General features: G+C 38.0%; 4 protein-coding genes across 5 annotated transcripts in view; 2 read left to right on the forward strand and 2 right to left on the reverse strand.

Annotated features, from left to right (window-relative positions):
• Positions 1-640: 640 nt before the first annotated feature.
• Positions 641-83,781, forward strand: si:dkeyp-14d3.1 (transmembrane protein 132C). Its single transcript, XM_055161643.1, has 9 exons — positions 641-1,524; positions 32,555-32,698; positions 49,959-49,968; positions 59,388-59,567; positions 71,876-72,019; positions 76,432-76,640; positions 79,236-79,506; positions 80,931-81,122; positions 82,356-83,781. The coding sequence occupies exons 1-9, from the start codon at positions 641-643 to the stop codon at positions 83,478-83,480; spliced, it is 3,159 nt and encodes a 1,052-aa protein (XP_055017618.1). The 3' UTR covers positions 83,481-83,781.
• A 6,778-nt stretch (positions 83,782-90,559) lies between these two features.
• slc15a4 (solute carrier family 15 member 4) lies at positions 90,560-106,621 on the reverse strand. Its single transcript, XM_020935426.2, has 9 exons — positions 106,414-106,621; positions 105,565-106,190; positions 104,418-104,710; positions 103,639-103,780; positions 103,287-103,370; positions 101,917-102,097; positions 100,012-100,170; positions 97,997-98,155; positions 90,560-92,062 (listed from the first exon to the last, which is right to left on the reverse strand). The coding sequence occupies exons 2-9, from the start codon at positions 106,141-106,143 to the stop codon at positions 91,911-91,913; spliced, it is 1,749 nt and encodes a 582-aa protein (XP_020791085.1). The 5' UTR covers positions 106,144-106,190; positions 106,414-106,621; the 3' UTR covers positions 90,560-91,910.
• Positions 106,622-106,699: 78 nt separating this feature from the next.
• On the forward strand, positions 106,700-121,416 carry glt1d1 (glycosyltransferase 1 domain containing 1). Of its 2 annotated transcripts, XR_008633266.1 has the most exons (13): positions 106,700-107,128; positions 107,545-107,696; positions 107,848-107,953; positions 109,253-109,304; positions 110,564-110,600; positions 110,911-110,967; positions 115,753-115,851; positions 116,215-116,264; positions 118,138-118,181; positions 118,921-119,041; positions 119,430-119,528; positions 120,124-120,223; positions 120,710-120,844. XR_008633266.1 is itself a non-coding variant. In XM_020935453.2 (12 exons), exons 1-12 carry the CDS (start codon positions 107,061-107,063, stop codon positions 120,854-120,856), a joined length of 1,032 nt encoding a protein of 343 aa, XP_020791112.1. In that variant the 5' UTR covers positions 106,704-107,060; the 3' UTR covers positions 120,857-121,416. The 2 variants fall into 2 exon arrangements, 1 of the variants encoding a protein (XP_020791112.1); XM_020935453.2 differs by lacking the exon at positions 120,124-120,223 and having other exon boundaries at positions 106,704-107,128; positions 120,710-121,416.
• A 117-nt stretch (positions 121,417-121,533) lies between these two features.
• The window catches only part of LOC110169794 (transmembrane protein 132D), a 28,150-nt gene continuing 5,504 nt past the window's right edge, over positions 121,534-144,179 (reverse strand). Inside the window, exons 2-9 of the mRNA XM_055162023.1 lie at positions 144,045-144,179; positions 134,620-134,757; positions 131,701-131,893; positions 129,180-129,323; positions 123,979-124,184; positions 123,393-123,657; positions 123,125-123,316; positions 121,534-123,038 (exon numbers count right to left, since the gene is read on the reverse strand). The exon at positions 144,045-144,179 is cut by the window's right edge and continues 742 nt beyond it. Coding sequence (XP_055017998.1) covers positions 121,782-123,038; positions 123,125-123,316; positions 123,393-123,657; positions 123,979-124,184; positions 129,180-129,323; positions 131,701-131,893; positions 134,620-134,757; positions 144,045-144,179 — 2,530 coding nt within the window. The 3' untranslated portion in view covers positions 121,534-121,781. The remainder of the gene's footprint in view (positions 123,039-123,124; positions 123,317-123,392; positions 123,658-123,978; positions 124,185-129,179; positions 129,324-131,700; positions 131,894-134,619; positions 134,758-144,044) is intronic.

The following is a 144,179-nucleotide window of genomic DNA, read 5'->3' on the forward strand; positions in this document are numbered from 1 at the left end:
AAACATATGAGACTCTGGTTACATTTTAATCCTCAGCAGCTGCTTCAGAGAAGATCATGAATAATGTTTCACTTTGCTCTAGCGGGAGGACAGGACGACTGTGTGACTGTTCCCACAGTTTGCTCTTGCTGTTGTATCAACCCCTTCATTTGTCAGCGGTGTAATGCTGCGTATACAGCCACTGCTGGTGCCAACAAACAAGCCCAGAGCTGCAGCTTGTTCAGGAAAAATACAAATTGCTCGGTAGTGCTCCACTGCTCAGAAGTCATTGTCCTTTGTCGTGGGTCCAGTTTTAGTCTCTGGAACACTCTGACACTTGAGTTGGATCATAGTTTTGGAAGTGGAGGTCAGCTCCACCATTTGGTCCCTGAGGGCAGCTATTTGTAGAAGTGCAACTTCAAACCCAAACCTGTCTGATTTGGCTCTGATCAAACAGTAGACTGGCCTTGAGAGGAAGGACAGAATCCACATGTCACAAAAAACATTCTCATAACATCTTTAATGTTCGCATTGACAGTTGTTGCGCACAGCTAAATGATTTAGTGTTTTTGTATACTGCTTACTTTTCAGTATAACTTCACTTACATTTGTCTTCTACAAAGATGCTTAACTTGCTTTTCTGTTTGTTGCAGCGTGTCGCATGCTGGACGGCTTACTGCGGTATACTTCCATGCCCACGTATCTTCCCGTCAACTACCAGCTCCTCAATGCTGAGCAGGCATTCTTCTTGAAGGAGGCCAACCAGGACTTCATGAGAAACTCCAGTCTAATGTCTCGTACTGAATCTTTTTTCATTCACCAGGCCAGACGTTTGCCTTTGGTCAATGCCAGCTACGGTCCCCTCTCAGTGGTCCAACCCATTCCCTTAGAACTACTGCAGACTCCTGGAACTTTTCCCACCTCCTCCCTTTTCACATTCAACTGGAAGGTACAAACTTTCATTATGAATACTAAAATTCACCTTGCCAAGCCAAAAGTGCAGGTACTTTTTAATATCGTGGGGAGAAATTGGGACGACTATAGCACGATAGACAACTTACCCTGTGTGCACATGTTCGCATTTCATGAAACGCAGGAAGTCCGGGGCAGTTGCCATCTCAAGGGGGGGACAGAGGGGTCAGGACTGTGTGTGGCTGAACTTGAGCCCCTTGCCAGTTGGTTTAGCCCCCCCAGTGTTGTGCCAGGACGCCAAAAAAACATAGAGGTCTCTGAAGGCACCCCTGTGGAGCTCTACTACACGCTGCAGTCCCCGGAAGCTGGGGAATGCCACTCCGAAGAAGCTAGGAAGGAGAGTTTTATCCGCTCAAGCCAAGAAGGGATGTTTGGATCGTACACCTCGACACCCTTGAGAAGGATTGGAGGGGTGAGGCTCTACCAGAACCCGGTGCCCCCGCCCCTCTCCGAGCGCAGGCTGGATAATAACTTTGTGGTCCTGGTGCCGGCTACACCCATGAGACAGAAGGAGACCGTCTCTGCCTTTATCAGTGTGGCTGCTTACTCGCCCGTGGAGATGTTTACTCTCAGGTAAGGCCCTTATGAAATCTTTGGGCTTCACACCTCGGCTCAGGCTCACTGGACACACTTTCCATTATTATTTTTAGCTATTGCTCTTTTCCTCAAAAATGTAAGATTTCTGCAGTTTTTATTCAGATTTAACCTTTTAGTTTTTGCAAACTAAATATTTTTGGTCTTAAATGTAATTGAAACCTGATACATTAGTTTCACACACATTCCGTTTTCATTACAATGTGTGGATACAGCTTTCATTATATTTAAATTTCAATTTCCATTAACAGTGTTACATTTCTAGAGACTTACGCTTTCTTACTTACTTATGTGATTATTTATTTATTATTTCCTTTTTACACAATTAAAGAGGTTGAAGGTAGAGATTTGAGTGTACAAATGAAACAAAATACTTTTACAGTTGGATGTTGTTGTAATAATGCTGTAGTACTGTTAATAATGTTAATGTTCTTTTTCAAGTGTCAAGTAAAGTAACAGACTTAATTCTGGGGTGCCGTTGGTGCTAATTTAATTAGTCAGTTAGTCACTCTAGGTAATTAAAATCAAATGCCATCTATTTAAATACTTGCCTTTTAGTGTGATAATAAAAGTCTTAATCTCTGCAGTTTAAGGCGAGAATACATGCCATTTTTGTCATTAGTGTCAAGAAAAGAAAAGAAAGGAAGGATTTGTGAGGCTTGACATTTTATTGCTATTGTTCAAAATAACATTCCTACTTAATAGTTCCCAAGGTTAGTGTACAACTGCACCGATGTAAATACTTGTGCAATAACAGAAATGGCCTCATACCCTGTACATTAATTACGGGCAAGTGGTCCTAAAGGGCTAGTAATGCAAACTTTTCAAAACTCATAAAACTGATTTACTTTCAAACTGTGGCTATAGAGGCTGTTCGTGTTCTTTTTTTTTTTTTTTTTTGGTTTGGGCACGAAGTCTGAGTTGGGCACAGGTTGCCCATCTGAGAAGAGCAGATATGGAAGGTTTTTCTGTGTGGCTACGGCGATAAGGCTGTCCTCATGCCGCCGTGTGTTAGGGCGCTTAATCAACGGAGTGGGCCCACTTTGATCTCTATATTCACAACATCATTATCATGTGCCCACTGCTCTCTTTGGTGTCAAACATTGTCACATGTGTTGTATGGGTAGGCTTGAATAAAATCTGTGAGCCAGAGAAATGTGTCAAACAGGCCTTCCCTAGAGTCTGTTATTAGGTTTGCTTTTGTGCTGACTACACAGCTAAAAATCCATTGCCTAGTCAGATTATCATAATAACTAATAGGCCTGTCACGATATTACTATATGGACTTGTCGTTCAATACATGAAAGCTGGAACTATATATTTTGGAGCTCAATATTTGTCATGTGTGCAATTTCTTTTCGTAATACGATAATATTTGAGTTGTAGAATGGTAAATAAGTGACTTCTATGGTTAATTATTGGTTTATCTGCTATTTATTTGTTGCAGCTTTGCCTTTTAATGATACTGTCTATTTAAAAATGGTTTACTGGGATTATCCTGCTTTATTTTAATTTTGTCAGTGGCATAAAGTAGTTTATATATTATCATTTATAGCTTTTTATCTGTAGAAATATATATGTTTCAGATTTTTATATAGTGACAATCCTAATAACTAATAATTAATTGTAAATTTATTTGTGCCACTATGACTTTTTTAACAACTTATGCTCTTAATTTGTTGTGTTCGAAGCATATCAACAAAAGTGGAAGGACTACATGGTATTTTTTGTGTGGATCAGTACAGTACTGTACTAACACATTTGTATCTGTACTGTTTGATAATTTGTCTCAGTCTCTGGTCGATCCTTTAGTGTTCATTGCATTACTGTGTGTGTAGTCTAGTCTAACTCATAAACAATAAGCATAGAAATGTTCTTGTATTTGTATTTGTTAAGCAGTTTGTATTTCAGTCTTTCCTCAAATCTTAATTCTGAAAGTTTTGTACAATGTGCACTCTGAACAGAATTCCATTATTAAACCCAACTCGCAAATGTAATCCCCATCGAAAATACTATGTTTTTCTTTTGTTCGTGCTGCGCTACTTTGCCTTTTGTGTTATACAATTTTGTAGTGTAATTTTTACGCATTAGCTACTTGTGAGTCATTTGGCTGGTGGATGATTTCTTGTGCTTTATTAGCATTTCTCACAATATGCCAGCGTAGGGTTAATACTGAATGTGAATGAACAACAGCTGTATTCATATGCCTCGGTTAAATGAAAAAGTGTCAATATGACACAAATTAGAGCCTTCCATCATTTAGTTCCTCTGTAACATGAGCGCCGCGTGCTGTGATAGACGTTGAGCAATAGGAGCTCATTTCAGGTTTTTAATAGCCAATCATCCAGTCAGTTTTTGGCTTTGTAGATTCCCAGCATGCAATGCCTCTCTGAGAATTTCTCTTTAATTTGATCTTCTGATTTGATTTGACCTCCTCTGTGTTAATTGGTTTTGTCACTCAAGAAGTTCTAGTCTACTCTCTAGGAAATGTGAAGGTTTAATCAGCAGCAGCTATTTGAGTAAAAATTATTGACACTATAAAATAACATTTAACATACAAAGTAGAAAATAAAATGAATAAGATGAATACCACTATTATTAAAATGCATTACTGCTGATTGAAAAAAGAACGATGTAAAGCTTATAAAGATGTTCATCAGCAGTCATAGAAATGGTCTTTCTTTTTTTTTTTTTTACAAAATGCTGACTAAACCAGGTCGTGAAGTAACCTCTGATAGAAAAAAAAAGAAAGAAAATCTGGCAAATTAAAAGACATACCTGAGGAAGGTCAGAGGTATACTGAAACATTGTACAAATAAAAGTGAACCAAGTGTGAGGTAGTGTGCGGGAGTCTTAAAAATGTTTTTCAGCTAAAAAGCGTCTCTCCTCCAACGCACCTGTCACACAGTCAGATACAGAGTCTACACAGAAAGGAGTCATTAAAATACATACAGCAACAATTCTAATGTATTACAAAATTATGATGGGTGAGCTATTGCATTGATTTTGCAGTAATGCAGAAATTATTAGAGGAATATATGTTATAGTGTAACCGGCCCCATATGGATCCTCCTGTGGGTGGTGCGTCCAGGGGAGGATGGCCCCACATTGCTCCTTCGACCTGTGGGAGACGGCCTGGCCAACAGACGCTTGATGTGGAGCACTCACACTGGAATACTCAGGACTGGCTCCAGGGTGGGGCCCCGGTAACACCAGTCCGGGTAACATAACTGGCATATAGTACCCTCATAATACGCTTACATTTATATATACAGTTTCAGAGCAATGTCGTATGAAGAGAATATTGTAAAATCTGCCTATATGCCAATATTCTGCCTCAGCATAGTTCATTGACGACTCCCGAGTGAAAGATTGCATGTACATCGTGCTTTATGACTGTTTCAATTTGATGTTGGACTCTCAAGGGCCATTGTTCAGCTCTTGTCTGGATACAAATTGGTGGTTTCATTTTGTGAAGAATGTGTGTGTAATAATAGTTATTGCTATGTTGTATGCATGTTTTATGTGAGTGTTCTGGCTCTTGTGTGCCTGCCTGCTTCTGCTGATGTGTAGCTGAGCAGATAAACACTTTGGCTTTGTCATGTGGTTTGTTTAATGACTGCCCCCTGTGGGGAGCATTGTAACAAACATTTGTTTGCAAACTGATTTCAATAAAACTGTCAGACTTCAGAGATCCCACAGTGACAGAGTGAGCTTGTGTGTTTATGGGAAATGTAGTGCTTGGCCTTTATGCTAGACATCTAACAACACCACGCTATGTTCACATTAGGGGTATCAAAAGTAGTGGAAGAGCTACTGATGGCATCCATTTGTCTTGCCTTTAAAAGGCAGCGCATCACTGAACAAATTATCTGTCATTACGCTTCATTATGTGCGCTGATGTATGCAAGAAGGCAGTGCAGCCTAAAAGACCGAGACAGTAGAGGAAACGAGAATACGCTCAGTTAATCTTCTGTTGGGATAATACCATGTAGTGAAGTTTGCTGTGACACTGGTAAGGAAATGTGTTTATGATGCAAACTTTTATCTGTACCTTTTAGAATGTTTTCTTGTAGTTCTAATGCTAATTTTACATACTGAGGATAATAAAAACTTATGTACCTGACTATTAATATTACTTAATGTCTTTTCAGGAATGCAGTTGAACATTAAACCCACAGTAAAGATAAGAACTGCTGTGAGAAGATTGATCAAAACAATGTAATGTCTTTTATAGCTTTGCATGTTTTACTGTTTGCAGTAAATGGCTTTCAATAAGATCCAGACCGCTAATGGCTTGTCAGTAAGGCTATATGTCATTGACTATGTCGTCTCACCATTAGTTCATGGTTCATATGCAAATCCATAACCATAAAGGAGGTGATTTTACCCGATCTGCTCTCCTCTGAGCTCAAACTCAGCCAAAGAAGGATCCAAATGCACAAAGAAAAATGGTTGTATTTTTCTCTGTGCTGATGTCATGCTGTGATAGTCTGAGTCACACACGGGTGGGTTGGTAGTGGAGTATAGTCCTGCCTGACCATGCTTGCCCTCAGACATCAGCAAAGTTTAGGGCGACCTCATTTCTTTACAATCTTTACAGTCTTTAGGTGGATCTTTACAAAGATCCAGAGGCATCAACACCATGTCTGACTAATCTCTGACTTGACTGTAAATGTGCACTCTAACTCAGATCTGGTAATAGTAAATAATGTACTTGTCATTTTGTTTATGCTGACTGGGTTTTTAGTGACATTATGCCTTTTAAAGTCTCTTCTGAGGGTGCTTTGGGCTGTAACGATATCCCTCATGCATATTTATAGTCTCCGATTACTTATTCCATTATATATTTTGGCGTGCCTACTTTCCTCATTAAACTAGTGACACTGTACAAGGTGTCAAACACGCACTCATGCCTTGTGCTGAGCTGGCTTTTTTCACTTTGTCCTATTATGTTTGTTACATTTTATTATACATTGGTGCCCTTGCCAGCAGCTGACTGGGGTCTACTTATTAACAGAAAGCAGTGCCAAACATGGACGCTGCAATAGTGTGGTGCTAGGCTTGCACACGTGTTCCTCAAAGCACACTGGGGGTCCTATCATCCACATGTGCTGCTGGCTGCTCTCTCAAAAAGCTACATCTCACTAGATAGAAAGCGCACTCCAGAACACGCAAAGGTCTGTGATCCTTATGTAACTTAACTTGTTTGTTGCACTGTGTTCAATTGAAAAACTTTTGAAAATTCTGGCAGATGGAGAAAATGGTTAGATTTCACGATGATTACTATATATCAACTTATCTTTCAAGATATATAAGCTGGAACAATATATTTTGGGGCTCAGTATTTATCATGTGTACATTTTCTTCATGAAAGTGCTATGGAGGGTTGAATAAGTGACTTCTCTGCCTAATTACTGGTTCATTCTGCTATTTATGTGTTGAAGCTCATGTCTTTTAATGATACTGTCTATTTAAAAATGACTTACTGGAGTTATCATACTTTATTTTTATTGTGTCAGTGGCATTAACAAGTTTCAATATTATTCTTTATGACAGTATATTTCTGTAGCAATATATCAAGCTTCAAAATGTGTTATTGTGACAGGAAAGAGTTAGTAATAGTAATTGGCTATGCTTTCTCTTTTGGTCATAAAATCATCAGTTATTCTATTAAAATGTATTTTTCATTGCGAGATACTTTACTATATAGTTCCTGTGAGGGAAAAAAAACAACTATTCTCAAGGATTCTCTAGGTCACCATTGCAACATACAGTACAAGGGCAATGTTTTTTTTTGGGTTTTTTTTTTTAGTATGAAATAAACTGAAGGGTATTTGGCTGATTGTGTGTCTTTTGTGTCCCAATAGAGAAAATCCTGAACCATAAAATCCATACCTTAAATATACCACATATTTCTACCATTGCGAGATAGGGTCAATGTATAAATACGGCATTCATCTGGGGTATAAAATCGTTTGCATGGGGTTTGTGGTTTCTCTGGTGTATATATAGAAACTGCTGCCTAGTACCAAGATATAAGTGTATCATTGTGGGGAAATTGCTGATTAGATTGGTGACCCATATAGCTACAGGTGAGATTAACCACTAATTGAATGCTAACAATTATTACATGTATTAAGCCATATCTGATGTGCTGCTGCAGGCTAATAGAGGCCATAAACTCAATGACAATCCCAACCAGCTCGAAAGACCACAATGCATTTCTCTCATTGTACATTATAATTATTTCTTTATGGAATTACTCAGTTTAATAATTCTCTGTAACTAATGCTAATTAACAGGTCATCATTTTCAATCCGTCTTTGACTTTCTATTTCAGCTCGTCGTACTTTTATCTCGATCTAAGCATAAACATCATCAAAGCCTTTGTACTTATAATTAATTTGAGTCTGTGAGCTAGGCCCAGGAGGTTTGTGTTTCATGATTAATTTAGACAGTGTTTTGGGGGTTGTACACGATAATAATGTGTCCATTTAGTGCTGGAGGTCAAATTAAATATTAATATGTCTTTTGTAGCCAAGGTGAAGAAAGAAATGTAAACAAGAGGCATTAGAAATCTACTGGTGGTTGGGTCGGGACCTGGATACCTCGTTGTGAGAGCGAAGAAAGATTCTGAGGTATGCCAAAAGTAATGCAGTCAAGTCTTAGACTGAACAGAATGTGACTACAATCAAATACCCAGTGTTAGTTAAACAGGGTTATTGCTTGCGTTTAAGTAAATTAAAAGTAAATAAAAACAGTACAATTGGAGTTCCATTAGAGCCAATAAATGTCAACAATAAAATTTAAAAAAAGTCCAAGCACATGATTGAGTACAACTTCTAGGAGGTAAATGGAATTCCTCTCTCTTTCATAGACTGCAGAGTAGCCTCCATAGACTGTATAAAGAAGCGGACTAAGGGAGCATGACATCATCCATAGCGTTCGACTCCAGTCAAATGAAGCTCATAAGGCTTGAGCAGGTATAGGGGGTAATTTGGAGCTGAGTTCCATATTAGGAATACAATTTTTTTATGGACAATACAGCAAAATAAAAGCAGATTAAAATGAACATTTTAAGACCAAACTGATGAGGTTTCCTGCAGCGGGTACAGAGAGAGGGTCCACGTTTGTCAATGTAAAGTCAATTGGAACATGGAGTCGGAGGTGAATCCAAACTCATTGCTTATTTGCAACATGGCGGCTAGTGGGGGTTAGCTTTGTCCATTTAAAAATATGTACAAGTCTATGGTAGCCTCCCAGTTCTGTCATTGGTAGAGTTACAATTGCCTGCACGAAATCTTTTCTGGCAGTTGCTAATTACAAATGTTGCACTTTTTTTTCAAGAGAGAAGAAAAAAAAAATTCATTTGTAGTTTACAGGACTCTCGGGACAGCTGTTTTATGACCATGTTTTTCTTGTCTTTTAATTAAGAAGATTATTATTTTATTTTAAAGGGTCCGCATTATGCCATTTTCTGACCTTTGTAAAATGTTGTTTCCTCATCAAAAATATACCTGGAGTTGTATTTTGTTTCATTCACACATGTTTAAACACACAAATCTTGCATATTTAAGCTGACTTCATCTCTCAAATGGAAAACTTTCTGTTCCACCTCATGATGTCATGTGGTAATGCAGGAAGTGCTCCACTGTGTTTTTAAACTCCATACACCTTTGCTAGAAACATTTGAATGGTTTCAGTTCTGGAATTGCTGATCTCTACTGAACTAAAGATAAAAGGTGTTAACTTAAAACTATCACTACATGATATCAAAAGTTTGACCACAGCATTTTGAGCTTTGGAGATGTAGACAGATAAAAAGGGTAACTTAAAACATGCGTGAATGGAATGAAATGAATGAAATAAAAACACAACTCCAGGTATGTTTTTGATGAGGTCAAAATGTTCTGACATGGCTTAAAACATACAAGAGTCAATTTTGTGTAATATAGCACCTTTAATGTTTTACTTAATACTAGTAGTTTGATCAGATTATATAGCATACATTAAACAGAGCAGCCTGCAACTCAGTAAAAATCTATTTAGAATCTTTTCTATCTAAACTGTGTCCATTTGCAAACTTTCCCTTTCATTGCCAATTGTCCCGTTTTTATTTGACTTTCAACAGCAGTAATGGTGTGTAATGTATAAAACCCAAGGACACCCACGCACCACTGGGACCAATGTAATCAGCCCAGCCGTTATTTCTCTATTGATTTTAAATTCAAGGAAGGACTGGAAATGCAGCCAAAAGGCACAAAGGGACATATTGCATTTATTTCTCACAATTTGTCTTTGCCGAGATGGAAACTGCATGTGTTTTTGTATAGCTTCATAAAACCATACGCATTTGTTCTGCATTGCATTCTGGTCTGTACCTTGAACACTGGGATTCCTTAAGTCAGTTTTCATTGCTCACCAATCGTTTTCTCCTGACTGTCATCCTGCTTGAAGCTTCAAAAGTCAGATCTAGGCAGTGTATAGATTCTGTCTCTGTGTGAAACTTGTGTATGGCTATATAGGAGGAGAGCTTTGCTGAAATCCAGAAAATGTCTGTGTAATGTCATTGGTTCTGGCCATGCAGCTCCGCCCCAAAGACCTGCAGCAGATCGATGTGCTCGCAGAGGGAGCCAGGTTCCTCCTCTTCTCTGGCCTGCTGCTCTGTAGCTACAACAGTCTTTCAGTGCAGGGGGCATATAGGGGGCAGTGGCAGGCTACGCCTCAACACAGAGTATCAAGCACTGTGTAGTAAACTAAGTCATATTGATTTCTGTGAGGATAAAGCTGTAATTGCTGCATTAAAATATATATTTGTTGTACAATAGTTTACTGTTTACTTTCAGTACCAAAAAACTAAGGAAATTGCTATAAACAGATTTTTTGATTGTAACTGCAGTTATAAATGTCTAATCTGCCTGCTGTATCGATTGTGTGACAAATTAAACTTAACTAGAGCCAATTTGATAATGATAATCCTAGTTCAGCCCTGATTTCAGCCATATTTTATCTCAAAATCTTTCACTCACATCATTCATGTGTTTTTTGTTTTTTTTTATATTTTTAGAATTATTGTGTTATGTAGGAATGTTGATTTCAGTAGTGCATCAATAAATACTGTACCTCAGAACAAAAAGTGTGATGATGATTCAGAGTAGTAGGCTGATATAGTCATAGTGCCAGCTACAAAAAGGGTCCTTCTATTTAGTACCACCGCAGATTATGGCCTCATTTCTTAAGAAAATGGAAAATGGAAACTAGTAGCTTGTTGCATGGAATACATTAATGAAAGACAAGCTTTTGACTGAAAGGACACAGGAGTATTTTTTGATGCAAGCCATGCATTTTAAGGACACTCTGTATGTAGGTCAAAGATGTTGGAGCTGTAGTTTCTCAGCATTAAAAACACTGAGATTCTTATGAAACACACGTGGAGCTTATAGAGAAGTAAAATGTGATTTTGATTTAGTGGTTTCCACAGATTTCCATAATTAGAACATATTCTAATTGACACCACTGAGACGTGTTTTAAACATGAACGTGGTGTCACACTGTGCTATAAAAATGTATTAGCACTTTTTCTGCTGACATTGCATGTTTTTTCTCAAGTCTTTTTGAAGTGCCCATGCATAATGCAGCTATAATTGATGGTATTTTGAGGCCATCATTTCAGTGCATAGTCTATGTATAGATTTATTTTTCCATTACAAACACTGCTGTGGTGCTATTGATGTGGTCCTGTTGTGGGACATATAAACCTGACATGTGTCTCCTCATCACCCACGTCATTTTAAATGAATACCAATCATAATACAATGTTTGATTTTAGACTTGAGGGGGACATAAAACATTTAAAAACAGACAAAAACATGCAATAAACAGTACCAGGTCATGCCTGATTTAAGGAACTGTAAAGAGGACTAAACCTTTGCTCTAAGATTTGACTGTCATGATCCTTTTTTGCAAAGCACTTAAGATATGACATAAGATATGATCTGCTTATATAGACCTGACTCCTGGGGGAGGGTTCCATGTACATATAGGATATAACCACTTTTCTTTCATCAGATGTACTTTTTAAATTATTGATTTCCATGATGAGATGGGCTTGTGGAACAGAAAACTGCAGTATAAGACTGTGTGTCCTTTTTACATTTCCTCATCTGTTATAATTTCTTGTAGAGTGTATTATTAACCGAGAATACGCTGTTCTCGTAAAACGTGAAAATAGTAAAGTGAGGTAATTCTGTGTTGGGCTTGGATTCACATTATGGTTCTTGAAGTTCTTGTTTCTGTGACTGACTTATGGAAATGGCCAACCTTCACTTTATTGGAAATTGATACTGTCAATATGAGGCCTGACTGTTGATAAACTATTCAGTCTACTAAAAGGGCAATTTATTAAATCTTGGAATATCCAATACACAGATGTTTATTGATTTAAAAGTCTAATCAAGAATTGTGCAGAATTGTGGTTGATATTTTACTGTATATTTTGTAATGTTGTAATAAATGTATGATATTGTACTTGGGCACCGTCTTGTAATAGACACAATGTTCAGGGGATTGCCCTTCAACATTATCAATCCAACTCAATCTGGCATTCTACGTGTGTCTCTGAATTTGTTTTACTTGTTCAACTGTCTGGCATTTCCAAAGGTTACAACCTCTTCATGTGACGCCACTGTCTATGTCTTGACGTTTTTTCTAGGACAAAGGTTAGAGGTCAAGACCTTGTGGTGCCAATACAAGGCACTGATCAATTTGTAGCAGGAGTTTATACTTTTCTTCTTTGATCTCAAAGGCCTGATCAATGCATCCACTGGGGCTGCCTATAGCAGCAGAATCAGGTTTACTGCAGATGTGAGAGTAAAACTTGTTTGATGTGTTTTCCACCCAGATTATTATGAACAGTGTGAAAAGTAAATGTGCATCTGATCCTTCTTACACCTGCACATACAGAAAGAATAAAATCCAAAATATGTCTGAAGTGGCCAGTATAGTTGCTCAATGAAGAATCAGTGAAACAGTGATTTTAGTCCATATGATCCAAAAAGCTAAGTATCGGTATCTAGAAAATATAGACTTGGGCTTGGGCCTTCTGTTTGGAGAGGTACTTGAAAAAGAAGACAAATTACTTTTAAAAATAAATTATTATCAATTCCATCAAGAAGTGATTATAATGAATTTACAGATTATTTGTTTATCTACACAGCAGATGCACATGCAGCCTGAGTGCAGAAAGTGCCGCTGTCTGCACAGTCAACATAAAGTTGCAACTCTAGCTGAAGATGTTGTCAGCACACTAAAACAGTTTATTGCCATGTGATAAAAGAGTCATGATGCTAAATTAACATTAGTGAGTGGGATACACCTTAATGACCCATATGCATTAAATGCAGGTGAGTGCGCAAGTGACAAGAAGAAATGGCTCAAACTTCAGAAGCCGGACATTCACTCATACCTGAACGATATAACTAGCCCCTGAGAGAATCTGAAATCTGCTGAAATCCTGCATGATACCAGACAGAATGGTGGCTCTTTCTGCAGGAGACATGCGCCGAGTGGTGTAGTCTGATAATCCCTCTATAGAGATATTGACTTTTCTTACGGCCCAAAGGATATATCTCTGTAAAGTGCTGGACTAAACAAAACAAAAAAGGCTTACTTTGTATTGTAACTGAACAGTATTCTGCTCTCACTGTTGAAGCAGATACAGCTATGCATATAGATAAACTCCTCGACAACTGACAAGTGCATCGTGACAAGTGTAAGTGAAACTACAACAGAAAAGAAATAAACAGTATTTAGCCTGTATAGTAATGCAGTTACACACATGTGGTAGCTTATTGGCCAAAACTAAATCTAACAAAAGTATTCTTTTTAAGTACACATTTGCACAAAAATAACTCAAAATACGGTATCTACAACTATCATTTAACATAAAATACTGACAAGCTATGCTTTCTGTAAAACAACAAAGAAGGACGGATGTAGATTACATCAAGCAACTTGCTGTGTCAGCAATTTTACAAAGTGTGCTGCAGTCCTAACTCTACAGCATTTAACAACAGTGAACATTAAAGTCAGCGTTAGCGTTAAACAAGCTCCTGTTGGTGGAGGGGAAAACTACACCAGCAAAAACAGTACGATAAGATCCATAGTTGTTTCTGTTTTCTAATGTAATAAATGAAAGGTACAAATAAATAAAATACAATGAAATACAGAAGTCAAATCTTCCTCGCCTAGTTAATGCATATTACACAAATGCTCATGTTGTTATGCTTGGTGCACATGCGTAAAATAGTTCACTTCTGTGTTGAATGTTAGAACCGTGTACTACAGCAAATGTATTTTCTATATATTTTCATGCTCTGGAGGCCACACATTACTAGTGTGACAGCCCCTCTGTACCATATGTGAAATCTGACTGAGACCAAGACCAAGCAGTGCTGGTAGAAGAAGCTCTTGGTGTCCTCCCTCAGGTTTTTAAATGGAGATTGTTGCAGTATTGAGGTGGCGGAAGGCTTGAAATTTATCATTGTTGAGAAAGTTCAGGTTTGTGTGTGTGTGATGAGGGTTGGACCAGCGAGGGGCTAAATGGAAGACTAATGGTCGGAGGTAGTGAGTCTGACGGGCACTGAGGAGCTCGCTCTCTCCCTCTTTACCTGTCATCTATCACATTTCCAGCTGATACGGCGAGATGGCCCTTCTGTGTACTGCTGGTGGGAGGCCAAGGCAGCTGGCTGAGGGCGACCGAGGAGTCCCATCAACAAAATGAGGCAAAGACAGAGCTGCTGTAGATGCTTGTATCTATGTATGTTTACACATTTATGCATCATTAGTGTTTATGTAGAGGAATTCAGTGTGTTGGTATGATTTAACACACACATTGGCTTTTCATCCTTTTGGGTGACATTATATTGATTTACATTCCTTTCCCCTACAAACTTCTATGTATGATTAACCATAGCCATTATTTGCCTAACATTAAAGGGTCTATATTAATCTATTTACTGATCTATGTTATATGTTATTTCCTAATACGTATTTCAACCCATATCTGAACTTGAACATGGTGATGCTGATTTGCTTATTTATGTCCCTATAAGTGAGGCAGGTATTCATAAAAGGAGTGCGTATTTATTTTTCAGTCTCCACATTAGATAAATACCAGTTCGCTGACTTTTTTTTCATACTCTCCTACAATGTTATATTCAAGTCTCAGTGATCTATTTTTAAGCTATTGCATAAATGCAACTATTGATTCTTGTATAAAGTATTTGCAGACAGTAAAAAGACAGTACTTCTTTCCCCTTGGCTTTCTCCAGCTGCCACAAGAAAGTATCTGGCTTATCATTTGATGCATGTTTTACATTACTTGCACTTGATGTCATCCATTGTTTCAGGCATGGGAGCAGCAAAAAGAGTGCAGTGGAGTTACAAGTGCTCTTTACAACACAAAATGATGTTAAATGACCACATTGGCTTTGGTGACAACAATGACCACAGGCACACACAGTCAGATTAGTCCAAGGACAAGTTTCATTCAAAAAGTGGAGTGAGGTAAATCAGTATTTCTTCAATGTAGATGCTGTGAAGAAACCTTTTCAGATAATGTGCTTCTTTCTCAGCGGAGCAGAGGACACCTGGGAACACACACGCATACACACACAGCATCACAAAAGAGCAGTGAAATGGCCAATGGAAGTCTTTTTATATCCGCTTAGATTAGAGTCCCTTTTAAAACAGATGTCACCTTGAGGCCAAAGAAAGGAGATTATAGATTTTTTAATCACCTACTCACTAAACCTTTTACTGTAGTAAAACTCTCCTGACAAACTGGGTAAAATAAATGCATTACAAAAAAGTATCCGCAAGCATTACTGCACTATTACAGTGAACACAAAAGAGGACGTAAACACTTTTGTTTGGCCTTTTACTATTGGTACTTTACAGATTGTTCAATTTATTTATGCAGCTGAGTAATAGGCTATCTTATATTGCATAGACGAACTGCATTGATCCACATGGGAAATTACACTGTAGTTCAACCATTATAATTATAACAAACAGCCAAAAATAAATGTTAATTCAATTCTTAAATTCTAAATAATTAAAGTAGCAGAAGTAGCAGAAATAACTGTGTATTGTGTTGAATAAAACACATGTTCTAGTATAATATTAAATATTCACAATTTCCAATAATATGTTGTTTTTTTTTGTTTTGTTTTTTTTTAACTAATCTCAAGGACAGCTGGTGACAACTTGTATATGAGCCTTATTTTGCTTCATTGGTTGTTGGCTAATTGAGAATTCTAAAGTGCCTTACTCAGACTTTGAGGACATCTCATCCATATCCAAATACCGACAGGTTTTAGGAATAGATATTTTAAATTTTTTGTCTATGGCCTTGACTTTTACTACCCCACAGCTTAGCACTTTACTTTTTTCCCAGAAATGATTGGACTGAATGGTTAATTATTGACTTACATTTTCTCTCTAAAATTAGCATTTCCACCAGTATTATTTTTTGTCCATGATCTTAATTGTAATTTTACTTTATTGTTACAATCTGCAATGTCAGTGTGAAATCATCTCCTTGATCTCTGAATGGTGTGATGACTTGAAGTAAAGGAGAATATCCTAGTTTTCAGTTCTGATTCGGCTGTGTCGGGTCTAGAAAGAGCTGAGTATGCAGTAAAGTTAGCTCAAGCCAGGCTCCTGTATAATTTGCAAATGAACACTGTAAAAACTTGTGATATATTTCTCCTATCTGATTCTAGCAACAACCTGCCACTTCTCATTCCAGCAAAAGTCCCCTCTCATAATCTCCGCCTCTCCGCAGACTTGGGTTTTCATTTTGTATGGCACTGGCTCTTGACACTTTTGTGTACTGTAGCTGTTAAAATGCAAATTTCACAGTATTCAGCTTTCCTGTTCTGTTGGCAATTTACAGTGTGACGTGCCTATCTCCCTGCAGTGGAGCAGAGGGAGATGGGTGTCAGCCGTATCTCTCGTACAGGACTGAATTGCTGTGGTATTTTCCAGTAGGGACTTTGAACACTTCTACCACAGCAAAGGCATGGAGAGCAACACCAAGAGGGTTCTGCTTGTGGGTTTATATAAGTGTGAGGCACTGGTGTTGTGTGTGTTTCTCTATTCTTAGTCATTTTATGCTGACAGATCACAAAGTGCAGCTCACCTGCAATGTCTGAATGAAAAGGGCATTGGACAACTTGAGAAGCAAATAAGCCATGTGATAAATCAATGTCCACAATTATAGTATTTGGGTAACACTTTATAATAACCACACTTTTAATAGCCTCTATAAAAAAAGGATCAAAGACTTAATCCATAATGAAAAAATAGATTATTAAGACTTAATCACTTAATTGACACCCTAACCTCTTTTATAATGGTACGCCTGAAATACTTTATTTCATTATGAATTAAGTCTCTGTTCATGTTTTACTAAGCCTAATTAAGGTGTAATTATTATTCAGTGGTACCGGTATTTATGTATAAAGCTAGTGATGGAAATGCATACATGAAAACATAGGTAAGACTAGAGTAGATACTGTAATGAATATACTATATTCAAGGGTTAGATCTGCCATAAAACATGGGGAAGATTATTGAGATTTGTGCAGTAAGGATTTGCATCAGAAGTTACAATGTTAATAAATGTATTATTATTATATACATTCTATATCAGTCAGTAAATTTACAAGACAATATATAATAGGCTATTAGGTTGCCTTCTTCATATCATGTCTTTTACTTTTAAATTGAAATAATAAAAATAAGTGGGTGGCTCTAGCTGTAATTCCAAGTGCACTTTGTGACTGTCTGATCAGTAGACATTGTTTGCCAAGTGCCTCAGCTAAAGAAAGTGAAGAATGAAAAGAAAGGAATCCATTATGTGTTTACTTACAGTGAACAGTTTCAAGGTTACACATAATAACAAATATGTTGGTTACATAACACACATATACACAAAGGAAAAAAGCAGGAACTAAGACACAATTTACGAAAACATCAAGAGCATTTTTTTCTTTCTTGTAAAGCACAAGACCTTGTGAAGGAGAAATTACCATTGTTCAATAGTTTTACATGATTCAAGAATTACATGTAGGTGCGATATCTCTTCTCCATAGTTATCTCCCCATGTGAAATGATACAGCGGCTCACAAAACTGTGCTGAATCTTGTAATTGTGTATGTAAATCCTTTGTGTCATGTATGACACGCCCGGGAAGGACATCTCATTCAGTTATGCATTCAGAGTCTTTGTTTCATATAATCCATTCAGAGTTAAACAAATCCTATTGTCACAGTTGCCCTTTCAGTGAAATGTGTAGTTTTAAAACACCAATATCTCTCTTTTCCACACAAATACCAGCAGGTTACGCCTTGCTCAAACTGCCCCCAATCCAGCTGCAGCTCCAGTGTAGCACTGTTCTTGTAGTGTTGTGACACTCACATGAGGACTGGAGCTCTGCTGTGTTGTTGCAGTTACTGCCTTTGAAAGCTGCACAGAGACCGCATGTTCACACAAACTATTCTTTTATTAAGGAAAAAATAGAATCCAAAGGAATGCCCCTCTCGCTACTCTGAATTATCCGACCGGAGCTGCACTGTGTGCAGTCTGAGCCCGGGGTTATGATCATTTGATAAGCAGTAGTTTTCAGATTAGTTCTGTAATGGGACTAATGTTTAAACCTAATTGAAAGATCACTTAAAGGGCTAACATTATAAACTAACATTTATTCATGTTTATGTAGTACCAATTGAGATACTAAAATATCTTGAAGCCACACTTTTTCACTCTGTAAATGATTAAATCAATATAGCTTATTTCACACAATCTGACTCTGGTGACTGTGGAGCTCCAGTCATCTCTCAGCTCTGTGAGTGCCTCTATAGACAAAGACCCTCCAAAGAACCCTCACCTGCCCTGTCATTGGGCGTTTCACCTGTCAATCACCACTAATAATGATTTTTCAAAGAGCAGAGGCCGAGAGCGCCCCCAGCTGTGCCAATATTGAACTCTGTGGAAGACCTCTCATGTCGGGTAATGGAGGTCTCTCACCCCACAGCTGACGGGCTATTGAGAAACCAACAGTGCCTGTGAAAGTACTGTGATTACATTGACTTACATACAGACATTTTGAAAGCTAGAACATGTTACTTTATGAATAAGGTCATTTTACGTTTATGACAGAAAAAATATAATTGTCCTTGGCCAATTTTGCAGAGCCATTTTGCATTGGTGTGCTTACAATGGGCTAATGTACCTGCTGATTCATAGTAGCATAAAGAGGACCGAGCCAAACTGAAAGGAGTGATATGGTTTCCCATTGCACTGTGCCACATTATCTTTTCCAGAATAAGAATTACAGGCTTTCAAGCAGCAAAATGTAATCCCACTAATATAGAGCTATTTCAGTATGTAAAAGGCACAAGAGTAAATGGGCCAGAGTATATTGTTTTCCCAAATGGGACTATAGTGATATGTAATGTCATTACAAACTCCACTGACTAAACACTTTTCATTTGACTGTCAGTGGGAGTAATACATTGCTTTAATTGCTCTGTGTTTGCGAAATTTGAATCTCAAATAAATTCTATCTATTACAGACACTTATCTTGCAACATATTTTAGTTTTTAAACTAATATCAGAATGGAATCATTTGCATTTTTTATCATGTGGGAAATAAATTTAGTTAAATTAATAGAACACAGCAGTGCATTTTCAGTAATTTGGGAGATAACAAAAGGATAATCTCCTTTAATTGACAATTTATTTTCCTGTAATTTAACATTATGGCATAGCAGCATTAGTTAGGTTTCAGATTTAAAAACCTACTACCCTTCCTTACACTTTACTCTCTGTGCCTTCTCTCAAATTCATTCTGAGCAGCAGTCCAGTCCCCAGTCCTCATTCCATTTAACCACTTACTATGATAATAGTTTTAATGGTCAAGGTGCAAATTGTGCTCTGAGCAGTTGGATCTTTAACATGCTGTTCTCTTTTCTTCTTCTTCTTCTTGTCTTCAGGAAATTTGCAGGATTTGAAAAGTTGCTCTGTTACATTAGCCGCGGCTGGTGTCTTCTCCTAATCCCATTTGCCTTGTGGTTACAAACAGCCCGAACCCCGAACTGAATGAACAGGGAATCCATGCTGGAGATCGAGCACACCTAATTCAATTGACATTAGTGGCGGGCTTTAATGGATTTTACCTGGTGAGGCTGCAAATTGAATACTTTAAAGCATCTCAACTCCTTCAGAGTAACTGGAAGAAAAAAGGGTGCAATTTTCATTTAGTGTGCGTCTCGTAAAAGCAAGGTGACGGATAGCAGATTATGATCTATTTGCCTGGTTTGATTTGGTTCATTTGTTTACTCCTTTGTAGCGCTGTCTACTTTACTCATGTGTGTACTGGCTTTTGTCCCCCATGAGCCCTTTGATGTTCATTACTACACCTCGATATGCGTGTTACTATCAAATCCTATGTCAGTTAACAGAGCGTGTTTACTATGTCATTGTGAGGTCCAGGATTCTTCTCTGTAGGTTCTTCTTGTGTTTAACATGTTTAACCCAGATGCCCCTACTCTAGGACTGGGGCTCTTATTGGGTTGAGTTAAAATGATTCAATATTCAGTGTCAGTCTTATTAAACCAGGCCACATCAGAATAATTCCATGCAGTACTTATTTTGACAAGAAATGATGATAGACATTTTGTAATTTTTATGGTGTTCTGCCAAAGATCAGTGACTTGACTGAAGTTGTGTCATTCATGTGGTAGAAAGTGATGGACAGTTTTCATGAAAAGCTGATGGTCAGAGGGCAGTAGGAAGGCCCACTAGGGAATCGGAGCCCCATAGTAGAATCCACTGCTACTCTTCTATTTGTCCTACAGTGAAGATTGTGCCCTGAAGCTGGAACATGGCCGCAACTATCAAACCACAGGGAAGTGAAGTGACCATTAGTGCTATGGCATGCTATTTTCTTTGTTACTTTTTTAAGTATAACAACATTATTGCAGAAATGGCTAAACTTAAATCTGATGCAATACAATTTGCATTGCACTGGTCCAGACTGTAAGACAAAGATGGAACATAAACTTGGCAAAATAGATATTACTTTTTTTTATTATTTTTTATGCAAGGATTTTATCCAATATATCCTGCCCTTTGGCCTGGTTTGCTCAATTATAGATTTGTAATGACTTACAAAGTCAGTTCTTACAGAAATAAAAATCTCCAGTTTGTAAGAAAAAAGATGCACTGTGTAAGAAAGGGCATCTGGCATGGAATCAAAGGCTTGCTATGTTATTATCTGATTCATTGCCATCGTAAAGGGTCTTACATAAATATAAGGGCGATGGAAGATTGTAGATACCTATTCCACTTTTAATGGATGACTGCATAATTGAATGCACTTGCTCCATGTTTAGGGCACTGTGCGCAGGTTGCTTCGGTGTGTCAAACACTCAGGAATTAGCCCTGGGTCTGCACTTAAACCCTTCTGCATTGGAAGCAGTGTCAGTTGCCTGTGCCACGACACAAAGCTTATCTTTAAGGACGCGCCCGCCTGCAGCCCCCTTGGGAGAGAGGAGACATTAAGGCGGGGCCGAGGATGCAAGGATGAGGAGATGAGTGAAGGAAAGAAGGAGCATCGGGCGGCTGCTGGTGTAAATAACCCTGGGCTCTCGAGGGAAAGCTGAGAAGCTAAAGCCATGCAGAATACTAAAGTGTTTTCCTAAAGGATGAGCAGCCCACTGACCTGCCTCCTCCTCTGCCTCTGCATAGTGTCACTGCAGACATGTGTCACTCATTCACCTTGAGCTAATATTGTGACTGTGTATGGGATGTTGGCTCACTGTGGAAATGACCTTGCTTCATTCAAATGTGATGGATTCTGAGTCTTATTCCTTGTACAGTATATAAAACCATAATTGCAATTTCCTCAGCTGTATGTACATAAGTGATGCATTCAACCTGATATGGAGCACCACTAACTGCATTAATGAGCTTGGTTCAGTATTACTTATTATTAGTATTAATTCAAGAAAGAAAAGCTGTTCTTAAGCTGAGTTATTTTAGCCTGATGAACCATCCCCTTTTTCTGAAAGCTGGAGCTTACATAGTATTTTACCATAAATTTGTTATTAATAGTTGGAGCTGTTGAAGTTGTGTTTTTCGAATTGCTACCCCAGAGAATTTCGCTGTAAGGCGCACAACATCATTAAATACATTAAACGTAGTTCTTCTGCAACATCCCAAATGATATTTCTTTCTTTAGAAAGAAAGTTGACTATGTAACTATTGTAGGAAGCCTGTATGCATATGCATTGTCACTAGAGAACACTTTGCATCTTTGTGCCATCATGCTACGGCTATGCATAATAACATCAGGCAGGGGTGGGGGATATTGACAGAAATTAATATCTCAATATGTCAGTGGACCATATAATAAACCAGAATTTTTTTTTAATATGTAGGAAAATACTATTGTATGGAAGATTACACTAGACTATTTTAATAGTTCAGTGGCCCTGTTTTAATTTTCCGTGCCCAGTCTTCATTTAAACATAATTTTAGTTGAGATTTATTGCGTATTAAATGTTGTGTTTTGTTATAAACCCTTAGACTCGGACTGGCTCTTGCACAAAGCTGCAGATGAGACAGCGGCGTGTGAGATGAGAAGAACTGCAGCCTTCAAATAGCTCCCCATTTACTAACCATTTCCTCTGGGTGCATAACTATTTATTTCTTGCCATTTTTCTGTGGAAATGAAATGAAAAGAGCAAAAATGAAAAAGCAACGCAAGAAGAGCAAGGCTAAATCTCATTCGCCGGTGGCAATATTGTGACATGTTGGAATAGCAGCTGAACAGGGGCTGCTCCTGTGTGCGTGAACCCAAACCACAGCTGTCAGAGCGCGTGCAACTTTGGAGTGCATTTTCTGCTCAAAATGAAAAGGTTTGCCCATACACAAATTTCCCTGCAGATTAGCTGTGCCTGTGCCCCTCTCTCCTCCTGTGCACAAACCAGTGGAAACTCACACTTTTTCAGACACCATTGTTGAACCTCTCCTCTCACCAAATAAGAACATTATAACTTTGAACCAGCCTAGCACTGCACTTCACATCTTCTTGAACTTCAAAATCCCTCAGATAGAGCAGAGTGAGAAAAGGTACTTCTGAACAAGCTGAACTGATTATTAGACCACAGTTTTAAATTATATAAATAAATACATTGTTTTGTGTGTTAAATGGAACTGAAGAGGAATGATATATTTTGGAGGTTTATTTTAAAATGTTGGCTGATATATGTTTATGAACTGTGTTTTCAAAAGCCATATTTGTTTGTTTGTTTAAGAATTGATCAACATTAGTATGAATCTGGCGTGCATGTGTGTGAGTGATTAGCGATGCTCGGAGGGGCTGATAGCACAGACTGGCACCCTCACTTTCGTCAGCCTCCCCCAGGGCAGCTGTGGCTACAATAAAAGCTTACCATCCCCAGCTGTGGAATGAATGTCCAAAAGCGTCATATTTATCTCCTGTCAAAAATGCCTCATAATGATGGTCAGATGGGTTTTCTGTTGTGTTTGTTTAATTTTACCATATAGTTTTGTGCAAAAAATAGCTGTACCTATTCCAAAATGCATTGTTTGTTGAGGTCTATTGAAAACATTGTTAGGACAAAGAAAATGCCGTACAAATAGTTCTGACTGAAAATAGTACATGGATCATCAACATTCCTCTTGCCTGCAGTTCTCCTCCCCCATGGCCACTGTGCTTTTCAATGTTGTAAAGATCCAATTAAAGTGGACACATTCTGCGAGGACAACCAAAACTCACACTACGGAAGCAATCACAAATACTTCATATCAGGTCCTCTGTGTACTCCCCCTCGCTTATATGGCGACTGCACAAGAGATGGAGTAATTGGCAAACAGATCTCCATATAACTCGTATCCCCCTGTCTTTTATGGCCACTCAGCATAACAATTGGTCCTGTGTAATCTCTGCTGGGTGGTACAGAAATGAAAAGGCAATACAACGTCTCTAGCAACGCAAGGGGGAAAATTACATGAAGCAGGTAGATGTTAGGAGATATTAGTGACTCGCAAACTGATGCGATGTAAGCATAAAGCACTCTATGGTTTAATACAGGGAACTATTTTAGTACACACACCGTCTGTCGTCTCTACTGTGATAATATAGTCGGAAAATGAATATTTTACATTTAGTGTTAGGCCAGGACGATATTTACACTTTTTGGTGTATCAGCTTAAATCTCCAGCATAGATTATTTTGGGTTGGCTAACTGCTTAAAGAAAAGACATTAAAACATATGTTTACATCTTCTTATGGGTTAGTAAAACATGGCTGTGGATGTTTAAAAATAATTTCTATTGATGTTATTTTTTTTTTATTAGTTGTATTATGTAGAAGAGTGCAGTGCAGATAATAACCAAATATATAGTAATTTCCAATAATATATGTTTTGTAAAAATCAGCGCTATATCCACCCAAATATGAGAAAAGTCATATTGGACACTTTCTGCATTTTGTTGCATATCCACTAGTGTAATGTGTGTGAATTAAAAGCTATGTGACAAAGCAGGCCATCCACACACAGTTATTCTGCCATATAAAATGCAATGCACACACCTGTCATAAAACTGCATAGATATAATATCACAATTAAACTGGTCTATGAAGAATATACAAAACAATCATTTATACAGTGGAATGGTTGATGATAGGCAAGTAGAGACATATTAGGTTACCTGGCCATATGTGAGCTGCAGACAAGGGCATGCTCTGGTTATAGATGCCAAAGTGGCTGCCATTTATCACAGAGTTGATGTTTGTAATGAATTAGGAAGTTTGAAAGCCCAGGAGGCAGTCATATTTTCTGCTTCATTGGAAAAATCTCCATAATAATCAGCATCAAATTGTAGTTTGGAGAGTCTTGAAATGTACTTTGAAAGAAAGGGTACAGTTTGACTGCAAAACTTAAAGTGTCACTCGATGACTTACACTTTCTAATGTTAACCTATACTTTACTGATTTACCATTGTTCAGTTAATAAAACCATACAGTGTTTTCCGCAGAATATTGGTTAGTTAAGGTGGTGATCAGGGGAGGCGAAAGTGAGGACCGCAGCGTGACAGCCGTAGTTTTGTGAGGATCATAGGGTTTGGAGGAATGTAGTCAAGGTGGGAGGCGATTGTTGTCAAGGTGGACACCCTAACTATAAAGCACTGCGGGACACACTGCCATGTTTACAGAGAGATTCACTCGCTGCACAGACGAAACTGGCACGCATACATAAAGTTTCCTTTCATCAGTAAATGTACGACCTAGGTCATGTCTCCTACCAAATATCTAAACCAACCAAATTCTTGACAATAGAACCATTTCTTTACTTGAATTTACTAATTGATGGTCTGGTTTCTTGTCTATGAGTTAATTTAGCATTTGTTAAGCTTCAAAATCTGCCTTTATATTATGTGTAAAACTTTTCTAATGAGAAGATTTGCAGTTTTAGATTATGTTCACGGCAGCCAGCTGGAGTTGTACTTGTGGCTGTCTGTCAGTTACGGTTGAGAGGAGCAGACACACAAAGTGAACGCACACTGTCACACACATCAAGTTTCTGTTTGTAAATGAAAACTGCTCCTCAGACATTCAGCCTGCTTGAATACATTAAATATTCTTTATGCATGGATGTGTTTACCTGAAAGACTCCCAAAGCCATTGTTCATTAAATCCTAACCTACCTGTTAACAGCAGGAAACAGAATAGGACACTTGTTGCTTTAATCTTAAAGGTGCACTATGTAATTTTGGTTGGGGGTCCGTTACTTGCTTTTTTCTATGGATATCATATTGCTTTGAAATGTTCCATAGTATGGCATTAAACAGCTCTACCTTACATTTTTTCAGTTACAGCTGGTTTTATAGCTTAATGATACCTAGAAAAACAGGCATTCTCACTGAGAGCAGAGTTGTCTTTCCACAGATCTGACCTGTAACTTGGTCTGTTTTGGTCACCATGAAGACAGAAAGGTTTAATATCATACTGTGGAAACATTCCAGACAAAGCAATAGAAGCTTCTTGGAGAAAAGCATTTGACGGACCCTAAACCAGAAAAGTTACACAACGCTTATCAATAAGTTGTGGAATAATTTTTATTTTGTATAATTTAAAATATGAGACAATACAGGCTTGATCAGACCACTTGTCCTCTTATGACCACCAAGGCTGTCTTATAGTTCTAGAATACTCCATTGTTTTTTCTGCGTAGGTGTTTTGCCTGATTTCTTTTTTGTCTTTTCAATTTAATTTCATCGTGCAGTTATGCTCTATTGAGCAGCGGGCCCAAAGCCGAGCGCAACATTACCACATCCCATCAGAAAGCACTGTCCTCCCGCTGTCTCCCATTCCCACATGTTTCTGCTCTGTCTCTGCCCCACCGAGCTGCCGCATTCCCTGCACAGTATTTATGTAGGCGGATGGCACAATAAACAGCAAATGTTACTATGGGGACTTTCTGATGGAGGGTACACATGGCTCTAGGGGAAGACTTAGTCCTAATAGGTCACCAAACAGGCTGAGCCATCTGATGCACAGGCACTGTTGGTTAGACCAGGGCAGGCAAAGCAATGCAGGCTGAAGGCTCTGGACCTCTGGTTGGGGACTGGCGTTATCGCCCAGCTTTAGACCTTATTGGATTTCCGTAGTAAATGTTTATTTCTATAAAGTGCCCCATGGAGAAGCACGGCTGCCACTTATCTCATCACTATTTATTAAGGGAGCCCCTGGGTAGTTCAGGCATACAATCAGGTCTGAGAGTGAGAGGGGGCTGTGCTGGAGAGAAGTGCTGTGGGAGGAGGAAAAAAAACAGAAGATGGCAGTGTTCAAGCATTATTACCATTAGTGCTAGTTATAAAAAACATATAACCATTCCAAACACATGTCTAATATTTCCCTGACTGTTTGTAACCCTGTGCAGTTGAATGCCTTTGCCTGGTTGATCAGACTGCACTGTTACAAGCAGTGGGGATCCAAGCACACATGTGTTATTGGGATCTGGGAATGTCAATTCAATTGTTGCTGGGTTGGATTTTGAAAAACCTGTTTAAATTGAAAGTACATGTAAACATACTGATAGTTTGTGCCTCAGGGTGCCCCATACAAGACACTAACCAGACCTGGGTGGTGTCTTGTATTGTTTTGGCTATGGTATAATCTTGATTTTTACCTGGGTTGGTTTAATTCACACTTTATAAACCTGATGTTCATACTGTTTAACTTAAGTAATAGTTGGTGGTTAAAAGTGATATCTGAAATCATAAGGTGGGGCTTTTGTGAAATGTTTAGGAATCACAAAAATGTTTTTTGGCTCTTTAGACATTGTAAGCCCCACAGTGGTAATAATCCCTACAAATGTAATATAACTCAATGTAATAAACCCACAAATGTAATAACCACATTTTCCACAACTGTACTTGGTGTTACATATATTACAAGTGCAATTCATTTGTGGGTTCATACATACCACAAATGTAATAATTCCCACAAACATAACACAAAATTTATTGGTGTATTCAAAACGAATGGCTACCAATTATAATATATTATAAATATCATATAGGTATATGACTGTTATTATTAATAGACTTTTTAACAATAAACTATATTTACATGTTCTAAAATGTGTTTGTAGAGAGACCATCAATCTAAATGTCCTCAAAGCACAATGCAATGTTGTAACATGGATGAAAATGTGAACTTATAGTTCAGTTGAAAAGCACCCATAATACTACTACATAATATTACTAAATTAGTTCATAATTCACCAATAAACATTTGAGTGTGGACAACATGTGTGAACCTACAAATAATTCCCACAACACTCCCCCAACTGTAATAGGTATTGTGTTTGGTTAGTACATTTGTGGAGGAGAATTGTTATACATGTTTGTGGAAAATTGAGTTTTGTTATGTTTGTGGGGATTATTACATTTGTGGAGCTAAGATGACCTTTTTACTTTATTTATTATTCATGTGCATTTGAAACTGACCAGCTACCTTTTTGTTTTTTTAAGTGAACCTCTGTGCTAAGTACACTTTTGTTGTGTGTTGGAACAATGTAGGGCTTTGTTCATTTGCACTCTTAAATAAATAATGTTTTATTTGCATGCATTTTTCATTAAGCAAATGAGGCAATAGGATATTTTAAGTTGATGATTTTATTGGTATATTTTATTTAAATATAAAAAATATAAAAAAAATATTAATATATTTGTAGCACTATATGATCATGATTAATTTAATTAATCAAAATAAGGAAATCTGCCTTAAAAATCCATTGGCTGGCCAAACTTTGAAAAATCCTATGTCCTATGTCATTCACCATTTCCTCGGGACTGTTCCAGGGGGTGGCACATCCTCCACTTGGCTCGTGGGTCTTCAGGACCCTCAGGGAGATTGGACTGTGCTTCCCCATTGCCAGTGTCAATTTCAAGAACCTCCAAGATACAACTGGAGGAAGGCGTCTCCTTTGTCTAGCTCTCAGGGTCTTGTGTGATCTAAGATGCAAATATTTACTCCATTTGGTTGTCAATTTCTATCCAGCTGTTCTCCTCCTAGATCTCCTCTGGGGGGTGCCTCTCCTGGACCTCCTCTGGTTGTGTCATTTGTTTGCCGATTGATTGTGGTTCATTGAAGATCTGACCATCTTCACTGACCTCCATACACTTGTACTTCTTGGATATATACCCTGTGTACAGTGAGCTGGATTGCCTTTGAGTCATCTCCTGGACCTCCTAATTGATTAAGTCTCCTGTGGGACCCTTTCAGAGGTGGGATTCTGGGAGTCTCTGAAGGTGTTCCTCTGAACCAGGCTTATAAGTTCTCTGGCCCATTTTACAGAGTCAGGATTTTTTTCCTCAAAATACTCCAGAGTAATAAACTCATGTTGTAGAGCTTCACTTGGAGTTATTCTCTTTGAGAAGTCCATGTGAAGGAGTTTTCTCACTAGGTTCAGAAACCCCATCCTGTCCCTGAATTCAGGGAACATAATTTCTGGTGGATGTGTCTGAATAGCCTTGTTCAGATCAAATCCTTCCATTGGACCTGCACAGTCCAGTGTGTGGCTGTAGTACTCCTCTGGTATTCTAAATGTCCACCTCTCCACTATCTTGGAATAGTACCTCTCAGTGTATATTCCTCTGTCTAGCAGCTCATCTAAAAGAGCTCTCAGCACACTACTGATGGTCCTCATGTTGTTGTAGGGGGAGGAAGGGGCCCAGGTACAGGAATACAAGTAGGGCACCTAGCGACCACATGTCCAGGGCTTCGGTCAGAGGCAGTCCCAGTCTGACCTCTGTAGCCCAGAAATAAAGGTTCTGATGAGAGGATCCCAACTGCAGCTCTGACTTCAGGTGTGCCAGTCCAAAATCAATCAGCGACTGACCAGAATTACATTATCCAGTTTCAGGTAGGTGTCCACAATATTCAACTCCTTGAATGCCTCAAAGGCCACTAGAAGCTGTAGGGTGATCACTCTGATCTCCCTCAGATACAGGCTCTTCTGACGCTGATTCCAAAAGTCCTCCAAGCTGCAATCCAACATTTCAAATGCCATATGTGCTATCATTCCATACAAATGTGTCAATGAATCTTACAATGTGGCACTTGTCAGGGTCCAGCTCCCAGACATGGTGGAGCATTGTCAGCTCACACTGCAAAGAGTACTTCTGGACTTACATGGCAACAGTTTCTGATGTTGTGAGCTTGAGACAGTGCTGTCCAAAAGCCCCTTCACCGAGTATCTCCAGAATGCAGTAGTTCTGCAGGTGATAAGGCAGTTTCACTTCAGACATTTTACTGTTTGTTGGATGAGCTTGTGTCACATTACGTGGGCATTCTCGATCGATCAGTTTCTGTAAATGACTGTTTAACCTGTCTCTCTCTCCCATTTGTATTAATTAATATTGGCCTATAGAGTGCTGTGATGCCATCCGAGACCCAGAAAAATGGATGCATCACATTAGATAAAAGATTTTGGATGTTCCTCAGACTTGTTCCAATAGCAAGTAGAGCATCTTGGATGTTTCTCAAACTTGTTTCTATAGCAGACAACATGCTTGAACACAAATGTAATAGGTATTATGTTTGTAGGAAATTTGATTATGTTTGTGATGGAGAATTGTTATTACATTTGTGGGGCTAACAGACATGCTTATATCACTTTACAGTTAAATAAAGTATAATTTTGTGTTCCTGTACCTACTTTTCCAAATAAGTTTCACTTACTGATGAGTGTCACTTGAAAATGTCTTCTATTTGGCATTCAGTGCATTGATGTGATTATAGCTCTGCCTCTGCGCAAGAGACTCATTGACAGACTGTGGAAACTGATGCTCACAACATTTTTGCTTCTGGTTCATTTTCATGGAAAGTGTCAAATTGTCAAGGATGTATAATGCTCTGTATGAAAAGAGCTCATGCCTTCACCATTTGTATGTGTGTGCTCATACTAAAATGGTAGGTTCACTTGTCTAATATAATAAAGCTGCATACTGAAATGCCTTGTTTAAACATTCAATTAAAACTTCTTCACCCACTTTTCTTCCTGGTACCTCTGACTCCAAATTTAACATAACAATTTTTCAACAATAAAAACACATACATTAGAAATTGCTGCTTGCTACCTATGATATAATGCCACTATGAAGAGGCAATTCTGCAATTATGAACAGGAAGTCAGTGGAGCTTTTGCTGTTTTAGATCAATATTGTCACTTACAATTAGTAGCATTTTAACATAATGATCTCATTATAGTTTAATACAAAATACCCTAAAAACCCTTACAATTACCATTATAATCTTCCCTGCTTTGTGTAATCTTTTTAGACAGAATTTATCCATACTGTTTAGAACACTTCTCCCACAGTAAAAAGTTGATTTGTGTTATTCAAATGCTCTGTCATGTTCTGCATCACTACTAGTGTATATAATCTATATTAAGTTGTATTACCACTGTTAAAACTACAGGGGATTCTCTTTTAACTGCTACATGCTCAAATTGACCATTAAAAAGACAAGGATACTCCAAAGGCTGCTCTTTGAACTCTCATACACTCGGTACTGTAATGATGGCCCCCCTCTGGGAGATGAAGCAATAGGGAGACCACTGATAGACATTCAGATCATTCAAGTGTAAAGAAAGTACATACAAGGCCCTCTGTCTCCCATTGGGGCGGTAGTGTGGACAGCTGTACATGGGCTTTTTACAGCAATACTACCATATGTTCTCCACTAGCAGTTTCATCTCTCTCTTTTAAACACTACGTACTTGACTGCTATATGTTATGCTGTATATACTAAGAACATTTTTAACATCAGCTGATATACATTTGTAAGGTATTGTATTAAGGTTTTCAGTGGTTAATACATTTTTCATTTAGTTCACTTCAGTACAGATTATATATATTATACATTCTTCCATTTCAAACTGATTCACAAAGGTTAGAAAATAATACATTAACTCTAGGATTGACTCCAGACAGTGTTTGGATCCACACTAAAAACTGTAATTTCATCATGCAGCCATTTATTGACCTTCTCTGAGAAAGTTCATTATAACCTGACCTTTACTTGTGGAGTTTTGCTAACAAACAAAACAACTACTTGCAAAAGCTCAACTTTCTTTCTCTGGAGTTGTTAAAGAAGCTAGGTAAACTTAATCATTTTAAACTAATATTAGAAATACAATTCGATTTGGGTTTATTGCTCACAACATATTGACCCTTAGATGTTGAGGCAGTAGTGCAATTGTAGTACAGGAGGTTCATGCATTTCTCATCTTCACTTTGAATGTGCCCGGCCCCACATAACACGATAAGACATCTCATCAGAGAAGAGGTGTGTGGAGGGGGCAGTGCAGTCCCCGGCATGCACCCAGCCAATAACAGCACATGTTTAGGTGCAACTACAAATTTGAGATGAAAGCCCCATCTTGGCCACACCTGCCACTCTGAAATGGACTTGCAGTGGGGAAAGTGGTTGGAGCTTCTCAAATCATTTGAACCGTCTTCAATCTTGACCCTTAGCTGTTGTATGTAAACATTATAAATAAACTTAGCTTAGCTGTAAAGTGCATTAGTCAGAGGTTGTACACTTATTTTATGTGAACTGTAAAAACCCAATAACACTCTCTCTACTGTGAATGGTCTGATTTTGCATTCAGCTCCATAAGAAGAAGGCTCTGGGATGTTTTTTTTAATGATGTCTTCTGCTGACTGTAAGCAGAGCTTTAGCAGATATGACATGATTCATCTCTCACGCAGGCCTCAATTAGCAATAAACATTTAGCTTTTGTCTATCACAAAGAATACTGGCTACTTTAGTTGGGCCTAAACATGAACAAAGTACCTTATTTCAGGTTTGTAAATCTACAAACCTATAGAGATGAGAGAATTTTTTTTCTTTTATCTTTTTGTGTCTGGTTTAAAAACAGGATCTCTTGGAGATGTGGGCTCCATAGGCATGTTTTCCCATTTTATATGGTAATGTGCACCATTTGGAAGAAAAACTAATTATCATCAGCAAAGGCAGAAAATCATTTTTTTCTCTTTAGTGTCACACACTGTCTGGAAGCCACTTAGGATGCACAAAGTGCGCATTAACTAGCAGGTGTTGCGGAGTAGATTGTTTGATTGACGAGTGAAACACATCAGATCACACTCATGTCTGAATGGATTTTTCAGGGAAAACAAAAACAGTGTCATTAAGGTAACAGCTGGCAGTTCTTTTGAAGGCGGAGCAGGGAACATCTGCTTAATGCATTGCTCGACTGAAAAAGAAATCTTTTGGTTGCAGCCGCCTCAGACACATCCGTTGAACTTTCGTGAATGTGAAGAGGGATGATTCAGCTTTATGACTTCATAAACCTGTCTTTGTCTCCACAGAGTCAAGCTCAAAGAAGGAGTGACATTTCTGGGGGCTCGGCCCAGCAACCCCACACAGTGGATGGTGAGCCAGGACGTGAGGACAGAGGGGCACCGTGTGGTGACTGTGCACTGCCGCAGGAAGGAGGTCACCTATGACCAAAGGTTAGACTGGAGCACATCACACTCAGAGCAGTATACAGACTGTTTCTGCACTACACACCAGTATACACAATATAACAAAAATATACTACATGTTGGATAGGTTGTATTACAAAAAAATACATGTACTAAATACAGAATTTAAACATACATCCTTATTAAGGATGTTTAAGCTGAAGTACCTGATTTTCAAATTGCGAAAGTAGGAAAAGGCACAGGGCTATTATTCTCAAGCTTGAACTTTTCAAGCGCAGCTTTAGACTAGCCTAGGCAAGCCGCTGTCACCCCAAAATGTAACAGAGAAATAAAACTCCTTTTTTAGAGCAATCAATAGGACATTTTATTATTACGGTAAATGTGGACAGAGTGCAGGAAGTACTGTTTCAACAATATACTGTATGTGGGGAAATACAATTTTCTGTTTTACAAGGTGAAAAATTCTGGTACCCCAGTACGTGGATAAATGGTCTTAATCTGCAGTTTTCTTAAATCGCATTAGTGTGACTGCTGTTTCTTTTTGCTGTCGTCTTCATGTCGTGTTGGTCAGGGCCTGTGCACTTGCCCTTAAGCTAATCTGGCAGATACAGATGTGATTGCCATTGCTGTGAGCATGCTTGTTGAGCTCATTAAACCTTGATTGAGACGCCTTTTTCCATACTAATAGCATTTCCTTCTTGGATCAGGAAATATTCTAAATACATCTTGCTTTTTCAGTGACAGGTGTAATTTTACGCTATAGAGGCAGATTTGAAATTGCGAGAAAAACTTGTTAGGTTGTTTGCTCTTTGGCGAAGGAAAGAAAGCATGATGAGTAACTTTATTATCTAACTTGTAATAGCTTTTTAAGCTGAGAGAAGCCAATGAACATGTGTAATTGCAAGCTGTCAGTCCAAGGATCTTAGGCTTATTGCCAAGTCACTACAAATGTAACTGTACAATTACATGGGTCTCAGAATTTTGTACATTTTGAAAACTTCTTTAGGCACTGAGAACAGCAGATTTAAATATTAGCAAAAAAAGAAAATCAAACTTGTTCTTTCTAACTTCCTGCAGGGGCTTGCACTTATAATTATAATAAGTTTTGACAGTTAAGTCTTATTAATAGAAAGGGTTTGGCTGCCTTCAAATACACAACATGCGGAAGAGCAAGATAATGTTGAGACACTTTCTCAGTCATTTCATTGTTGACAGTTTGGGATTGACGTGCCAAGCTGAATATGGATGACTTGCAGTGTCCAAGTTGAAAAGCTGGCCTTGCCAAAAAGTTAGTGGAGGTGGCTTTACAGGATATTGCTCCAGTGTGCTGCTTCTGCAGCATCTACAATAAACCTGGAGCTTTGAACTGCATGAATAGTTGGCAGCTGGGCCCATCTCCAGAGGAGGATTCTTTTTCACGTAACACTACAGTGTTTTGAAATCTCGTTTTATTGATTAATTAAATGGAGTAGTTACAGACATGAGGTAGCATATTAAGTCTAATCCCTGCTGTTTGGGCCATGAACGATGGACTGTGCCGTAATCCCCACAGCTGTCATAGTCACTTTATAGAGAGGAGACTGAAGACGCCTCGCTATGGCAACACAATACACAATGCACTTCCTTTCCTCTGCTCTTGTCCTCCCCTATCCCACTCATTTCAATTGGGCCCTTTGAGAGAGGGATTAGACAGCACTATCTCATCTGTAGAGCTGTCATCCAGTCAGCTTTCTTCACTTTTCAACAGGGAAACAGGGAGGCAAGGTGTGCAAACAAGGCTTTGGGTCAAACAAATGGAGTCACTAATATTCTAATAAGAGAATGACAGCACCTGATTAGATAAGGCCTTTTCTGTACTTCAATGATGAGCTTAAAAACTCAACTGTAGCAAACTGTGACTGAGAATGACTTACGAAGGCAACACACAGTATGCTGTTGTACATATTGGGCTTTTAGCAGTCATGTAGCTTTTATAACTTTTAACTATCATTGTTATGCAGATAAGAAAAGCAATGAGGAACAAAATGGAAGAAAACATAAACCGCTTAACTTAATAAATTAAATGCTTTTGTCATTAAAACAGGCAGTTCTGCAAACAGCTTCACTAAAGTTCATTTCCCAGTATAGCAAACAAACTTGTACTCTGAAGTTTAACAGTTTTCATCTGCATCTTTTTGGTGCCAAGGATCAGACCCAGCGGTTAGTTGTCTAAGTCACGATAATTACTATTTCGACTTATCGTTCAAAATAAGAAAGCTGGAACAATATATTTTGGGGCTGAGTATTTATCATGTGTACAATTTCTTAGCAAAAATGTGGGGATTTTGGGGATTTTTGTTGTAATACAACAACATTTGGACAGTAAAAGGTCAAATAAATTAATTCATTGACTAATTAATGGTTCACTCAGCTATTTATTTTATTGCAGCTCTTAATGATACTGTCTATTAAAAATGGTTTACTGGGATTATCTTGTATCATTGTCATTGTATCAGTTGCATAAAGTAGTTTCAGTATTATCCTTTATCATGGTATATCTCTGTATGTAGTATAAAATGTTAAAAATACTGTGGTAGATTTTCTTTGGGCAAAAATGTAAACCTGTCACAGAGGCTCTCCAGGGTCTCCAGGCTTAAGCAGAGGGCCAAAGGCACTGCACTACTCCTCCTGGATCACTAAGTTTCACATCTTGCCCTATAAGAAAAAAGCCCTAGTCACCCTATGGAACAGACTCATAAGCATAGGTGAGTGGACATCAGTGGAGCGGTAAATCGAGGCTTTACCGCATTGAACCAGAACAATGACCATGGCCCTGCACCTGCTGCATCAATTATCAGCCAATCTTTCTATTCCAGACAGTTTAGACTGTGCTCTGAGTGCCAAAAAGAGGTGGGAAAAGAGCTAGGGCTGCTTTATTATGCAAAGAAAAAAACATTTCCTACTGTTACTAGCAAAGGAGCAGACTAATTATGTTTTGTGATTCATGTTTTACCATTGTAGTTTGGACATATGGCTTAGCTCCAGGTTTTGTATCACAAATATTATTCAGAACAATTTTATATCATTTTTTTTCCCAATCATACCATTTTGGGGCAATATTCTCATCATACAAAGGGATTTATGTATACTGTAAATTGATACTGTACCATTTAACATGCTGACCATTGTTTTTGTGCTGCTTGAATAATTTATGTGGCTCCAACTGATCACACATCAAAAGATTCTGGCTCAGCTGTTAGAGACCATACTGATGATTGAACCAAAATCATTACTTACTTTTTTGAGCGTTGGCAGCAGAGTTGCCGTGGTCTTTAGGTGGTAAATGAAATGTTGTTGAATAATATATGCACATGGCTCAAGGGGTTGTGTGTTTGTGAGCACTGGTGCAAAGCTAAACCCTCTGGTCAGGTGGAGAGAGAAAGCTGCTCCACTTTGAGGGTCCACACTGTCCCTCCTCACAGCTGAGTCACCCCTTTGTCCCGTCCACCTGAGGTCCCACTGCCACGCCCCTGCCCTCTTTCAACAAAAGTACATACTAGTTCAGACCAGATTTTGTTCTGGTTCAAATGCGTTTTTTGGTTTTAACCTGGTTAGGTAGATATACTGTATCATCAGATCCCTGGTGGTGTTTGGGAGGCCCTATGGCACAGATTGGCAGCCTCACTTCAGTTTGCCCTAGCTGTGCAACTGTGACTACAATTGGAATTTACCACCACCGAGTGTTAATTTAATGAATAACGCACTGTAAAGTGAGGGTCCAAAAAGGCACTATATACTGTAAATAAAATGTGTTATATTATATATAATTATACCCTATGCATTTTTCCAAGCACATTTACACTGTGTTATCATTATGCATTCATAGCTTACAACTTTGATTTCTGATATATTTATTAGTTGACCAGATGTAAATAAGCTTCTAAATGCAGCTAAATTCACCTAACATTACTGTACTTCTTAAAAACAAAACTCTTCCTGTACTTATGGTATTTTGTAAGTAGTACTTGGTAATTCTGATATTGAATCTGAGCACTAGCAAAATTGCAATAAATATAATCCCTTGCTTTAGCTCTAGTTTGTGTACAATCTTTTACTGAAATCATCAAAAGCCATTTTTATTTCACTCTTTGACGACTCCAATGTGAGACTTTTTAATGCAAATGCGATCTGGAGTATTCCTAACGGCATGCTTTCTAATAAAAGCAATATGCAGGTGACAGTTTTTCATCAAGAGGTGCTAAAGTATGAAGCCGGGTCAGGGATTTGACAGAAAAAGGCTCTTACTTCAGCCTGAAGGAAATGCTATCACCCATCTACTGTCACTCCTGTTTAATTCAATGAAGGAAATCTATTGAGTGTGCAATAATGAGTTAATAGTTGTCCAGGGGGTTTGTCACGAAAAACTCTAATGAATAATCCAATATGCTTAGCATGCGTGAGAAAGTTAGACAGTAAGGATTGAAATAGCTAAATTGTGTGCAGTAATTGTTAACCCCATGTGAAATATTAAAAAAAGGCCAAAAAAATACAAAACTGAACTCTATAACTTTAAACTATGTTTTCAGTAAAGTACACAACACGGTATTTAGTGACTACTATCATACCAGCCATACTGGCTTGTCAAAGCCTGATCCTGTCATATCTCAGAAGCTCAGCAGGGCCGGGCCTGATTAGTACTTGGATGTGAGACCCCTGAGAATTCCAGGTGCCACAGTGGAGCACCAGTTGCAAAAACTGTTGTTGTGTCCTTAGGCAAGACACTTCACCCACATTGCCTAGTATGAAAGTGGTGTGTGAGTGATTGTGGTGGTCGGAGGGGCCGATGGCGCAGATTGGCAGCCTCAGGCTACAGTAGTAGCTTACCACCACTGAGTGTTGAGTGAATGAATAATGAACTGTAAATCGCTTTAGGTATCTTGAAAGGTGCTATATAAATGCAATGATTAATTAATTAATTAAAAATCATCATTATAATAACACAAGACATTATTTTTGGAAATGTTCAAAATATTTGGGAATAAAACTAATAAAATAAGTACACAAAGCATTCAAATTCAGCAAATAATTATTGTTGGGCTGGACTGTTAGATATAAAGCATTAAAGGAAAGGTTTACTCGCTGTAAACTTGAGCAGATGTTCACAACTGAAAGTAAACACAACATAATCTCTACCTATTTACATTTAAAGTTTTACAGTAAGATTATAACAACCATCATCATCATCAGTAAGCATGTCAAATGTGTTAATCTAAATTTTATACACACGTTTACATCTGTAGGCTTAGCTCCACTAACCCCAAGTACCTTTTGGAGAATCCTTGTCCAATGATGAGTTTCTCCTCTGCCTCGGAGCTCAATTGAACATACACTTAACTATTTATGGAAGTATTGCCACTTGTTAACTCGTTTAAAAAAGTCCGTCATAAATTTTTTAAGGGTGACTGCTTTTCTTTTTGACAGGTTGAGATTTCTGCTAATGGCACTAGTACATCTGAGAAACCCAAATGTCTTTTTGTAGAGAATGACAAAATGGCTGTGTGAAGTCGACATTATATTGGACAGAAAGCACTCTGGTAGATTGAAAAGTTCACCTTCCATTTTAAACAAGAGGAGTCCTGCTTTCTCAGCATGTTATAAGGCTCCAGTAAAAAGTGACATGCTCTAGTCAAACTGTCCCAGGGCACATGTCCCCAGCTATTCCACTTAACCCCAGCTCACCTTCAGCAGTGGGCAGTGGGACCAAAGTCTGCCAAATAACTCAGGGGGGCAGGAGATGAAAGGTATAGCCAAATGCAAAACATTTATAAAAAACACAATTTCTACTGCTTTACTAAAAATCAATGTTGCATTACATTTGCACAAAGCATATTTAGTTAATGTAGTCAAGTTAGTAAGATACATCACATTTCATTTTGGAACTTCAAATTTAAAGAGTTTTTAACATGTTGTAATTGTTTCATGTTTGAGTAATCTTTATTTCCCTGCTCTCAAGACATCATTGCTCAGAAAAGGTCAGTTTTCCCTTACCCTCCATACAAGCCCACTGCTCAATAGTAAGTTAATTCTCAGATTCCTTTATGGCTTGATATTGTGAACTGTATCTATCCATAGGAGGTTCTGTCAGCATTCAAGGGGTATTTGGAATCAGCTCTGCAGTCAGTGAACATATCTCTTTTATTAAGTTGTTTGAGATCAATAATCTAATTTAAAATGTCCAAAATATAAAATAATGTTCCAGATACATGATACATTAAAACTATACTGCTGATAAAATCATAACATGACTTCTTTAAGTTGTAATTTATCTACCATTCAATATGGCAAGCTTTGCATTTTTTTGTCTTTTTTTGAACATGTTTGATCTTCTCTTATTTTTTTGTATTTTGGGTTTGCTGTGGAATAATTGAAAGCACGTAAACAGGAAAATGTACCACTTCTTGCTGCATAAATGGCTGATACTTTGTCAACATGCTCCCCATGAATGAATGCACACAGCCAGGCATGTCTCACACTGTTGACTATTTAATGTTGTAAAACGCTGCATAAATCAGGGCAGAAATGAAAACCCTAATTACATTGGGGCCAAAGAGGGATGTTAACTTGACAGCCTAAATGCTAACACCTTTAATAATGAATCAGTCCTATTCCCAGTGGCCACTATTTACCGTAAACACTCTCCAAGGAGGTGCACTGCTGCATTAGCCACGCGCAGCTGTCTGCACACTTTCTCTCCTTGCTCATCTCTTAATAATACAGGAGCAATAATGTGTGATCAGGACACCACCAGATGTGTCATCATTTATGCATTTCTTTTTTCCCAGGACTAAGCGTGCTATTAAAGACCGAGGCAAATGTAATTGAATAGTTGTAAATTATAGTGTAGATTAATGACTCTAAATGAAATTTTGAATCTTGATCCTCATAGACAGAAATGTTGATAAGCTAAGTATCAATCCTTAGACAAACCAGGTGTTGTGTGTTTTGTTATTGTGTTCCCCCAAATGCTCTAGTTTTTGGTATAAACTTGAAATATCAGGCCAAGTCACCGAACTCCTTACCTTCCTGTTGGTGGACAAACACTGTAACCACTGTTCATTGTTATGCACTCTTTAATTTTCCTTAAACTAGGCCTGACACGATGACACATTTTGAAGTATGATATATTGCTGAAGAAAATATAGACGGTAAACAATCAAACAGAAACTTATTTATGCCACTGACACAATAACCCACAAAACTATTCTAAATCTATAATATTGTTTAAAAAATCATGAGCTGTAATAGATCTTAGCAGAATGAAACACTTCAGTGCTTAGTTTGCGTCTGTAATGAGAAGTAAATCAACCTTTTATGGCTTAAATCTTATCATATTGCCAAAAAGTAACCAAAAGTGTCATAGAAATAGTACCCATGAAAATATTGACCTCCAAAAATGATTGTTCAAGCTTTCATATATTGAACGATAAGTTGATATAGTGACATGCTTACCTTTACCATTATTGTAAACACCATAAAATACATGCTTAATCTATGAGATCAATTTGGTATGTGAACTATAAAGAGTGACCGAGATCTAGATCAATAAAAATCAGCATTAACTGTCAGCCTTTGGACACCCACGCTCTAAAACATCTCAATTCATTAAACATTAAAAATTCCACAGAATACTTGTCGCTGTAAAACAGTTTATCAGAAATAATAGCACATGCCTATTTTACAATGTAGTGATGAGTCATATTATTTGCAGTAACTGAAATTCCTCCTGTGAAGTTTTCCATCTTGAGTTTGTCACATGTGTCCAGTCAGTGTGTAATGGACATAATGGGGACCTGCCTCCTTTATGGGAATGAAAATCAGGTCCCACTTATGTCAATTCTTTATTATTAGATCATGGTTTAAAGTTCAGAAATAGGTTAAAAGGTTAAGGCTAGGGTTTAGATTAAAGGGCTCATATTGCACTATTTTTGATTTATGTTATATTGTTGTTTTCTCATCACAGATATACATGGAGTTGTGTTTTCTTTCATTCACACATGTTCAGCACACCAACCATGCATATTTAGTGCTTCTCTCAAACAGAAAACTCTCTGTTCCACCTTGTGATGTCATGTGGTAATACAGGAAGTGAATTACTGTGCTTTTAAACTCCATAGACCTTCACTCGAATCATTTGGGTGATTTCAGCCTTGGAATCGCCAGTCTCTACAGAACAAAAGGTAAAAGGTGACTGTTAACTTGAAAACTACCGCTTCATGACATCACAAGGTGGAGCAGGGCATTTTAAGCTTTGAAAATGTAGACAGACTTTTAATGCCAGATTATTCAAGCATATATGAATGAAACAAAACACACACACAACTCTGGGTATGTTTTTGATAAGGTGATAACATTCTAACATGGCCTAATGCTCACAAGAGTAAATTTTGTACAATGTAGGACCTTTAAGATTAAGCAAGTAGTGACTATGGTTAAGATTGGGATCAGGGTCTGGAAAATGAGTATTAGTCCTCATAAGTCATGTAAACCCAGCATGTGTGTGTACTCTGTGACAGATTGCCGTTTGCGTGTGCGCCAGTGGCTTCATGTGTTTCAGAATTATGTGCTTTATGACCGAATCCTCCTCTTTCACATTAATCCCCTCAGGATTAGATCGGCCCGTCTCTGTTTGAAAACATACATTACAACGGTTTTTAATTTTTGAATACTGTGGCTTGCAGTTATTTATAAAAGACTTACATTATGACACATGGACAGCCTTCTCTCTCTCTCTGTGCAGACGCAGCACATTTGTATTTTATTACATGGTCTAGTTGTGTTTAAAATAAAATATTCCGTCTGTGCTGATGTATCCATTATTAAAGAGGTGTACCGCTGCAGTGAAGAATTTGGGGGTGTACATTTAGCAGTGAGTACAAAATGAGATATTGATCCAGGTGAGAGTTATTTTTCACCTCATGGGAAATGGTTTTTGAAGATGCCTAATTTAACTTTTAGGCAAATTATTAATATAAACATGCTTGTACTCATTTTGTGTTTCAGTGAAAACATCCATATCTTTTCAATAGGGATTATGAATACAGTTATTGTGTCTCTATGCAGATGTGTTTTATTTGTAAATCGTTGTTGTTTCTTCAAGGTCGTGACAGCCAGTCTTCTGCCTCTTGGTGCTTAGTGTGTTGTGTATTCACTTGGTTGTAGGTTTTTCAGTGAGTACTCTTAACAGAACTACTTGACTTATTCAACCCAAGGAGTGCTCAAAAATTCAAAAAGTACTTTAGCTAGGCCTGTCACGATAATTACTAAATCGACTTATTGTTCAATATGTGAGCAGTAGACCAGTCATTTTTGGGTTTAGAGACAAACTTAAGTGTTTCAATAGGCTATCAACATATTGCAGGTGATGCTTTTAAAGATATCTTAAGTTTAAAACAGTTTTTGGTATCATCAATTAGTTTTAATATTTCTTCAGCAATATTTCACACTTCAAATTTGTTATTGTGACAGGTCTGGCTTTAGCAACCTCCCATGCCTTGAGTTTTATCTTGCTCAAGTAAAACAAATAAACAGAAATTCACTATCCTCTACACAAATGCCTCTATGTTTTCTCAACAGTAAAATCAGACCCAAAGCATCTTCTGAATTACAAACAATAAATTGTCTGGCAGTGTCTGTGCTCCAATTATATTACATAATAACTAGTGAATGCATACTCAGGTTGAATTGATCTGAGGTCTGCTGCAGTAAGCACTGTGTATATTATAAACAATGGCTTCTCTTTACTATCGATTCTTCACTAAAACTCTTTGTACATTGTTGTTTACACAGGTCGAGTACACCATGACCTGAAATTGACTTCAATTAACCCCAGTTAAAGTCAGCCTTCTGATGATTGTCCTTTTCTCTGAGATTTTTACCACTTAAGATGTGTCTGCCTGGGAGTCCATACCTGCAGAGGCCATATTTAAATGAGCCCATTAAACCAGTTTTGCTTACAGAGAGGAGACTGCAAAATTGGTACTATAAAATAGAGTTATGAATGATGCTACTCAGGTATAAGTGCTAGGTTTTGGCATAGGTATGGAAGATAATTTTTCAGATTTTGAATTTTGAACTAACTCTGAACCCTACTGTTCTTTCCACTACTATATCAGCTACAACACATATGTCCCCAATGATTCTAAGACAGTAAAAGTATATTGTTATATTGTCTATTGTAAAAGCATATCTGTACTATTTAAAGTTATAAGTTACTTTAGCTTTGAGAAATGTTAGCACAAGAAAACCACCAACCATGGCTCATTGTCTGTGGTATACAGACCAGTGTGAGCTCACAGGACCAGGCAATCTTGTTCTGTCCCCTGTTATCATTTCAATTCTCACTGGCTGAGAGCTGAGCTGGCTGATAACACACAGTGTGAGGTAGGAGGAAGCCATCACTGTAGGCGCTCCTGTAGAGTAGGGCTCAACTGCACATGTAATCTTAGGTGTGCTGTGTGTGTGTGTGTGGTTGTCTGGGAGCCATGGGGCCACAAGAAACAGGGGTCACAACTTCTGAACATGGCAGGGTCAGTGTTCCCGCAAGTAGATGCCACAAGTACGTGTCACAGCGCCCTTCTGGTATGAATAATAATGCATTTTACCATATTTCAACATATAGTGCTGTATGCCAGACAGGTACAGGGTGTGCTGGAATAACAGGACTTCCATATCTCAAAGAGGCTGGTTATAATTAGAGCCCGGCCGATATATCGGTTGGCCGATATTATCGGCTGATATGGACAACTTTAGGCATATCGGCTATCGGCCGATGGGGCCGATATTTCACGTGGGCATGCTATACCTCGTTATAAAGCTTAGACTCTCTACATTCTGTTCATTTAATCCAATTTACAGACAGATAAATGTCCTAATATGTGGCTCCACATCAGTATTTATCTACGGATTCATTTGTCTGTGTCCGTACTGTCCCTGAACACACCACAGAGTCGCGTCACTCACGTGTGTTTGTTTACACCTGCAGACACAGATCCAAACACTGAGATTATATTCTTTTTACGGACAATCGGTTTGAGTCTGGATTAAAAGGACATTTATTAGTGCAAATTTGTAATGTGAGGTAGGAGCCTGTGTGAGCGGTGAGTGTTGGAAATATGTCGACTTTGAAGCTAGTTTTTGTCATTTGTTATGGGTTAGCTGCTGTAGCTCCCGCACATAAACAGACTGTTTTCTATTGGTCTGTTCTAAAGTGACTATATTGGCCGTATATTTGCTACTGGACCTGCACTGAATATGACATTTGCGCATATAATTAATTACTGCGGCGCGCACGTATTTACGGCTAAAGGCTAATAGCGCTACTTTCTTTACTAGTTATGGGTCCGTCGCGAACGAAATGACTCTTAGATCCGGCTCTTTGAAGGGAACGACGGGAGCCTGATCCTTATTGGGAGCCGTGTTTTCTCTTTCTCTCACTTTTTTTCTCTTCACGCCGCGTGCAGATTCGTGGTTTGACAGCGGCAGCGGCTAAAAACGAAACTTTGAGAAATTTGCGTGTATGTAGGATTAAAAAAAACAAAAATTAAAAAAAACGAGCATATTTGACTGTAGTTTAGCATAAAATAAATAAGTCCCGGTTTAGTCCTTTTTCAGTCCTGGTTTAGACCTGGTTCAGTCCTGATTCAGTCCTGCTTTAGATTTAGTCCTGCTTTAGACGTGCTTTAGTCCTGCTTGCAACAAAACAATCTGAAGAGCCACTTGGGAGACAAAAGAACCAGCAGCTTTTAGTGAGCCGAGCCAAAAGAGCCGGTTCTCTAAAAAGAACTGGAATACCCATCACTAGTGTCTAGAATGTGATGCAAAAATGCCATTAAGCCAACCTACTGTCTGTAAATATGATGTAAAGAGGCAGAATAACAATAAATGTTGCCTAATATAAACCCAATTTAAAATCCACCAGAGCCAAACCTAAGTTTTTTAAACAATTCAACATTTACAGTGAATTTTTACATCACTTAATATATCGGTGATTATATCGGCTATCGGCAGCTCCAACTCCCATTATATCGGTTCCATATCGGCCACAGCAAAATCCATATTGGTCGGGCTCTAGTTATAATCAATGGTTGGTCCATGACATGACATGGAGGTTACAAGTAATGTATTTATTTGTTATAATTATTATGCTTTATGCTTTTGCAAAGCTTCCACAGTCATGTGTTTTGAGTTTTACATAAAAGATTATGTAAGTAATCCCAAATGTACTTAAAATACTTTACAAATAAATAGCATTTAAATTTTGCATATAGTTGAATGTACCTCATTTTCCCTTTCAACAAAAAAATGCGATCACACATTTTCAGGGTTAGTCCCAACTCCCAACTGGTTGCATCAGAAGAACAAACTAATGGGAAAATCATTGCATGTTGGAGGGAAAATCTGTTAGAGTTTAAAAACACATGGAAACTCTAATATGTGAACAGTTCCAGTGCATCCCTGTAGCCACTCTAATAACAACAAAGCCATATTGGCAGCCAGTGGTCATGCGGTTGGACAACACAGATACTTGTCATTGGTCCATTGTTGTGTGATCTAACTTGGCAGTTCACAGCTTCACCATCAAGCCCCCATCTCTCAGCACCAGCCGTCAGCCCGGCCATTGAATCACAGTGCTGAATATGCAAATGGATGCCATTAAAGCTCTCTTTCTTTAATTAGTCTTTAGATTTCATGACTGAGTGCTTCCAATTATGGATCAATGTCTCTCGTTCCTGCACACGGACCCCTGGGTGTGCAAAAGATTTTTTTTTTTCTACTGCATTACTAAATACTTAATAATTTCTGCTCTGCCAAGACGACCACTCACAGAGCACTCCCTATGCTGATCAATGAGCAGGCTGCTGCTGCACTGATATGTACTCCTAAGATGATTATTTCATAAACAAGTGATTTATGGCCAGGCATGTCTGTGTTTGGGTCCGCTGATGTGTTTAAAGTGGATTTAGTGTCTGGAAATGGGCTGATGTGTGTGTAATTGCGTTGGCAGTAATTTAGCGGTGGGCTCATTAAAGTGGTGCATAAGAGGGGGTAAATTCTGCCTAATACCTAAATGCACTCGTGACTGGGAGAGGGCAAGCGAGAGACGTGCTGATGGGTGCAGTTTCAGGCTGTAAAATGCTACTTGTGTGTTTTGGAAAAGGCCATTTGGGTGCATGGGTTCTGCTCTCAGTACTCATGATAGCTAGGAAGGGGCTTAATGAATGCAGGACTGTTGACTTACTAGCTCCTGACTGACAACTGGTGCTATACTACTATACTTGTCATGCATGTGTGAAAGAGGAGTGGGATTTTAAAAGGATCTACCACAAGTGAAAAACATTCTACTGGGTTTGCTAATTTGTAATTTTTTTTTAATGTTTACTAGTGTACAGTGATGATTGTTGTATTTTGTTGTAGTTGTTGTTCTTTTCTTACAAAATTGCCAGAGTAAACACTTCATATTTCAAGGTTAAATTGAAATGTAATCAGAAAACTAATCACAGTTTTTATATGAACTTGAATATGAACTAGCTACTTTAATTTTAAAACTTATTTCAACAGCATCACAATTTTTCATTTCTATGAGAAGGATATTCAAAGGCAGGCTTTTGTTCAGGATAATCAAAAGAGGTTAGAAAACTACAAGGCCAGTCTCAAGCCTGGATAAATGAAAGTTGTGCAGGTACAAGAGATTCCTCTAAAGTGCTATATAAGCTATAAATAAATGCATGATTAAAAACACATGTCTGCAACTGTGCTTCAGTGTAATTTCATTGCCTGTGGTTATGTGAGGTTAAATGCTTTGTCACAATGAGTCCAACATCTGGAGCTGCCTGAGTTTAATACTGACCCAATTACACAACATAATACTGGTGCTACATGGGCCACTGAGCACTGATCCTGCCTATGACCTCTCCTCTTAGCACTCTCTTCAGGCCAAAGGTTAAACTTCGAGATTGCACTGAAGATATTTATAGACATACATATTTCGATTTAACATAATAATATTTAAAAACTTAAAAATTTGCTAATTAATTAAGTAACATACTTTTCTACCAACTGCAAATTATTCAGCATGTAAAAATAACTAACACTGTAGTATAGACTTGTGCAATGCATGTGATTCCTATATCCGTTTAACAGTTTATTTTCTCAGTCCTCAGTCTATCTCAAATATTTATTCTCCTCAATGTGTTTACAGTGGGATCTTTGAGGATGACATATATGACGAAACAGTGTAGGCTGTATTCTCAGTACGTATAGTGAATACCTGATAACCACATAATGTCACAGAAAGAACACAAAAGACCCTTGGGTGTTCAATTGTCTATTTATTTGCACGCTGCTCTCTTTGCCTCTGGGCTCAGTGTATGCTGCCCCCTGCTGTCCGTGGGCCACTCATGATTATGACAGCACTGTTATGGAGTACTATGTGTAGTGTTTGATATCCATTGAAGAGCTCTGAATGGACTGTGACTGTCATCTAGTCGTTTATGACAGCTTGTGAATGAGACAAATATGGAGTGAAGAGGAAGTGATGTCACACATTTAAAGGGTGCAGGGTCAGCGGTGATGATATCCACAGTCATTAGGGATCCATTAGAACATGAAGTCTACTCCAGCTGATGGTCTCTGTAATGACGCCAGGCTGCACAAAAGCGTTTAGTTTTGATTAGCCGCTTGTTGGCACGGTGCATTTCATTAACTCTAAGATGAGATTATGTTGTCTGGGAATAGAGATGCTACACTCTGGAGGGGAAATAAGAACACGCTAAACTAACAGTGGTTCCCTCAAGGCTTTTTTTGTAAAGAAATACATAAGAGGGGATACTACACAGCTGCTGTCCTCTATACAACCTCTGACCTTTAGATTAAAACACTTCACTAATCCTCCCATAGACTTATAAGTGGACTCAACAGTTTTTTCAGCCTAAAATCAGTGTTGTGATTTTCAACCAACTCAGCAGGCCTGTATTGAATATTGTATGTATTGTAATTCATGCATGGTTGGGTAATCTTTAATCTTTATTTTCTTGCAGTCAAGACACTCTTGCCTCCCAGTTTCCACAATTGTGCTGTACTTACTTTACTCATCACAATATTTGTTTTTTTGTTTGTTTTTTTCATAATGAACTGTAGCAGAATTTTAGCAGGTAATTGTTTTACTTGGATGTATGCATATATGTCATTATGATGCTCTTTAGTGCAGGAATTAGTTTCAGATTCAGAAACGTCAAAAAAAACTGAGGCACTCAAAAAGGTCATATTATGAAAAGCCTTTACTTTAATAATATGACCTTTTTGAGTGCCTCAGTTTTTTGACTTTTCTGAAAGTGAACTGTTGCTATTCATAGGTGGGGCTGTCAGCATGGTACCATAAAGTTGCAGGCAGAAATCAGTGCTGTGATTTTCAACAGGAAGTCAGCAGATATTTTCTTTTATTAAGTCTTTTCGATCAATATTGCAATTTAAAAATATAGCAATCCATGTATGTCATAGATTATAATTATATAGCAGACAAAGGCATAATATGTCTTCTTTAACAGTGCAATTATTATTATCACAAGATTCAAAGTAATACTGTGTTTCAATAGCCAATACTCAATAATAAAGAGCCCTGATCATTCATCACAGCCCATTGTCAGACTTTAAATCGTACTTTCTGTAAAGTACCTTTCTGTAAAGTAAGAAAGAAGCCTCCAAAATAGATTATCCTTTGTTGGCTTTTGTGTTGTTTTTTGTGTATCTTCTTCTCAGCCCTGTTTCTGGTAAAATCAAACTTTGTCTGTTTGGTGTGTCCACATTTCACTAATGTATTTAGCATACTTACCATAACAATGACTTGGCCAGTCACAGTTCTCCATTTGCCATGTAGTATATTCCATTGAGCTATGCCAGGAGCTCCCAGCACAATTGTAAGAGTGGGAGTTTGAATATTTTAACTGATGAATGCTATACAACCCTATTGGAAATGTGATCCTCTTAAAGGGTTTTGTTACACACACACACAGCAGCCCCTGGGTGTCATTTTGATTGTATAATTAGTAGTACTCAGCCTTATTCACTGTGCAAGAGGTAAAGAATAGATGATTAAATCAAGGCAAATCAGATGCTTATTAAACGGTGGCGTTTCATTCAGCACATGCAGATGACTTGATGTTTTTCATGTGATGAGGAACATACAGTAAATTAAAACACATCATATCCGCAGGGCATTTCCTGTCTGTGAAAAACAAAACACTCATGTGCAGCTCTGCCCCTTTTAAGTGTTTGTCTTCCAGGTGAAAAGCTTTGAAGTACGTGCACCATATTAAAAGGACAGGAGCATTCAGCTATATTTGGTGGTTGATCATTGTCACAGGAGCTGAGATCAAAACCCCACACGGAGCCCTTAAGATGTGCCCAACAAAGCTGAAGGATGGCGCGATCAAACACCCACGTATCCCTGTGAAAGATCAACATGTACAGATTCGTATGTGATGTTATTGATTTAGATGTGAATAGTTAATGCGCATGCTTTTTCATCAGCCAGAAGACACGGTGAGGTGAATCTGACTATGTACGTATTTGAATAATATAAACAGACTTCACATTTGGGTTTACTTTCTTGGAATATAGATTGAATTGAATAATTACAATAATCGTCTAACGGCTTTATCTTATAAGGACAAATGTATCCAGGTGAAGATGAAGGAGGAAATAGAATCCAATTTAGTTATGAAAGTATAACTAGATTCTATTTCTGTAGCACCTGATATTGAAAAAGTCTGCTTGGAAATTGTATTTAAAACCAGAGAGGAGCAATCTGTATCAAATTATTGGTAATAATTGTTAATGTTGCTCTGTAGATTAGACACAAATAAAAATGGAACAAACTGATCTAGGATATTAAGTGATTTTTATAATTCTTTCAAATATTATATCTCAATATGTTTTTGCACATTTCAGTTGGATTTTTAAGACCAAAATAGCTTCTGATTATTTCTGATTATCATTATCAGGATACTCCACAAAATAAAGAAAGAAAAAATAAAGAAATAGAGACATGAATATTGCAGATCCTTATTAGTGCATCATTACAGTAATCTTGGACTGAAAGTTAACCCAGTCATTGGTTCTCCAAATACATGTATCTCTGAATGTTCAGAGGAAAGAGGACCCACCATAACAATAACAGGCAGAATCCAAATGTTTATTGCTCTATTTGTAGATGGATTATTGAAGCAAAGCAAAATTCTCTGTCTGATTTAAGTGCAGAAGCTGTTTTAAAGCATGTTATAAAGGCATTTCTCTGGTGAGCTATGAAGCGATGTCAGCTGACGCACCATAAATCAAAGCCTATGGTTTATTATCTGTGAGGAAACGATAGCACCGTGAGCGATGCCGGCCTCTTCCTGATCCTATCTCCAAACTTTCTGTGAATCTAGTGCACAAACACATTGTCCAACTACCTTCCACTATGTACACTGTGGCTTACATTTTCCACCCACGTGAATTTGCACAGACGACACAATCAGACGTAGGTGCACTTTAAAGTTTAATCAAATGTAAACCTGGCGTCTTCTATTGACAAAAGAATGTGGAGCAGAGCTGGCATAGGCACAGAAAGCAGGTGCTGAGAACAAATACTTTTAGGGCTTACGCGATCGGCACAACCAGCGTTCAACAACAACAACAAGCATAGTAGAGATATGTGGCCAAACATCTTTGTCAGTCTTTTGAGTGGCCAAGCCTCCTCTGCAAATTCTGATCTCATCAGATCTCAGAAGATAAGCAGGGCCAGGCCTGGTTAGTACTTGGATGGGAGACTGCCAGGAATATCTGGTGCCATAGGGGACCAGTGACTGTTGTTGTCTCCTTAGGCAAGGCACTTCACTCACTTGCCTAGTATGAATGTGGTGTGTGCATGAGTGTTGGTGGTGATCAGAGGGGCTGATGGGGCAGACTGGCAGCCTTGCTTCTGTCTGTATGGAGTGAATGAAGAATGCATGCACTGTAAAGTGATTTCTGCAAGCAGAAGAAGAAGAAGCGAGTATCTTGAAAAGCTCTCTACAAGACTAATGCATTATTATTGGAGATAATTTTTGGAAATGAATCCTTTTACTAATTGAATTATCTGTAATTGGTGTCATTAGTTTGCAAAAGGGCTGTGAATGAAATTGTTTATTAAATTTGAACCAGTTGCTGTGGGACATGTTTAAGGCATATACATACTGACAAAATGTTTTTTTTTTATAAAAATATTATTTACTTCCTGTGTCTTTTTTAAGTAATTCCTGGTCAATTTGTATAAAATCACTTTTCCTAGCACAAGGCATGTTGTGATGTATGTCCATTGATACAATAATTTCTAAATTAGATGATGATGATCATTTATAATCAATAAGCCACAGTCACTCCAGTTGTTTCTGCCCTGCCAATTAGTACAGTTTGTGTTTCTCTGTAGTCTTAGTACCTTTCTCTTCTGTAACATAAACAGATAAACAAAAAGAAGCTCTATACCATATTGCCCTGTTTTGTTCCTAAGACAAGCCTGATAAGTTCCTCTAAGTTCTGGGTTCAGTAAAACTCTGGACTGACAGACCTGTTTATGTGCTGCCTCCTATACTGTCATTAAACACATCCTCCCATGTGCTCTGCTTCTCCTGCATCCCTGTAATAACCTTTATAATAGATATTAGCTTAACAAAAAGTCTCCATGGAAACTGTCCCCGTGGCTTGTGCACATCTTTCTCTTTCTCTTCTGCTTTTCAAATCAACGCTTTATGGCTTTCAGTGACGTTTTAGCCTTTGAATATATTTGTGAGTAATGCGCTGAGTGATTTTCTTTGATTGCAGAGCAGATAATCAGGGCCCTGCAAAATGTCACTTTCTGAAGAGGTTGTTCAGCCTGTAGAGATTGGCTTCCTGCTGTGGCCATAGGTTCCCTCACAAAAGCCTTGACCCTTTGAACATAACACCCATGAATGTATGTAGTTTAGCTTGATTCTCTATTCAGACATCAGTCCTACAAATGGCTTCACTCTGTCTCTGACTCTGACTCTGTCCTCTTTGTGATCAGTGTGTAGCCTGGATCATCTGAGGACAAGGATACTTTGACCTTTCTTATCTTGTTCTTCAAATATTGTGGTATTTTACTTTTTACAGATATTTATTATTATCACAATCAGTGATCATATTGATGCTCTATGATAAAACATTTGATCTTTTTTTTTATTTTTATTTTTTTAAATGAATTCACTCTCTGAATGCCTTTTGATACAGTATTTGTTCTGTAGTGGACTCGAGATTCCTTTAGTCTTTTCTGGTCTCCTCTCTGGTCTCCTCTGCTTTCGGGGCTGGAGTCGGCCACGTTACTTCCATGAACAGAACGGTGACAAGTTTGGTTTGTTTCATGAACATTTCCAGGATGTTTCTGGTGTAGTCCTTCTTGTCCTTCAGTCCACACTATGGGTCACTCCTCATTTATTTATCTGTCACCAATGTTTGGAATGAGCTGCATAAGGCACTACATACTTGGATACCTTTATCTGCTTTTAAGTCTACCTTAAGAGGTGGAGTTTCTCTTAAGGCTATAATACTGTTGTATATTACAAATAGTATAATGTGTGTAAGATTCGATGTTTATTTGTATGTTTATTATGCACTGTATTCACCATTCTGCTCTTTGTGACCAGTAAATCAGATTTGGTTCACAATCTGCTACCTGGATATGTAAAGGTTAATAAAATATATCACCTCAGAAATGGTGTGTACAGCTTGCTCTTTTCCAGACAGGTGCAGTCAGTTTTGGCATTCCATTGCCCTGAACATAACTGACTGTGTGCTGGCCTCCTCACCAGTATAGGGAGAATATACCTCTCTCATATTATAGGACGTGCAGCTGCAGAAGCTTTGATCTTAGAAGTAATGCTTGGCCTCTAGGACACAGAGGAGTCTATTGTCCTGACCATGTAAAAAATAAAAATATAAAACTTAGTCAGAACAAACTTCACTAAAACCTCTTGTATTCCTAAAACAACAATAAATAGTGTTTTGGCTTGTTTTTAGTAATATTTTGTCTTGCAGTGGTTTGAAATGGTTTAAAGCAATTTGTGGAGACAGTGAGGCGTCTCCACCAAACACAAATCACTGTTATCGACCCATGCCTTTTCTAATATACGTTACTATTAAATCAAAGCCTGACTATTACATTTTGAGTTGTCCTGAGATACACAAACCAGCAAACATATTAAGAATGTTTTCCACTTTATTTATCCACTCTATAGCCACTTGTTCCCTAAACCTACATGCTAAGGTCTGGTGAGCATTTGCCCAACTGCTTTAGCAAGAAGTTGTCAGTGTAACAAGAACACTGAGCACATTAAACACACACAAGTGGCTGCTAGTCGTAAAATTCTCCTCCTGCTTTGAGTGATGGCTGTGTTAGCTAGTCTTGCAGTGTGAATGATAACACCCACTACATTTGTATCTGAGTGAGTAGGCACACATCCACAGTGGCATATAGTTTTGTATGTGTGTGTATGTGTATATATATATATGCATGTATGTATGTATGCATGTATGTATGCATGCATGTATGCATGCATGTATGTATGCATGTATGTATGCATGTATGTATGTATGCATGTATGTATGTATGCATGTATGTATATATGTGTTGGCTGGTTTATGAGAGACTGACAGTGTTTGTCCAGGCTGCACATTTGTGACTGGTTCCAGGTGAATGAGCAGAGGAACAACAGACTCTTGGGGAACTGTTTTCAAGCACCACTGAGCTCACAAATATATTTTTTTATCACTACAACTTGAGTTTGTTTGTGGTCTAAGAAAACAATTTCAAGTAAACAAGTTCTGAATGAACAATGTCAACTGGTACAGGACAAAAGTGGTCAAAACAATATCTACAATAATAGGATCGAACTGCAGAAAGACTAAAGAAAAAGGAAACAAATTTATAATCTACCAAGACAACTTATCAATGACAACATTTGAACTGAGACTAAATCATTATTAATTATTTCCATATTATTATTAAAATAGTTTATGTTGTCATTTGTGGACAATGTTGGGAAGTATCTGCATACCAGATTTATTTATTAATTAATTTATTGATTTATTTTATTTTATTTTAGATGTGCCATCTCATTTTTAGGGGGTGCAAAAAACACAAAACTATAGTAATGCACAATACAATACAGTACAATACAATACAATAGACAGAATACAAAACGTACACAGATAGACAGACAGACTTGCTCCTTCATGCCCTCCTCGCAACTCCTGCATCAGTACCTGATTTATAAAAAATACACACATTATATAACAATGATATAAACAAATAAAAAATAATAATAATAGAACAAACTGACAAACTGAAAACATAAATGAGGAGTTTTGAGATATGAAAACAAAGACGATTTAAATGACTTGAAAGATGTTAAAGTTCTTAAGGGTATGGGCGATCTATTCCAATCTGAAGGGGCCTTATAATGACATGATCTGTATCCAGCTGTATTCTAAATACTAATTTTGAGTAACTGTATTCTGGTACAGTTATGTTTTCATCGGATAGTACTGAGAATACAGTTACTTTCCTAAAATCAAAGGGAAACACGGTGATACTTGATCCTGCCATTTTTGCTTTAAACTGCAGGTTTAAATTGAATTCAATATGGCAGACCAAATTCTGTAGCTCAATAGTAAATATTTAAAACACGTACAGCTCTTGCAAAGCATGTGCATACAAATGTTTATTTTTTTTAGACTTAAATAAATAAATTTAAATATTGAACAACAAATGGTGCAACAAAAATAAAGCTGTTTATATTTCTATGTTGTGTGTTTTTCACTATAACATGATGCAACTCGGGGTAAAAGTATTCCAAGTATTCAGAATACAGTACTCTGATTTCTGGATTTGGGTATTCAGTATTTTGTAACTTAATACATTTTTATTTATATATTATATTAAGTATTAAGTATTTATATATTATTTATATATTATTTTAAGTATTCTCCCATTCACTATTTGTAGACAGTGTAGTCGATATGCCACCCAAAACATGCACAGATAGCTTATGGGTACTCCTGACCAATCCTAGCTCAAGGTCAGCCAACGGGTCTTTCCTTCAGATAGGTTGCCCTAGCGACATTGAAGGATGGGTCAAATGCATAGGATAAAAGTGTACCTTAGGCAACACCATATGGTAGAACTGAAAACTCTCCCATTTAGTGTATGCATTATCATCTTCCAATCCATTTCCCCTCAGGTTCACTGTTAGCTGTTCCACTGAGGTCTGTACAGCCCCTCTGTAGCTTGTTCAATGCTTTACTTTATATCTTACATCTTAACATATCCTAGGAGGGAAAAAAAAAAAAGTTCAAATCTTTTTTTCCCAGCCACAGGGTCCAGAGTATTCACTTGTTCTGATGTTATTGTAATACCACAGGGGTAGCCAGGAATACAAGAGCTGTAAGTCGACAAAAGGGAAAAAAGAGAGAGAAGACCTGAAAATGTCAGTGGAGCGCGGGTCTTTTCTTCCTCAAAGGTTCGTCCTCTGTGTCCGTGTCCCATATTCTCCACAGGGCAGAGCAGTGGACACACCATCCTATCACATCGCATCCAACTATAGCTGTCACGCAGGCACCACCACTTTGATAACAGCACTAGAGAAGTTCTTTTTCAATTACACCATGTTCTCTTGAGAAATCGGAGGAGGAGACAAATCCTCATATCACTTTGTCATCTGCCTTAATGTTTATTCCTTGTGACATTTAAATCTATCTGTACCTAACCTGCACACAGGGTAAATTCAATAGACCACTACTAAGCCATCAGGAGAACTGAATGGCCTATTGCACTGAACTCTGTTTACATTTATCATTTTCAAAGGTAAAAAAACATTTTTTGAAAAATATAAATCAGAGGAACTGCAGCACTTGACAACTTTGACTTTTCTTTATATTATGCATAATTTTGTAAATAACAGGACATTTTTACTGTCTGCTGCTGGGTTTTTGTGGTTGATGCTGGTTGCATAAAAAACACAGGCAACATCATCACATTTTAATTGAGAAATACATTTGACTATAAATGCTGGTGGTGAGCAGCCTCCATCTACTGGTAATCCTGGGTTGCATCTTGTCAAGTCTCCTCTCTCCTCTTAGCTTTCTCACCTCAGAGGCCAGAGCCTGCTGCCTCCCACTCACTGGTCTATAATCTGCTGACCCCCCTGTTGCCTGTGGTGCCCCCCACTTGTGGGGCTGACCTCTGATCTAGTCAAATGGCAGCTAGTTTACAGATAATTACAAGGTCGGGGCCAGTTGTGTGGCACACATCCACATGTCTTTGTTACTAATTCAATTAGAGGCTGAGCTGCAGCGATGGAGAACAGTGTCCCCAGTGAGCCTCGTGATTAGACTGAAGAGACGGAGACGAGCCCATGCTGCTTTCACAATCCCGGCACTCTGTGGACACTGAAGTAGGAGATTATGATCAGTATGATCCAAATACAAATTACACATGGGTTCAGATCCCTATTTAGATACAGGTCAGCAAACCACTTTGAAAATATGAACCAACTATGTAGCATCACTAAGGGCAAATTGTTTTACTAGATTACTTCATCCCTGTGTCACTAGAAATGCAGTGGCTACATCCTTCATTGGTGGAATGCCTCTGTAGCCACAGTTGCCCTGGGGTAGACTGACGGAAAGAAAACTGCCAGTCTGCGACCACCACCAATCCACTACTCTTCAGTAATAAAATCTTTGAGTGAAATAAACCTAAACTATGAGTTAAAACCAAAGACTGTGGTTTGCATCAAGGACTTTTAAAGTGCATAATATGCTCACAAGCACATTTGTATCTGTAATGAGCACATCTCTCAACCCTCTCCCCATCATTGTTTCAACTTTGTGTAAATATAGCTACGGATGTATGGGAAAGTGCCTCTTCTCTCCTCTGCAATCATCTGTTGTCAAATCCAATATGATTGGAATAGAAACAACAAATGCATGTTATTCTGTTGTTTGTCTTCCAGACATCATCCAGCCCACTGTCACTGTTTCCACCTATTTATATCAATGCTGCTTACAACTCTCAACCCTGAATAAATTTAGCAATATGAAAAAGCTATTTACATCAAACTTCTGTACTGTATTTTCAACTTGTGTAATAATAACAAGGTTTATAGCTTAACATAAGACTTATCTGTTGAGGTAAAGCTGAAAATAAAATAATATGAAATGCATAGCACAACAGCAATAATATCTGAATATCTGAATCTGAACTTTAAATATATTGTTTTTATTAACGTATTCTAGATCAATCTACCCAACCTTTTTAGTGGTTTCAAAATCTATTATTTCATTGTATTTGTTTTTATACTGCTGCTTCCTTTTCAACATATTTTTCCACATAGTGCCACTTAAACTGTAAAAACCATAAAATATATTTACCACAGGTATTATCCCACTAAACTAAGTAATAATAGAAAAACATGAAAACCTGTCACATAAGTATTTACATGCGCCTCTGTTGAATATAGAAAAGTGGGTGATTGTTCTCAACTGTGGCCCAGATCTTTCAAAATGAACCAGAATTAAATATCAGCCGTAATGTGGAATTGGTGTCAGACGTGTTGTATTATTTACATGTGCTGCTGTTTTCGCCTTTATTCATAATTGAGCATGTTACAGTGGAATTAGTTTGTTGTCTTTCCAAGATGTGCCGTGTGGCGTGTACTGTACTCCATTATCTTGTTTGCCTTCAGCTTTTTGTTTTTGTTAGCTTTTGAAGCGTGTTTAATTCATTTGCTTGCATTTTTTAATGTAGAACATTGAGAAAAAGAGTTTTAACTGTAACATTTTTCTCACAAAAACAACAAGCTGCATTTGTGTACAACAGAGAGTTATGCATGAGATTTTCTGGCTCCAAGTCTAGCCATTTGACACACAAATATTTCAGACTGACCTTTGCTGCCTGTGGGTTATATTTAAAAAAACATGAGTGCCCAGGACTTAAGGCACCGAGGAAAATTGTATTATCAAAGAAATGCACTAGTCTGGCTTGATATAGGCCAGAGTGGAACAGAAGATATGAAGGTTTAGTTTTTGATGTACATGTAATGCATAAAACTACATAAAACATTCCTGTAACTCACATGGTACAAATATAACTTCTCATTTAAATTTTTCATACTTTAATATTTGTGTAATATACTGTAATTGTCCATTTTGCATATTTGAGGAGGAAAGAAGGAAAGACTGAGATTCTTAGCGGTGATCTGTAAAGAAAAATAACTCTAATCGTATTGAATGTTAATTCCTGAACATAAATTAAACAGACTTTTGATCAGTGCCATTGAACACAAAACATATACAGTAACAGACTTCCCTAAAATGACATGTTTTTACCATATGGAGACCTCTTAAAAGCACCCGGTCACTGACTATATGAAATGACTGAATCTCTATTTAAATTCATTCAGTTACCTTGTCCTATCTGGATCTATTAAAAAAATGTTTTTTCAATAACCAAATGGTTATATTTCCTGACACTTGTATAACATGGTTGTAAAACAAAGTTGTGTGTTTGTCAATGATGAGACTTCCAGTATTTTCACTTCTCACAGAAGTTACCCAGTACTGTAAGCTGAGGTGAAGTACTGCTGAACTTGAGAGATTTCTGAAGGTATTATTTGAAGAGCATCACCTGTCCGAGCTCAGACCAGACAAAACCTGATCATACACAGTTCAAACACAAAGGAACTTGACATTTTGAGGAAGCTCTAGTTGATAAAATGTCATAGATTTCATCCATAGACACATTCTTTTGCCTTTTAAAGTCTGGAGTGATTAAATCTGACACTGAATCCAGAGTATCTATACACTCAGGTACATTACAGGCTTCACGAAAGTACCTACAGTATACCCAGCCCATACAAAATAAGCTTAGATGCATTTGTCTCCTCAGAACTGGGATTAAGCTCTTCAGAGATATGAGAAGACATGCATCACCTATAATACTGGTTGAAAACTCTACCTTTCATGAAACAATTAAATTGTAGTGAATTCAGACTGGCAACAACTTACAAGAGTTTTGGAGACATCAACGTCATCAGTTATCACAATTTGGCAACTGTCAAACTCTGTCCCTGTCTGTGAAATGGGCATTAAATACTAGCCTCATTTTAGTGTCACAGTACTAAAATTTCAAACTCAGTTCTAAGGAATAGGCCCAATACTCAATACCACACAATGATCATTTAAGAAAAAAAAATTAAGACATGTTCTTGTTTTTAGTCATGTTCAACAGAAAATAATAGTACTTTTTTTTTAAATTTTACATACTTTTACCAGAACTCAAGGTCATTCTAAATCTTTGAAGAAAAGTAAAATGTTGTTCTGTTTATGTAGTTTTTTTAGTATCAATACTTGCTCAAATGACTGTCTAGTTTTTCATACTAGTTTTAGTATCGATTAGTATCTGCTTTTCAGTATTTTAGACAGCCCTATTCACTTTGCCATTCAGTGATCATAATATTATGCTTGTTGTGTGTATATTTTGACTTCTCCCCTGCAACATTTATAAATGAAAGCTGACCGCAGACTGTTGACCATGCTTAACTATTCACTGACTCTGTGTGTGTTTGTGTGTATGTGTGGCAGGTCGGAGATGGGAGTTCAGAGGGTTCTCCAGGTGGATCTGAAAATGGAGAGTTTCCCGGAGCTGTTGGGCAGCCGCAGGATGGCCTGGCAGGTGGAGTACCCGTCCAGCCGCAGCAGCACACAGGAGGTGGAGACTGAGATCACACTGGCACAGGAGGAGCTGGCGGGCATCGTGCCTTTAGCCATGGTGAGTGACTTGGCAACGCATGCCCCTCTCAGGAATACAGCATCATGTAAAACACTAGATCGCTTCCAATTTACACCTTCTGAATCAACATTTGCATATGTTTTCATTCTGCTTTGCATTGGAAATCACTCACTGCACTGTTAATCATGCCTAGTGGCGGCCCGGAGTGGAGAATGAATGTTTAGCATTACAAAACAACTTGAAGATGACAAAGATGTCGACTGTGACATTATGTAAAGAAAAATGAGAAGCCGCTGTGTTGATAAATAGGCTGTTAGTCTAGCCTATAGTGGTGTGTTTGAGCTGGGCTGGATAAGAGCAGGTTACAGATGGAGTGTGGAGGTAGTCCTATAAGCCTGCGGGTGAGCCGCGGGCTGTGTGTCTCCCTCAACGACACAACTGCTACTCTGTTGTGTAGACTCACTAAAGCTACAAAAGCAAACCATTAAATCACATTTAACTGTTAGGGTTTACTGCCTCAGTTTATACTCTTCTTTTTCTTCGGTTTACAATTTAACTGTATGGAATATTTCAAAATAAGCTTTACACCTTTCTGACACTGATACAAGATTCTGGACCTCCTGCTGGGAACCACGGTGTTAAAAGGATTAAAACTAGAACATTACCAGACAGTTCAACTTAAAAGTACAACCAGACACAGGTCAGAAGAGAATTATGAAAATGTATATAAAATATGTGCACAAAATAAATAACAATCTATATCAATATGTTATTTTATTTAAATAACTTGTATACATTATCTACTAGTAGTTGTATTATTGCATGTTACACTGTAGAGCTATTCTCACTGGGAGCACTGCTCCTTCGTTGCTGCTCGTTCATGACCCAGTGAATGTCTCTTCTCATTTAGATCAAGAATTTCAGGGTAAAAAACTAGAAACAGACATTGTCTAAAGACAAAGAGGCTCTGCCACATCAATACTGATTACAAGATTGTTTCTATTTCTGTCATCTGTTTTGTGAAGCTCGTCTCTTGTGTCAGTTCTTCTCTCACAGTTGTGCCTGTAGCACTGGAGATGTAAGGTGCTCGTGGGTGGCTGCTCCTGCCTCACACCTACTAATCCATTCTGGCTCTAATTGAAGATATGTGTTTAAAGCCATTGTCTATTGTTCCACTTTCTACTTTGATCCTTTTATGTCACACCTAAAACAACTAGCCTGACTCGAGGAATTTAAAGCTCTCTCACTACAAATTATTTACAATTGCTTTCTTGTATGAGCGAAATACAGTATCAGTTTGAATATTGATGGCATAAGAGCAGTTTTTCCAAATATTGTTTCTAAGCCGCCTGTGTTTCATTCCCAGTTTTCAAATGTGATAAAAAAAAAAAAAAAAAAAAAAACTCAAATCACATGAGAAGTACTATTTTTCAGTTTAGTGAAAAATATAATAGGGTAAAAAGTACAGACACCTACTCTAAACATGTACGGAAGCTAAAAAGTAGAATCTACTGTAAAACTGACAGATACCTAAAATGTATATTTACTTTTATTTTGTACATCTGTCCCAGATAAACCAATTTTGCTATGGATTTTAAAACCCGTAGTTATCTGCACATATTGCTAATATACACATCACAATTTTCTTTGAATATACAATAACCTGTTTCTGTGGCCACATTATTATTTTTTTTTTAGAATTTGTACTCTCCGCTTCGACGTATCATCAATCAGCTCTGGAAGTGTCTGCTTCCCCTCTCACACGTAATTTGACTCATTTTCCACAGAAGAGGGATTTTTACAGCTTACCATGAATCAGGCAGCCTTTTTTATGGCAGCAAAAATCCATCTCAATTAACCGGATATTACAATTATTTGCTAAACTCTGCTAAATCAATTAGGGCTGGCATAATTTAGACAGAAGCCTCGCAGAAGAGAAAGATGAAGAGTTGAAGTGTCCAGATCCAGATGGCCTATTCTTTGTGTAGAAAAGGATGGATATTTTCTTTCTCACCTTGATTTTCTTTTGTGTTGAAAGAGCCTGTCTATTGAGTCAGGGGAGCAGCTGCTATTATGTCAGATACTGCACTGCCAAAGATCAGGTTCAACAAATGACCTAAACCTTTTGATAGTGATATTTCAACTGGTTTCAAAAGGCACTGATTTGGTGTATTTCTTTCATACTTCCTACAAAAGGTTTCCTGGTTTATATGTTAGTCATGCAGAATAATGTCTGTCTTATGTCCTGTCAAGTATTGTGGTTAGCATTTGGACATCTTCTGATGTCTGTACATCAAACCTCAGTCATACGGGCTCAGAAACTTCCCTATTGAGTTGGACCTCATCCACCACTCCACTGTGCATGCAGGCTTTCCTTTATGGCAACGTTACAATAGAGGAGATCTATGCAAGCTTTTTCAGGTGGTTTAAATACTTCCTTCATTTAGAGTCTAGTGTAATCTGCATTTTTGTCCTGCTTTGGGTAATTCCTTGTTTCAAAAAATATATATCGAAATTGAGAAGTCATAGTAGTATTACATCCCTAATTTAGACCTAGAATATGTCACGTTAAACACCTGGTTCGATCTAGTGGTGGTGGTTTTTAGTGTGAAAAGTCTGAGAATCACTACACAATCTGTGAAACGATGTGTTTGTGTGTGTGTGTTTTTAAAAATTGTGGTTTACATCAACAGTTTGCTCTAAATGATGCAGGACTGAAACACCTGAAGGTGACAAATGGCTGTGATCTGCCCCTCACTCAAATCTCTGACTTTCCCAATTTTCCTATTTTTAACACATAACATCTTCACCTGCTCCCACCCTGAACTATCTTTATTATTCACACCACTTGTCATTGTTCATTTTCACTGTATTTTCCTCTTGACTTCTAAGCCAGTACTTAAGGCACAAGATAAATACATATACATGCAATTTTCTTAACTCATTAACTTCAACTCTCTCTACTGGCTTCTTTTCCTTGCTGGTTTCCCTCACGCACACAGAAATTTGCAAACATTTTATTATTATTTTTTTTTATACAATCTGCATGCCCCAATATGAGAGAGGCACACAGGCGAGAAAGAGGCAGGCTGAATTAGATTACTCGGGATCACTGTGGCATGAAAAGCCCACAGATAAGTTCCTCTACCTCCCAGTGCAGCATGCGGCGTGCTGATGGAAAAAACAGTAAGGTAATGTAAAAATACTGTTGTCACACACAGCACACAAGCTAATCCCCAGCACCACCTCCAATGTCAACACTTTAACACCAAACAAACTGTGATTTCAGAAAAGCGGTTATAAGACTGGAGCTGCAGTGGAGTGTTCAAAGTTAGTTTAGAAGAGATAGAAATAGGGAAAGGAAAGGATGTCTCTACTTTGTGTAAAAGCAATTAAATTTAAGCCAAGGGAGGTACTTTTTCCCTGTCATATTTCACATAGGCATTTTTCACACATTTTGAATGATCTGAGATTTAAAAAAAAAAAAAAAGTATAATTTAAAAAATTTATTTATCACAACTCTTTAAACCAATAATCTAGTCCTTTTATACTAAACCACAAAGTTCAGATTTTCAATTCAAACTTCAGATGCAAATTCTATGGTGTTTAATGAACTAAACACTTCCCTTATAATTATTATTCTTTTACTCAATCTTTCTGATTTGGACTTAGTTTGACTCCCAACAATTTTACTTTGCATATTTAAATGCTGTCTTATAGTTTCTTCAACCACAGAATTTAAGGCTGTTTGCCAAATTTTAAACATATAATGCTACAGAAAAAAAATTACCTCCCAACCTGTACTTTTCTGTTCATATTTTTTTAAACTTCCAGTGTCTGTGTTGGTGCAGCACTTATTGAATTGAGTCCAGTGCTGTGGGTGTGTGCAGAGCTGTAGCAGATTGAGCAGGAGAGGGGGGTGCCACTGAGCTGCAGGAGAAAGGGCTGAACATCGGGGAAATTCTCCCATCTTCTTTAATCACATCATGAGGGCAGATCCAAGCGAGCTTGCTGAAGGCATCTGTTGACACAACGGCTCAGTGCTTTTGCTCCAGACAATCCTTTCATCTGTAATTAGCACTAATTAGTCTAATAAGTTCAACGCTGTTTCCCCTTAATGAAAAAGCCTGCACTGTGGTGTTGTCGTGACCAGAAATAATCTGATAAACAGAGAAAGGATCCATCGTTGACCATGTCTCCAGAGCTTGTAATGTAATAACACTAATGACTATTAGTAATAGGATGCTTATTTTGCTTTGATTATGTTTAGGTCCTATTACTGTGATGACTGCTCATTTCTGCCCTGTCCATTTACAGGATCTCTAAATTACGCAGGTCTTCTTGGAATTGATTATAATAAAAAGCCTCTTTTCTTGCATTTGCCAAGTGATGTGCAGTGCCATAGTGACACCTCAGGAGAGCTGTGTGGGGCTCAGAGCTCTGCTTTGAACAGGACTCCTCCTGTGTGTTGTCACAAACTCACCTGCCTCCTCTGGGCTCGCCGCTGAGATACTCATTTTGTCACCAATTACACTAGAAAGCTACACTTCTGCATATACAGCAATTATTTCAAATGTACACCTGAACTGGAATATTTGGAGGAAGAGGTGAGATATGATCATTTGAAGTGGTCACAGAAATCCCTCTATTCAACCCTTTCTCTTGAAAATATTATCTGTAGTTTTACAGGTAGAATATACAGATGCAAAGTTATTGCTTTTTTTCTCAGTTAATTTATAAAAATGAAATCCTGTGTTGAGAAGAGGTTTTGAAAAAAGGTGTTGAGAGAGAGGGCAAAGTTACATAGGCCAGGCCCCTCCCTTCTCCTTCTTCCCTTGCCTTTCTCACACTTGTATCCCACAAACATTTATGCATAATACATTAACACTGCAGACAAATGGCCTGTGCCTTCATAAGTGTGAGGGACCACTGTGTTTTTGGGTCACCTAAAGATGGATTCCAAAGCCAGTAAGTAATTGAAAGTTCGTGAGTGAATTCCGGTGCACAGTAGGAGGCTCTGGGTCCATTATCTTTTAGCATGGTGAAGTAATACGCCGCTGTACGGACCAGCCTAATCATCATTACCCAGGATGCCTCTGTGATGGAGAGGGTGCAGCAGGCCGGGGGCATACATCATATCTGCACTCATCTGTCTTCCAAACGCTGCCACGCAAACCTCCACTGCCACTGAGATGAGGAGGAATGAAAGAGGCCCGTTTACATTCACCCAACGCTCCAATGTATCGCTAAACAATACATCATCACCCCAGCCCTTCTCAGGCCACTTCTGCTCTCACATGATACAGTCATCTATCAACATCCTCCAATGAATGTTTCATTTTACCTCCTTTCCGTCCCATTCCATACCATTGCAAAGGCACAGCTTCTGTATTAGGCAATAGAAATGTGGACGCTCATTTATCAAGTGTATAGTTAGGCAGGCAGCAGCTTTGTGCCAGCTAATCCTGAAATGCACCAGGTAAAACTGTGTAGAACCTGTATGAAAAAAGATATGCTTCTCAAATAGCAGTGGTGCTAGTCTAGTGGCACCAAAGCATAGCTCAAACATTTTTCAGATTGCCTAACTCGCTCTATGTACAACAAGGAGATGATGGATGGAAAACAAGCAGCTAATCCATTAGAATCTGCAGTTTAGGAGCCAGTGATTAAGCAGTTGGTCTAATTGAGGTGGGCAAAGTGTTTGCATGTAGTTTAACTGTGTAAAATCTTCATAAGCACACTGTAAAAAAACATATTGTTTTGCAGTTATATGCAGGTATAAATGATCCAGTATCTTCTACTTTATTATGCAGGGCTTTGTTGTCTGTTCCAGCTTTTCAATATAAAATTGTTCTTGTTGAGGTCATTGACCCATTAAACTTCTGAACTTTGCCTAACTGATGCTTTAGTAAAATATTTATTTGTCTCACTCAAATGTAACAGCAGTGTGTGAACTTTTGTGGCTGTATCATGAGATTTGATGTCTGGAGGCATCAAGCTTCAATAAGCCCAGTTAAGCTGTTAGTATGGATCTGATCAGATCCTAGTGCAGAAATCAGACAGAGATCAGGAGGTCACCCTGGAGCTCGCCTGCACCATGCTCCAGTGCTCTCTGATCGATTAGCCAGTATTAGCCAGTATCAGAGATACAGGGCTGAAACTGTGTCCAATGTTGCGGTTGGGGTGCTTCTTTCCTCCTGTTCATTTGGACCCAAACTCAAAGGCCAAACAGTAGGACATGGCTCTGCACCTCTGCAGCATTAGTCATGTCTCTGTATCTCTCCCCCCATGGACAGAGCTGGGACCAACCCACTCTCCTGTCCCCTGTGTCGACCTTGATTCTTTTTGGAGCAGGGCCTGAGAGCTGCTCAAATTCACCAAGGACATGCTCCTCCCTGCTGACCCATTGATCTAGATGTATTACAGGTATACCATTCATGAGAATTGCAAGAGAATTGTCCTATAAAGCTATAATACAGTGCTTCCTCATGCAGTCATGTTTTATTCATCTCTTTTGCGCTGCGTGAGATGCAATTCACTGCCACTGAGCACAATGGGGGGATTCTTTCTGGTATACAGCCACCATATACTCATCTCTTATATTCTAGTTACTAGGACAAAATATTTAAAATACTGCTTTACCAACCAAGTGTTTACATGATATTGTGTATTTGTTTTTTATTTAATATTTTTAGTCCAATAACTATGGGTGCTTTTTGTAACTTTACAGTACAGGGGCATTCATGTGCTTTGTCTCAGAGGAGATTGCTTTGATTGGAATGTTACATAATATACTTCTAATTTCATGGAGTCAAGCAGGTGTTACCAGGTCAAGTTAATGGCTAGATCTATGGAAGTGCAAGCCCACTCACAGTATACCGAATGCATGGCATTAATTTTTTTTTTTTACCAACCACAATTATGATTTAATACAAAAAAATCCTGTGGCACATTCCTTTAAAAGCAATAACTAGCAAGCACTCCACCTGCAAGGTTAATTAATGCACCTTTAATGGTGATTTTATACATTTACTTTTAATTATGCCTTATTAAATGGAGATCTTTTTATAATAATGACTTAGTCGAATTCTGTTTATGTTTCAGAAATGAAGAACACAATGCTCATCTTTGCCCTGCCCCTTCATAGACTCAAGGTCTAATTGAAATAGCACTTTGCTTCAAAATTGTCTCCTCACTTGTGTTGTCAAATTATTGAAATTGAGTCATGCTAAAATGGCCCTTGACATATCACCTAATTTCAAAGCAACAATTGCTGCTGTCCATGTGATCCCAGCATGATGCCTCATTATTGTGGCTTTTAAACTGACACTTTGTAGAGCGGATCCACTATCAAAGCTGCTGCTGAGCTAATCGAGCCTGGAGCAGCCTCTGCCAACTTAATGAGCTAAAGACATCTACATCTGACAGGCCAGACAGGCACAGTTACAGGTTTTTAAGAAGCCAACCACCTATCCTTAGTCTAAGTGAAGAATGATGTGAGTATCCTGATCAAATTTCACCAAAAGCTATGACATTCTAATTAGAAAAAACAGTTCTGTGACCTGTATAACAGAACATTCAAGTGGTAGCAGGGGAATTGACAATACATAAATGCAACTGCATACAATAAGATAAATATCTCTCTCCCTCTCTTTAAACACCCAAATTCTTCACCCACAGTCACATATCACATGAGCTCCTGAACTACACAGTGCCTGGAAGAATAAAAGGAGGGAATGAGGGGGGAAGAGGTCTGGAGCAGTGTGATTGGTCTGATATAAGGATAAACACTTCAAACTCTGCCCCTGCACTCATGTGTTTCTCAATGGGCTCCAATTTCCACCCCCATAAACTGTAAAGCTATTTTTAAAACATCTTTGGTGTACAATTTAATAGCAAGCAATAAGTTGATTTAGTCCTACAATTGTGCTAGAAATTACCCCCCAAATAGCAGGGATGACCATTGAGGGCATGCTGGTGTTTGGTCCATTCCCCAAACTCTAGGACACTAGTGCTGGTTCATTGTTGGAGACGCTGCTACAGAGAGGAACCCTCATTAAAAGGCAGTATGCTTCACACAATCATCCCCTGCACTTCAATGCGCTGTCATGCCGTGATGTATCGCTCGGCATGGGGGCTACCAAGGCCTTTATTCCCACTCTCTCTTCCATGTTTCTCGCTCCTGGCCAATTAAAAACCCACTGGAATAAGTGAGGAAGTGGCACACAGCATTGCGCAATTTGCAGAAAGGGGCCTGATGAAAAAAAAGTCTCTCTCTTTAGTCTGCCTCACAGCTGCAGGACAACGTCTGTGAGTCCACAGAAAATATTATTCTCAACACTTCGCGGTCACTTTACAATCTGATCACACATGCTATATTGGCAAATACCAGAAAATGCAACTCTGAATTTTACATAAGTTTGACAGGCTTGCTAAATATTGCTATTCATGCTATTTGATCTTGGAGTGACACTGAAGATTATAAAGCAACTCATCTGTGACGAGAAGCCATCAATCAAACCTCTGCAAGTCACTGACAAGGCGGACATATTTTTGACACGTTTTAAGTAAGCTACAAGGAAACTAAAAACAGCAATTGTGTAGTTTTAACATAATTTTGTTACAACTTGTATTCATTATTTAGTTAATTAGTCTTCAGTGTGTGAGTATGTATTAGAGCATTAATGAAGTTAAACATTAAAGTTCTAAAGTAAATTTGCTGTTTTCTCCTTGTTCAAATTTCAAACTTGACTTTGATACCACGAAAAAAGCTTGATACAAATTTTTAGACAATTTAATGCTATTTTTCAACACAGAATAATTGTAGTTTAAGTTTTCCATGTGTCCATTTTGTTTTATTTTTTAATTCTTCCAAATGGATACCAGTTCAAGTTAATATCAATACTAGTTTTAGTGTTGATCTCTCAATCAATTAATATTTTTATAAACCTCTCTGTCAATGAAGGATTCCCATGCTATATCCTTATTGTACAGTCTTGTTGTCTTGGGAAACTCTGGGAAGCTGAAGCTGTATTGGGAAAATATGAAAAAGACATTGTTATACCAGATCAGTAACTGTATTAACAGTTAGATAAACTCCAGACTTATTAGATCTAACACTGGAAGGATATGAACACAAACTAGTCAGAATTACTTTTTTTTTTTCTTTGACAGACCTTAAAGACCACATAAATAGAATCAATTCTCTCAAACCATGGGTAAACACACAACATATAACATCTGTGTTGCATTTTGGGTTCACTGGTGTCTCTACTTCTTATGTTGTAACCTCTTCCCTGACACGCTTCTCTGAGCTTGACCTGTTAATTTGTGGTGGTTGTCAGGACGATAGGGTCACGACGTGGATAAATGGCTGAAGAGCAGAAGAAGAAACGGAGGCTATAGCTAACGCACACTCCCGCCTGGCTACTTCTCATGCTGCCCGTGTCACTCAGCCTGACACCATAAATCTCACTTATTTTCAGATCCAACTGAGACACAGGCAGAAATTACAGGGCCCAGCGCATTACCAGGCTCGGTGGTGCGCTGAATGCTAACAGAGAGATCCTTGATAAAGCGGACAGGCAGTTCTAGCTCAAGATTATTGGACAAAGACAAACTCCTATCTACAAGACTGTGGCGAGTAACGAAAACACAAACGCCAGCAAATGAAATCAAGTAGTGTCGGGATTCTAAAAACAGTCATACTACATCTGATATAACTATTTGGCCTAAATTAGGGATGGGTGATATATCGGTTTCAGTATCATTATCAGTATCAGAAGATACCAATATCAATTATTTGATATTGTTATCGACTGATGTGGGTACTTGATACCTATATTCTTATTTATTTATTTATTTATTTTTTTATTTATTTTGGCACTGCCCCATTCTTTGTGTGCACTTTTTCAACAGACCAATTAGTAAAAATGGAAATACAGTGTTATATGGCTATATGTTACAGTAAAAAATTGTATATTCCAGTAAAATACATTTTATTATTATTATTATTTTATTAATTTTTTTACAAAAGTGAAAAGTTAAACAAAAAAATTTGAAATTAACTTAAATTTGTGGACCTCATGTGGATTTTAAAAGTCCAAACAAATGTCAGATATTGGTATTTCAGAAAATCCATATTGGCCCATGCCTAGCCTAAATAATTACTAAAACAGTAATAACTCAGTTAAACAGAACAGAAATAAATCAGTTAAACCCAAGACGAGAAGTCAGGACCCCCAAAAATAACCATACAACGAACTTGCTACCTCCACTTGCAGTGTGTTAAAACAGTTTTAATGTTGTTTGTTTGAACAAAAACAACAACAACAACAAAAATAACTCAAGGTCATCATTTTAGAAATACTTCTTGAAATAATCTTGGGACCTATAGCTCAGTGCCTTGCAACCCCCCCATGCTAATTTTGGCATTTATCGCAGTTATTTCTGCATCAGTGGGTTCATCTGCATGAAGGTTGCATTGTTCTTTTTATCAAGCATTTGTTGGTCTAATTTCATCTGCCTCCAACAGTCTCAAGTAGCCCATGTAATCAAGTTCTGAAAAGCCAACAAAGCCAAAAGATTAAATTAATTCCACACAATCCTCCCATTCAAACTAATATATGAAAGTCAGATGCAGACCACCATTGGGTATACAATTCTGCATAATACTGTCACACACCATGCGACTGAAATAAAAACCCATTTGAAGATTTGAAGGTATTTGTTATTCCATCCTGTGGCTCAAATAACAGTCATATTCCAGAGCAGCAAGGACTGTAATTGGTGCAAGTATGAAGCTGGGTTCCATTCAAGCAAACTTAATTCTCTCTGATACACAAATGTAAAGGCTATAGTCAGAGGCAGATTATAATAGTGTGTACTTCAATTGCAAATGTGAAAATGCAGTAATATCAAGGCACTCACTCTTGCTTTGGTTCCATCACCAAAGAACCGTTTCTTCAAACACCATTCTAACATGTACATCAGTGACTGCACTTGCAGTTATTTATTTAGCCAGATATTGAAAAAAAATAAAGATACACTAACTCTTTTCTCACCTGCTGCCTATACAAGAGATTCAGTTATGTCTTGCATTTATTACATTAGAGGTGCTCAAAATACCCTGAAAAACATACATTGTTACAGCAGAATGCCTTTATCACATCTGACCTGTAACTTGGCCTAATGGGTTATCTCCATGGAGATAGATTTAATGCCATACTCTGGAACATTACAGGCAAACTTCACGGATACAAACAGGTACCCACATTACACATGTCTTAGTGCCATGTGCAACGTATATGTGTGTATTTTATTTTATTTTAAATTTTGCTGCTACAACTTGGGAGCCCTTGCAGTCTGTTGGGTCATTTGCTAATGCATTTACTGTGTTAGTCGCATTTCAGGATAACTCAGCATCGTAACAGTGTTAGTAGGCCTATAATATGTTTAAATATAACCTCGTTTAATTGCCACTTCTCCATGTTTGAAATAATGTGTGCTCCTGTCTAACCTGTCTGTGTAAATTGAGCTTCCTGGGGCATTTACATAGAAGACAGTTGGAGTCGTCTTCTGCCAAGGTTCTATTAAAAGCACAGGGGGACAGAGAGGATTGAAATGACTACATTAACCTATGCAATGAAAAGCTCTGTGAATAATGTTTCTTAATGTGCTGTAGTATCTTGGCTTTGCGTGTGAGTCAATTAAAAGTTAAATATTCTCTACCAACCTATCATTTTGATGACTAAATGAGGCTCATGGTAATTATCTCTTACACAACGCAGATTGTATAGCAGTGAAATTAATGTTGAAAAGTTGTAATTAGCACAAAAATATTATACTTTGCAGTTTGATGAAGTGCAACCCATAGAGTAGCACTATATTTTCAGCAGATGTGTGTAAAGCAGCAATACAGTACTTTCAGTGTGTATGTGGTTGAAGTAATTATCTACAGTTACCTATAAAGTATGTTAGTAGAATACATTTTATACACAATAATTTTATAAATTATGATGTACATCTAATGAAATCCCATTATGCTATTATTGAGTAAAATAAGCATAAAATGCATTTAATTTAACCTACATTTTATTTTTACTAAAGTAAATTGTTTGCATTGTTGCCATTTGTTCCACAGTGATGTATCTGATTTTGGTGCGAATAGGTGAATCATACATTTTGAACAATGTGAATCCAGGAGCCGTCAGTCATTAGCAGTCTGCAGTGGCGTCTCATGTCACAGCTGGTCATCTATAAAACTCCAATCTTCTCCACAGGGCTCTGCTGCCCACAGTCACCAGTCCTGTGTATACTCCTGAACTGCCTCTGTTTCTCTGTTTCAGGAGTCGGAGATCCTGAACACGGCCATCCTCACAGGGAAAACTGTGTCTGTCCCTCTCAAAGTGGTGACAATCGGAGTGGACGCCTCCTTCAGAGATGTGTCTCAGAATGTGTCATGTGTGTCCACTGATGAAGATGTGGTCAAGGTCAGTAACATAACACCATGACTAAGCATCACCTTTACTGCAGACAGGCATTTATGAGCATTTTCTAAATCTAACTCCATAAACACTGGAAATGATTGGCTTCTTGATGTGGTTTGCCTAATGAATATCTGGTTTACCAAACAGCACACAGCAGGGTTTCCATGATGTGAGGATTTGAACGTGTGCTCTGTGTTTCATTTAGCACATAGACAGTAATTAATTCAAATGAACATTTGAGAGTGCACCTCTGTGATCACTGCTGTCTTATTATTTGTAAACATGTTTATCTCACTTGTAATGTCACTGCTGGGATTAATTTGCTCCTTTGGAATCTCTTGTGAAGTGAACATGAAGTTCCAGTCATGTTATCCAGAAAATACATTAATTGGTTAGTGCTTCGGCTTTAGCATCTGAGCAATGGGGCTGATGAGTTGGATGAGCACACGTGTTGTCTGTGAGATGTTTCAGCGGGTAACTGTTGTGTGGATTCATATGTGTATGACAAATATTTGTGAGGTTTCAATTTGACAAATTTTTATCTATTGTAAATATACTACGTTCTATTCATGACACACTATAGAAAAAGACAAATACATTGTCCATTCAATGTTCCCTGAGTCCCTGTTATGCATTGTCTAGTGTCTACAAAATAACTCTGACTGCATATTAGATTTTCTGAGCACAATGGGACTACAAAATAATACCAATGTTTCTTCTAATAATTATCTCAAAGGAAAATCTTTGAGTAAATATCTGAAATATCTCTGATCTAAAAATCCTCAGTGCATTTAGATAAGAGACATTTATGCTCATTTCTCTGCTTCAACTTGACAAGAAAAGAAACAGTGAAACAACAGCAGTGTTAGACCAACTCTGTGTTGGATATTTAGGTACATTTACCATGGCTGAGCTGTCAGCTACAGTACAGTGTAAGAATTTCAGTATGCACAAGCACAGTAAAAACCTTACATTCCAAGAACCGCCCCCTCTAACCTTTCTAGTTTTAGTCTGGGACCATATCTATTAACATGACTAATTTATTTAATGTAAAACTGGGGATTCAGCAAGAAGTAAACATTAATAATAAATACCTGTGTACTCACATGTTGTAAAGTAAAACACATAATATTCCCTACACCTGTACAACAACTCACCTTATGTATCAGATAATACTCCCTAGATCTGTACAGCTCACACTTATGTAACAGATAACACTATGTCCTCTTAATCATCATATCACCTTTACACAGTTTTTCTTTCGACCTCTTGTATATAGCTGATTTTTTTTAATTTTATTTTTCCTTACATTTATATAATTATACCTAACTTAACACCAGTCTCTTGTTTTTTTTTTAAATTATTTTATTTCTCTTATGTTGGGATGTGCGAGTGACTCTGTCCAAGTAATTTCCATTGTGCATTAATAAAGTCTGTCGAAGTCTAAGTCTAAAATGTCCGATGAGGTTTTCACTGGGTTACTAATTTTACACAATAAAAAACAATGTTGTCATTATATCTTAACAACTATTGATCAGTTATAGACTTTCCATAGCGATGATGATGAAAGCATGTACTAGCCTGAAGGTATCTAGAATGTGCAGTTAAGTTTTCTGAATTTTCTTGTGTCTATTGTGGAGGAAGAGATTGAACAAATGCTATGGGCGCATCATTTTTCTGTCATAAAATACCAGAACAATATGTGCACTCATTTCCTACATTCTGACAAATAGGCCCTGAAGTGTAAATGTCAAGATCGGATGTGGTAGGAAAATAATTGTCAGCTCTAGCATCCTGCGTACATAATATTGATTAGCTTTAGATCTGGTCAATTAGGCGCCCATGGCTCCAGTCAGGTGGGCCCAAGTCTAATGCCAGCCTAATCCCAGAGCTTGTAAAACTTGTGGGAGAAGTGGCAGACTAAAGAACTGTCAGAGACACTTGAGTCTGGGCAGACGAAGAGGAGCGAGGGGTAAAGAGTGAAGGAGAGGAACAATGAGGACTGATAAGTAGTAGGCACTCTGCTGACATCTTCATTAGTTCAAACACATCCCACAGAAGGGGGCAGTAACTACAAACATTTACACAAATTATTTTCTTATACTGTTGATATAAGAATGTTAAGTGTGTAGAAATGGTGTAATAGTAATTAGTATTGATTTGTGTAATAGTAAATGTTGAAACAGAGCAAGTGAAAGTAGTTACTTGTAGTAATCACAGTGGAATTAGCAGCATTCTCCTTGATGAGCATGACTATGATTTTTTTATTATTATTATTATTATTATTATTATTATTACTTATTTATATTGTACTTTATTTTTACTTATACATATACATTTATATAATTATGCCTTATTTGATATCAGTCTCTTGATATTTTTGTTACTTAATTAAAATATATGATTACCATTTATATTTTTTCCTCTTTGTTATTCTTATAATATTGTGATGTGTGTCCTACTGTGTAAAAGTGATTTCTCTTGTGGATTAATAAAGTTTGTCTAAGTAAGTACTTTTGGATAAACTTGATCATAACTGCACTATTTGCAGCCTTAATAAAGACTTTCATTCATAATAACAAATAGTTCATTAAGTAGATTCAAACGTAGTAACTACTTTTAGGTTTAGGTATAAAATGAATAGTTATAAAGCCTGAATAATTATTTATAAACTATAAATTTATAAAGCACTTTCTATGCTTCATTAAAGTGTTTCTGTACTTTCCCTTCAATGATAATGGGGTGACAAATGTACTTTCACTTCCACTTCCCCTTCTGCTATATATTATTGTCATGCCTGTGAAAGCCCTACCTCTCCCCTCCTGCTCGCCCGCCCTCACACAAATGTTCAAAAGGCTCATTACGCATCGCTGTCATTTTGTATTACAATACTACGCTCCACTGTGTGTGACCAATCTCCTATTATGTACTGTATGTCTGTGCACTCTTCAGCTTTATTAACAAGGAAGAAGTATCCACTGATCCTGAGTGTGTGCACCCTGGAGGACTGGCATATGCAGTCCTTAGTTAACATGGAAGTTCTCTGAAGCCTGATCTAGTCCTGAAGAATCCCCTGCTGTAAAACTATAGGGATCCCTTAGACTAAGACATAGAGCTCAGACAAATCCACTGTGATTCACGATGTGGTGCTGAAATATAGAAAAGCTTTAGAGGAATTTACATGTGGTTATGGTAGTACTATGATAAATATCCAGAGAAAATGGTTGTTACAGTCTGAATTGAATCGTAAAGTTACTAAGAGCTCTCCTTGCATAAGAAGTTTTTGCAAAAAGTTTTTATGTCTAAAATTGGTACATTTCTAAATATCATGAAGTTAGGGCTGCACAATTTTTGCAAAAGAAAAAAAAATCTAATCTGAATCTTTTTTGAGACAAGTTTTATGATTGCAATTTGCAATATATGTTTTAAAAGTAGGGTTCTTGATAACTGATAGTAGTACAACAGTTCCATGAATTTCAGATATTAGTAATGATTTGCAGATACAATTAAATTGTTCTTTTAAAAAGACACGATACTGTGATTTAAATAATTGCAGGCTTTGTAATTTGATAATTGCACTGATTGAACTGATTTGATTGCAATATATAGTGCATCCGACTTGAAGTAGCAGCAGTGAGTAGTAAGTACTGTAACAGAAGTGGTATATAATTACAACAGTGCAGAGATAATGGTGTTGGATTTGTTTTCCACATTGGTAAATATATCATTGTATTATTTTTTAGCAGAATAATAATGTCTTCTCTTATCTAAAACATTTGAACATTGTTTTGACCATATCTACAAAACTGTCACACAAGTATATAGTATATAGGCACATTTCATTCTGTATTTCATGTTTACTTCTTGGTTAAGTGGATGTGAAGGGTAAGAAACTCACATAAAGCCACAGAAAAGTCAGATTTTCTCCAACTCACAGAGGACATCCTGCTGCTGCTGTGATGAATGACTGTGCCACTATGGAGACATTACTTTAAGTTGTAAAAAGACATTTCCCTGGACTATTTAAATAGATCTGCTTAAAGAGATCTGTGTAGTACTATAACGGGGAGTTATAATCATCTTGTGACAGTCACACAAGAAAGAATGTGAAATTTATTTTTAAATAATCAGTTGGGAGATGGTGTCATGTAGCTCAAGATTGCTTTGGAAAGTTGCCTTGATTGTCTTTACACTCTTAAAAAAAACAACAACAGAAGATCAAGCTGCAGTGTGGTTTGTTCAGGTTCAAAGGCATCTTGGCTACCCCCTGCCTCCTTCTCAAGAGCAAGGAGCAAATAGAGGCTTTCATCTCTTCAAAGCAGGACTACAGTCACCACACAGGATTCACAGTGTACAAGTCTTATAATCAACAGTGTGTATATGCACTTTTACACAGTATTTTCTCTGGCCCGCAGGTGTCAGGCCGATGTGACTATGTCTATGTGAGTGGGAAGGAGATGAAGGGCAGAGTAAGGATGATGGTGAACTTCACCTATGGATATTTGAGTGCTCAGCTGGAGCTCAGCGTGTGGATCCCTCGGCTGCCCCTTCTGATGGAGGTCTCCGACACAGAGCTGAGTCAGATCAAAGGCTGGAGGGTGCCTATTACAGCCAGCACTCAGAGGTAAACACTACACTCTGCTGCTATACTGTTTGTGTATGTTATCATGCCATGCAATAACACCAGAAAGGTATTATCGTACCATGTGCAGGTATGTGGCTTTTGGTGAAAGAATCTTCATAACGGAATGCTGAAAAATATTACTGGTACCCTCAACTTACACTTTACTAGGATATTTCACCCCTTCTATTTGTCATGGTTCCACTGTTTTGTGTTGAAGGTTGAAGCGAGGCCATTGCAGGTGATACTTTTGATTTCAATCACAAGAGCTTTAAATAAGATAATGATAAGTTGTGTGAGCGAACACCTCTCAGTGACAGCCTAGGTGATAACAAAATGGCTGACCTGTGCACATGTGCTGTCATTACAGTGTTGTGAGTGGGGCAGAGCATTATTAGAGCTGTCTGTGGGTCAGACCTCTCTCCAGGGGCCTCATCACCATCAGCACCTCTGACAAATGCCACTGTGCAACACTGGCCTGCAACAGCTGAAATCCACCACCACAGTCCCCTATCAGTCTACCTGCTGTAATTACTGCTGGAACTGGTTGGACTTGGTCGTCCCACGCATGCAGCAGTATGGCTGCTCTAATTATCTGCTCTGTCCTATTCTGAGTGACAGAGGGACAGCATTCAGTGAACATCATCCTTGTCTCTATACGTCTCTCCAGCTGTGTGCTCCGCCTTTATCAGCAGGGACAGCCCCGTCACACTGTCACAGCACATGCCAACATGGCTGCTGACGGCACATACTTGTGTTTATTTCCCTGTCTTTAGCCAGGCTTTGTTTATCGGGGGATAACAGACATGACCTTGCCAACATTGTGCCTGTGGTGAGGACAGCCAGTGGTCCTCTGTGCATAGGCCCAAGAGCAGCTAACAAGCTGAGGGCCTTTTCTCCATTAGGTTCAGAAAATTATGGACACACAGTGGCAACAAAGCACAACAATGCAGACATCTGGTCTGTTATTGCAAGGTCAGAGAGTTTTGGAATATGCTGTGCCGGCACGTCTCACCTCTTTTCACTAAGTGTTGTCAAATACAAAGCATCAAAGACATTACACTGTGCTTGAGCCAATAGCACAGTACATTATCATTAATAAATTGCCTAGCCACTCTTATGCATATCTGTGGAGTCTCTTTTGTTTTTTATATGTTAACAGTACAAATTTGGGGGAAACTGTCACAAAGCCGCCTGTGTTTATAAATGATGTTTTTATTTTTGACCAAATGACCTTTGACATTAGAATGCTGCAGAAATCCAAAATAGGAACAACATATTTTCCACAGGGCACAACAGAAATAAGCATGACACACACATTCTTATGTAGCCTCTGAAGTCAGAGCTGCTTCAAAGTGAACTGAGCGTAAAGAAAAAAATGCAGCTTGTTCTTTGCACTGACTGTGATTTGTTTATTAGGTTAATCTTAGATTAGATTTGGAGATGGCTGCATATGCAATGGCATCTCCCATTTGTACTGGAGCTAAAGTGGCTAGACTTTACCATCAGCATCAGCAAAATCCATACAAAAAAATCCATATTAATATGCATAATGTACTGTCAAGTTGTAAAATGTGTGAACTGTGTGAGGACTGAAGAGGTGAATGTAGTAAATAAATTCTTACTTGTTTGTCTCACAAATTAGTAAGAATGCCTCAGTTATGTAGGAAACAGTTATTAACTGTGTTAAATGCAGTGAAATAAAGCTATCTTCTGTGATGGTGTTTTGGATTTAGTTTCTTGTATAGGTCCTGCTGCACACTTAAGAGACACTAGAGCCCAAGGATCAGTATTTTCTCTCCACCACCTTATAAGATGAGACATGTACTTTTCTAAATTTGCAAATACAACAATTGTGTGCAAATGTAATGATAGCCTAGTAGCACTATGACACAAGCATTTAAAGCTAGTTTGTCATTCTCTGGGCAATTTCCTACAGTGAAAATAGAGCCTCTGCGGGCTGATTTATTACCTCCAGTAATAAAATTAGATTTGCTAGCAACCATTACAGCAATCAAGAAAGCTATTCAGTAAGCAATAAGCAGGTGTATGCACATTCACAGTCCAGACAGACTGCTTCTCGTCGCTGAATGAACCACACTAAAAAAGAAGAATGAACTCGAGATTGGACTGATATCCAGGCTTAATTAGCCCAGCTTCATTATTATGAGAACTTCAGAAACAACAATGTCTGCAGTCACTGTAGAGCAGCCTTGTCCCCAAAAATGTTTGTTGTTGTGATTTGACTCTCACATGGTACAATCGATCAACAGTATCCACCTATAAGAAATTTCTTCTTTTGATCCTGGGGGTTACATCTCTGATTAATTGCTCTGGTAAGAAGAATAATTGAGGAACGATGACTAAATAATAATCATGAATTAACCTCTCAAACTCAAAGCTCAAGGATGTTTTATAATTTTTCCCCTTGAACTCTCTGGACATTGTTTAGTGCATCAGTTGTTTTCATGCACATACTACTGTGCAGTAGCATTGTTTGTGTTTTTTAATGAAAATCAGATAAATGAGAAACATGTATAGCCATCGAGCAAATATTCAGATATTTATTGGATTTGTTTTATCGTACTCCTCTTACAGAGCGGCCAGGGACAGTGAGGATGAGGAGGATGAAGACAAGCGTGGTCGCAGTTGTACCTTACAATACCAACATGCATTGGTGAGGATCCTTACGCACTTTGTGGCCGAGTCGGAGACGCGGGGACAGAGCAGCTACATGCTGGGCAGTGACTGGCAAGTAGACATCACGGAGCTTGTATGGGACTTCCTCAAAGTGGAGGACGAGCACATTGTACAGCTCATTGACAGGAGGACTCTGGCGGGCAGAGGCCCCGGCATGACCTCTATACAGGTGGGTCAAAGTGCACATTTTACATTTATCTTTCAGAAATGTTTTGTTTCTTTCATCACTAGGATGAAAATAACAAAAGTCTTCCTGTTTGTGTGCAGAACATTTGGGGGAGTTTAAAATTAGGATGGATATGCTCCCTGATGTTCCCAATCCATTTTTTTTTTCAAAATTAGCACTGCTCTATGCACATTGACTCGATCATTTTACAATAAAATATAATAAGAGATGTTTTAGCAGGCTCTTTACACCTAATTATATGCGCACATTTAACAGCAAAGTCACAATGCGCATAGATTAGGTCACGTGTACAACATACCAAAATGTATTGTAGAATACATTAAGTCAGCTCAAATTAGAAGAGCAATGTGAAAGCAACATATTTACTGGGGAGCAGCTGTGAACATCCCAGATTTAACATAAAAGAAAATGTAGACTTGTAGAGTCTTCTTCACCATGAAGGTGAAACCAGGGGCAGTGTGTGATGTCTGCACTGGGACCACTGCACTGCCTCTGTCCAGCTCAGACAGGTGCAGTCTTGAGTGCCACTGTTTTTGAGATGGGCTCTCAGCAGTGGGATGTGCAGAGCAGCCCTTCTGTTTTATCGACTAGATTCAGCTGGAGAAAGGGATGAATATCTGAATGTGTCATGTAGGAATCTAGAGTGAGCTGTCCTCTGTCAGTCCTCCCTCCCAGTGAAGTGCAGTATCTTCTCCTGTGACATTTACTTACACCCTTTTTACTATAATACTGTGTATTATATTATACATGTGTATAATGGGTGTAAGGCATGGTATGGGCAGGTCAATTTATACCATTATTAATATTGTGTAGGTAATTTAATAAAGATTAGTGTGATTCAAATGAGTAATAAAATCAATACATATCATGTAATTTATAGATGGATCACAATCATTGTTCCATTAATAAAGACATAACACCCATCTTTAGCTGATATACTGTACATGCTTTTTCCCTGTAAAATCCAATAACTTTTCATCAGAGTCACTTGATTAGCATATTAACAAACCAACAACAGCAAAAAATAATTACCTCCATGGTAAATAAATGTATAATTGGCCAAACATGTCAATCAATCCTATCAGAGATTTATTTGGTGCTTGAAACATGGATTTATTGTTGAGAAAAATTCAGTTCCTGTAAGGATTTCATGGTGTTCCCTCTGAACTATAGTTTCCATTTCTGCTAATTTCTCCTGGGAAAGGCCTCCCGAGTCGCTAGAGTTGAGAACAGGAAATGAAATTGCTTTCATGAACAGCCTATACAATAGATCAGGTCTCCATTGTGGGGCTGGTGAAGTGGTAATTATATCAGAGATGTCAGATGTTATTGCCGAACTGTCACCTCTGAATCTAGGGGAAATGCAAATAAAAATGAAAAAATGTGCTCTTTTGGCTTTGCCCTAGGTGCTGTCCCCACTGTCTGACTCGATCCTGGCAGAGAAGACCATAACAGTGGCAGAAGACAAAGTGAGCATCACAGAGTTAGGGGTCCAGCTGGTGACTGGACTGTCCATGAACCTCCAGCTCAGCACAGGGAGTAACCGAGCCATACTGGCCACGACAGCTACACAGGAGGTGCTCACAAGTCTAAAGCAGGTCTGTATCAAGTAAGAACATCTAGAAAGTGAGTTTGTTTTTAAATGTACCTTTTAAATTTAGAATTGTAGATTAAACTTATATTGCTACAGCATACAATAGACATGTATTAATTTTTTGTTAATCTACAATGGGCCTAATACTTACTGAAAGTTCTAGCAATGTGTATATTGTGCTATTTTCACAAAGTAAAATAAAACAAAATTTGCTTTTTGACGTGACCACTACCCAGAATACAACTCCTCTGCCAAAGTGAAGTGTCCTATCTTAAGCCTCATCGCGTGTGTCAGCTTAGTGCTTTGATCTGCCCGTCAGCTCTGTCCCCAAGTCTCCCCACACGCTCTCTACATTCTTCTTCTGCTAAGTGTGGAAGGACAACAAGGCGTTTATCCAAGCTATATCTACACACTGTGGAGATAAGAGGCAGCCTGCAGTCCTCTGTGTCACTGGGAGATATATAGTGTACAGGCCTGCAGGGATTTGTCCTGTGGAAACATTAAAGCCAAATTATGAAATGTTGCAGCATGTCCCCAGAGGAAATCCAACCTGACATGAGCCATGTTTAATGTTCTATATAAGCTTCCTCTTCTTTAATCTTTAAACAATGAGGTAACAAAAGCATATAACAGAGCAAGTCTGCCCATGCCTTCTGCTTCTATGTGTACCATTAGAGCTTAATCTGATCAAATCTGAAAAAAGTTAACTTTTGTGTTCAGGAGTCATTTCAGTTTATGTGCATCTTACACTGGGGGTACACTATGGGGACTGTGTTTTACCTTGTGAACTTTATTGTCCACAGAGCCACAGTGTTCTTTTACAGACTTTTGGCTCACACAAATCTACTCCCAAGGAAGCTATTGAAGCTTACACAAAGGAGTCAAATTCTTTGGGCCAAAGATGACCCTAAACTGACTGAAGCAAAATGCAACTGTTTGTGTGATTAGAATATATTATGGGGTCATGGATGAGCATTCAGGCTCAACCTTCTGTTATCAGATATACGCACTTTGTATTTGTGGCTAGTTATATAGTACAAAGTAATACATACATAGTAGTACTACTTTGGAACATACCAGTTGATCAGACATTGAATTCAAATTGTTGTTGCTCTTGTTCTTTTTGTGGGATGTGTTGCTGCCAATGATTTAAAGATATGTTTGAAATTTGAAAAGAAAATTAAATAATTTGGGTTATTTTTCTTTACATTCTCCATTGTGTATTTTTTTTCTCCAGGAGGCCCTGATCAGTGCCTGGCTGCAGTTCAGTGATGGCTCAGTTGCTCCCCTGGACCTTTACAACTCAGAGTTCTTCATCCTCACTGCCACATCTCTGGACGAGGAGGTGATCACAGTGCACCAAGACCCCTCGTGGAAGTGGCCCATTATTGTTACTGAATCTGAGGGTCAAGGACTGCTGGTCAGGGTGGAGATGACAGTTTGTGAGATGTGTCAAAAATATAAACGCCGCAGTGTTTTGGCAGCAGGCAACTGTAACATCCGGGTGCAGTTTGGGCGTGATGATAGGAGCAGGGATTACGACGAAATGGAGGCTCGAGGAAGGCCTTCACAGGACCGGACTGGCACTGGCACGCTCTACTATGGCAGCTCTATTTCCGACATGGAAGATGGAGTGCTACGCAGAGCTACCACCACAAAAAGTGCAATTATGCGCCGACCCAATGGGAATAAGCTTTCGGATGATAGCAGTCAGGGGGACTTCACAGACTTCCCTGCTCAAGTGGACCTGCCCCGTGGACGCAACACAGAGGATGATCTTATAACAGCGCGAGGACTTACAGACTTGGAGATTGGGATGTATGCTCTTTTAGGGGTCTTCTGCCTTGCCATTTTGGTGTTTCTCATCAACTGCATATCATATACTCTGAAATATCGCCACAAGGAGCTTTCAATTGAAGGACAAGAGACCATGAACCATTCTCACGACTGGGTGTGGCTTGGTAATGACGCTGAACTTCTAGAAAGTCAGATTAGTTTGTCCCCTCAGCAAGAAGAGCAGACTTCCATGATTGACTCAAGCAGTGGGCTTGAGGAAGGGAGCCACTTACTCAATGGAGGTACAGCACAGAAAAACATCCAGGGTCAAGTGCACCGAACATGTGACACTGGGGGCAAGGACAGCAAAGGGGACTCTCCAACTACTAAAAGGAAGAGAGTGAAATTTACTACATTTACCACTATTCCATCAGAGAGTAGCTACCCCGCTGTGAGCACACTGACTAGCAGCCATAGCCAAGACATTAAGTGGGTGTGTCAAGACGTGGAGCTAGAGGGCGCCAAGGAGTTACGCAATTACATGGAGAGGCTAAATGACAGTGCACTGATGAAAGATGTGGCGTGATTTCGTTGAACACTTGTAATAAGCTCACCCTTTTGCCTTTCAGGGGGAAGTTAGCAAATTATAGATCAAACAAAAACTGCCAAAGCCACATGGACATTGATGACATGAATCTATGGACACTGGAAGGATTTATTTATATTTCCCTTTGTACCATACAGGGTTATAGTAGAGTAATAACACTAGAACTAATGCAATTCATATAAATGGACTGTCAATGAGCAGAAGATGGATGTTTAAACATTTTAAAGTGTACACATTAAAAATGATTTGAATTTTGTAAAAAAAAAAAAAAAAAAAAGGATTTCAGTTTTCATGCCACTACTGATCTCTGTGATAAGACAAAGGCTATGAGGTAAATGATGTGCATGAAAGTGGGATAAACTAAGCACAACTGTGTCCTTTTAGAGTCAGTATCCACTCACTCTGCACTCACAAAAACATTGCTGTGCCCAGAGAGAGAATCAACTTCTTACTGAGTGAACACATTTTAAGGCCATTTGTTCTCAGGGGTTTAGTCACAACATTGTTTTGCAATCTCATAGCATGCTACATCCCAGGCGTTATTATTGTAAACAACAGAACACAGTCACTTTTCTAAGACACTAAACTGAATTTTATTTCAAATAAACATTGGTTGAATAGGCTAATTGTTTTTCAGGACTACATATTTTTTTTCAGCTGTCAAATGGTTTGGAAGACTGATATAAACCTTTTTATATTAAGTAATCTCAAACCAAAACCCCCAAATTTGTTTCTGTGCACTCAAAGTTTGTAAAAAAAAAAAAAAAAGTTGCAAAACTACTGGCTGCTACTTATTTAGGTTTCAGCTTTGTTCAGGCACATCTGGTCATCTAGTACCCAATGGGCAACATGGAAAAGGTCATAATATAAAGGTGCTGCCAACTGTCCCCAACGGCCTTAAACAAAACCCACATGGCATAGTCTACTGCACCAAGTCCCTTTGAGAGTAAATACATACAGGGATAATGAGAGCCAAGGTGGGGAGTGTTTTCCTTTTGCAAATGAATCTTTTATTATTGAGATAATTGCACAAATAATGATCATCTGTGAAAAGTTCCTAAACAAAAGCAGCCGGCTGAAAAATTGCATTTTGTTCATTGAATGTTATTATCGTCACAGCGGTGTCGACTGATTGCTTTGCATTTTGTGTCGTCTTTCATCAGACAGAAAAAATGTTCACATTATGTTAACCGTTGGCGCGGTATGGATCAGATTGTTAATCAGTGACTCAGAAAAGGTGGGGAGAGAGGAGGGGGGGACTCTTATGTGCAGACTACCTGAGTGTAATTAGTGGAGCCGTTTCAATCAGAATTCTCTGTCAACAACACTCACCTCTGAATGAAAAATAAGTTTAGTGGTTCTTTTTTCCCTTAACTCACTTTGTTCAAGTGGCTGTTGACTGAGTCGTATCGGTAACATTGATCCTTCTTATGTCAAGAGTAATTAGTGAAACAAAACAAGCGCACGGCATTTTGAGGCTGACCAATAGTGGTTTAAACTGCATAAAATAAACATTATACACTAGGTAACTCGGTAAGTTAAAATGACTTAAATTCAGAATATTTTACTTTATTTGAGTAGATTTATCTTGACAAGTAAACTTACCTACCAATGGAACAAGTGTGTTTTTCCTAATTCAAGCCATATTCGATTTTGTTTCTTATTTTAAGTGCACAGAGTTGTTGTTTTTCTTATCTTAAGTGTAGCAAGATGTATTTAGTGCAAAAAGGCTTGTTGAAATGTATTCACATCATGATAAAAAAAAAAAAAAAAACTTTCGTAATTAAGTAATCTTAAGTTTTTTTAAACTAGATTTTAGTTTTTGCAGTGTGGAGTGAGTCATTTTGTACCAGTGGCATATTGGAGGCAGGTTGATGATGTGCTGTATGGCCCAGCAGTACTAGTACTAACAGATCTTTCCATTTGGATCACGTGCGCCCCTGATAGTGATTATACTTTTGTCAGTTAAAATGTACATGTCCACATTGTATAGTTACTGCACACCAAAAGTAAATCAGTCCACATTTTACAGCCCAAAATACATCACCTTTTCACTTTTATTGCTTTTATCAATGCTGTTTGGATTGTGTGAGTAGAGTCTCTTAAGGTCTAGGAGGAATTCACCTGTCAGCCACTAGGGGCATGATTGATGGAGGCCCTGCTGTAATTAAAACACTACAGTGACTTTGTGTGGCGACCATTGTGTCTTGTTGCAGTCTCGTCACCAGAGCACCAAACCAATAAATCCCCCTTTCTCTCCTCTCCTGGGTAATACTCCAGACCTGCTTGGACGTGGGACTTGTTATCTAATCATCAAACTTGCAGTATTCTTGGAGGGCAAAAAAATATGAAGTTATTTTGTTGGCCTTGAAGACTTGGCTGACTCCAAATCAAGGGGGTCTAGCTTCCCCAAGCTGAAATCTTAAATGGGTTTTTAATTAAATTGATGAAGTGAGACCAACAAACTCTGGCTAATGGCTGGCTGCGCTCCCTGTGGTCCCAATGTGCTGGGTCTGGATTTGCAATTTCCAAATGATTATGCACTGCTGTGATTTATGTTGCCACCTTTGAGTTCATTTTAAATCAGTCCACAGTCGTTTTACAGAAAATAAACACGTAAAAAAGAAATGTAGAGCTGAGGTGAGGGAGTGAAGGTTGGATTTATCAGGGAGGGTTTCTGCAGATAGAGCCGGGGGACGGGAAAGACAAAACAGTCACAAACAAAGAATCTTCTCTGAACTATTGTTAAGTTAGCTGTGGCTTGGCACAACAGCGTATTGCTATAGCAAGGGAATAGAGTCAGTTTTGGGAGAGTTGGCATATTAGTTAATTAGAGTGTAGTAGTTATTGTAACATTTATATAGGGTTAGACTAATGGGCAAAGAGGGATCAAGGAATTCAAATTTAAATTTCACAAGTTTCACTTTCCACCTCCGCAAGTAATAACAGTCTCATTTTATAGGTTTAAAAAATATGTTCTGTCAAAATTACCTCTTTATCTAAGAAGTAGGAGTGGGTGATGTGCCAGAAATTAATATGATTTTCTACAGTCTAGATCATGAACAAGAAAAAGCTATTTTTTAAAGGTTTTTTAAAAGCAAATTTTAAAAGCTTTTTAAAGTGGAACTAAAAACTTAATCCATTGCTTATGGTATTTTAATAGTAAAAACACCAACAGCAAATACAGTAGGTGTATTTGAGGTTCAGAAACAATCAAAAACTGAGTGTGGGCTGCCTCCAGTGGCCATTGCAATTTCAGGTACTATGTGACATCACACAATACCCCTGATTACAGTCGGGTATTACTGATCACAGACACCCAGCTTCAGGGGCGGACTTAGAGCAGAGCCCACCCCTCCTTTTCCGACTCTCTTCTTTAGTCCCTTTTTTTTTTTTTTTTTTTTGTTCCCCATTTTTTCAATCAAATTTGAAATCAGATCATTTTAAACTTCCCCTAACATTTGCCTGTGCTTATTACCTCTCTTTGCTTTGCTGTCGGCTTCCCCACAGGATACTGCATCTCGTTATATTTTTCTGTTCCGGAAACTTTATTCAAGTATTTGAAGATGCATATATGCAAAAAATATTCTCCACCATCATGACTCAAGTTGCTTTCAGCTGAGATCCAATAAGGTCGTCACATCCAGTACTTTTAGTCATTTTTCTTCAGCATAACTCACCAAGTGTATACTATTGTATATCTGTGAGTCCTGTGTAAGGGGGTAACAGTATAGGTCAGGGTTATGCCGATACACCTGAAACAATGGTATTCTTTTGAGCGTTTGGGAGGAAATCTATCTTGATACCTGCTCACTTTTATGGGAGTCGAGGCCTATTCTGTACACACAAGAGCCTCTAAAGCTCGGGGCGCCTGCACTGAACTCAGATAGATGAATGCAGTTAACGCCTTTTATGGTTGCTTATTTCACACATCATCTGTCTGAATGAACAACCCTTAACCCGCCCTGTACCCTGGTGCTCTGAAATATTAAAAAAAAACACCAAAAAAATGGTACAACTATAGAAGGCACATGTTCCAGAGGATTGGGTTTTTGATGTTTTATATTTTCAGTGCACATTTGTCTTCAGTGGGTCCAGAGGTCATCTTTAAGTATAGGGGGCTAATACTGTAGTATGTGGAGTATTTATTCTTTACTTGAAATGAAGGAAATCTTTAAGTTTTAGTTATGCATTATTAAGTCCAAAGGAAATATTCTCCAATAAGCTTCAGGATGTTTTCAGATTTTGAAAGACTGTAATACAATAATTAGCTGGGCGGAAATGAGGTGATTAGTCCTGAGAGATGAGCCAAATTGCGTGCTCGGCCTTTTCCTTAAACATTGTGTCTGCATTATCTTATCTTAATTAACAGGCTGTGATGTTTTATAATCCTTGCATTACTACAAGAACATCTATAGAGGGCATCTGCTCTAGCATAACACAATGCAAGTCTCCCCATACTCCCTTTGCTAATTTGATAATTGTAATGCTTGATTGTCCTGCCAAGATAAGCCAACTATTGCATTATCTTAATATAAAATAGATAGATACATTAAAATGAGTTAGAGCTCCACTTGGGCCATATATATACTTGAACATAATCACATACCACATGACTAAACCCAGAACTAAACCTGGATTAGACCAGGACTAAACCAAGTCTACATCAGGGATCAAACTGGGCCCAAACTAGTTTGATCCCTTAGACTCACAATGACATGAATGAAGAGCAGAGCATTTGCACAAGCTGAAGGTTGGCAGTATGATCCCAGGTAGCCAGTGAATATGTATGTTATTGATGTTGTTGTTGTTGTTGAGTCCTTTGGCAAAACACGTTACTGTCCTGCCTTCATCTTTATCTAGTGTCTATCTGGTGAATGATGGAAAATAACAAATGAAAACAATGGGGAAAAAAACTCTTTATGTGTTTCTGCAGTCCTGTATTAGGCAAAATAGACTCTTAAGAGCTTAAAACCAAGTTATAATGTTGTTACTTCATCAAAAACATGCCTGGAGTTGTGTTTTGTTTCATTCAAACATGTTGAAGTCACTCTTTATTATTAGTCTGTCCTCATCTCCAGAGCTCAAAATGCTCTGTTCCATCCTGTACTGTCATGTAGGAGTAGCTATCTTTTACCTTTAGTTCAGCAAAGATTGGAAATTCCAGAGCTGAAATCATCCAAATGATTCTAGTGAAGGTGCATGGAGTTGAGAAACGCAGTGTATTACCACATGACATCACAAGATGGAGTGTTTTCTGTTTCAGAGAAGAACTAAATATGCAGGATGTCTGACAGTCTGACTATTACAATGTCTACAAAATGCAGCTGCACTCAAGACTTTTATTTGTTGCAGCGCATGGACAGCAGGAGAAATATGCAGTAAAATCAAGATGAATAAAAAGAGACTTAAATCTAGCTTGAATATTAGAAATGCTTAGTTAAATATAAAAAGGTTTAAAGGTAATACAACACAAGACTGTGCAAACAGAGTAAAATATAATGACTTTAATGATGTATTTGGAGGCTGGGGCTTTATTATTAAAACTTGACATAAGCTGGTAAAAGTAGGCTAGTGTGGTCTACTCAGTTCTGCTCAATAAATCAAATCAAATATTGTGACAGGAGTGGTGAAAGTCTATATCGTGCTGTTCTAGCTGCCTTCATAACCACTAGGACGTGTCTGAGATTTCTCTTGACATGAAAAACAAGCTGCTGCTGTAGAATTATGACCCGGAGGTTTTGTGTTGACTTCAGACATCAAACTCAGTGGTGCCGACCAAATGTTATAGGAAATGGTCTTCCCTGAGCTGAGCTGAATTTCAAATGATCCACCACCATGTGGAGATTTAAGCCTGATGAAATGAAGGAGAAATCTGAGTAGGAAGAACATGCTCATTTAATAAAACTGCAAAATATACTTGTGGTAATTCTGCATGTACATATAGAGCAAACTAGTGCTACTTATCTTGGTAGTACTCTCATGAATGTAGATTTGATTTGGAGTAAAAGTGCTCACTGTCACTACAACCTTGTAATAGTGATCATAAATACTTGAAAATGTATCTAGTTATAGAATAATAAAGACCTGCATTAACATACAACATAATATTGCTTATATACGGTGTAAAACGTAGAGTTAGGCATTTATTTATCCTAACTACAAAAGGAAGAAAAAAAATCACACACTCGCACACACACACATGAGCAATGCTTCTATTTTTCAAACTATCATTCAGTCTGAAGACTAAATTGCACAATCAAATACCACCATGTATTGCTTTGATTTTAGGAAAGCAACTGGATTCTACCAAATGAAAGCGTAGTAGTCTATTGTACTTGTATAATAGTGTTAATCTGCAAATCTATTGTGATTCAGTTTTTCTGTTTTAAAAGATTTTGCCATCCACTCCTTCTATAGTTCAGTCTCCATCATGCTCATGCAATGAATAAGAGACCAATTACTGTGAGGTGTGAATTCTTACAAGAGCCATAAGCTTAAAATGCCTATGTATTTTCGGTATATGTATTAGTGCTGACTACCACTTCTACTTACTCCTATTGGTATGGCTATGAACGTTTAAATCATTACCTTTTCCTCTTCAAGTGAAACCTATTTTCAAAATGAATTATGAGTAGGCTAATAATATATACATTAACCTAGTAAAATAAATAAATAAATAAACTTCCCATACCTAAAAAAAAAAGCTGCTGAAGTTTCTTTTTCTGGGACAAGGGCGTGCACCTCACTCCCCAAACACTGAATATTCCATCTTATAAATAAATGAACACAATCTACTTTAAGCTCGCCTTAGGAACAACAAGAAAAGTGACAGGGTAAACAGGCTGTGCTGACACAAGACGTTAACTCAAATGTGTGTGACATTTTTTACATACATTTCATATACTGTGTTCGCAATGAAAAGGGGCATTATTTTTAATAGCGGCTGCCAGGAAACACGTCAGCTTTGCTTGTCAAAATAGAGTACATGAAAATGCATAATCAAATCAGGCAATATGAGTCATTCAGGCTAAGACCTAAAAATAACCCAACTTCGGTCTCATTTTAATAAACTTTAATAGGCACAAATAAATCTCCAACATGTTTGAAACTATGTAGAGTTGGGAACAGAAATAAAACTGAATCTCTTAACAAACAAATCAAGTGCAACTTACATATATAAAACAGACAGCAAAGCATTCACCCAATTCAACAATAAAATCAAGTGTCATATATAAGGGAAATGTGTCTTTATACCACAGCAGACCACATTAAAATGAAGATTTTTTTAAGCATAATTCCAAGTCCTGAGTTTTGTCTGTATATATGAAGCTAATCTGTAGAGTAAAAAGTGAGATTTTTCCAAGAAAAAAATATCACAGTATGTTGAAATTACACATTAAATATTTTACAATAGATGAATATGTAATCATATTTACAGTCATGATTTTCTGATGACTTCTCTAATAAGATAAAACACAAAATAAATGGATATTTTAAGAGCAATATTCAATGCTGCTTGTTGAGGTCAGAGTGTGTTACTAATTACCAGTAGCTGTTTTTCATGGAGTCAGTGGCTTTTCTGTTTGACCTAAAGATAAATACATTCTTCCAGCTAAAGTATTTTTGGAAAATGTCTCACTATACATAATGGCCTACTTGACTTAATGGCTGATGCTTAGAGTGTATGTATTAGTTATATTTTACATATATTCATTGAGTCTTTATAATTATTGCGAATATATGTAAATGATGGTAGCTTGGACATCTGTCATCAAAATATAAAAAAATATAAACTGACCAAATTCTTAAAACATCAATTGAATGTACACTTTAAGTAGGCCATATTATCTAAAAGTCAATGAGTTGAAATGACAAGATAAAGATATCAATGTAATGATTCAAATATATCCCTCTAATAAAAATATATTGCAAGTTTAAAAAATCAGTTTCGATCTCAAGACTTAGTGGTTGAACATAATGGCCTTCTCAGTGCTTACACGTGCCCATAAAGTATAACAACAAATTAACTGACCCCTAAGAGTCATTTGTTAACCTAATGATACAAAACAAGTCTAGCATCTTAAGGTAACCATTAAAATTACCATTGTCTTTGTCAGAAAATACTGAATACTGGAGCATGACTGGCTGCAATGCCTCATCTCAAGTGCAAAAGGTTAAAAGGCAACCACAAAAAGTAATACATCATAAAACACTGTCTATAAGAGGCCTCTGTCTGTAAAACCATCATTATTATAAAAGTGACAAAGCTCCCCCTCACAGAAAGACATAATATTTAAATTTCTTGGGAGTCATTCTTTTACAGTATGTTAATGTGCTAGTACCTTCACAAAAACAGTCTTTGGGAGTAGAAAAGGCATGTGTGGTGACAGGTTTTGTGTGTTGGGGTCATGAAGAGATGTGGCTCTGTCGTCTGCTCCCGGATCGACCCTTCTGACGTTCGTATTTGACCGAGACGATGAGGAAGACCAACAGAGTCAGGCCCTGGATCCCCGCCAGCAGGAAGAAGTAGTAATGCAGGGAGCAGTCATTAATATTACCTGGGGAAAAAAAGACACATTTTAGGCAATTGACACGGTAATGCATTCCTTAATATTGACTTATGGTTAAGAGACTTGTACTTGTAGAATAATGAAGAGTGTTAATCTGCCAATTCTCTGAGGTTGTTATATTGTGATTCAGTAATTCTGTTTTAAATGAGTCACTGCCTTTGCCATTCACTCCTCCTATGGTTCTGCCTCCATCATGCTCATGCAATGAATGAGTGAATGAATCTTAGGCTTAAAATACCTACATGAAAACTGTACAAGAAGCATGAAAAAATGAAAGGAAAAGCCATATGAACCATCATGTCATACTGTGGATACAGGCTAAATAATTTTATTTTAAAACACACACACACTCACATACTTTAATGAATGAAAATGAATGCCCAAACCAAACGTTATAGACTAGTGCTGTATGCAATCGTTGCAGAGTAAGTTGCAACAACAAGTTAAAGACATAAAAGACTGACTTGAAATGCACATGGCATCTCAAAGCAAATGTGTCAGGAGTTTAGATTGAGCGCTGGGTGAGTATTTTTCATGTCTCCCATATGCCGATGAAACCCAGGGAAAGCTCAGTGCCACTCACACACAGATACAGGGGCTGTATTGATGATGTGGGCTCTCAGCTCTGATTCCAGACACTAGTCTTTCATCACTATTAGAGCAGAGATTCTGAAGGGACTCCGAAAAGGAGCAGAGAAAACATAAATAAGCTTGAGATTCTGCTTTGATTTGAGGAGACTGAAATATGGCTGTGATCAGAAAGTGAAAAAGGGAAAAGGTAAGTATTTCTAGGCATATGCGTTCTTGTACACTCCTGTATTAAGACATAACATTATGACGACCCGTCTATTGCTGTATTGGTCATCAAGTAGCCCTAAACACAACAGTCTCATTTGGAGATGCTCTGACCAAGTCTTCACATCTTGACTCTTATAGCTCTAATTCATAATAATCCATAATTTCATATTTAAAGACAAACTGGTGCCTTAATGAAGATCAATAAACAAATTTCAGTGTTAATATTCTTCCTGTTGGAGTAAATAAACATAAATCATAAAGATTAAATCAAACTCAGATAGTGCATTCTTTCCACCAAATGTTTAGCTATCTAGGACAGCTTCATATGAGCTTGCAGTTTGTGACACAGGGGAGGTCAGTCTCACTCAGATGTGAAACTTTAGAGGCCAACAAACAAATGCAGTTTTTGTGTCACTGAGTTTTACAATGTGAAGCAAAAGCAGACACTTTTACATTAGTCAGTGCTGGTGGAGAAGGCCGACTATGGGATTGGTTTCAGACAGGCTAAGGCCTCTTGACCACAGTGTGTCAACTAATAGACTCAAGGCTACTCTATTTATTTCAGGTTCTACACACATGCAGATAGTTCTGAGTGGAGACAGCTCCTCTGACAAAAAAGATGCTGTTTAGCTTGCTTCCTGAAATCACTGTGAAACCCTTTTGTTGGGGACTTGGCAGCAGGATTGTAGTTGGACCCTTCCTGAACAAATTTAGAATGATCTTGAGCATTATCAGTATAAGACCACATGTTCACATAAAGTACTATTATTTAGTGTTGAAATTTACACTCTTAAAAAAAAGGTTTACTATTGCTGAAGTATTGAAAACGGAATCAAGTATCAAGTCTATTGCTTAGAATCAAAATCAAGTTTGAAATGTTTATACCATAACGACACTACTTTACAGCCTGCCTTATCAGAATAACCACCCTTGTGCTTTAAATGCTCACTCACCGTCAAAGCATATGCTACTGTGAAATGTCACTATAACAGAATCTCTGTGTAATAATTTAAAGTGGAAACAAATACAAAATAACATAAAAGCATCACACACGGGTAAATGATCATTGAAATATTCTTGACAATATCTGTTGGGCAGTGTTATCCGTGAGGCTGTGGAGCTTTGATCTGAGAAGAGAGAGTGCGCCCTGATCACTGAACTTCCACAGCGCGTTAATGGAATCGGTGGACAATGGAAAACCTGACATTACCTTTGACCCCATCACACATTTGAACTTATTATATTGTCATCTTATGCTTGTCATCTTACAATGGGTTAGATCACAAGAAATAGATGGGAGAATTGTGTTGTTTGAATTATTCATGGGGCAAAAAACAATATGCTTGACAGATGTGAGGGAAAGTGCATTTGCAGTGATCAAGCCTTGTGTTTTCAATCGATAATTCACTTAAACAGATAGTCAAGCAAGCATACACTCCTGGGGTTTTAATTAACATAGCAGCATGCAGTGTTTTCCTAATAATAAGTCAATAATGTAGAGCAGAGCCACACACAAAATGCTTCAGCAAAATGTTTCAAAGGAGAATTAAAGTGTATCCAAGGCAGCAGTATTTCCAGCAACATCCCACTCTCAATTGTGTCTTTGGCAGGTACTGAACGTCAGCACTGAACCAATCCTGATTGAAAACATTTTTATTTTACAAATCTCCTTACAGCAGCCTACAGATTATTTTAGACAACTCAATGTCAACCTTTTTGTACATTTGCAAACTAAAAATAGCAACCAAATGAATCTCAAAAGCTTTCTCATTTTTAAAAGAATCAGGAAATCATGCCATGCTTCAATTTGGTAATGGCCGTGCTCTGCTCCAAGTTCATAAAACAATATATGAAATGGGCCCTCCTTCAGCCTTAACCCCTGGGACTCACTTAGCCAGTTTAAAAATATGGAAGGCTAATTATTCGAGCTAAGAGCTAAACAAGGGTGTTGCTGATAAAACCATTAATGAAAATCAGAAATATGGCAGTTATGGCAAAATGCAGAGTAGCAGCAAAGGAAAGGAAACAAGTCAATATCAATTTAAATGTTAAAATGGATCAATTTATTGGAGCATCCATGCAATGACCTGGGATTTTGTGCTCTCAAGGTCCTCAGCAGCCAACTGAACACCACCACAGAATAAATGCATCTTTTTTCTAAACTGATATTGGAGAGAATTATTTTCCTTTAGTGACCATAACATCCAAGATCGGTTATATATGATTTAGGTAAAATATGCAGCAAAAAGGGCATGTGAAGCAGAGCCCTTTGAGACAAAGGTAGAGATCATGTAAAATGTGTCAGGTGTGACATTCAAATCCTCCAAAGAAACTCTGACATTTCTTCCAAATTATGAGCTGTTAGAATATAAGATATGAACAAAAACGCCCAGAGCAATTGTTATGGCCATTTCCTGTCACATGATCAAGCCCAGACACCATTTACCTGAACTGAATGACCCAGAAAGGAAGGCAAATTAATTCAGTCCTAGAAACAAAAGACTTCTCCTGTGCAGCGGAAATACACTTGTGAATACAAGAAAGGTTGAGCTTGGATTGACTTGGTTCTCGGGCAGCTGTGTCTTTGACAGAAGCTTTATGATGGCCTTATAGCAGACCTACACCAGAGGAATACCAAATAAGAGTGTGATAAATGGCTATTCAGGCTGAGGTAACTATAGAAGAACTGTGTGTATTGGGATCACAGCAATCAATAACTTGTGCTGCTGTGGTCCAAAAGACCAGTGCATTCATAGTTGTGGGTTAGCTGCCTGGCAAGTCCAGTATGATATATATCTGTATGTTTATACAGAGGGATAACAGCCTGGCCCCACTCCCTCCGTTGTGCCTCAAGCCAGACCCAAACACTACTGTGCAGTCACTGACACATGTGAAACACAGAAACTCTTTGGTCAGTCATCATTCTGAATTAAAAAAATAATCTCTACCCTCAGATTAACAGCGTATAGTGCTTCACTCATTGATCTACAGAAATCTGCAATGCTTTTCAGGGGACTGAAAAACACTGGATAAAAATGTATTCTGGATCACAGGCAAGTGGGTGAGGTGAGGTTGTTTATTCTATGCAAAAAACATTGTTACGAGTTCCATAATGTTATAATGTTGCGTCATCACAAAGGTTACAAGAAAATGTACAAGAAATAAAAAAAAAAAGAATATGAGGAGAAATAAAAGAAAACATAAATCGTACTTATATTTAGTTTCATTCTTGCATGAATAACATTTATAGCACAATGAGAAAAAGAAAATGTGTAATAACAATATAACTGACACTAAAATGAGTGCACTTTACTTCACAAATCTGTTCTCACAGCCTCCACAATCAGGCAATAGCACTGGCTGCAATGTGGACACAAATTATTCATATCACTCCCAACCTATCCAGCAATATGTCATGAGCAATATGATATGACCCAGCCCTACTCCTACTTATCCCAGCACCCCTTTACTGAGAGTTGTCAATTGGCCCTAAATGAACTCTTTAGAAACTAAAATATACAGTATTATGAAGCAACCATTTTGCCTCCTAAATGGATTTTAAGCTTTGCAGATGACACTTATGAACTAGATGGACTATGGTAAGAAGACTATTTATGTGAGATTTTGCATATGCTTACTAACATTTAAGGCGATAGTGAGCTCTGGCACCACAAGAGAGCTGAGCCTTCCCTGTGTGGTGCTGTGCCATCTCCATGTATCGCTCTGGGGGCAGCTTTACTTAAGAGGGAGCAGGGCTATGTAATCAGACCTCCAGCCTGTGATTAATGTTCTTCATCTGTCTTCAGGCATGTGCAGCTCGGGACAACTTTGGAAAAGCTCACCCAAGACGCTGTTTACTGCACACCGCTTTCGCCTGTAGCCATGGAAATAAGCTTGAATCCTTCGCACCTAGAGAGCCATGTGACGTGCAGACCTACTTCTGAAAAAGCTAACTTTTTTGACACATGTCCTTTATCTGTGGCCAAGAGGATGCTTTCTTCTTCTTCTCGGGCTCACCTTAAAATCGCTTGTTTTGGAAAGTAAAGAAATTATCGTATAGGCAATCTGCTCTAGTTTAACTGCCCCTGAAGAGAAGGGAGAGTAAGCCAAGGATGGATTTATGAAGCGTGCCTAGCATCTTCCTGTGCTAGCATCATCAAAAGCAGCCCACTACCTGTCGGCGTACTGTATTAATGAGCTATTAGGTGTTGGTGGATAAACAATTTACAGTGCTGGCTTATTTACCGCGTGCTCAGGGAAAACTACATCTGGGTTGGGAGCCCTGTCTCCCTGGGAAGCCCATCCATCTGCTGCATCTACTTTCTATTCACTCCCTCACATAGACAGATTTACGCACACCTTTTGTAGTTAAGCTGACATGCCTATTTGTTATGGTACGCTCTCTTAAAACAACAGGGCTGAGTGTTGGCCACGCCCCAAACCTCTTATTGTCTAATTTACAAACTCTTCAGAAGGAGCTTATATCACCACCAGCTACGATCAAGGATGTTTCAAGACAATTACTTTCTGCTCTTAGAATTAATACAAATAATTAAATTCAGTCCAGACATGCGGGACAGTACAGGAGTCAACAATGCACTACTGTATTTGTATCATAGTCTGTATAAATAAATGGAGATATCTGACGCACTAGCCGCCGTGTTCCAAATAGAACATTTGCATGCAAGCTCTTCCGGCTCCTACAGACCCTGACTCCTATTGATTTACATCAGAATATTGTCTTCCCTCTATCTGTAACAGCTGCAGTGAGCCTCGTCATTTTGGTGTTCGTATTAACCCGCTCTACATGATCCTGGATCTTTTGGGGTTTTTTTCGCTGTTTTGTCTGTTAAAAAAAATCCTAGTCATAATATAGAGCCTGGTTCCAAATTTGCTCCTTTAACCGCTAGCATCGCAAGCATCATGTGAGTGGCATAGGTATGTTCAGGTATATTCTACTGTGGTCGGAAAGGAAAAAAGAATGAAGAATAGGCAGTATTTTTTGGTGGTAAAAAACAAAATTTCACTGCATCAAAGTTTGTGCCTCATGCAGTTGCACAGAAATAACAATAGGATTGTTAATAATATAAAAAACTAAACTAGTCAAGTTTAGTAAATGCTCACCGAAGTCTTTGCGGGAGGACATCCATCCAATTCCAGGCAGGGAGACAATAGCCAACAACCCAGAGCCGACAAATGAGCCAATTCCAGAGAAGAAGAAGAACAGTCCCATGATGGCACTCTGCATGGACTTTGGGGCAGCAGAATAAGCAAACTCCAAACCTGCAACATAAAAGAGACAATAGAAGTAATGTCTATTTTACTGCTAGTGATAACATACTGTAGCTATTTAATACCACCCTATCAAGATGGAAAAGTAGTGACACCGGGGAGATATGGCAAGACAAAAACATTTGTGTCTTTAGTGGCCCAGGAAAGTGCCTGCCTGGGAGCTGACATTGATAATTTCATGGCACCTCAAATGTGATTTTTCAAATGAAGCCCTATAGCCATGTCTGTCAGGGGAGATTAGGGACTGCACAGAAATACATTCCCCTTTTAAGACCTTTCTTGCCTACTGACATTGTACAAAATAATGATTCTACTTACATACATAAACAGATTTGATACAAAACTGTAGTAGAAGAAAAGGATAAAGAGAGGGGAGCAGGGAATATAAAGGTAACAAGCATAACCTTTAGTACATTTGTGCTAAGAAGAACAACTCACAGGTGTAAAGGTATCAAGTAAAAGATGAAAAATAGACTGCTCATTTGTGGGCATGGTACAGAACTATTGGCACTGACGGTAGGATTTTACTACCGTTTCTAATAGTTGAATAATAGAGCATGTATGCAAATCTTTTATCACTGAAGCAAGTGACAAATTGCTGAAGCATTTGAAGTTATATATTTAGGTAGAGATGAGTCATTGTTTGTTATTGCCACTCTTTCTGCCAATGCAAAATGTTAAAATGAGTAATATATTTAGTTACTTTCCACATCAGCAAAACATTGTTCCAACAAGGGGACATCATGTACAATAACTAACGTCTAGACCATTTTTAAATGTTCAACCCAGTAGAAAAAAATGTATATATAATTCTGTCAGCCAGCTATTCTTGGTTTAGAAACAACAGCGTGACAGTGTGATTAGAATGTGTACGAAATGTGCAAAATGTGAAGTACTTCTTTAGTTTTATTAAAAGTATATATTAGCCCCATTCATTTAGAGAAAAAGGCCAGACATATTAAATGTATAATGCAATCTTTGTCAAATAAAAACAATCTCTACATGAAGAACATGACCTTAAATAATAGCATAATGCAGGATGACTCAATCACAGCTAGACACTTTGGCAAATGTGAATCACTGAGGTAATTGAAGCCTGGAGTCAACATGGAAAGGGCTTTTTAAACAAACAACATTTCCATTGATTTTCATTCTGTCTAGTAGCATATACTGTAGGATAAATACTGCCTGGCATCTTTAACATTACAGCGCTCTATTCTGAATTCAGTGCTTTTTCATGCTCCTTTTATTGGAAGATTGCATTGTTGGTGTTATTTCTAATCTTGTCTGACTCTGCAGCTCCTGCTTGAAACAACAATTTCTCACATTGTCACATTACAGTGTTACCGAGAACATTTTTCTACTTACAAAGCCTCAAATAAAATGGTGCTTTCAATTCTTGTCTTGAAACGGTACATTATCCACTTCTAAATATTTGTACTGTATACAGTAAAGATAAGGGCCTATTGTACACTATCACAGTGAACCTTCACAGAGTTGCATTTAGAAAATGGCTCACATTTCAGTGAAAAGTGAAGAGGTTTACATTTGACATTTAAATGAGATGTATAATTTCTAATTTATATTCTTTTTATATATTTCCCACTCAAAACAAGAAAAAAAAGATTAATTTTAGTAGGTTGACTAGGGCTTAGGATGAACACATATGCCAACTATGTAGAACTTACTAGAACAGACTTCAGATTTCATTACCAAGCCATGTCCAAAACTGCATGGTTGTTGTTAGCCCCCAGTTAGGGGAGGTTATTAAGAGTTGTGTGCATGTGCACATGTACCTAATATTGCCACAAACACACATTAAAAAATAAAAATAAATACAACTGTACCTGCAATGCTGGCAAAGATTTCACTGATTCCAATGAGGACATACTGAGGCACTTGAAACCATATTGACAAATCTGCAGCAAAGTAAGTCACGTCACCAAACACCTGGTCAATAGTACCATTTGTTTTAACCATCTCCAGACGCCTGGTTTCCAAAATTCCTATGAACAGAAAAAAGATTGTTACATAGTCAACAGTAAAATCTATTATAAAACTAAAGAAACACCCTTACAAATAATACAAATAATTATTAATTTGTTCTGGTTTATTCATGATTCTCTGGCAATGACTTCCAGAGACAGATTTCTACCCTTAATACTTTATAAAAGTTGTTGAATTGTAATCCGGATATCATTTTAATGCTAGGCTTCTTTCTCAAGCCATGTGGCATCTGGAGCAGCTTAGAGCAACACTAAGCAATAATACACATTCACACTAAACAGATTCACCACTAGAAGGCCAGATGCAATCCCAAGAACAAAATAATGATGCTTTTGGACACCTAACAGTTACTGAGCTCTGTCCAAGCAGCTTGGTAGAAGACAAGAAAGGATTTGATTAAACATGCATTAAGCCACAAAAATGTATTTTAAAAGTTGTGCCCACTTTGAAATAGCTGGACACTTAAAAGAAAGGGAATCAGAGACACCCTTGTGTGAGTGGGAAGGGCCACCCAGCTGTCCTATGTAGTACATGTCAGGGTGTACTATGAAACCATGAGAAATATTCCTGCAATACTGTCAGTCTATATTTTTCACATGTTGATGAAAGTGATTGTAACTGTGACTAGCTGCAGTGGTGTGCTGACTATGACGTGCTGGACTGACGGCTCTTGGGCAAAGACACCACTTTTGGTCTTTTTAAAGAACTCATCTTTGAGTTTGTGCACAGAATCAGTTTGGCAACTGGACAGGCAGACAAACAGAGAGAACACACAGTATGTCAGCTGACGGCAATGCAGTTCAAAGTATAAAAATGTAAGGCAGCTTTCTGGAGAGAGTAAACAAAGCAAAGCAATGCTACTGATAAACAACTGCTCGCCGTCTTTGAAAGCAGGAATTTCGTGTTAAGTCTGCATTGAAAGTTCTCAAGGCTAGGTCAAAAATCCTTACCACTGACTATTTTACAACAAAGCCTCACTATCCCAATTTTCCAATTATTTCCATGATACTAATTTCTATCATGTAAAATAAAATAAGATTACACTTCATTCAAGAATGAAATAAAACAAGCTTTTGTATTGTGAAATATCTAGGAAAACATTCTCCCGTTTTAAAATGTATACTATTCAGAGACAGAATGAATAATGTGTATATAAACTGCATAAACCATTATTACTCAGTGCTTATTTTAAAATCAATGTACATCTTATTTCATTAAGGTGAAAGTGAAATATGTACATAGTGTGGTCCGCATATACTGATAGATATTTCTTCGGGGCACTTACAAATGCTGCATAACCCCATCAATCAATATTTAAAAGGTCATTAATGACAGAACATATATAGTACTTTAGAGAAAGGGCAATGGTTGTAGAATATATAGTGTAATGTGCATCAATCCTCATGAGCGTCACTGATTTGCTTTCCTTCAGCCTCAAGGCAAGTCTCTCTCTGGCATTCTCAATGTAGCCTCCAAGTGTAAATGCAGCTAGAGCAGTGGCAGCTTCAACTGACACTTCATTTCTACTATAATGTACATGTTCACTGTGCAACCACCACCTCATTGTGCACAAGTTTACAAACAGGAACAAAACAGAAGCGATGTTGCTAATGTATTGACAAATGTATCCATGTTTTGTTTTTTTTTTGTCTTTATTAGCACTTATATTTAGCACTTATTATTTAGCACTTATATTACTTATCACTTATCTGCCTGGCCTTACAACAATAGACACTTGCACTCACCGGCCGCCACAGCAGACCACATGACAAAGAACATTCCCACTGCGATCCTCTTGAGCGAGGAGGGCAGCAGGCCGCGCCGTTTCAGCATGGGATCCACCACTCTGTCCTTAAGGGGGATCAGCAGAAGGATGAGCACTGCATCAAACATAGTGAGCCAGGCTGCAGGGAACCGGAATATTATCTGAGGGAGAGGAAGAGGAGAATAAACTATTAAACTGTGCACAAAAGAACAAAAGAACAATACATGGAGTAAGTGTGTTCCAACACAGTCTGCCAAATGTTTCAGAGAACTCAAGTAGTGCAGGTCTGTGGAAGAAAGCTTAGTCTTAATACAGCTTTGGCACCCCCAAGTGGTCGAAGTCAAACATAGGCATATAAACCAAATATAAATCAACAATTTGAGGTTTCAAATCTTAACTCCAATTATTAGTATACAGTACACTCTCATATACATATCTACATGTATGCAAATTTACATCTTTGCCATTGTGAAGTGTAATTAAACCCTGAGCGATCTTCTGAGTGGAGATAAACACAGATTATGCAAAAAAATGTAATGTCTAATATTAAACTGTGTATAGCTCAGCTGTTGCTGCTTTATTCAACTACCTGTAATGAACCAAAATGTAGGTTTACAGCAGACACATAATTGCACAAATATTTAAATCAAAAGACATAAAAACATTTTAGGTTTTGTGAGAAATGCAATGATTCACTAATAATTACATGAGGATAAAAAATGGGCCTCTTTTCATTCAGTGGAATTGTATTTGATCACAACAGAATCATTGAGATGTGTCAGGTGAGGTAAGAGAAGGCAGGGGTATCTAATCTCACTTCCCGTTTGATGTTTCAGAAGTGTTGAGACCAGAGCTGAAATGGCTTAGTTCTGTTTTTGTAGCAGACATGTTGTGAGAAGAAATAACCTTACCTCACCATTAGTGGTTTGGAAAATAAGAAGTAACTACAGTATAATTACTTGTATATTCTGCAATTAACATTTTTATATACCATAATGACATTTAAACTTTAATTACAAAGTACAGTGCGTCACATGCAAAGATTTAATCTTATATAAAGTGGAACTGGCACATTGAAGAGATAAAATCACAGCCAGGTTGCTAATCTGTGAGGTATTAGTAGTGAATCAAGTTGTGTCTTAATCCCAAAGGCATCCCATATCTTTAATGCTGCCTCCAGCTGTTGCATACCATTGTATGGCAGTAACCTACTCACTTTTGCAGTTCAGCAGTGATTATAGTCATTCAGATTCTTTTAAAATGAATTAACAATATTAAGAGGAAATTTCAAAATAATCACGATTTATTTACTTTTAAAAATTAAGAGGTGTTTTGTACATGCAGAGTTACCTTGTTTGGGTCTGCAGTGCTGTTGGGAGAGGAAATATAAGGAATCTTCAGATGGAGGCTCTGCAGGATGTAAGTTGTCTGCATCTGCAACACAATAAGATTAAAGTCACAGCATGAGGTAAATCTGTGTCTTATGAGCACCAAGACACCTGCTGGAAAAATCATTCTGCAACTACTGCTTATGCTCACAGAGTAAGGTACAAAGTAGCTACTAAGTCTCTGTTAATGAATACTGTCTGTGTAGTGACAGAAGGAATACATATTATGATTTACAAATGACAAATGTATATCCAGAAACATAGTAAATACTGCATATAGTATAAATACTATAACTTCTGCTGATTGATCATACCTGGAAATAGACAGTCCAGTATGGGATGAGAGCAAAGAAAACTGGGAGGATTTTCATCAGAGCTTTCACTTCCTCAACTTTGTCCTCAGGAAATTTCCCCCCATATGTCACTTTGGCACTGTCCAGTAATGAAGGTTTGTTGCTTTAGAGACAACACAAAACAAGATTAATGACAAATCAGTATCAGTAAGCTCGTGAAGGCTTTTGGCATGACAGAAAAGAAACACATGGATATACAGACTTATTTACAGCATTAAGTGTTAAAATATGACAATCCATAACCATTATATTCTAGGGATGTAACAATAACTAAAATATCATGATACCATATCGTCAAAGTTCTCACAATATATCGAATTGCAAGTCTTAAATTAAGAGTTATGGTGCAGCAATAGCTAAAACAAAAGACAGAGGGAATTATATAGACCATGATCCTTCGCTCCATTTCAGTGTAAACTAGAAGAAGAAATAACAGTTCTAAGCACTTTTAAGTCTTAGTTCTTTGGATTAAGTCTTGTCTAAGCATTTTAAGAAGAAAAAGTAGCATATTAACAGTTTTGTTAGCCTCCACAAAATATTGCAATAAATATCGTACTGTGAGGTTCATACTGTGACGATATCATATCATGAGACTTGGATATCGTTACACGCCTATTATATTCTTCTTAATTTGGGCTAGTGTCCAGGCATCTAATCTTGAGTTCATAATAAATAATGTCTTTAATAAATATTTTAAGAGACAAATAGAATTCGATTTTTTCAATAAACACATGACTCACCGAAGCTGGTTTGTCTCTTTGGGTTTTTGAGAACAGCAGGCGAAACCCAAAATTTTGAACATATTTGTGAAGGCGCTGCCATCAGCTGGTTTTGTGATAAACACAGTACGACCAAGTAAGAAGACAATAAAAGAAATTCCCAGACACACTGTGGGAATAATGTAGCCAGCCTCAAAGCTATTGTTCTGCTGGATGTAGGCCACACATCCCAGAGACAGAATGGCTCCCAGGTTTATGCACCAGTAAAACCAGTTGAAGAATCTGCGTGTTGCTTCTGGGCCTCGGTCTTTCACCTACAAAACAAGACAGTTAAACAGTAACACAAAACACAAAAACAATGTAACAAAAGTAACACAAGACAAAAAAAAAATATTTAAATTTATACCTAATTCAAATAAACAAAAAAAACAACAACAAACAAACCCCAAACCATTATGCCAGTACAACCATTTGGACTATCTGCATATGATAAAGTTAATAGCTGACTACCACATGTCTAACAGCTATAACAGTAAAAGACATTTAAAGCAGAAGTAATTTTTTTTTAACACAGACACAAATAGCAACATTACATTTCCTCATTAAAGTGAAAAGGACGTTTTTGCAAGTTTTATATTATATCAGGATATACGTAACTGCAGTAACATCAAGTTACAGTTTATATATTTACTGGCAAAGACCATCCATTAGGGTTAAATAATCCCTTGACTATAATACCAAATGGGATTTTAAGAATTTGCGTAGACCGATAACGAAACAATACGGCAGATTTGGCTTGGTCTGAATTTTGTTGTTCTTGCATCTTAATATAATAATAATTTTAAAAAGGAATGAAGGAAGGGGTGAATGCAGTCTGGGAGTCCCTGCTCAGAGTGTTGCCCCCATGACCCAGCCCCAAATAAGAAAATGGATGGATGGATGGAAAGAAAGGAATAACTTTTTTAAACATAACTCTGAAAATTCTGAAATGGTCAGTAAAAAAGTATGTGTGTATGTATGCATATCAAAGTGAAGTGTCATGGTGTTAGATTATTTCCTATCACATGATTGGTCTCCATTAAGTCACACTGAATACCTAATCTTGTACACATCAACGATGGAAGTCAGTGACAAGAGTCTCTATTGTGAGTGTAACTTCATACTTTACCTGGTCAGCTCCAAACGGAGTAATATTTGACTTGACGGTGCCCACACCCAAAGCAATCAGAATAAGTCCAGTATACAGAACTGGGGCACAGTAGGGGTCACGGACAAGGCAGGTAACGTTGCTTGGTAGGGTACCATTTGTGCTCAAACACTCAGCAGGCTGGACTGGGAAGGCCTTTTCTGGGCCACAAAAGCCAGTTCTAGTATCTTCATTTGCGATAAAAGGGAAAAATAGCATTCCAATGAAGTAGAGTATCAAACTAGCTGCAATTGTCCAAAACTTTCCGAGATAAGCATCAGCCAACCACCCTCCAAAAGGCGATATCAGGTAGGTGACACCCATAAACATTAGAAGAGCCTGAGTAGCTTGGGTCGCCTGCCAATAAAATGGATTCTTATTGAGAAATAAAACCAGATTTGATGTGATGCCATAAAATGCAATCCTTTCTAAAGATTCAGCCAGAAGTATAGCAGCACACGCCAGTCTTCTCCCCTGGAAAACTGAGGGTGGACTGGGTCTGCTGGTGTCAGAGTCCAAAAGCGGGGTGCTCTCCTGGACATCTCTGTTGTTGTTAGCCATTCTTACAAACTGACTGTTGTCTCTTATAGATATTCTTAGAGATAAACCTGGAAAATAGAACACCAACATCAACATCAACATCAACATAAAGCTAACTGTCAGTACACAAGGAGATGAACAAACTCCTGCAACTGATTATTCTATAATAATTAACTCCAATTTCACCAGTTATAGCTTGTTATTAACGTAATATGGCACAATATTAAAACAAGCTAGCACACCATGTTCCTTGATGGATATGAAGAAAGCTAGTCAAGTAAGTTAACGTACCCTTATTAGTCAAAACTGTCAGTGGTACTTTCCATCGGGGTTACAGGACCTGTTCCTCGACAATTAGCCTTTAGTTTGTGTTGTCCCGAAGCTATAGCATGTCTGAGCACCTCAGAAATCAACAGAAACCCAGCAGTGTCACAGTACTACCGCGTGACCCATACCGCAATCAACAAACACTTTTTGGTCCCTCATGAAGCGATTTATAGATGGTATTTCCGCATCCTAAGTCTGTGCTGTGTACTATCCAGATCACTTGGATATCTACTTCCGGTTACGTGAACGCAAAGTCGCTAAAGGAAGTAGTGATGTGTAGTATTTTTTCATCTTTGAGTTGGTCAAATCATTCATAAGATAGAGTGCCCCTGCTGTCTTGGCTATTGTGTGTTGCAAGGTGTTTATCACAACAATAAATATTGTGTGTGTGTTTCCAGGGAATGAAATAAGAGGCGGACTTTTCACAACATTTCAGGGTGAAGTAGCAACGTGCTCCCCTGTAGCCTCCACACACAAGTGCTACGTGTTAGGTTCAGGAAATGTATATTAGTTTACCAAAGCGACTGTATTTTATGTTGCAACCTTTCTCTTAACTCGTAAGTTAGTTGCTAGCTAGCAAACCTACATATGACACCTGTGTCAAAATCGACATGAAAATTCTGTTTATAGCTTGCCTCAGTCCCAAAACTGGAAACAACACAACAGCTGAGCGCATAAGGTAATGTTTTTGTTTTTTTGTTGTTTTTTTTTTCTTGTTGTTGTTGTTTTAGTTTTTTGTTTTTTTCATAGAATGGTTCACTGAAACAAATTTAATTCAACGGGATTTATTATATAACACTCTCAAACAGAATAATCTACAGGCTATTATTTGCCTATTTTGAATAACATTTATGTTGTATAAAAGAATAAAAATAACTGTAAAAATCTAAATCTTGAGGTACTAAAATTGATCTCATTAGGCCAGTTACACAGGCTTATATCAGTATACTTAGCTTATTAGTATAGCTAGCTTAACTATGGCTTTATATGACATAGCCTCTTAAGTTAACAGTGTTATTTGGAGCATCGACTCATTTAGTCACAGTACCACGTGGTTGAATAGTGGAAATATGATACTGATATCGTTCACTATAGGGACTACATTGAAAGCGTGGGACACACCTGCGAGCTCAGAGATGCAGCACAATTTCAGTCTTCTGCTGAGGTGGCACAGCTACTGTCCCAAGATCCCCCGTTTGATGGTGCACTGGCAATTCATCTATATAAAGCTGGGCGACTGCTCTTAGGTAAATTTTCTCAAGCAATAGTTGATCCTTTCATCATCTTGCTGTCAGTGATATGTGGCTCACACATGTTGACAAGTAGCTAAATTACAATACCGCTGCTTGTTCAAGGAATGCCATGACCTTTATGTGTTATTTCTGACCTTTACAATAGATATTCAAGTACCTTTTGGTGTTATTTTTGGAGGAACTGACATAAATGAAGATGTCAAGGTCGAACAGAAGCGTTTGGTAATGGAGCAGGTGCTACAAAAAGCCAGGTAATAAGGACTTAAAAGCCAATTCAAGCATTTTGCTCCAAATATTTTATTTTGAAAGATAAATAATTGTGAAATACTAAAGTAATTTAGAGAGTTCAACATATTCATTCTAGGTATGTGATCAGAATAGCATATATTATGAAATCTACCAGCATGAAACTTATTTAAATATATTTCAAACCCACTTTAGTTGGATTTTATAATCTCTCAAATACAAATTTAAACATTATGAATATGGACAAAGGCCAAACAATAGTTGCCCTAACCCTAGACAGAATGTATTTATTTATTTATTTATTTATTATAGCATTTTATTATTTAAAAAAAAAATGTATTCAGTGCTGCCCTGTACTAGACTTCCTCTTGTCTCCTGCATTCTGTAAAACGATTGTAATGAAGTGAACACTAACATTGAGTGGAACTATCAACAGTCCTGTAGGACAGAATAATTGCTCTCTGCATGAGGTGGACAGATTCAGGTTTTAGTCTTTGCAAACCACTGAAATTGAGGCACCACCTGCTGCCTTGACTCTCTTACATAACATCTTGATCATATACAGGATAAGCACCATTACCACTAATGCACAGACACCAATATACCTTCTTTCTTTTAAATTACATTTGTTCTCACTCCTCTGTGCCAACATTTGGAGCTAATGCTTGTGTTTAGCTATTAGTAAATGCTTTAAGGTTGTTTTTGGCTGTAAGGTTACAGTATGAAACAAATCAGTTTCATGTAGTTATATTTTATTGCTGATTGGTGAAAGGAGACGTATCAAGCAAATCGACTTAAATGAGCTTGTAACCATGTCTCAAAGGTGTATTTTCTTTTGTTCATATTTGCACAATCCTGCATTGTCCTGCGTTCATTTTGAGGCTTCTGTTTTCACTTAGTTCACACATTCCACTGTACTAAGGAAAATGGAGACTGAGTATATATGTTCAGAAATAGGTAGCCTTTTTTCCAAAACATGTAATTAAAAATCTGCCATCTGCTACCATGAAATTCCACCATGAAGAGGTAAGCCCTCTATTGCTCTCTTATTTCAACTGGAAGCCAATGGACCCATTTTTAACTGTGTTAGAACAATATTGTTTTACAGTTAAGTGTAAAAATAATGATCTATATATGCCATAGCTTATAATGGAATACCAGAAAATTTATAATACGTCTTCTTTAAAAGCAACTGTTATTAATGTCAAATGTGCTGGATACATATTATTTTAAGATTTTAGAATGTTGAGCAAATAAATAATTTTAGAAATAATGCCCCCTTAAGGTATTCTCTTATTTTTTAGGTTTGCTGTTGCCTTTTCTGAGAAAATGAAAGAAACTTCTGGATTATTTTTGGTAGGTTGATGTTTTTTTTTACTTTCTGCTTTATAATTTCTTTTTCTTCACAGTGTAGTTGTTTACAACCAAATGTTTCTATTTAGGCAAAAAAAAAAAAATTCTCAGGATTGCTGACCATAAACCAACATAAACTGATTTGGCACCTGTTTTAGAGTTGCTTTGAGCAGCAGTGACAACCTCTATAAATATGAAGGCAGGGCATTTACTATACAAAGACAATGCCTTGCCCTGTTCCCTAATAGTTCAATGTTAAAACAATATTACTTTTTTTTTTTTTTTAGATTAGATTTTCACAGGCAGCTACCGATGGACCTAGCTTGCTTTATCTGTGCCATTTTGATCTGACAGCAGGGCAGGCCAGGGCAGAGACACTGCAGTGGGTTTTATTAGCAGGGAAAACACACAAACGGGATGGGTCTAGTGTGATAACAACCAGTCAATTTCCTCTCTGTCTCCACTGATTTATTCTGTCACACTCTTGCAAGGCTTCAACTACATTTCCAGGTTTCTTTTAAGTAGTGGATGAAGGTTAAAATTACATTAGCTTTAACTGCTAGTACTAGTGAATAGTTGGTAACAGATTTACAAATGCAATTATTAATTAATTCATCATTGCATTTATATAGCACCTTTCAAGATACCCAAAGCACTTTACAGTTCATTATTCATTCACTCAACACTCAATGGTGGTAAGCTACTACTGTAGCCACAGCTGCCCAGGGGCAGGCTGACAAAAGTGAGGCTGCCAATCTGCACCATTGGCCCCTCCGACCACCACCATCTCTCTCTCTCACACACACACACACACACACACACACCACTTTCATACTAGGCAATGTGGGTGAAGTGTCTTGCCTAAGTACACAACAACAGTTTTTGCTATGGGCACCCCACTGTGGCACCTGGAATTCCCATCGGTCTCCCATCCAAGTACTATGCAGGCCCAGCCCTGCTTAGCTTCTGAGATCTGACGGGATCAGGCTTTGACAAGCTGGTATGGCATAACTTTACAAAAATGTATTGAAAAGCTACAGTCAAAACTGATTCTTGGATATCAATAAAAATTTCAGATGCTCATTATTTGACAGTTTATAAAGAAATCAATCGTACGTAAAACTGTCAAACCATTCCATGTTGATTTTATTTTCGTATTTCAAATATAGCTTTGTAGATTTGTTTTAGTTGCAATTGGCTCTTTAAGAAAAAGTCTATTATAATGCCATATAGTTGCATTTTACAGTTTTTCTCCTCCACAGTTTTCCCAGAGGTGTAAAGTTTATGTCCAACCCCAAGGTAAGCTCTGCCAGAGGAGCCTGTTATTGTGTATCCCTGACTTACCAATGTGAGCTACATTAATCAGCGATGACATTTTTCCCTATTATCTGCTGTACTGTGAATTTGCTCTTGCTATTGGCCAGAGTATCACGTAGTACTTGTACCCAACGAGTAACATAATTTAGAAAATAGCTTCTCCACACAAGCTTTTTCCTGTTTAGCTCTGGCTATCCAATAGCTGCTTCTCTAAACCATAACAATGCATTTACTTTAGGACCACAATAAATGTGTAAAACTGGTATATGTAATTGTATGTTTGTTTTCTTAGGCATACAGACAGCCATTGCTCAAACATTCTGCTGGACAGAGTTCTTAAGATGCACAGGTATGCTCTTATTACCTATTGTTTGGACAGAATTTTATCTTTAGAGCTCACGCACTGTGACCCGTGTTTCCTTGTTTGGTTGATACATACAAGAAATAAATGTGTTTCTTTGAATAATAACTAGGTGTAAATTTAGAATTTAGTTCATACATTTGTAATAACAGTAAAGAATACAATTTTATTCATTGTGCTCCAGGGTTACAAATTCCATTTTTGTTCTTTTCAGTTTTGTGTTATTTTTTGTCCCATTAATCATTGGCTGAATAGGCTGCTGAACCACTGAGCTTACAACATATTCATGCAACCCCACCTGGAAACTAGCAGCCAGAGAATAAATTTATTCCACACATTATATTTGTCGATGTGAGGGTCGGGGAGGCCAATGTTTGCAGCAGTGCTATGTATCTTGTGTTTTCCTTCTTCCTGCAGATGTCCCAAACCCCATTTGAATAGTACTGGATAGGTACACTATTCCACTCTCTGCAACAATGGGCCTGGTTTCAAATTGGACATTGCACAGTCATGTCCATCCCTGTGCATTAGTGCTCATAGATACGACTGTTGAGTTCAGAGAGGAGCTTGATTAATAGCTCCTGAGTCCTGGGCCATTTGTCACTGTGCTCTACCACCGGTTCCAGAATTACTAATTGGCCACAGTCGCACTTTATGCTGGGACAATTCAACACTGAAACTTTGGCTTTTCTTTTGAAATCAAGGTTCTTGTTTTGTGAAATGTAGGTGTTGTATTTAAAATCACAGAATCCGGTGAATAGTTATGGCCAAGCTTGTAATTCTGAGGATGGCTCACAGTTAGCACCCAAAACATGTGCAATGTGTAAATACATCTCACTTATTGTCTGATAAAAACAAAATAAGAAGGTAATAACTATCATACGTGATGTCAAGACTGTTAGAAAAATAATTGCCAAGGTTAGCTGGTTAAATTGTTGGTAGGCTTGCCAACTCAAAAATTAGTGTGCGCAAATTATTCAGTTATTAATTATTAATATTAAATGTATTTTCTGTGCTTTTGCAAGGAAATACTGTAAGTCTCGTACCAAGCCTAGAATAAATATCCATTCAAATATATTACTATGTCAAAACACAATCAATAAAATTGGCTTGGAATGCCCCAAACTGTAGTGTCTACTAAAAATGTGCTACATATGATATGTTTCATATAAATGATCAAATTCACAGCCTCCTTGGCACTTATATATAGTGTATGCTCCATATAGCCCTGACATATTTACTCAAGCTTTCCTTTCTTCTACTTTGTGTCATTCATATGAATAATTAATAAAGCCTATATTGTGCACAGGCTAGCTTATTGAAGTTGTGTGAAGGCTGGGGCTGTGTGGTGTTCCTGTGTGGCTCGCTGCTGAGGTGCCACACTAAAGGACTCCCATTGGAGAACATGAAAGAAGCAAAGGCCCCCCCCTGCCTGACTCAGGATTCATGCCTCTGCTGTGCTTTAGGTGTCATGTACCTTATGCCTGTAAAAACACAGACCACAGCATTATATCTGTAGTTTGCCTGCCCCAAAACCCATGTTATTGGACACCCCCACTGTGTGTCTTTTAAGATGATGTTAAAGGGAGGAGACCACTAGTGCTTTGAGACCAAAACTACTCTGAAGTGAACACTATTTTAAATCAGGGGCCACAAAGGTACATGCAGTTTGAGAAAGTAGTACTTTTGATTACAAAGGCATGGTATTAGCTGAGGTCAGTGTACATTAGAAATGTACTTTGATTGTATGCGACACTACAAGCATATATTTCACATTTGTTTATAGGAGGAATAACCCTTTGAGATGTATCATTTTCTAGTGATCCTCAAGTAGGATAACATAAAACAGATATAGCCTTAATACATAATATATACAGTACGGCCAGAATAACACTGTAAAACCAGCTGTGTAGTTAATCAGAGTATAGTTTAAGGAAGCCATTTAAAGTGACAGGTATTATAATGTGTCCAAGGTGTCTGAATGGGAGAAGTTTCTCAAATAGTCTGTGTTCAGGGTGAGAAGAGTCAGTTGCTCTTCCGACCTACCCTCTCCGAATCCTGGAAATGTGAACAGAGTAGTGTTAATGTGAATGTCGCTCATTTTATTGTGGAGCAAAGGTTAGAACCCAAATACCAGAAAATATGAGGATTAGTGTCTAATAACAATCTGTACTGCTTTATACACTACTAGGGTATATACAGACGTGGACAAAATTGTTGGTACCCCTCTGGCAATGAAAGAAAAATCTGAAATAATCACTGAACTAACTTGAAATTGATAAAAGCTATAATAAATAAAAAATTACTGAAAATTGTCCAATGAAAATCAATCATTGCTTTTCACCTGTGGTTAAACAGAATTATTAGAAAAAACAAAATAATGAAACTGGCCTGGACAAAAATGATGGTACCCTGAACTTCATATTTTATTATACAACCTTTTGAGGCAATCAAATGATTTCTGTAACTGTCAATGAGGCTTTAGTACTGATCAACTGGAATTTTGACCCATTTCTCCAGAGCAAACTGCACTAGTTGTCTCAGGTTTGAAGGGTTCCTTCTCCAGACAGCAACTCCTTTCACAGATGTTCAATAGAACTGAGATCTGGGCTCACAGAAGACCACTTCAGAACAGTCCAGTATTCTGTTCTTAGCCATTCTTGGGTGTTTTTAGCTGTGTGTTTTGGGTCATTATCTTGTTGGAAGACCCATGATCTACGACTGAGACTAAGCTTTCTGACTCTAGGCAACACCTTTCATTCCAAAATACCTTGATAGTTTTGAGATTTCGTTGTATCTTGCACAGATTCAAGACACCCTGTGCCAGTTAGAACAAAACAGCCCCAGAACATAACCAAGCCTCCTTCATGCTTCACAGTAGGGACAATGTTCTTTTCTTGGTGTGCTTCATTTTTGCATCTGTGAACATAGAGCTGATGTGCTTTGCCAAAGAGCTCCAGTTTTGTCTCAAAGAATATTCTCCCAGAAGCTTTGTGGCTTGTCCATATGCATTGTGGCAAATTCTAGTCTCACTTTTTTATGTTTTGCTCTCAACAGTGGTCCTCACATGAAGTCCACTTTGGCTCAAACAGTGATGGATGCTGCAATCTGACACTGATGTACCCTGCCCTTCAAGTTCACATTTAATTAATTCTGAGGTTGTTCTAGACTCTTTGGTTACCATTCGTATGATACAGCTCTTCAATTTGTCATAAATTTTCCTCTTGTAGACACGTCCAAGGAAGATGGCTACAGTCCTGTGGACCTTAAACTTCTGAAGAGCATGTGTAACTGTAATCACAGGAACATCAAGCTGTTTGGAGATGGTCTAACCTGCTTGTCTATCATTTTCTTTCTAGTCTCCTGATACAGTTCTCTTCTTCACTTTCTCTGGTCCATGTTCAGTGTTGTTTCCATCATGTCTCCAAACAGCCCAATGACACATGTCTCCCTTTAAACAGGTAGACTGACTGAGGACAAGTTTGAAGAAACCTGTGATGCCAATTAGAGGACACACCTAAGTTTAACATGTCCCTATTGTCCAAGTATTTACAATCTTTTCTAGGGGTACTATCATTTCTGTCCAGGCCAGTTTTATTAGTTTGCTTTTTAAAATTTCAAAAACAGTGTCTTGTTTTTATTGGCTATTTTTCAGTAAATTTAAATTTATTATTGCTTTTCTCTGTTTCAAGTTATTTCAGTCACCATTGTTGATTTTTCTCTCATTACCAGAGGGTACCAACAATTTTGTCCACGTCTGTACTTAATGTACTGCATTGTAGTACTGTTTACCAGACATAGAAGACTTTCAGATAACCTCAGATAATACTGGTATTGATGTGCTTTCTAAATGAATACAATGTAATGTGCAATGCTGCCTTTTAATCTGATGTTTCTGTTATCACTTCTCAGAACTATACTCTTGTAGACTATAATCTACAACAAATTACAGTGTACATCTGTGAAAACGATAAGGTTTGATTTCAGTAATGTGCCCAGAGGTGATCTATGTATACTATTTTGAGCTGTTTGTGGTGAATACTAACATTCAGATTGGACCTTTGAGGGTTGTTTTATGTGCCCTTCTCAAATGAAAGGGAAATCAACAGGCTTTGCTCAGACCATAATGCTATGCTATAACATAAAAACTCTTTATTTTCTATTATGGTGCCAAGTGATACAGTGCTAAATGGTACCATTTAAAGCACATTTGTTACCCATACTGATCAAATATTTTAGTCAAATTTTACAGACCCTATTGCAAGTGTACTTTGTAGGCTGTGCTTCCATTAGTGCTGCTTTACTTCAGTTTTATCTTCAGCCTTTTGAAGGTCAGGTACTTTGGAGTAGCCATTGACATTCTGCCTAGTTTGTTTGTCAATGTCTAATAAATCTCTGAAAAAGTTTGTTGATCTTGAAAGGTTAATCAAGTAGTATTGGCTTTTAATTGAACTGAGTCCATAAAAGTGCTATTATATTATTATTATTAGCAGGACGATGGTAAGCTAATTGTTTTAATGGCTAAATTGTCACCCAAATGCATTGTTGTGTGCCTTATTAAACACTGATTTGGCTCCAGTGTTTTTGAGGGACTATTTCCCTGCTGAGCGCTCTACCTCTGATCAGAGCACACATTAGTCACCGCAGACGTTTTTCTCTATGACCTTGGGTGATGTATTGCTTTCATTATGTGCTGATGTACTTGGGATGTTCATTATGCAGTGTTTTGATATTGTAACACAATCTGTCTGTGTGTGCCTGGCTGCGCTCCAGATGTTAGCACAGCGCATGTGGATGAACTACGGGTCTTCCTCTTGGTCTGTGGCCTGAGAAGAGTCAAAGACCCTCTCTACCTGGTCCAGGTCTTCTCAGGTAAGTCTTTATTAAACAAAGATAAAGTCAATACATGGGTACATCTTTGAGAGCTATACAGCAGCAAGCACTAGCCTCATTTACTTGGCATGATAAAATACATTTCAATAGATTTTCAGTAGGATTCATTGGAAAATGAATGAGGAACTGTAAAATATATGTCATATATATGAGATTCTGAAGTTCTGATTACCCATAAGCCATCATTGTCATAGATTAATTATGAAATACTAGACTATATTCCTGTCTGCTTATTATCCACAGTTCACTGCATTATACATGCATTTCAGAAGCTCTTTAACTGTATAAAATACTGCATTTTGTTTATTTATTATTATTATTATTTTTTTTTTATTTGTACAGAGTGGCATTGTCAGGATCCTCTGAATGTCCTCATTATTATTGGGCCAAAGGTTAGTACTAAGTTATTTAGTCAGATTTTTCTCAGATTTGCTAAATATATACCATCATAATTATAAGCTTAGTTTCACTTACAATTAACTGCATGTGCGCACAGTTTCTGTTCTCTTTGTGGTACGTGGCAGCCATCAATTCTTTTCTTTTGAATTGTCTTTTCAGAATTCAATTTTGTATTTTTTTTTTTAAATACAATGTTTCCAGTAGTTTAGCAGTACGAGATAATAGAGGCACTGTAAATACTGGCACTTTAACAACACAAAGGCACTCTGAATTGCCTTTTTTTTACTGTGAGGTTTGTTTATTATATGCAACAGTAGCTACAATACTTTATTCCACTTAATTTTCTCAGCCATTGATTTTCTTCTATCCCAGTCTCCTTTTTCGTGTGACTTGATTGGATTTGACGGCAATGTACAACAGTTTAGTTTGTGTTCTTTTTTTCAAACAGTGTTTTCTAGGAAAAAGGTATGTTCTGTCTTATTTCTGTTCAAAAGGCCCTCAATTAGATATGCCTAGAGGCTTGGACAGTCTGTTACAGCTGCTTCCTGCTTTGTTCCTTCTTTCATAAGGTGTAGACAGAGATGTATGGAATATGTATATGTCATAAGCAGAAGTCTATTAAAAAGTTGGTCACATTACCCGTTTTACATTATTACATTATATACATTACATTATGTTATTTATTATATAACAAACTACTAAATTGTAAATGAAGAGGAAGTGATCAGAAGATATAATTCCACTTTGAAAGGTGTGAATTGAGCTTGTGTTTCATTTGGAAAACAAGTGTTTGTTTTTGCATAACCTATTTCTTTGTTGATTTGGGCTGAAAGTTAAATGAATCCGGTGGTGTAGTGATTAAAGGCATTGCACATGTGTAATTGGTTTGACCTCAGGGTCATTGGTTTGCTTCCTGGCTTTGACTAGTTGCCAGATGTCTCTGCCTTCTCTCATTCTCTTTCTTCTCATTAAAAATAAATACATTAAATAGAACTTAATGCACTGCCATGTACATTCAAAGTCACCAAGACACTTGTATTGTGAAAATAAGAATAGCGTTGTTGTTGTTGTTGTTGACATAGTGTCAATCTGCTGTCTCTTCATTCAAATAATGAGAGCTGTGGCTACATAGCATCTGTCATTACAGCATTAAAGGGAAATTCAGGTCAGTTTGACAGAAGTGACTCATCTTGCACCTCTGTAACCAGGCTTAACTAGACATATATATCTGTAATACAGTCACATATACTGTCTAACAATAGTAAGCCCTTCTTAGGGCACAAAATCAAAATTTAACACCAAAGGAAAGGAGCTGAGGAGACCCAGTTTTCGTCAAGTAGATAATTGTGGATTTTAGTGATAATCTCTTTCCTAGCATTTGCCGCACCATTCATAATCTGTTCTTAAATCATTTGCATTTATTAAAACATCCCTGAGATCTAAGATGCCCTATCCTGGTTTTTACTAAATCTCACATTACAGGCATAAATAGTTAAGGTTTCTGATACCATGTGATGCACATACTGCAAAGCTGATTTAACAAAATACACTATGAAATAACACAGAGGAAGTAGCAGCTTGTTTGCCAGCATCTTTGACCTAAATTGCTGCTTTGACTTTTCTGTGGGCAGGCTAATGCATACAAATCCCGCATTGCAATTAATGGGATTGGCCACACACCCCACCCTGACCCCAATCTCTGAAAATAGGGGATTTGCCCAGAATGATTTGCACATGATAAAACTGTAATTGTTTTTATTTATATTCACAGTTTTTTCTTCAGTTTTCAGTGTTGTGTCATTCATGAGTCAGTTGATAAACACAGACATTTCCCCTGAGTTAATTGAATTTCTTGTTTCTTTGTAGATTGATCCTGTTTTTAGCACAGAAGTTGAGTCTGTGATTCATAGGTAAGCATTGTGTTTTATGTGTGGATTTTATTTTAGACTGATAACTATATCAAATAATTATTTATCAAATTAATAAAAACAGCACTGTGTAACTTCAGGTGGAACTTCACCTGCATTATTCGATACAAATCTCTTGTTAATATATTAAATGTTTTATATAATACTGTGGAATATTATATCATCATCATCATCATCTTTATTCCGGACTCATGGTCCATTTTTCCATTAGCCAAAGGAACAACTTTTTCATGGAAAAGTAGCAGGAAAAAGCCTTTAGGCCAAATATGCTGCATTTTTGTGGAGACACAATCCCTCCCTAAGGACGCATGTTTTTATATGTGCATTAAAGATGCCAAAATAAAAAACATGCTTTAATTTTTGGCAAATTTTTGGCTAAAAACACAGTGTTGCTTTAAGGTAGATTGTTATTTATTAATGCAAATGTACTATGGTACAATATCCACAAGCCAAGCTTTAAATTTAAAAACCAGAAGCACTCTATTCATCCTCCCACTCTGAAGTCTCTGCTAATCCCTCAGATTTTGACCACAGGCTCTAACCACAACACCGACCTATGCAGCAGGACATTGGCTTCTCTGGTTCTGTCTTTACCTGAGCTAGCCATGCATGTCACACATAGAGTGAATTTCATACGCTAGGATTGTCTCTGCTGCTAACCATCATTCACGCTTACATGAGCCTTGAGCCACATAGGACCTGGATTTTGCCTATGCCACAGAACAGCAGGGGTCTACATGACCCAGGAGAGGAGCCAAAGGGAGCTGCATGCTGCCATGAAGAAGTGTTTTGCTGTGGTTAACAGCTCACTCTCAGAGGGCATGTCTGCAGCCATCTTGGAGGTAAGAATGTCTTGGTGATTTAGCTCTGAAGTTACAAATCTATGCTCCTGGACCTTGTCAGAATTTGATCACAATAAACTTGCAAACCAAAAAACTTTATTCACCATGCATATATATTGGTATCTTTGTCTTTACCCATGTTTATTGTTATTTCCCTATTTAAGAGGCTATTACTCCATTTAACAGTTCAAAACAAAATAATTTATGTTTTGAATGGTGGAAAATGTCACAAAATGCTGAAAGCTGAAAACTGTAAGTTGTATTCGTGACTATAGTGAGAAACATGTATCAAGTGTCTTTTCATTTGAAAGAATGTTAATTACTCATGCTATACAAATAATTGTGAGTTGACTTATCTATATTTATTAGTATATTTGTGCTCCACCAGGCTATGCACCTAGGTGTCCCTGTGGTGGCCCGGGACATTCCTGGAAATTCAGCCATCGTGGAGCATGGGATCACTGGTCTGCTGTACTCATCTCCTCAGGTATACCACACTAACCAGGTCACAGGCGATAAGCCTTCTTTTAAGCTCTGACACAAACTGAGAGGATATGGCAGATGACAACCTCTCACATTAGCTGACCATAGTGTCTCAGACAGTTTCATCTTTCTAGGAAAGTTTATAGATTTCAACTATATAAAGTAAAAAAACAAAAAAAACAAAACAGATTTCTTAAAGCCAGCCATGTAAAATTTAGGTCTTTGCATCATGACAACTTAAGAGCATGATGCTGTATAACAGCAGAGATCCTTGCCACAGGGGGTCATATGAAGGTGAAGTACAATTCATGTGTAAAGAGTCTGGGGCAGATGGCAACACAGGAACTGGACAAGTTCCAGTGTGCTCTGACATTTGTTTCTTTGAATCACAAGTAGGTCAATGTTTGATTTAGTTTATCCACATCTAATATACAACTTATACTTGTAATAGTTCAATATACTGATTGTTTCAGGTATCAAGTATGGTTAGTACTCAAAAGTAGCAAGAGAAAAACAGTATCATTTGATATGTCAGTGGAGTGATTGTAAGTGTGCTGCTCATAAGTTGACACTTAATCCTGTTTCTGGCTCTTGTACAGTATGTCTGTACCAAAGAGCTATGTCCTCTCCAGACTTAAGCACTTGAGTCAAGCGGACTGCAGGAGTGCTGTAGGATCACATTCTGGTTGCAAACTAACGGTACATGTGTTTTAGGCTTATTTTATCTGCAATACTCTCACAAATGTTGAGGACAAATATTTTAATCTCATAGTATACTACTATTAACCAAACACAGTGATCTTCATTTTATATTAGACTAAATACATGGGTAAATCCAGGTTGCCTCCTTCCTGAATGCCCTGAACATCTGGTTGGGTGACACTGTTTAAAACTAGCTGTCAGTTAGCGTATTCCCCTTCTGTGAGGTGGCAGCTATTACAAGACTATAAAGGGCCATTAGACTGCCAAATTTGGATTTTGAGCCACAAATATCTCAGTCCCTTGGCATAGTACACACATTTCTGAAGTATTTGCTAATCACCGTAACAGCTTTTATCTGAATTCAGTTTTGCACATTTGAATGTCTTTTATGCTTTAAAGATATATCTTAAGGCTACTTCAGTGGTAATTTTGTAGTGGCATTTGGCAGCAATTGTGACTATTTGTGTGCATTCTTCCTGCCAGAATTTTGTGGATCAATCTCAGAGGCTGTCGTCAGATCCTGAGCTGAGAGAGAGACTGGTGAGGAATGGGAAAGTCTATGTGGACGAGCACCACAGTATGAAACAGGAGCGGGAGACTTACCAGAGATTAGTGGCTACTTTACACTGACTGAGTTCCCTTTATTGTCCCTGTATTGTCTTATATACTGTTTTATAACCTGTTTTACATTAGCTTAAACCAAAGACAATCTATGCCTTTAGTTGTTTTAAGCATGTACTGTACATGTTACAGCAAATTTTGTAAAATTATTAGTTTACAATGTACAATATAGTGTTAGCCATTATTTTATTTTTCAGTTTGATTTTATTTTTGCAAAAATAGAACTGAACAGCTCAGGACATAAAGGTCAATCAGTCAGTGCATGATTGTGCCTGTTGAAGACAATAAGCAAATAATTGTATTCAGGCTGCTGGACCATTGCTAGAGATGCTGTTTGTTGATGTGGTTTATAATGAAAAACGATACGGTAGAACACAAGACATTTTGAATGTATATTACTCTGTACTGCAGACTGATCTTTAACAATATTGTATTGTACACTAATGTTTAGTTCATAAAGTGCCTTTTTAATTGACAATGAACAAAACATAAAAGTGGAAAATATACATCTGTGTCTTTTTATGATAAAAATTGTGCAACATAAACCAATAAAAACATATCTTAGACAAGTACAAGTACAAAAACACTTTTTTCATCAGCCAAAGCCACTTGAAATGGTATAGTGTCCATTCATGTTCACTGAACTATTAATAAAATGTACTTTAAAAGGGGCATTGTTTTTGGAAAATTTTGAATACGTTTCATTTAGTTAAATGTGGATTGTATATATGCATGCAGTACTTCTATTTGGTGGGATTGTTTGAACATCATACTTTCCACACACCCATTATTAACATCAATGTACAGTGTATGTAAAATATCTAGATATGAAATGTGGAGCATCATTCCATAAGACATATCATTAAAAGTTTTTGGATCCAACAAAGGCATTGAGGTGATCAAAGCCTGTAAATGTACATGATCAGGTCCTGTATTATAAATGGTCCCCTAGCTCTGTGCTAGGCACTTGGGGCTCCTCCTCACAGCTGTCCTCCTTTCCAACCCACTGGATCCCCTCTCCATTCATCTGGGCTGGGACATGTGAGTGCTGGCGCTCGAGTGTGGAGAAGGTGGTGAACTGGACTCTCTTCCTCTTACTGGTCGGAGAGTGGAGGGACTCAGGTTGCATAGGTTTGGCCCTGACTGAGCCTGCACAGCCAGTAGGAGAGTCAGTGACTGAGGCCAAGCAGCTGGGCCTTCTAGACATAGTGCTGGTCTTCTCCGGCACTATGTCTATTACTGTGGTTGTCTGAGGGTCCTGCTGCACAGGGCTGCCAGGGACACTCATCACCAGCTCTGCATCAGTACCTAACCACACCCAGTCATGCCTATGGCCTGTGGGCTCCAGGTTGTGAGAGGAAGGCTTCTTGTGTCGAAATTTAACTACATAAGAGATGCAGTTGACCAAAAACACTAAAATGGCCAAACAAAAAACACCCAGCAAAGCATACATACCAATCTCCAAGTCAGTGAGAGGCCGATTGACCAGTAACTCTTCTCCACCAATTTCCACCTCCACCCGGTCTTGCCCAGGTACCCCGACTTTAGGGAAATTATTGTAGTTTACCAGGTTACCTGGAGGTTTCACGGTGCTGGTTAAGCTTACACTGCCCATATCCTCCACGATCATGTTGCCTGAATCATTGGGACTGTTCATCATACTCATATTCACTATACTAGTTGGACTACCAAAAGTTCGAGTGTTGCTGGTCTTGCCCACTCCCCCAAGAGTCCCACTTGTGATGTAAGTGCGCTCTGTCGACTTGACAAAAGTTGTTTTCTGTGCTGTACGATCTGAGCGTGATGTTGGGTTGGAAGATTTCCACCTTCCACTTGTATCTGTTTCCACATCATCACTTCCATAGTCATTTCTGATGCTTCCTCTGCTGTCTGTGCTGGAGTTATCTGGACGTCGACTGTTGACTGCAAACTTGACCTTAAGGCTGCCGTTGCCCACAGCCACAGTACTTTTGCGTTTGGATTTCTGACAGGCCTCACAGATTGACATCTCCACTCGAACCAGGACTCCCTCCCCCTCTCCTTCGGCAACCACCTGTGGGGCTCTCCCTGGTACAGACACGACCCCTTCATCCAACGAAGTCACTGTCATCCTGTAGAAGGCTGAGTCATAAATGTCTAGAGGTGTCTGGTTGCCATCACTGAACTGTACCCAAGCACTGACCAACGCTTTCTGAGGAAAAAGAAAGCATTAACAGCTTTTAATTTGTCTCCTCAGAACAAAACCATAACTGACATGTTTAGGATAAAAGTGTTGACCTGTTTGGGGCTCTGCAGATTTTCTTGTGTGGTGGTGGTAGCTAAAATCGCTCTGTTGCTGCCAGGGCTTAACTGTAAGTTCATGGAGAGACCAGTAACCAGCTGAACTCCCAACTCTGTGATTGTGACTTTATCATCCACCACCCTGATAGTTGTCTTTGCCAAAACTGTATCAGAAAGTGGAGAAAAAACCTGTAATGAACAAACAACATTTAGATATTTAACTTCAACAACAATGGACTGAATTAGACTGCTGAGTCTTTATTACTTGAATTGCAGTTGTTCCCAGATCTCGCCCTGACAGCACCCGCCCTGCCTGTAATCGGGCCACTCTTGTGTCCTCCACCTTCATGAAGTATCTGACGAGCTGTGTCACGTCCACCTGCCAGTCTGAGCCAAGGAAGTAGGCCTTAGGCTCCCGGGGGTCCTCCTGCTCTGCCATGAAATGAGTTAGCACTCGGACAATAGCGTGCTGAAACTGTAGCATACATCCCTTTCCCCTCCTGTCCTCTTCCTCACTGTTCCAGTTAGATCTGATTTACAACACAAGACACACCTGTCAGTCAGCAAATACAGTATACATTAGTTGGTTAGATGATCATGAAAACAAAAAACAAAACAAAAAATCATTGTGAGTTGTAGGAAGTGTAAATGAAAATCTGGCTGAAAAACATCTTGTCATCTTATGAGAGGGTGTTTATAGATGTGATGTGAAAGGTGTATTATAAAGTAGTATAATAGTATCACACTGACAAGGATAAACAGTGTAACACCTGCTTATGGCAAATGGCAATAATGTTGGCAGGGCATGACTTGTGTATTGAACATATTCTAAATAATCTGTTGCCTTTTACCTTTTAGAAGTTAATATTGGAACTCTCCAGCTCTTTATCTGACTCAGTTCTGCATCAGACACCTCAACCTGCAGTGGGAGGCGGGGCATCCAAACTTTTAACTCCAGCTGAGCACTGAGGTAGCTGTAAGTGAAGTTCACCAGCATCTTCACTTTACCTTTGGTCTCCTTTCCATTCACAAAGACGTAATCACACCGATCTGACACCTGGAACAATAACAACAAATGTTCAGTATAATATGTCCTAGTTTAATTACAGTGTGTTTGTGTAAGACTGTATACGATTAACAAAATTGGATTTCTTGTTAATCAAGATCACATTGTCTTAACAATAAGAAAGTTTGATGAACCATTTCCATAAAAGACACTATTGTAACAAATAGGCAATTCTTAGAAAAACAGATTGCCTTGTAGCCCTTTTGCTCCACAACTGTTGCCATAGCAATGTCAGCCAGCTATAATAAACGACTGTGATGATCACCAGTCCGAGGCTTTAGGAAGAGGCGCAATTGCAATTTTATGTTAATCAAAATATGTGGTGCAGTGTTGAACATCAGTCCTTCACACCCAAGCGCATTCATTATGCCATAATTTCAAAGGTGACCTTGGTAAGTTCACTTGCAAAGATCTCACGGATATTTTGCGTCCCTGGTAGGCATCAGACAGGAGCTTTGCCTTGGTCCCATCACATTTTAAATAAATTAGATAATTAATGCTGCATTGAAATTCACTCACTATTGGCTCAAAAAGTACACCAGGGAATGAAGGGGAAAATGTGAGCCGTAGCTCTGGAAGAGGAATACAAATGGCAAACCTTATTCAGATAAGCACAACTGTGAGCTTGGGGTTGATATGTCACGAAGAGCTGTTATTTTTGAGAGCATGTTGTTTCATTACAGCATCTGAGTCAGCTGTTATGTCCCAGGACCAGAAGTAGAGGGTTTGAATGACCACACGCTCCTATGTGTCATCCTTCTCACACTGCAGTGCCCTGACCCTTTGCTATCCATATAAATAATCCATCTTTTGATTTATATCCATATCGAAGATTTATGTAGTCTATGTAACTCCACAACCCTTGAAGACTTATTAACAGGGAAATATATTGCACCTGAGACTTACCAAACTACACGAGTCACATAATTCAGTCACATCATTCACAGTAGAAAAGTGCACCTCCTTCCCATCATTTTTTTCAAACCAAAATCACCAACATCTACAGCCACCTCCCTGCATTTCCGTCCCTCGCTCCTACCTCTCGCGGCCCTCCCACCACTTGCTCTGCCCTGTCCCATTTCTCCCTGATCTTTGACCTGTCTGAACTTCTGAAAGGCATGAAAACCCCCACCTGTTCCCTCAATCCCATTCCATTCACCCTTGTCAAAGCCTGTCTGCCTGCTCTGTCCCCACTCATCACTTCCATCGTAAACTCCTCTCTGCCCACTAGCTCTGTACCATCTTCACTCAAGCTTGCCTCCATTACTCCCATGCTCAAAAAACCTGGACTTGACTCTGCCATTCCAAACAGCTACAGACCCATCTCTAACCTCCCATTTCTCTCCAAACTCATCGAACGTACCGTTGCCACCCAACTGAAATCCCACCTCACCACCAATAATTTGTCTGAATGTTTACAATCCAGTTTAGCTCCCACCACTGCACTGAGACAGCCCTCCTCTGAGTCACCAATGACCTCCTGCTCTACCCTGACTCTGGCAATCTCAACATCCTCATCCTTCTGGACCTCACTGCCACTTTTGACACCATCTATGACTCCATCCTCCTCTACCACTGCAAGACTGCCTTCAACATTACCAACGCAGCCCTCTCCTGGTTCACCTACCTCACCGACAAATACCAGTTCATCCATATCTACCGCTGCAAGTCCCCCTTTGCCCCACTTGCTCAAGGAGTTACCCAAGGTTCAGTTCTTGGCCACCTCCTCTTCATACTCTTCATACTCTACATCCTCCCCCTCTGTCATATAATCCGCCACCACGGCCTCCAGTTCCATTGCTTTGCAGATGACATCCAACTCTACCTGTCCACCAAATCCATAACTCTAGCCACACATTCCACCCTCACAAACTGCATCTTTGCAATAAAGTCCTGGCTACAGTCTAACTTCCTCCATCTCAACTGCGACAAAACTGAAATAATCATCATCGGCTCCAAAACACTCACCAAAACCCACAATAATCTGACGGCTCCTCAGTCCCCTCCTCCTCTCACCTATGTAACTTTGGTATTTTCTTTGGCCTGACCCTCTTCTTTGAACACCATGTCAAACACATCACCAAAGCTGCCTTCTATCATCTCTGGAACATTGCTTGCCTCCACCCATCCCTCTGCCCTCAGTCTGCTGAAACCTTCATCCACGCCTTTGTCACATCTCACCTCATCTACTGCAGTAGCTGCGCTATGGTTCACCCTCCAAACTTCTCAATAGACTCCAGTACATCCAGAACTCTGCTGCCCACCTCCTCACCCACACATCCTCCCGTGAACACATCACCCCTGTCCTCAAAGATCTCCACTGGCTCCCCATTCCCCAGAGCATCAAAATCAAACTCCTCACAGTTGTGTACAAGTCCCTCCATAACCTGGCCCCCACCTATCTCTCTGAGCTCTTCCACCACCACATCCTCACCTGTGACCTCCGATCAGCTGACACAAACCTCCTGTCTCCCCCCTTCAGAACTAAACAAAAGACCTGGGGGGACAGCGCCTTCTCCGCTGGTGCCCTCACTCTCTGGAACCCCAAACACATGAAAGACTCCTCCAAAACCCTGAAAAGCCATCTCTTTAAAACCACCTTATATCTATCTATATCTATCTATATATCTATATATTATATATATATCTATATATCTATATATATATATATATATATATATATATATATATATATATATATATATATATATATATATATATATATAATAATTATTTATTATTTATTTTTTTTAAGTAGCTGTATTTTTACGTCGTACTTCTCTATTTCTCTATTATCTGGGATTATCTTCTAATTATTATTACATTCCAGTTTTGTGATATGAAGTCTGTTAATGTACACTAAAAGCCTGGCTAGCAGTGTATGTACTGAATTCATAGAGCAGATAAAGTTGATAGAAATACAATCTCATCTTTGAACATCTCCACTTTAAAATAACAGGAAGTGACCAAATAACAGCCATTTCTGAATTTTTTTCTAGAATGAATTATTCCTCCTTAGTTATGATATTTACAATATATTTTTCATTCATTTTGGCTTTTTTCTTCTGTAGATCAGTGCATGTTGATTTGATAAATTGATTTGTACTGGATATTCATTCTGACAGAGCTGTTTTTATAATCCATCTTGGGACTGGTACAAAGATAACACATTCTGGGACTACTAGATATTAACCTGATAAATCCCTCCCATCTTTAAGCAAATAATTTCCTCAGACCAGAAAAGATATCGGACCCATGTGGTTTGACTGTAAGAAGATTAAAGAGAATATTTGTGACTAAAGCTGTTATCTGATCAACAAAAGCATTCAAATCTGTTGCGAGCTTAAAACAACAGCAAAGATGGCTACATTACAGCTCGAAAAGAATCAAAACATAATCTAGCTTCTCCTTGAAATCACCACCCACTTTGAGCACTGTATTTATGACTCAAGTCTATTTTTTAACATGTGTCCTTTGCTCTGGTCCGCTTTGGGACACACTTCCAGTCAAAACGTATTAAGTCCAGTGCACAAACTTCATTCTTTGTTTACAATGCTGTTTTACCCTTGAGTAAATACATTTCACAGCCTTTGACCTCAAGCGTAGGGACCTGACTTTCAATTTCATCAGTAAACAAAGCCGGCTTTTGGCAGTCCGCCGCAGCCAGGTTCACTGGATAAAGGGACGAGTCAAAGGGATGGGAGCGCAGAGGCGCACTACGAGGGCATTTGTGGAGAAAAAGATTTGGCTCAGTGGCTGTTCATTGTCGACAAGATTGATGCGTAATGTTGTCAGACTACAGCTAATAGTTTGTTTTACTGTGTGGAAAATAGGACAGGGAGCACTGGGTGACTTTGGTACAACATATTTGTCCAAAGCTGCACATGAAAGCCACCTTGACTCCTATTGTGTGGAACACTTTGGTTGTCCCCACTTGGCTCGTAACTGGGTAATTTCAGCAGGTAGTGATTGAGGCTCTTAGGAAAAACGCATTGGTACTGCCAGCGGTACAACACACAAAACAACTAGTCTTGCAGAATGAGATAATTTTGTAATGGGTATAATTTCAACCACTTTGGCACTGTGACGTGGTTCTACCCACCAAGAGAAAAGCATATTTTATCAGATCAGGATACTTGTGGAGGAAAATGTTTTTGGAAAAGCAGAGGTAATGTTATTGAAGTGAACAACTTCTAACAAACCTGCAACAGCTCTTCTCTTTATAAAATGTATATATTTAAGAAAATGTATTCATGTAAAATGAAGTAGTGTCACCAAAATATAGTTATTTTAAAACCAATGATAGTAGCTATGAGCAACTGACAAATCATAAATAGAATGAAATTAATGTAAATGATCATTAATGACCTAACCCTTACTCTGACAGATGGATAGTGATGCATTGTTAGTGTTTGATGTTAAAGTTATTTAAAATCAATCTATAATACAATAATAATAATAATATTGTTTCATTAATATTTAGCTGAACAGTTAGATTCTAACAGTGGTAATTTTTTACATTCTGTGTATGAATGGACAGATTTAGTGATGAGAATGGAGATATCACATTCTACAGAATATAGAAAGTGTCTATGTTCTATTCTCATGAGAAAACTGAAGTTTTGGCTCATAATTTCTCAGTACACTGGTGAATATGCACACAAACATGGATACCTCGACTACAAAATGCAAATGTTTTTCCCTCTCAAAACTATGATTTATTTATTGAAGTCAGGATACCTGTTAAACCAGTCACACTGCTCCTCATATGTCCAGACCCCACCCCAGTTTATTACTGTATTCATATCATTTGAAACATAGGAGTCAAGTCATTTCATAAAAGAAAGGTGGTTTAACTAAATATGATATATATGCACACCTGGATTATAGTTACCCTCTGTCGTATCAAGCCTTTAAGACAGAGCAAACTATTGCTTATTGGGTATGGACAATACATTGTAAATGGATGACGGATCAGTTCTATACCTTCAGCACGTCCTCATCATTGGTGCTACAGTCTGTGTAGTCTGACACGTCTGTCACTAAACCGTCCTCCTCCACAGCCACTGTCCTCACAGGCATCACCACCTTTTTACCAGTCAGGACCGCCGTGTTCAGAATCTCTGAATCCTGCAGACAAAACACATATATTTTTCTCAAAGAATTCATAAAAGTTAGAAAATTTTCATGGGAATTATTCATGGAAATCGATGGGAATAAATGATGGGAGAAGCTTTTCTTCAGACAAGAGCATTAACTTCTTACTGAAATGGAAATAATAAAATAAAAACACCACACAACTCTAGTGCATTGTTCATTTGTGATTTATGAAATGAAAAGAAGAGCAGGATTTGGAAGGAGAAAAGAAGTGTTCAGTGAAGTGTAACTTGGAGACTAAAATGTTCTAGACTTCCACTTTATAAAGGCCAGAGGAGCTGCCAGATGACCAGACTTGAACTGGGCTGGAAATATTAAAGTATGACCTTTCTGCTGACATGACAAACTAATGTAAACTAGCCCTGTGAGCTATATAAAGGAATTACATTAATATGATTTTGTGAAAAATAACCAAAAAAATAGCTAAGGTTTAACACAAACATGTCAACTAAAAGCAGGACATAAAGTACAAAAATGTAAGCTTTTTGGAGATTTTATTTATGACCAAATATGACCAAACGCATATTCTGTGTGTGTGGTCAACAAAACTCACAAGTAACTTACTAAAATGTAGGTCACCATTTTTTCCCATGCAAAGTCTATCTAGAGTATGCACATGTCTTTGTTTGAACGCATGAAAAATCAAAGGGCATAAGTGAAGCAGATGGATCCATGTCCCCTCCATGTTAAACACGCTGTTTTAACTGAAGCTGAGCTAACTGAATAATGTAGTTGAATCATAATGAGTGCAGTGGAGCAGAGCCCTGTCAAGTCCTGTGGCTCATCATTTAAATCAAATGTAAAAGGACACTTGGCCCAAGTCAGAGCTCCAAAAATGAACCAGATGGATCTGGCTCTGTGTAAAAGTGCTTCAAATGAGGCTTAAGTAAGTGAGCATACTTTTTAAAACTGTCATTACTGCATAGTTAATCTAGGAGAATATAAGGACATGTCAGAGGTTGTTAAAGAGAAGTATTGAGCACCCATAGCACAGTGGTCACAGGAGGTCAGAGAGGGGAGTGCACAGTGATCAGTCAGTGATAATGTTCTCCTCATGTTTGGCCCTAAGCCTGAGGTCAGCATCCACACAATCACATCTTCAAATCAGAATAACAGCCACTCGTGCTCAAATTCAAGTCACAGATATGTACCATTATTAGTTCATAGACCTGTTTTTTGTCTGTTCTGGTTAGTGTTCTGACTAGTGTCTGACTATTGTCTCTGGGTACTCCGGTTTCCCCTATCAACCCAAAACATGCACAGTAAGTAAAATCCTTCAGCTAAGGTGACCAAGCTGAAGACAATGTCTTACTTGACATTACATACATTTGGTTTACATATTGTTTGGAATAACAGACAGCCAGAGGGGGATTTTCATGCAGCATATCAAATAAAAATCACAATACTCAAGTTATACCATATTAATAATCATAGTGATGGTAATGGCCATATTTAATGAATGTTTCTTTCTGTTCTTATTTATTTATTTAATTATTGAAGCTGGACAACACAAAATCATTGCAGCAGCTGCATCTATGAACCAATGACGACAGATGGCACCAGAAGAACAAACAACATGGAAACAAAAACAGTCAAAGAGCAAGGTCACTCCTCTTGCACTCAGAATAGAAATGCATTTGCTGAAAAATCCTAAGCACATCCAGGCCTTGACAAGCTAATATGTAATGGTGACAAAGTGAAATGAAAGTGGGAAGAGCAAGCTGTACTATAAAATACAAAATTACAAAATTAGGTCCAATATTACACTTAATTAACTCTTCTGAGTCATGTTAGAAAGTTGTTACCTCATCAAAAAAAATACCCAGATTTGTGTTTGGTTTCATTCACACATGTGATGTTATGTCGTGGTGTTTTCAAGTTAACAGCTGTCTTTTACCTTTATTTCAATAGATATTGACAATTCCAGGTCTGAAAGGATCCAAATGATTCGAGTGAAGGTGTGGAGCACTTCCTGTATGACATGACATGACATGACATGACAAGATGGAAAAAAGTGCTTTTTGTTTAAGAGAATAATTCATCTTAAATATGAAGGGATTGTGTGTTAAACATGTGTGAATGAAACAAAACACAGCTCCACATATGTTTTTGATGAGGACACAACATTATAAGTTAAGTTAATAGTGCCCATTCAGAAACCTATCCTTCAGTCTCAAAATTAACTTTTTGGGTAATGGAAAAGCCTCATAAGCAGATGAAAACCAGACAAGAGCACATCCAAGGGAGTGCATTTTATGATATTTACGCGCCAATGCTCACAGCCTGCCTCCCTATGTGACTATTATTGGTGTCAGTTTGACTCATGATTAAGTGTGACGTCTAAACTCACCATTACAAGAGGGGCTAGGCCTACGAAGTCTCTCTGTGTGGTGTAGATGCGCATGGCCCCTTCGGTCTTGGCACTGTTTTTGGATTCGGTCGGCAGCTCGAGTTTCCACACAATCACCTGACTGTCAAGGGGACTGCTCAGCTCCTCTACCTCAAAGTCCATCTGAAGCACCTCCAGCAGGCTGCTTTCAAGTCTGCATCAGAGAATATACAGAAGCCGGGTTAGACACAGCGCACAGGCACGGTACAGTATGTGGCTTTACACAAGAGACACCTAAAAAAAACTGCTAAATTAAGTGGTTAAAAATGGCTTAAGTGATTACAAATAAACCTATACTGCTGTATTACTTTAGTAAATGTTATGTTTTTGAAAATGTTGTTTACTTTTAGAAATTACTGTGAGTAGTGAATCTTGAAATGCTGTGTTTTTCATGCTAAAAATTAAAAAGCGCCAGTTGCACACAATTCAAGTGATTAAAATAAACACAGCATTTGAGTCTTTTTGCGGGTTTATTAATGATTATGATGATTATGATTATTATAATGGAAGCATTGTTTTTTTGTTTTTTTTATTTGTCTGAGGAATTCAATATAAAGGTAAACATATTTTGGGTCAGAATCCATACATGAGTCAATCCAGGGACTGAAGGTGGGGGGAAAAGGCAAACAAGTAAAGCCTACGGATTAATGCACATTTCAATAAGATTTAAATACTATTCCTTCATATACACAAATCAAGGCAGGATTAGCAACACATCTAATCTCATGTATAACAGTTATTGTGATGACTTTACTGCATTTATCATTATTATATATTTTCAAATGAATAGGAAAACAGTGTTACACATCCAGCAATGGAAATCTTAAACATATTGCCTTGTATTTCACATATTGCATCATATTCTGTATATCACTTGTATTGGTTCAGAGTGTTTCTATGCCCACTGTATGTTTTATTTATAATGATGAGTCCAAACTTCACCCTGAGAATTTGAGCTTCGAATACAAAGAGCCAGAATCTGAACTTGCACCTTGACCTTTTCTTTTGACCAGCACCTGATGTATACACACGTTATTTCTCAAAGGCAGAGTGAATTTGATGTTGCTGGTAAAAGCATAAAACTGATGCATCTGTTAAACGTGAATAGAATACATTGCATTCCTTCCTTTTTGTAACGTATAATGCCCTTTCTGTAGCAAGAACTCAACGTTCTACAGAATACTAGATTCAATTTTCTGCAGAGGACCAAGTTATAGTCCTAAATTTTATTTTGCCAAAGAGTAGAGAAGATAAATTGAGAGAAGATACATTGTTGGGCAAAATGTTATAACCATGCACATGGCCACTCAGTCTTATCAGTGGTGTGGCATCTGCGTGTGGAGGTTACAAATATCTGTCACCGAATATAGAGGGAGTTTGTTTATTGAATGAAAATGACCCTTGAACACCTCCTTACATACCAGATGCCTCTCTGCAGCAAGGCAAGTCAAGAACAGAAATAGCAAATTAAATTACATGGCATGGTACATTTTTAAAATATAGCAATCTGAAGATCACAAGCCTTATTATTGCGTTAACATCACATAACATTCAATACTGGTTTTGTCTTTTCCTTTTATTATGAACTTTTCCACTAACTGCTTGTCTTCATGGAAATAATAATAAGTATAGTAATAGTAACTGAATAAAAACATGATATATATGTTTAAGGCCATATTGTGGAAAATTCTGGGCAAAGCAAAATCTTCACATCAGTTGAAGGTTTCAGCTAACCACACATTGCATATCCAGTAGACAAGCGCCTTGCTCAGAGACATTATGCACTTCAAAAAACAACAGCACTCTTTAGTGGATAATTGTATTCAGTGGAAGAGAGCCAACCTATTTTGATTCATTTGTTTAAAATGCTTCTACCATTTAACATTGGTCCACTACATTATTCAAAACTATTTTACAGCTTAATACAACCTCACCATATTGAAATGCAAGTTAATATTGGGTCAAAATAGCACACAGTTAATTCACAGAGGCTTATGTCCTGTTAAGTATACATTAACATATTTTTACACATTGTTTTCTCATGGTTTTGCGTCACTGTCTATGACTACTAATAATCCAGTTGTTTATAAAACAGCTGCAAAAACATTATGAGTGTGATTGCAGTGTTTGTTGGTGCACTTCTTCTGGCTGGGAATAATAATGGTATAAGAATGGAATAAATACATTTTGAAGGCAAATGCTCCAACAATGTAATTTAGTTTTCTAAAATATGACATCTTTGGTATTAAAATACTTTGTGTTTATCTTGTCGGTCATGAAGGTTAAGTCTTGTCTGTTTCTTGGTGACAAGTATAGTCACTGACCACATACACATTTAAAATCACTTCTGTATTTGCAATCAATAATGTACAGTAAATCGGAATGGTGCCAGTTGCTTAGGTCAAATATTATATTGAAGTAGTAGCACACAATGGTGACCACAAATCATATCAACATTTTAACAACATCTATGTTTAAGTGCATAACCAATTAAAAGGCAGCCAAGCAAGAAAGTGGAAGCTTAAAGGAAATTAGACTTGAAATTGACTCTAAGTGCAATATGGCTTGCTCTCATAATCTACCAAACTTGTTCAGTCCAGTGAGGTGGCAGTGAAGCAGAGTTGAAAGTGTATCTCAGATAAGCTGCTTGTTCTGAGATGAGAGGAGCCCTTTTTAACGAGGTCACAGGGCAGGATAAGTACTTCTTAAGTCTACCACATGTGGAGAGGAGGACTGAGCTACCTAGAAAGTCAAAACAAAACTGCCTTGCCTTGGCACTCAGATTATAATGACTGTTGCCAAGGTATAGCTTACTTCTAGATCATTGCTTGTACTTAAGTTGAAACAAGATTTGCTATCTTTTTGTACCTCTGCTCTTACCTTTTTCCAGGAATGGGTGCTTTCCGCTGGCAAACAACTGCAATGGTTCCATCTGGTCCCATGTCCAGAGTAATGTCCCACAGTACAGAGTTACTGGGAGTAGCTGTCCGAAAAGTCACGCCTTTCTTCACCGTGGCTCTGTCAGAATTTAGAAAGCAAACTATTATAAAAAGTCTCATTGGCAAAACATTATTTCCTGCTTTGAAAGTGTCTTCAGTTCTTTTAGCATTACAAGTCTATACATCAATACAATGCACATGCCACATCACCACTAATATGTAAGGTCTGTTTTACATAAAATTGGACTCTTGTGAGCTTTAAGACATGTTATAATGTTGTTACCTTCTCAAAAACATTCCCAAAGCTGTGTTTTGTTTCATTCACACATTTATGATTATTAATTTATGATTAGTCTGTCTGCAACTCCAAAGCTCAAAATTCTCTGTTCCATCTGGTGATGTCAAGTAATGGTATTTTTTACATTAACAGCGACCTTTTAGCTTTAATTCAGCAGAGATCAGCAATTCCGAGCTGAAATTATCAAAATTATTCTTCTGAAGGTGTATGGAGTTCTAAAAGACAGTGGGGCACTTCCTGTATTACCACATGACATCAGGGTGGAAGATGGAGTGTTTTGTTTGAGAGAGGAACATGCAGGGTTTGTGTGTTAAACATGTGTGAATAAAACAAAACGTGTATGTTTTTTATTAAGAAACAACATTATAACATAGATCAAAAATAGTGTAATATAGGACCTTTAAAAATAATTCCATCTTTGGGCCATGTTCATAGATCCTGACAGTATAAATACACTTTGAGGACAAAATAGAGATGGATCTTTCTTGTATGTGGTCAGAATGTTTTGCTTAATCACTGTAGTAGTATTCTGTGCATGCACCTACAAGTGCTAATTGGTAATTTGAATCCTTAGCCTCCAATTTGTAAAACCAAAGTGTCATGTAAGGCAAAAAGAGCAGACCTTTCCAAAGGGCTTTCTCAGCATAAGCAGCTCACTGTAGATAAATGTTAATGAGACAAGCCACCAGAGTATTTAGGAAGTACACGTCCAATCAGACCTGTGTTAAACCCGTAAATGTTCTAATAAGTCTCGCTGGGTGTTTTTGGCCAAATGAATTACCTCCATCAGTTCAAAACAACTTATAATAAATCTGGGGATCTCATTTGCATGCTGGGTCATTGAGTTTATCTGTGAAATCTTGCAGACAAACAAAGCGTGGAAAACATTATGGGTCTCTAAGGACGAGTAATCAACAATAGGAAAGACAGGCAATCTGAAACGCTGAGGGATGGGCATTGAGCTGAAAAACAAAAGTGATTCTCTATTGGATAGGCAGATTGAGATGTTTTTCAGTGAATGCACATCTTCATTTTGCATTACGGAGCTCATAATATTCCAAACTGGTCCCTTGTGACCCCTACTGCCGGACATGACCTGCAACCTAAGCCTAGCAATTGTACAGGTTTTGTCTGGTTCTCTGATGAGATGGATTGGTCTCATTTTGGGGAATTTGAGAAGCTGAAATAAGTTCAAATGGTCAAAAAGCTTACAAGTCAAAGGTTAAAAAACAAAAGAAGATGAGGAAGGTGTCTTTTCAACAGAGGTTTCAATCCTTTTTGGCCCCTAGGGAAACTAGAACCAAATGCATTTTTACTGATGAGAAAATCAGTGGCAATGAGAATGGAGCTAAAAGGTACAATCACGCTGCAGCTCACCATAAAATAATGAAAAAAAAAAACATGTATAAGCCACAGGGCTTATAGTTTGCAATTGAAAATGACCCCAATCATCAGAGGTCAGTATGAAAATATACATCAATACATTTGTCTATTCTACACAGTTGGATTTAATACTGCCATAGATGATCATGAAGATCCATGATTACAAATGAGTGGACAGTTAGTGTCAGTTGACCATCATACAAACATATAGACTCAAAGAATATGTCCTGCCAGCAGCAGTTTTTTTTTCTATAATAATACATGAAATGTGAAGTTTAAAATGTATTTATTTATTGACTTGTGTGACAGATATTTGTAGATATCATCATGTAAATTCTGCCGTAATTCAGTTCAGTTCATCAAATCTAATATATTCTAAACATTTTCATATGTATAAAAATGTGCTTTTCAAGTGATTTGTAATTAGGGATGACAGTGGATCAGAGTGGTCATGCTATAATCCTTACAGTTTGACTACAGCTCAGACCAGAGAATGGTGTTGACCCTGTGGCTACAGCTGACCATCACCATCTGCATTTCATCCATTTCAACTAGACCCTATGGGCAACCTGTGAGGAACAGTGTGCAGCTACAGTGCACAAACGAGAGACACATCTTCAGTTCTTGACCAGAATTGGTCAGGATTAGCCTAAGGTGTATATTTTAGGATGATGCGTTAAACTGGAGTGCCCAGAGGAAACTAAAAACTAGCGGACAAAAAGAATGATCTCCACTTCAGCCTTCAGATACAGATGGAGAAGTTTGCTTTCTAAAGGCATTACTGACAGGCACAAACAATTAATTAGAATATGACTTTCTCTTTTGTAACTGTATTTCAATGAAAGCATATATAGTTTACAGTCCTGTTTCCGATATCACTGGATATGTACTGAAAATAATTAGCAATGACCTTCCACAAGTATAATTTTGACTGTTGGTTTATGTGCTTTTATTTATAAATACAGCTGAAGTATAAAAGCACTCAGTCTGTTTGGATAAAGGAAAACCTTCTGAGACTATAATTGGAGAATCAAAGCATGTGGAATAGTTATTGTATTAATGGGCAAAATATTTGACTCCACTGTGATAAACCACCTTTGTGTATTGAGCTGAATACCGCAAGCTTTAACTAATAAAAAGTGACAGTAACAAGAAGACTTATCTGGAGCTGCTCCTTCGCTCTGTTCCCTGTGTGTGAAGAGAGAGCTCCCCTGTGACCAGAGGAGGGGGTATTTTTCTTGGGACGATCCAAAGCCCTGGGCCTGAGCAGCAGTGGGCAGGTGGGGGCAGGGGGTGGGGGGATACCAGGGCAAACAAGATGGATGTGTATGGAGACCAGAGTCGACAGTGTGTGAGGGCAGCCGCTCTGAGGTGATGTACCTGCCATCCATCTCACTTCTGACCAGCTGGAAGGAGCACTTATTCTGCCTTAAACAAACTCCAATGCATAAAAAACACTTGAACATATTTGAAGTGGTTCACACAGTTGTCACTCCTCCAATTAGATGGGGGCAAAGCCTTTCATCACCAGACATGTCATTTTCTTATCTTTTTACTGATTTACAAAGCTCTATTATGAACAAACAACACATTAATAAACATGCATATTAATATAACCACTACTACTACTACTACTACTACTACTACTACTACTACTACTACTACTAATAATAATAATAATAATAATAATAATAATAATAATAATAATAATAATAATAATAATAATTAGCCATGGAAATAAATATTCTGAATATAAATATTCTGTTTTCTAGAGAGACACTTTTATTTGGCTCATAACGTCTTAGCACACTAGTGAACACACACACACAAACATGGATAGCTCTACTTCTAGGCCTACAAATGCCTGGTACCTCTATACTACAGAGGACATCACCCACCTCTACGATGATGGCTTTGACCTGGAGGCTCTGCTCTGCGCTACACCAACAGGGACCAGTTAAAAGCCACAGGAGACCTAACTGGTGTCTCCCTGCATCCCCTGGAGGGGAGAGCTCTGGTTAGGGCACTCCATGACAAGTTGGAACTAGCAAGTGCCAAACTTGCAGATCAAGTCCAAATAAGCAATTCTTTGGACCACAAGCTTAGGTCTCAGGAGAGAATCAATCAAGAAAAAGCTTCTTCTCTCCAGAAGAAATACAAACAACTGCAAAACCAGATTAAAGGAGATCCAGTACCTGTACAACTCTACAGTACAGAAAAATGTACAGCTGAAGCAAGAGCTTGCAAACTCCAAAAAAATCAGCAATAAGACTGATGATATGGAGATGCAAGAACTTAAAGCTTCTCTCCAGAAGAAAGACAAAGAGCTGGAGCCCTAAATGAATGCATACAAGGAGATCTGATATCTGTTCAGTGAGAGAAAATGTCCAGCTCAAAGTGGAGCTATCCAACACCAGTAAAGTCCTTGAAAAGAAGGAAGGAACAACTTAAAGCACAGGACAATATAATTGCTGAGATGAAAACACAAACTGGTCTGATCCAGAGGCCCACAAAAGCTCTCAAACCATTGGTTTTGGATTTGGTGGAGATGTAACTCAAAAAGACAACAAGAAACTATCCAGGAATGTGCAGGAACTGTTTTATGAACTCTTCTCAGCACGAGAGGAGATATGTCTCCTGACGTTTTGTTGTGAAAGTGAAAGAGCATAGCCATCCACCTGCCCAAAAGGAGCCATAGTAAAGGAGCAGAAGAGGGTGCTTCAGTGCTACTACCTGTGCTACTACCTGTGCTAGTACCAGCGCTAAAGCCCCTCCAAACTTTACCCTTTACCCTATACACTATTATACATAAATAAAACATATTTTTTGAACATTATGTTCTTCTCTTAAATGTCTGTGGTAGTTATTCACGTTAACAGCTTCACATGTCAAAATTTGAATTCACATGCCATGCTGCAGTTGCTTAATTTTTATTAATTGGAAATAGAAAAAAAATTGTAATATATATATTTTTTTTAAATCTTTGAAAAAATGCTAGGCAGCGCTGTTGAGTCAGGTCACTTGGATATTTTTGCAATGGGAATTTTATCAACTTTTTCTCCAGGGTAGTTAATCCCATACCCGTTTTGGGAACTTTTCATCAATGTTTAGGTTGTCAAAATCGTGATTGTTTGCAAGGAAAAATAATAATAACACTGTTTGTAAAAATACATTTGTAAGAATAAAGGACTTTTATTTTTGTAATTAGTGTGCCTTGGACTGTTTATTCAAACCTGTGTGGCATACATTGTGCTACGATCTTGATCTTGTATTTTAATGTTATTTGCTTGTCCTGGAGAAGCACCTGATTTTATACTTAAACGAGGCATTGATACACTCACCCCACTTGTCTTACTTCTCTAGTAGTTCATAGGTTCACTACAAGTGCTCACTCCTCCAATTCTAGACACAACACTGTGCAAAAATCTGGTTATATGTTTTCTGCTTTACCTTTTGAGCTACTGTCATAATCAATGGTATAGTAAGGAGCTTTTTATAAAACAAATCCCAAACATGTTTTATAGTTATTGTTCCACCCAATAATAACACAAATGTTGTAACGGCAGGACATAATCTTTACCACAATGGTCCAGACATGGATTTTTGATGACATCACTATAAGACCAATTGAAGCCTCCGTGTGCATCAGAAGTTTGGCCCTGGTGCTCCTCTCTCCCAAGACACACATTGAGATGCCACGTGCACCAGTCTAATTGCCTCCCTGATATAATTTGTGTTTCCTTCAGTGGCACTGTGAATGCATCACCTGAGGGCTGCTGTATCAGGGGTGAGCTCCGGTGCAAACGCAAACAGATGCTGGAGTAATTATGCAGGCAAATGTCCACAGTTTAGCCAGTGTGATGGGCGGGTATCAGCGGCGTGCTCCTTGTACTTATGGAGCAGTTTGGGGAGCTGTGGGACGCTGTGCCAACACTGCTGCCAGATGGCAAGCAGCACAACTCTAAAACGAGTGTAAAAGACCTATTTGTCACACAGATGAATGGATCGACTCACAAAACTAGTCAAGTGCTCACTGACACTGTTCCCGCTCATATAAAAGTAAGCTTTATTTATGATCCAGGCTCTGCCTTAAATAAAGACCAAAGACAAAAGTATTACTTTGCGCATTGTCCCAATGCGAAAACAAAGGAAAATGCACACTTCATTTAACAGCACTGAGGCTCCACTAATGCCTGATCTAATTGTCCTTCATGTGCCAAGAGGACGAATGGCTTTACAATACTTTATATGTGACCTTTATCAGACTGTGTGGAGATGACAGACTCATTTGGAGAGAATGGACAGGTGTGGTTTGTCTTTTTCTTTGCCGACCTCAAATCTGTGTGTCCCCAGACTGAGACTATACTCATCAATAACAGCTTTATCATGGTGATGGGAGAGCATTAAAGCACAGGCTAATGGGAGGCGTAGACACTGATAGAGCCTGTGAACTGAATGTATGGCTTGTTAATGTGCTGATAAGCTCACACATTAAAGTACCAAGAGGAGTGGACCGCCTCATGTTTATGAAGAGGGGAACAAGGAGGAGGAGTGTTGTGTTATCTAAATGAAGCTGAGCAGTAATAAGTGAATGGGACAACATGAGGAAAGAGTGACAGAGGCTCCCAGGCTCTCAGATCACAGCTTTGGAATCAGGTGTCTACAATCTGTCGACCCAGTGAACAGCTGTGAGGCTTCTGTCAACTAAATCAGAGTCATACGGGCTTTCCAAAATGGTTCACCGTGTGATGTTGTACTTGAAAAGCACTGAGTGGAGTCAAAGCAAAAATTTACAAAGTATAAATTATTTAACCGAGGTGTGAGAGCTGATATCATTAAAGCACGGGGTATTTCTATTACTTAATGCCATTTATAAATCAGGCTACAGGGGTTTGCATAATGAAGAGCAATACAATTAAACAATTTAACAGTTTAAATCACTGAACAATTTTGTATGTATTTTGTAACCTGGAATAACATAGCTTTCTTTGTCACATCTGCATCCAGGAATGGCATCCAGCATAATTCACACTGTTCCAAATATCTAGGCAAAAATAGTAAAATCAAGGGAAAAGAACAAAGCTCTCAAATGAAAAATGTATTCTATTGAGTGAGACTGTACTAGACTGTGTGTCTGGCTCCTACTGCAGCGGTCTCCAGTGGCCTAATTTTGATGTTGCTGATGTAATGACGATTTTATGCTCATGTATAAAATGTGTTTATTATGAGGATTAGCTTTTAGCAGAATTGGGTGTTCAGGTTCATCGAGAGCTCTCATAAACAGAAAGAGGCTTTTCACTCTTAAGCGAAGCATTTAAAACAAATAACTGAACCCAAATGCAAACTCAAAATGCACCCTAGCATTTCACTGATAAATCTAAAAGCAACTATATAGATCTACAATAAAACGTGCCATGTGCTGAAAATTTTAAGTGGTGGGATGCTTTAAACTTTTTGATGGTTCACAACATTTCTGACTACCTTTAATACAACTCTGAAAAGGATGAACAGCACGTCAATGCACAGTTGTCTAGTTAATCAATATTCGTCTATTGTGGCATTAACTATTGATCTGAGTGACTGTCCACAGGTCTGAGTGGAAATAAATAAATATCTACACAGAATTAACAAACCCTGACACTTCACCTGCTGGACTCCACTGAAGCTTGAGCCAGTGCAGGTGCAGGGAAAGCACACTACCCATTACACAGTGTATTGATTATTTAGCCTAGACCACTGGGGTTAGTTAAGCTGGATGTTGTAAAGCTCATTTTACCATTTTATCTTCACAGAATGGATTATTGACAATACACAGAAGAGATTACGTTTTATGTCACACTCTTTGTGGCCCAGTATGTACTTTGAAAACATTCATTTACAGACTGATATAGAAAAGTAACACTATAGATAATGAGACGCCTGAAGACCCTACAGGAAAAAGAAAGTAGTGCTATAGTAACAGGAGGAACTATACTAGTGGCAAAGATCTGAAGTCACTGTCACACATGGAGTAATAACATGTAAATATTATGAACATATGATAGTAGCACTAGTAGAGGATATCTCAGTACACAAATGTAAAACAAAACAAAAAACAAACAAAAAAACAAACAAAATAACCACAAAAGTGTAAAGATATTACTGTACTATATCAGATGTGTCCAAACCTCTTTTTCTTGCCTTGAATTTATTAATTTGAATGGTTGTAATTACCAAATTCCAAAAGCTCCAAATATAGATGCAAAACATTCTGTCTGCATACAACAAAATTTACCATCATCTTTACAAACATGTTTCATTATTAACTGAACTGTTTCGTATTTTAGTTTTGCAGTTCATGTTACTGACTCTATTAATGTAAACTCTCTTGTATGTAGTAAATGTGCACGCTGTGAGCGAAATCCTGATTTTAGAACATAAATCAAAAATCAAATTTCACCTGTCAGAAAAAATTGCGATTACATACTTCTCTAAAATAGTTTCGCTTAGAATGCTGTGTCCTACATACAAGCCTAAAATTACATTTTGCAAGAGACATACAGTTCATATGTAGATATATAACCCTGCCTTTTGCACTACTGTCTGAGAAAATGGAAGGCAAATAGGATGCACTTTACATCCCCCTCTTTTCCATGATTGTATTTCTTCCTATAGTCACATATAGCTCGGAGCAGTGTTCAGATAAAGCTGGAGTGGTAATTCAGAGCCCTCTAAATGAGCTTCATTATGGAGGGTGTCACTTATACCTCCACAGGGACAGACGCCCTCTCAACGTGCCTCAACGTTTTTCATCTCTGATCCGACCACAACATAATGCAGCGTGAAGCAGGAGCACAGCCTGAAATTAAATTGAGCTACACCGGTAATCCTTGTGATCTTCAATATCCACATTCGATAGGACTGTGTCAAACCTATATAGCCTTTAAGTGAGTGATCCAAAAGCTGTACACGTGACTCGGTCTGATCCAAGCCAACCTTTATAACTACAGATCGGAAAATACCATCTCTCGGCTAATGTCATCAGCCAGGCACACTCACACATGTATTTTTCTAATTTCCCAGGAATAATCTACTACTCTTTCAGCACCAATCCATAAATCTCATATTCATCATCACCCTTCATTTTTATAGATCAGAAAATTATGGCTTTGTCTGTATCTGGAATTCTTAATCAAAATTTTCTCTAATCACTAATCCACATTGTGATTCAAGTTAAATTTAATAAGGCATTTCTTTTGTGTAAAATAGACAGTTCTGTGGTAGGGATATACTCACTCCGTAATAATGCTCCTAGAGATTGACAAGTTCCCCACCTTAACCTACACTCTGCCCACTATTAAGATGAAAGGTCCTATATTACACAAAATTGACTCTTGGAGTTAAAGAGCTTTAAGCCATGTTCTCAAACACATACATGGAGCTGTGTTTTGTTTCATCCACTCATGTTTGAGTAATCCTGGTCTGTCTACATTTCCAAAGCTCAAAAAACCTGTCCGGAGCAGTGAGTGCTGCAGGGACCCATCTCCAGATCTTAAGCTAGGCTGGTCAGGACTGCCTTAGCTGGCGGATTTAACTTGTGCATGTTTTGAATTGATGGAGGACAAGGTTGTTTAAATGTGGCTTATGCATTTTTATGAACCTAAATTATAGTAGAATGAGTGCTAATAAACTAAAGGTCATCTTACCTCAGAGTAAAGTTGGTCAGTTGTGCAGAGCTGGCCATGAGGATGTAGAATGTGGCTATATCAGTCTTCTTCAGTGGTTTGGAGGAGGTCCTAATCACAATGGCATTCCCCAGCTTGAGTCTGGATAATGTTGCC

The sequence above is a fragment of the Boleophthalmus pectinirostris genome, unplaced genomic scaffold (assembly GCF_026225935.1).
Source record: "Boleophthalmus pectinirostris isolate CB_2022bp ecotype Guang Dong unplaced genomic scaffold, ASM2622593v1 HiC_scaffold_4, whole genome shotgun sequence".
Taxonomy (NCBI): domain Eukaryota; kingdom Metazoa; phylum Chordata; class Actinopteri; order Gobiiformes; family Gobiidae; genus Boleophthalmus; species Boleophthalmus pectinirostris.

Coding starts and splice junctions, on each gene's coding strand:
- glt1d1 (XM_020935453.2), top strand. CDS start 107,061: ATGAAAATTCTGTTTATAGCTTGCCTCAGTCCCAAAACTGGAAACAAC. Junction 116,265..118,137: donor TCATTATTATTGGGCCAAAG/GTTAGTACTAAG, acceptor GTTTCTTTGTAG/ATTGATCCTGTTTTTAGCAC. Junction 118,182..118,920: donor GTTGAGTCTGTGATTCATAG/GTAAGCATTGTG, acceptor CCTATGCCACAG/AACAGCAGGGGTCTACATGA.
- slc15a4 (XM_020935426.2), bottom strand. CDS start 106,143: ATGGCTAACAACAACAGAGATGTCCAGGAGAGCACCCCGCTTTTGGAC. Junction 103,781..104,417: donor AAAGAGACAAACCAGCTTCG/GTGAGTCATGTG, acceptor TTGTCTCTAAAG/CAACAAACCTTCATTACTGG. Junction 98,156..100,011: donor AATCTTTGCCAGCATTGCAG/GTACAGTTGTAT, acceptor TTTATGTTGCAG/GTTTGGAGTTTGCTTATTCT.
- si:dkeyp-14d3.1 (XM_055161643.1), top strand. CDS start 641: ATGCTGGACGGCTTACTGCGGTATACTTCCATGCCCACGTATCTTCCC. Junction 72,020..76,431: donor CTGATGAAGATGTGGTCAAG/GTCAGTAACATA, acceptor TCTGGCCCGCAG/GTGTCAGGCCGATGTGACTA. Junction 81,123..82,355: donor TGCTCACAAGTCTAAAGCAG/GTCTGTATCAAG, acceptor TTTTTTCTCCAG/GAGGCCCTGATCAGTGCCTG.